General features: G+C 43.6%; 1 protein-coding gene across 5 annotated transcripts; it reads right to left on the bottom strand.

Annotated features, from left to right (window-relative positions):
• Window positions 1–11,768: 11,768 nt before the first annotated feature.
• KCTD1 (potassium channel tetramerization domain containing 1) lies at window positions 11,769–109,047 on the bottom strand. Of its 5 annotated transcripts, none has more exons than XM_065752609.1 (5): window positions 108,975–109,047; window positions 44,330–44,508; window positions 17,364–17,508; window positions 15,249–15,554; window positions 11,769–12,756 (listed from the first exon to the last, which is right to left on the bottom strand). In XM_065752609.1, exons 1-5 carry the CDS (start codon window positions 108,981–108,983, stop codon window positions 12,598–12,600), a joined length of 798 nt encoding a protein of 265 aa, XP_065608681.1. In that variant the 5' UTR covers window positions 108,984–109,047; the 3' UTR covers window positions 11,769–12,597. The 5 variants fall into 5 exon arrangements, with proteins under 5 accessions (XP_065608681.1, XP_065608677.1, XP_065608678.1 ...); XM_065752605.1 differs by lacking the exon at window positions 108,975–109,047 and adding an exon at window positions 76,747–78,729; XM_065752606.1 differs by lacking the exon at window positions 108,975–109,047 and adding an exon at window positions 49,508–49,529.
• Window positions 109,048–110,916: the final 1,869 nt, after the last annotated feature.

Raw genomic sequence — 110,916 nt, 5'->3', positions numbered from 1 at the left:
CCTCAGCAGTGTGTTTGCAATATCTATTAGGACCAAAGCTGTTTACCACCCACTGATGAGCTTTTATGTGTAAAACATCCCTTTCCCTCTATGCGCTGGAGCAGACACGGGTATGTTGCTTTGATAGTAATATGAAAAACCTTAACTTTGCTTCAGGATATTTGTAACCAAAACGTGCGGAATTATTACACCATAAAGTGTGCTTCACTGGGTTTTGCTGGTATAAAAAGATATATATGTAAACTGAAAAGAAAAAAGGAAGAAAAAGAAGGTTAATGCAATAAAGAAAAAAAGATGGATGGGTACACTGCACTGAGTGCAGTTCAGATCTGCAACACAATATATTGTCCCAGCAATGCCACCAATTCAATTTAAATCCTAAGGAAAAAGCTAATGCTACTGAAGCACTGCAAATTAACAGCAGAATGTACATCAGCTCTCCGAGACAACGAGCACATCAAACACCTCCACTGCTCTGTGTGCAGACGGAGCAGGGGAAAAGTAGCATAAAAGTGAAATGGTTTCTCTTCCCCTGCCACGCCGGAGGCAAGTGCCAACTCTTGCTGTTGTAAACTGCAGGGCAAGGCAGTGTGAGGAGTTCTGGAAAGAAAACGAGTACCACATAGCAGGCAGAATGAGACAGAGGCATTTTTAATTGATGCTAGACAAATGTAAATACTTGAAGCTGATGTTAAGCAGTGCAGCCCTTTTTCTCCCCATGCCAGGTACCCATTTATCCTGGCTCATAACCAAAGGCCAATGTGACATCAGGAGCCCTATGGTGTTTTGCCTTTGGGCAATAGCCGGTAAAACTGGTTTCATCTGGCAGATGAGAATGTGAGCTGAGGTAATTGGTGTGTTCTCTTCTGCCTCAGATTCCTTATCTCATCCTGAATATTCCCATAACCTCCCCTTTTTCCAGCCCTTTTGTTTCTCAACAAAAAAAATATTTACATTGAAATAAACATTGAGAGCCTCCAGATCGCATCAGGGCAGACACAGGTGCCGGCAGCCCCAGGAACAATGAGCAGCACGATGGCAACCACAGAGGAGGAGAGCTGGAAGCAGGGCTCCTTCTGGTGGGGCGTCATATGGAGAAGAAGAGGTTTGGGCAGACACCATTTGACGAAGGAGCATAGCTCAAAAAAACACCTGCCACTCCATTTTGCCTTCACTCCAGAGATCTGTTTGGATTATTTTCCTATATTGTTTCGCAACGGAAGGATAAAACCTGTCTGAATGCCATGGCAGCGTCATTAGGGAGTCTTCCAGTCTACAACCCAAGGCTGGAAGCAGCCACGGCTGCCTATTTCTGGGGCTGCAGGAGTGGTGACTGCCATGCAGCCAGCACGAGTTGTGCAGGTGTTGAGTGGGCTTCCTGTGGGCATCCCCACACCAGGCTTTGCTGAGAGAGCACTCGCAGAGCAAATTCTGCTCGTATGGGAATGGAAGTGAACACATACTACGGATTTTTGTTAGACAGGCTCTGTGAGTGGAGGGCATCACCTGCCATTGCTTTTGATTTGGGAAGGCCACAGCACGTCCACAGGATGCACACTGTGGGGCAGCACCACCTCCGGACAACACAGGAGTGTGCCACATAGATCGATGGGACAAATACTTCTTGCTTGCCAGAAACAAGAGGTCATTTAAGAGCTGCCCCTGGAAGTGAGTTGAAAGGGAATAAAAGATTTTTCTTCTTTCCAAATATACTACTGATAGATAAAAATGTAGCACAAGGACTGCACGTGATGCCTAGCAAAGAAAGACTTGACAGAGGTAAAATCCCTGCTCTGCCATGCTGGATCTGTAACCTAAGGAAAAGTGCCTTGCTTTCCAACACCCCTGTCCTTTCTACCCATACATCCAGATGAAGCTGCAGGGTATTGGAAGCATTAAGAAGCTTGGGAAGTCTGGCCATGTACTAATCCAGAAAATTAGTTTTAGCCTCTCCTGTTGGAACATTTTTGCTGTTTTTCTCCAGCTCCTATGGAAATCACTGATGAGGTTTCCCACTGAAGCTGAGCTGTATCCCAAGTCTATCAACCCTGGCCTAGATTAAGAGAGAGAAGAAAAAGCTGAAGATGATAGAAATGGGAGACTTCAACTTGCCAAGCAAGGCTAAAACACAAATCTAGTGGTTATGTTAAACAGTCCAAATGAAAATTATCCAAATGTACAGGATTATAGGAGAAGAAAGAAAACAGACAACTAGAAGGAGATGATGAAAAATGGGTTAAGGGAGGAGGAAGATATAAAAGGTGGGAAAGAGAATGGGAAAATCCAGTCTGGGATCAGGTAGAGTCTGAAGAAGATGTGAAGAGAGGAGAAGAGTGGAGGAACACTGGTGTGAAAATGTGGCAGAAACACAAGAGCTGTTGAGGTTGGGAATGGAGGGGATGGACTTGGATTTTGACATCAGGGTCTGAGCCCCATCAGCGATTCAAGGAGACTCCTCCAGGGGAACTGAACAACTCTCTGAGATGTTTGTGGCCTCTTGATAGAAAAAGACAGCTATAATGGGGAGGGGAAGGAAAGTTGAGTGTCCCTTAGTCCTACCCATCCTGCTGGACATGTGTCATGGTTTTATGATTTTTGGTACTGGTATTCCACATCATAACATCATGTAGTGCATTTAGAGTTAAAGAGTTAATGCTCCAGCTCCGTGGATCATCGATAGTTCCAGATATACCTGTCTCAGAAGAGAAGAACTCCATTCCCCAGAGGACTTTGCGATGCTTTGCGTTCTTACGTGTTTACGCTCAGAGGGAAAGATAAAAACTGTCTGTGGTCACGGGACACTCTCTTTCCTTTGGGATCGACTCAGCAGTGGGTGCTCGCTGCCGTCCGCCTTCAGCGTTAGCGTAAGGCCTTCGGTTTATCGGACACTCTCTCTTGCTCATTTTATTTGATTCATTTGCCTCAATTCCAAATATATTATATTATATTGTGTTATTTTCCTTTCTGATATCTTATTTAGTAAATTAGCTTTCCTCCTCAGATCGCTGCCGTTGTTTTGTTCCTGGGCCCATCTCCCTTCTCCTTTTTCCCTTTTCCCCCTTCCCCTTCCCCGGGGTGTGGGCCCGTGGGTCCCCTGCCTCAATTGTCACGGTACCGGGTCGAACTGTCCCGCAAACCGTTGACAACATGCCCTAGAGACTGAGCCCAGGAGGATGCTGCGGGACCCTCTGTTTCTTTCTGAGGAACTCTGTGGCTTCCTGCTGGACTTCACAAAGCAAAGAAGTCAGGGCAGGCCCAAGTGGCTCTTTACCCCTTTACCCCCTTTTCCCAGCACAACTCCCTCCTCTTCTGATACCTGTGAGTAGGGGTACCCATGTTCCAGGGGCTTTGGAACTGATACATGGCACGTATTCATCTGGCAGCAAGCAGCTTGAGAGGCTCCTGAGCCAACCCAAGAGGTCCCAGACAAACATGACCAGGCACACAATGGGATTCGGTCACCAGGTTCTGAATCAGGTCTGTGAGTAGGAAGTTGGGAACATGGTGTTGGCCTCTCCTGCTCTTGGTGCCCTCTCTACTCTGCTTGGGGAAGTTTGACCTTCCTTGCTTGGCCATGGCCTGCATGGCAAGCTCCTCTCTTCCCTCTCAGTGCCCTCTCCCTGGGTTGGAATGCCCACCAGCCGCAGCAGCTTTAGGGACCAGAGGAGACAAGTGCCTCCTGTTTGGATAGAGTGTTTTGACCATCTAAGAATGATGAAATGAGGCAGCTGCCCATTGTGGGCAATTTAGCCTAATGTGATGCTGAATTTGACTTTTTAATACACCCAGATGCTCCGGCAGTGAGTGCATTACAAAGTTCTTCAATAAATAATGGAGACGGGAATAATTTTTTGTTGTTTTCTTTTTTAATGAAAGTAGCAAAACCAGTAATTTGCTACTGTACATCTGCATCAGTTATTTAACATGACATCTTGCTGTAGTAATAATCCATCAGCATCCAGCATTACATATGGATTCATAAAAAGGTTTATGCATGTGTTGGTGCATTTGTTGCCTGCCAAACCAATTACATACATTTTACCATAAATTATACATATTGAACAGGGAACCTGCTGTGTTAATTGCTCACATTTTTATAGGGGAAAATGTGGTCATGGAGCGATTTTTCTTTTTAAACATATTGAGAACAAGGCAGAAGAAGAAGCTATGTCTTCAGTTTTCAGAGCTGAGGAATCAATATTTAGCCTGACAGTTTACAGTCATTAAAACAAACAAAAAGCTCAGCAAAAACAGTCACTTGGAGAAGCTTCCCTTGGTGTCTTCTCTCTTTCCTTTAGGCACCCATGTCTTTGCTTGGAGAAGTATGGAAATGTATACACAGTTGCACTGCGAGAGTTCCACTGAAATGAAGACTGAACTTCTGATGTACCAACACTGAGGACAGGTTTCATTGCCTTCCCGTGTTGGGGCCTCACAGAGGACCCATGAGGAGCACTGGGTCGATCTTTCTTAGTGCTCTGCTGCTCACTTGCCCATTCTTCAGGAACAATGCCATGTAATTATGAGGCACAGCTTGGCTGTTCACAGACATTCTGTGAGTAATGCTTTAAATATAGTTTATTACATCCAGCTCAACACTGGAACCCAATGGCTTTCGACTCCTGGTAGGACTGAATCCCCATTCAGTTCCCAAAAAACTGTTGTAAAAGAGCTCTATTGGTAAAAAAAACCAACAGCACAGAGGACAAAATTAAAACTGCAGATGATGTGATCATAGTAGGGCAGAATGAAGTGATGTCTCACTTGTAAAAGATGCAAAACCTTCTGATGAGCCAGAAACAAATGGTGTAACTTAAGAGAAACAGTTGGAAGGAGAAATGCATTTGTGTCCTCTTTGGATCACCGTAAATCAAAGGAAGCGCAGAAAATGTTTTTCTGCTGTTTTTTATTTTTGAGATAGCACAATATTGTATTCGGAGAGACTAGAGAACTGCAACAGCTACAGCTGTGTAAAGAAGGCTGAAAAGTGGACTCGTTTTTCCTATAGCTCTCGCAAGGCTCTGGTTTTATTTATCTCTGTTTAAGAATTCCCCATTGTCATCTGCGAGAACTCCTCCTGCAAAAAAAACAAATTCCAAGGCACTTTTCGAAGGAAACTTGTAGTGAGGCTCTGCCATGCTTACTTTCATTCAAAACACAATTAAATTTAAAGGTGAAGGATTGGATAACCACACAGAGTGTATTCATATATTAAGAAAAACAGTTATGTATAAATAATGTTTTTTGGGGGAGAAAAATTTAAAAAAAAAGATTATTATAGTCTTCTTTGTTTGTGTGTGTGTGTGAACTTGCTTACAGTCCATAGTGTGTGTTGAGCAAGAAAGAATGAAGGGAAGGTTGGGTAGAAAACTGATGCTGCAGTTAAAACCAGGCTGAGTGCTGGAGCTGTTGAGCCTGGAGAAGAGAAGGCTCTGAGGTGACCAAAGAGCAGCCTGTCGGTATCTATAGGGGGGCTGTAAGGAAGATGGGGACACGCTCTTCAGCAGGGTCTGTTGTGAAAAAGACAAGGGGAGATGGTTTCAAGCTAAAAGAGGGGAGATTTAGGCAGGATGTAAGGAAGAACATTTTTACAGGAAGGGTGGTGAGGCTCTGGAACAGATTGCCCAGGGAGACAGAGGATGCCCCATCCCTGGAGACACTCAAGGTCAGGCTGGATGGGGCTCTGAGCAACTTGATGCAGCTGTAGGTGCCTCTCATTGCAGGGTTTGAGTTGGAGTAGGTGACCTCCAAGAGTCCTCTCCAACTCAAACGATTCTATGATTGTGTGATTAATGCACTGACGTTGGAAGGAGGAGGTAATGAGGACACTGTTACAAAACAGACTTTTTGATATTGTCTCTTTGCTGAACGCTGGCCAGGTTCTGTGTTTGTGTGCTTGCTTGTTAACAGGTGTAGCAGTTTCATCTTTAGACAAAGCAGTCACAGAAGGCTCACGCTGCCTGAGAAGTGCTGGCAAAAGACTGGGATAAAGAGTGACATTTACTACCAGTATGTGCATAAACACTTTTATCTCCCACCATATTACAGCTCTCTGCCATGTCTCTGGTTTATCTCATGGTGTAAGATGGAAATAGATCCATCTGTACAAAATGGGCAATAGGAACGAAGCATTTATCCCAAACATTTTGAGGAAAACCTTATTTTTTCCTACCAAAACAAAGTATATCCTACTCTGAGTGATGTATTACCTTTGCCTTTGAGCTTCATGGATCTATTGACGTTAAGCAGGAAAAGACTTAAATCTAAAGTAGACCTAGAGCTGTAGATCGGATGTATCTGTGCTGCTGTTCAGTGGAAAAACAGAAACGCTCGGTTAAATTTTGGCAAAAAGACAGTTGTGCTCAGGTGAGAGAAAGGGGCAACCACCAGCACTGGTCACTGGGAACAACTGTCCCATCTGGCGTGTAAATCTCACGGCTGGGCCGAGGAGTGACGTGGTGCCACGGGTTTGAGCTCACGGAGAATCACAGACTCAGAAAGTGAAACCACCGAGCTCCATGCACTGCGTTTGATTTTTCTTCACCATTGCTCCGCTGTGCTCCCTCGCTGGATTTCAAAGCACTCAAAGCACTCTGCTCTGCACTATCTGGTTTCAGGCAAGCAGCGTGGCAGTGTGCCTGAGCTGAGAAAATATGCTTGAAGTCTGAATTCACACGCAGCTTCAGCATCCTAAGGAAAACGCTTTGTTTTCGTAGCCTGAAAGTATGTCACAAACATGAATAGAATTATACGCTCACTCTCCCTTGCCCTCAATCCTCTTCACCTTAGGAAAAAATTATACACTTCCAATTACAGGGCCAGCTAAAATCAATACAAAGGTGGGAGAAAACAGATCATTTTTCTTATGGAAGTAACTGTTTTCATTAATTTTTCATTAGTCCTGCTTTTGTTGTGCTATCCATCACTGAAGGAGCTGGTATGCAGTAGATTACATTTAGGTTATCTTACATGCTTTCAGGATTTAGTAGATATTGCCTGATGAAGCTGCAAGCTCTATGGCTTTAACTTACATCTATCAATAATGCATCAGAAGAGAATCTTTCTGCACGCAGCTGTCCCTGAGCCAAGTGGCTTTCTCCTGGAATAGCTGCAACTGGTTACAGCTGATACGCTGCTGCAGTTTACAAACCTCTCATCTAAAGGCTTCAACTGCGAGATGAGCAGATGTGCCAAGAGAGGAATCACCTGGGAGGGTTTAGCTCTGCTTTCCCACTGCTGCCACTGAGATTTCAGAGATCCTCAAGTGAGAAGCCTGCCATGTCCTGTTGCATGGCAGCAGCTGTAGCTGATGGCCTTCCTGCCATCATGGTGTGTATTGGAGTTTGGCTGTGATCATTCCATTGGCAACCGAAGCTCTTTCACAAAATACACCAGGGTATCCCGGGTTCCACCAGAAGAGGCGTGTCCAGCAGGGACAGGAAGTGGATTGCCCCCTCTGTTCTGCCCTCATGAGGCTCAAACTGAAGAACTGCATCCAAGTCTGAGGCCCTCAATACAGGAAAGATGTGGAGCCTTAGGAGAGAGCCCAGAGGAGGGCCATGAAGATGATCCAAGGGCTGTGGCACCTCTCCTATGAAGTCGTGCTGAAGGAATCTTGGCTTGTTCAGCCTGGAGAAGGCTGCAGGGAGGGCTCATTGCAGCATTCCAGTATTTAAAGGGGATGACCTGCTGGAGTGGAGCTCTGAGGAGAGGGACCTGGGTGTCCTGGTGGATGACAGGCTGGCCATGAGCCAGCAGTGTGCACTGGTGGCCAAGAAGGACAATAGGATCCTGGGGGGCATTAAAAAGAGTGCGGCCAGCAGGTCGAGGGAGGTGATCCTCCCCCTCTCCTGTGCCCTGGTGAGGCCTCATCTGGAGTACTGTGTCCAGTTCTAGGCTCCCCAGTACAAAAAAGACAGGCATCTTCTGGAAAGAGTCCAGCAGAGGGCCACCAAGATGATAAAGGGCGTGGAACACCTCTCTTATGAGGAAAGGCTGAGAGCCCTGGGTCTGTTCTGCCTTGAAAAAAGAAGACTCAGAGGGGATCTGATCCATGTCTACAAATATCTAAGGAGCGGGAGGCAAAGGGACGAGGCTGGACTCTTCTTGCAGTGTGTGGCCATAGAACGAGGGGAAATGGCCACAAACTGAAGTATAGGAAGTTCTGCACAAATGTGCATGGGAACTTCTTCCCAGTGCAGTGACGGAGCAGTGGCACAGCTGCACAGAGAGGTGGTGGAGTCTCCTTCTCTGGAGACGTTCCAGACCCGCCTGGACGCCTACCTGTGCAACCTGGGCTAGGGAGCTGCTTTGGCAGGGGGTTGGACTCCATGATCTCTAGAGGTCCCTTCCAACCCCCACAGTTCTGTGATTCTCTCATTCTGTGATTTGGACTGGTTTGTCTTTTGTGCTTCCACTGATTCTAGTTTCTTTGAGGCTAAACAAGGGAATCACTGAATACCTCCCTGCTTGTATCCTTCCTGAGCCCCTAGTTGGAGCTGAGCCAGAGCGAATGCAGAATGGGACTTCAGGGGACTCCAGCAAATGTAGTTTTTTCCTTATGCCCAAAGGGAGTGCACATTTAGCACATCACCACCCTGCCCTGTAGGGAGGACTCCGATTCAACCAGGCTTCCACTGCCTGCCTGAGGGAAATACTACAGCTTTTAAAGACGATAGACAACAGAGAGAACAGTCCGATGCAACGCTGTGGTGGGTTGCTGTGCTGTGCCTCTTTTGTGGGGCAATCTCACCATTAATACAGAAGGTAGAAGATGGGATCTAGCCCACAGGATCTGATATCAACTGCACAATGATGTAGTCTATTTTAGGGGCACGGGAGTCAATAATGTGTTGAGCCTCCATCCAACAAACACAAATTAAAACACAGATTCAAGGGAAAGGGCCTTTCCCATTTGTCAGAAGGACACCCCTGTTTGGAGCTCACTCCTGTACACACAGAGGATGCTTTGTGAGTTTGGCATCAGTGTTCTCCCCCAGCGTGAATATTAGCATCCTGGTTAGCAGCTAGCAGCACTAACTCAGCTTACAGGGGATGTATGTTTGTGCTACGTGCCTGCTGTTTTTTCTCTTTTCTTATCGAAGAGATGTGACTTCAAGCGATGAGACTTCAGCAATTTTAATCTCAGACAGAGGATCCCAAGTGCCAAGTCCGTTTTGGGGTCTTCAGTAACCAGGTCAGTGAGGCAGCAGCCAAAGCCAACACTGGGACCTGATGCAACTTATTGATTTTTGGTGGTGGTGATGCATCTGGGCCCTCAAGAAATAATAAACCACTCAAACTCAAGTCTGAGAAAAAGCAACCGGTCTACAGGCCCTGAGGCTGTCTTGGTTTCATTTCCACTGTAAATAAACTTCAGGCAGCAAGAATGCCTACATACAAATACCAGTTGTCTCTAGAAATAATTCATAATATAGAACTCTGCAGTCAAGAAATGACAGATGGAAAGAAATGTTTTTATTTCTCTGAAAAAAAGCAGCCCAGTGGTCAAGAGAAGTGCTTTCCTCACCCCCTCCCCCCGCCCCAGAATCAAGTTTCCCTCCCTAAAGTCCCCCAAAAGGTGAACATCACTGCGTAAAAAAATGCACGTGACAATTCATTTAGGTGATGGCAAAGCCCCTTTAAATTAGTCTATCAATAAACTTTAAAGACTGCTGTAAGAAACCATGTTCATGAACAAAATGTTTCTCTTCCTGTTGAAGTCAGGGCCTGATGAGCGGAAAGTAAAACTACTGAATGGGAAGCTCAGTTTGCAGAGGGAATTGAACCCTGAGCCAAGGGAATCCGGTGCTCACACTACAGGAAGAGATGACGATGGCACAGGTAAATTCAAATTATTGTACACGCCAAAACTACTGACCTCTGGGAAAGAGCTGACTGTAGTCTGCTGCTTCTTTTTTTCACCTCCCTTCCTGGAGATATTGCTCCTTTGTCCGCTGATCCGCGGTGATAAGCCTCGGCTTTACCCAGGATCAACCTCACTGCCTCTCCGAGTCCAGCTCGCTGCTGTGTAGTGTTTGCTGCTGTAGAGTCTGGCTGTGTTTACTTGTGACCTCTGACTTGGTGGCCACACGGTAATCACGGTGACATTCCCACCCAGGGTCACAGAGTGATTTCTGGCTCCATTAGCAATGCACGTGACCTTGGTGGGAGGCCACCCAGCCAGCCAGGGGTCACACGGAGCATGGAGGTGGCCTTGGTGCTGTCAGCTTGAACAGGTATGGATCGAGCAAGCACAACTGCTGGCTGCCCTGGGAGCAAGGCAACAAGAAGCACAGATGGCAAAAATTGGGGTGAACATCAAAGAGTGACTGTTTTGCCTCCATCTCCCATGCAAGGCACCATGAGGCCAATTTCAGGGCTGACGTAGCTCCCAGCCCTACTGCCCCTCCAGCCTGCACCAGAGCCCAGGCCCATACTTGTGCATGGGGGCTGGCAGCGATGAATCTGGGCACACCTCTGGGCTCAACAGATGCAAACGCATCGTCAGGTGCGTGCAGGGCTGCAGCTGGGGAGCAGGAAGGATTTCTGAAGCAAACTGTCCACCAGAACAGCACATCACCTCATGCCAGTACTGGGCGCCGTGTTGTTAGCCCACAGGACTGGCTTCAGGTCCACGCTGCTAACTTGCAGAAGTCTGAAGAGATGTTAAAAGTATTTATTTCCCAGAGATTTTTTATTTCTTTTTTTTTTTTTTAACTTTTCTATGCAGACTAACAACCATCTTTTGGGTAGGAATGGCAAGCATTTATTTGGTAAGAGGACTACTTGCTGCTGATTGAAAACAAGCACTTTCAATGAGGCAGCCGTTTCAGTACTGTGAGTAAACAGATCAGCATCACATCGAAGACCCAATAACCTGTTAATGAATCTTCATTTATGGAGCCTCCCCTCCCCCCCATCTCCATGTCTCAGTAGTTTCAAAACCCCACTGGTAGGTGCTGCCAGAGAGCTGTTTAAGTACACCCTCTGACAAATGTTAATGGAAAACAGAAAAAATGGTAGCTTTGAGTTATCAGACTATATTAAAAACCTCATTACATGTATTTACTTTAACAATTTCCTTTTTCTTTTCATAAATAAATAGCAAAGAAGTGTCACCAAAATGAACGGAACGCTGGCACCATTGCTTCGATAGAAACCTCCATACCAGGACGGGTACACAGTCATATTGTGGAAAAACTGCATATAAAGGTACTTCAGAGAAAAGAAGGTGGTTGCTGGTGCATCTCACGTGGCCACACTGCCCTGGAAAAGAAGGATGTGTTGGCCTCATGGAGCTGGGCTGGTCTCAAGAGTGGCTCTAGGATGGCCAGGCAGGGCTCACCCATTGCCTGCTGACAGCCACGGGGCAACACAAGGGGCTGGCGGGCTCAGTCTCTAGGGAGAAGAACACTGGTTCTGAACAAGGGAAATGAAGGGCATGAAAACAGACAGGCTGGTTAACATGCAGCAGGGCAAGGTCATTGAAAACAGAAGCTGCCAGCTCTCTAGTTAGAGGGAACGATGCAAGTGTTGTTACATCAACACTTACAAACTCGGGCATCCACTTCAGATGGGTTTCCCTGGACTGGACTAGTGTTATTTTTTTGAGCTTGGCTCTTGGGACAAATCTTAAGGAAAGCACTGAAGGGAGACCCCAAAACATGATGCCCACACAACGCCTGCTGCCTTCACCTCTCTGCACTGCGCTGGAGCACAGGGAGCTGAACCCCACCTCTCTGCTCCTGCTGGCTGAAATCAGACCCTTATTACTTTAAACAGAGTTTATTGTATTTAATACATTATAAAATTTGAAAAATTGTAGGAAAGCAGCAGATTCAAACCAGAGCGTCTCTACCAAATATTAATTATTCTGGCCCCCTTTGAAAAAAACACAAAACAAAACGAAAACAAAAAAATAAAACAACGAAAAATTCATTCAAAAGAAAAGGTAAGCTTTCACATCTGTGAGGGCAGACAAAACGTGTGCGACTTCTGTACAAACTACATTTAAAATTTCACTTGAGTAGCTGTTCAATGCAATGGATGGTCACCTCCTGAACGCCTGCTCACCCACCTCTAAAAGACAGACACAAACCTCCATTTGCAAGTAAAGTTGAATCAAGGTGTGTAGACGATAAAAAGTGGACAAGTGTTTGCAATGGAAAATGTGTTATGAGCTGTCTATGAATCCCCCCATGGTAATGGCTTGTACACCGTTAAGTGGGCCCAAGGAGGGCCTAGGACACTTAATGGCTATCACAGCACCAACCTCATCTACCACTTGTTTGTCATTGCATTCCCTACCCTTTGATGTATACATACATATATATATGTACGTAGGTACATATATATATGTGTGTGTGTGTGTTTTCTTCTACACCTTGAGGTTATTATTATTACAACTATTCCAAGTGTTCCCATATGAATTCAGGTGTGGTCTCTATATTTGATATAAATGTGCCTTTTATTCAATTTTACTTCCAGGACTTGTTTGGAGTCCAAACTGCACATGAAACGTCCCCCTTTTTTTCCTCTCTCTTTTTTTTTTCCTTTTTTTTTTTTTTTTTTTTTGCATAAAGAAACATGTCCATTTTAGTCCAGAGGCTCTTGCTTTATTCGAATGACGGAGGGTGCACGAGATGTCCTTCTGAGCTCTCGTCTCAGTACGTATTCACTGAATTGGGAAGAGTCCACCCCACCTCCACACGAGCCAACAATCTCAAATCCTCTTTGCTGTAACCTCTCAAGGACCTAAAAACGAGGAAACAAAGACCGAGGTGTAAGTAATGAGCAGACAGTCTATATCTCCTAAAGACTGAAAAAAAAACCACCACCACAATTGCAAAAATGTGTTCCTGTATTCAAACCAGTGGTAATAACTGGAATCTTTAAGCTTTAATCATGGAACTAAAGAATTCTGCCTAGTCACCTACTTTTCTCCATCTTCACATCCTGAGTGTTGCTTCCAGTGGGAGGGGAAGGGAAGGAGAGGGAGAGGGAGAGGAGAGAAGAAGGAAGAGGGTGGGCTCATGAAATGGAAGGGTACGCACCCATGCAATTCACCCAGCAAGCAGATGGTGCTAAGACCTCAGGTCCTAGCACCAGACTGCTAAGAGCATGCAAGAGCCAAGTTTCCTTCCACACCAAGATTCCACTAATATCATTAAGTTTTCCTGCAACTCCAGGGCTCTTAACCTTACTTAGACTCTGCTCCTTTTCTCATGCCTGCCTCTTCTGCTGCCAGGGCTTCGCTGCCTTTCACCAAGTAAGAGACATGGGACCCTCTGTCCAGAAGGACAGGATCCTGTTGGGGTTGAGTTGGAGTGGACATTTGCAGAGTTTTCCTCTGCTACCAACTGCTCTCACTGCTTTCTTCACATACCTGAAAGCAGGGGAATACAGTGCCTGTCCCAGATATTTCACCAATCAGCACACTGATTGCAAGGAGAGGGTTGGGGAAGAGAGAGAGAAGCAAGCAGGGCTTTAAAATGCTTAAAACTACAAGACATGCCATGCTTTTACAAGCAGTGCTTCATGTCTTTCCAAAATACAGTTAATTAAAGAGGAGACAAATCTAAAAAAATAGGAGGTGGGAAGGAGCCCTGAAAGAAGAACAAACATCAAAACTTCAGAGCCATTTTTGTTTAACATGATTTTTAGCTTTTAACAATGTAAGTCTAAGTTCCCCAAATACGTCTCAATGAAAGTCACTGGAAAATACAGCAGGAGAAACTAGGTCACTGGAAAAAACAAATGTGACTGGACAGAAAACCATCTCAGCCTTGGGCAAATCACTGAGCCTACGCCTCCCTCTCCAGGTATACAAATAGTCCCTGTCCCATATCACACTGTTTTGGGGATGGGGAGATGATTATGGCCACCCAAAGTGGAAGATGTGGCATCATCAGCATGGGATCGTCATCTCTCGTTAAGTCTGTATAGTCTTTCCCTTTGACTTGGGTTTTGCACACTGTGAAATAGACTTGGCAATTCTTATTGGTGTGATAAAAACAAATGCTAAACTGCTAAAGGATAAAACTGCTTTGACAGCTCTCATATAATATATGGCCAGGTACCTCTCCTTGAAATTCATATCCCTTTCCAGTTATAATCTTGCATGTAGAGGTGTTCTAAATTTGCATTAGTCACTATGACAAAACAACTTTGATGTTTCAACATGACCGTAGGGCCAATAAGCGATGTAACTGTCCAAGGATAGCATGCATTGACCACATTTTGGCAGTTCAGATAGGTCCATCCATACTCCTCTGCTGCACATATGTAGCTCATATGCAGCACCCCACAAGCCTTCAGTGTGTGCTGCAGAGCTTAGCCCTCCTCTTCATCAGAAAAGGGGAGCAGAATTTTGCTACTTGGAGGCAGGACCTGGTAGCAGGAAGACAGCAAGCTCAGATGGCAAAGCTCCCTCGGGAAAGATCTTGCTCACAAGTGTGGAGCATTTAGGAGGTGCAGCTAAACTAAAGACCACCACAGAATCATAGAATAGCTTGGCAAACAGCAACTGAGCTGTGAAGAAGTATTCCACTCCGAAGTGCTGGCTGTGCACGACTTGCTAACTAGTTGCAGATGGGTGTGAACATTTTCCCACACCTGTATTTGTCTCCCAGATTTCTTTTGTCTATTTTCTAACTTTTTAAAAAGAAAAGCTACTGATTTTAGTTATTTCTACACCCTCTGCTATGCTGCATGTGATAGAGGAGGGCCTTCTCTAAGACCGCAGTAGGTAGGTCCCTATTTCCAATAAGCAGATGTGCCATCATTTTTGTCATCTCAGCAAGGAGGAAGAACGAACCAGCTGTTTTCACCCAAGGCAGCAAGCATATGGTGACACAGAGCATCCATTTAAGAAACATTTATGGAGGTCATTATCAAATGCAAAAGACCTGGGTAACACTGAGAAAACGACATAGTTTTTACCACACCTGTGTTAACTTCCCCGCTTAGTGCTCAATAAGAATTCACATTGCACGTCTCCCGATGGTCTCATTGAAGGGCCAAAGTCCCACCGAGCTGCCCCACTTGAGGGTGTTAAAGCAAGTTTTCAACTACTGTAGCTTGTTTTGTCAAGAGTGCAACGCGTGAGAATTTAGGTGAGAAAGCAGCCATAACCCACAGAAGGAGCTAGCTCAGAGCCTCCAGCTGGTTTTATTCACGGAACCTTCCCGGCAATGAGAGAGAAGCACACCATCCCACAGGTGCCTGGTCAGGAAGATCCTTCCTACCTGAACTGAGTTGAGGTGGCAGTATCCATTCAGTGGAAATCTGATGACATGCGTTGAGTCATGATTCCAGCCGGCATTGACAGAATTACACATCACATCACCAATTTCTGGAAACACTTCTTCTATCAATGACTTATCACCACTCAGTGTAATCCTCTCGCCGAGATCTGGGGCAACACGCACCACCAGGCACTCACAAGACTTGGAGAAGCGGCCACTCTCCCGGTCTTGTTTCCACCTTTCCATCTCTCCTAGCATGGGTTGAAGCTGGAAATACTTTGCTTCTTCGTACAACAAACTGTAGTCCTGAAAGACACATGTATTACTGTGCACAGTTAGGGAAGAGCTGACGTACTGCATAATGGATATGGTTATTCGGGCTAACACTGCTCCAGATCTGGAACCCTTCAGACATAGCTCATAATGACTGTGTAGAAAGTTGTAATAAAATAACAGTGCAAGCAAAAGAAATATATATATATATGTGGAACAACCCAGGCAGTCACATCCCACGTTTCCTTCTATTTTAATCCCCACAGTGATGTCATAAGATAATGACCTCATTAAACAGATGGAACAGAATTCAATCAGGATTCAGAAAATTCATCATTAGGATCCATTGTGTCTTACAGCAATACTAGCAGGCACTGTAACAGGTAGAATAATGTAAATGAGGGAGCCTGCAACGGTTCAGTGCAAAATGGTTGAGATATTTGCATAATAAATTGCACATATTACTGCATTTAAAAAAATAAGTATTTTTTAATACCTCTCCCTTTTGCCAACAGTACTGTTTACTACATCAGCTCAAACACCAGAGAGAGAATGCATTTCTAAGCACAGCCAGTACCTGAACTGTGTCTGTTGTTGCATTTTAAATCAAAAGCAAACATTCTTGTTTTTCTAGGCTTAAGACCATAAGACAATTTGGAAAATATTTATATAGAGATAAAGAAATACATGAGAACTTAGCAAGGCAGAGGAATGGGAAGACCAAATAAGAAAACAGGTAACAGTCAATACAGCCCTAAATTTCAGCTACGGACCGAATACTTGGTGAGCATGGGAAACATAAATAATATTCAGAATACTTCTTAACATCTAATGAAGGAGTAATGTAGTCTACACATTTCTATGAAACGAGTGTTGCAGTTCATTTTAAGCACTTATGTTTTGGGTGACTTGCAGCATAAGCAGAGAGGGTCAGAAGTTAGCATTGTTAATTTCAGCAGAGCTGCAGTATATTTATGTTGTTAAAGGACTCTGCATACATAATTTCTTGATACTGCATGGCTTTTCCTTTTTCTGTATTTCTGATTACCTTCAGGACAAGAGCGGGGAGCAGCACAGTTGCTGTATTCCTCTAATCTCTTCTAATTGCAACTGAGGTCTCCAGTGCTCACTGCACTGACACCACAGCTACACCAATATCCCTGCAAGCACCCACAGACTGAAGCTGTGCCACTGCAGGCTGATGTCTGACAGGTGAACCATCACAGGTTTACTTTGTTATTAAAAAAGAGGAAAGAAGACTCTTTAATAAAGATCAAATAATAAATGTAGAGCTATTCATCCTTGACTTCTCTCGAGCTCTAAAATTAAATCGCTATCGTGCATCCAAGAATCTGAGGGAGAAAACAGTCTATGACTTCATGCTCAAATATCACCATGCACACTGTTTATTTTGTCAATCCTATGATTCCCACACAATTTTCTGAATTTCAGCGTGGGTGTGGAAGCAAGAGTTGTTGCATCCAGAAGAGAATCATAAAAGAAGACGAGAAGGCAAGTAACCAGCAAGGCTCGTGAGTAGCTGGTTACAGCTGGTTGCATCCTTTCTGCCTCCATCAGTATACTGTGACTTTTAATTTCCCCTAGGTCAAACACAGCAAGGTTACTCCATTACACCACAGACAGGAGGGGATAATTTAACACTGATGCTGCTCCAAGAAAGCCTGATAGATGCCATGGTAGCAACCCCACGCTCAGTTTTGCCAAGTATTTGAAATCAAGCATCATATTCCAGCAGTGCCCCCTGACTCTGTTTTGATCACAGGTCAGGCTCTTGTTTCACCATAAGCACATGCAAAATACTCAAGTCCTTTGAAATCTCACCTTGAAATCATCAGGAATGAGGAGCTTCGATGTTCTTAAAAAATTCAAGATATATCTGAACATTTGCCCATCTCTGTCGATGAAATAATGCTGCTTGAGGCTGTCGAGGACGATGGGCTCTGTGCCATCGAAGAGTCTGCCGATTCTGTGGAGGAAACAATAAATAAATGCCAGGGTCACAGCGTGTGTGGCTTGACAGTGACTGGGAAAACTTGCTGTCTCATGAGAGGACAACCCTCGAGTATTTCAGGCATCTCTCTCAACAGCAGATCCCATTCAGGACATCTCTCCCAATGGCTTCAGCAGCAGACCCCATTCCACTCCTCCATCAACTTCATTCTGCTTTCTGAGCGAGTACACGGTGAACTTGATATGGCCGGAAAACCGTACTCAGGAAAAGCTGTTTATTTATTTATATTGTAATATTAATCTACTTTTAAACCTAGATCACTTTTTGGATGCCATTTACTGCAGCCAACGCTTGGACCAGCACAACTGAGTGGGCAGCACGTAGGAATAAGCAGCCAAGGATGTAAAAGTTATCATGTTTCAACGTGAGGTTGTGATTTCACAGTAAAACTCAGCTGTTTGTGGCAGGTATCAATCACCAGGCTCTAAAATAATCAGAAGAAATGTCTCAGCTTTTAGAGACCACTCAGTCTCCCAGAGTCTCTGCTTGCTAAAAATGCTTGCAACACCAGCTGCTGGCTGAACACACACTTTCTACATGTGCTCCTCACAAAACCCAACTGAGTGGAAACAGTGGGAAGGGCTGAAAATTGGGAACAAAACCTCAGCCTCGGTAACATGAAATGCATTCTGTGTTTCTGTGCTGAGGTGTTTGCAAACAGCTCCTGAGTCACTCCGTTTCCCAGTCACACTGTTTCCCAGTGAAATCAACAGCAGTGACTGGTACATCTGACTTGGATTGTATGTTTACGTGCCTATACGTGCATGTGGAGGCATTTTTTGGCTCCTCATGACACCACCCACCTCTCCAAAGAACTGTAAACAAAATGGTCTCAAAATAGCTAACTTGTGATACGTCACGTGGACACTTTGCATGAAGTACTACCGACACTCTTGGGCTCGATTTTAGAGCCTTGTCACAAGCTGTTACATTCTGCAATATTCTGCAGATTCTGTGCTTTCATTGTTTTAATGAAAGGGCTCATTCGTTTGTAGCTCTTGTCCTAAAATACCCAAACTGATCTGTGAACCGACATGAAAAATCCTATGTGCTTTGCTAAGGAGCAGCCACTAACATCAGCATACACCAGCATGAGCTAGGTGAGGCACAGGCACTCTTTTTCCCTGATCACACTCAGCTTGTGGCACAGGCAATGTACACGGCTGTCTTTTCACAAACGGACCCAGCAAGCACAATTAACAACCACAGCACACTGCTTTCCTTTTAAAAGAAGATGTGAGTAAACAACCATTCCTCATCACCACCCCGGGGCTGCTTTGAGCCCTCACAGATAACCAAACCCAAACTCAGTGTAACTCAGAGGTAGCCAACTCTCCTGGCTGCACAAAGCATCTCAGGCTGAGATACAACAGCACTACACCAAGCAAAGGTGATCTCCCGAAGAGTTTGAGAGGCAAAGAGATGAAAATGGCCCTTTAAAGGTGGTGGGATGTCAGTGCTTGCAGTAAGGTCTTGGGGAACTGCTGAGGAGCTGGGCTTCATTTTCTCATAGAATGGTTTGGGCTGGAAGGGACTTAAAGCCCACCCAGTCCCACCCCGTGCCAAGGGCAGGGCTGGCCCCCAGCAGCTCAGCTGCACAGGGCCCCATCCAACCTGGCCTTGAGTGCCTCCAGGGATGGGGCACCACAGCCTCTCCATGCCAGCACCTCACTGCCTTCTCTGTGAAGAGTTTCTTTCTCACGTCTAATCTAAACCTCCCTCTTCTAGTTTGAAGACATGACTCCTTGTCTTATCACTGTACTTCCTGATAGAAGAGTCCCTCCTCATCTCTCCTGCAGACCCCTTGCAGTACTGGAAGGCCCCACTGAGATGTCCCCAGAGCCTCCTCTTCTCCAGACTGTTAAAGCCCAGCTCCTTCAGTCTATCTTTGTGGAAGAGGTGCTCCAGCCCTCTGATCATTTTCAGGGCCCTCCCCTGGACCTGCTCCAACAGCTCTACATCCATCCCATGCTGTGGGATCCAGACCTGGATAGAATACTCCAGGTAGGGCTTTGCAAGGACAGAGTAGAGGGGACAGTCACCTCCCTGGCCCAGCTGGCCACCCCTCTTTCAGTGCAGACCATCTGGACTGCAGATTTCCAGCCTGCAAGCACTCACTTCTGACTCCAGCTTTTCACCCACCAGTACCCTAAGTCCTTCTCCAAAGGGCTGCTCCCAGCCCACTCACTGCCCAGACCGTAGCCGTGTTTGGGATTGCCCTGACCCAGGGGCAGGATGTGACCCAAGGATGCTTTGCACCTGTCTGAAATGTCACAGCCAACCCAAGCAGAGACTGAAATGGCATCCGTGACCACAACATGCATCACAGTGTACCCCCAGTAATAAATGCTGCACACAGTACAGGTCTCATCTCTTCCTCCTCTTTGGCTGAGAGAGGTGAGGACCAGGAAAGAAATAAAACCCATTAACCTCAACTGGCCATTTAGAATTCAGAATCAATTCAAGCTGCATGAAATCCATAAGATGTAAGACACTAAACTCATTTTGCAGAACGATCCAAGCACCACAAAACATTTTTTCTCAAAGCTATCCCTTATATTAGAACAATTCAAGCTTTCTTCCACTGCTGCTTGTTACTGCCTGCCCCAACAGTCAAAACGTAGGCTGTGACAGGCCATATAAGATGGGCTCCTGTTCACTAGGTGGATAAACAACGTTTATGTCTAATATGGAAACATTAGGCATTTAGATTTAATTTTCCCTCATACTCAAGCATGTTGTCTTGGAATCTATCACAGAATTCACACACAAAACATATACGTTTGGCCAAGTCAGTCATTACTGAAAAGTATAATTGTAATTGGTTTCTGCAGCATTACCCTAGTTCTAAATTACTGTTATAATTATGTATTTTAAAACCTCTAGGCTTTTTTGTTTTCATTTTATTAATTGTTCAGGAGAAAAATGAGATAATATCAGAGGATGGAGTCTTCTGACAAAATCACAGAGAGCACCAACACCTGAGAGTCAGTCCAGCTAGCCTGGGAGAGCCAACAAAGTGCCACCTGTGAGTGCAACTGCTTTCCTGCAGCAGAAAAACCCAAGGAACTGCAAAGTGCCGACCTCCTCCCCTCCTAAGGTTCGTTTTGCAACACACAGTGACGCTTTGGGAGACTTCTGTAAATAAAATTAAATCTTTACTTTCAGATGGAGAACTGAAAATCCCAGCTTCGTGCCCTCCAGGCCAAGACTTGTGATAACTGAGTGCTCAAATCTGGTGGCATGGTCTAAGTTGAATATGCTGCACCTGCCAGGAGAGGAGATGGGATTGAAAGAGGCACAGCAGCAAACTGTGTCCTGCCTCACTCTGCACGCTTGGTAACATTTGAGCCCCCCTCCTCCCCATCACTCTGTTCTGCTTGGTCTCACGCTCAAACTACAAATGCTTAAGTGACACCAGGCTGCAGGCATGAGAAGGGACTGTGAACTCATGTTTCACTTCCCAAGAAAAACTGGAAGATGTTTTTCCCCATCTCTTCGTAGACAACTTCAGCCGATGACTGACAAAGATAAGTTTGTTTTTATTTTTTCAATGCCAAACATTTAAGAGCTTACTTAACGGCTAAGTAGTTTGAAGGATGCTTGTAAAATAAGGTGATAATTGTATCGAGAGCTAACCAAATACCAAAGGTAAAGGATGAAAAATTGTAGTACGTTTACAAGGCAACATACTTCTAAAATGTTTAATTAAAGCTAACAGGCTGGAATTTTCTGTATATAAGGAAAATTAATGTCCCATGGGTTGAAAGTGCAACCTCCAGTGGGTAATAATTAACGTCGATGGCTTTAAGTATCATAATACACTGTCAGAAATCAAATGCTTCAAGGGTTGAAAATATAACCAGTGTAAAACTCAGCTCCCATCAGAGAACTGGGTTTTACTTCAAGGACACAAAACAGGTGCAGGCACAAACCTGGTGTTGTGGGGGAGAAAATAAAGGTACGCTGAGGACACCAGTGCTTTACTTCTATAAAATACTGCAGGGACCCTTTTCCCCACAGCCCAGTGCTCTCATAATAGCATTTCTACAATAAAAAGCAGGGGAAGATGACACTGCTTACAGGATTTCTCAGATTCTTCATAAACGAGTCCCGTTGGTCAAATACAAAAATACACACAGTCTGCAGCAAGGCTGTTATACACAGCTTAAGTGTTCACAGCCTTGCTTTCCAAACATACAAATATTGACATATATTGTCATACACAAAAAGGGTCTCTTCTTTAGGATATTCTGCCTTGTATGAGAACTTGGGAAAGAAGCATTAAATCCTTGCAAAGCACTTTCTGTAGTCTGGCAGAGATGCATGGGCACACCAGCAGTGGTGTCAGAGCACCCAGACCTGGGACTCCACTGAGCTCTGACACCATGGGGCATAGCACTCCTGGAAACTCATCTCTCTTCTTCAAATAAAGGACTGTGTGGCAGAGAATTAAAAAAAAAAATAAAAAAAATGGAAAATTAAAAAGAAAAAAGGATGAAAAAGTATTTTAGTTGATACTTTACCAGGTCGGGGCCACAGAGACAAAATGAACACAGGTTTTCCTATCTTCTCATTACATTTACGTGGCTAATGCAAATGCTTATTTAAGACTCCAGGGTGTGCAGACAGTGAGTTTGAAGAGGCTTTTACGTTTACTTTGTTTTTTTTCCCTCTACGACTTCTTAGTCCACATTGTCCTTATTAATTTCATTTTATTTCACTGAGCGCTCAAAGGCAATTTGCATAAGAGTCCATTATAAATTAGGTCTGTTTAATGGCATGTTCATCTCATGGCTATTTAATTTTACTTCCTCATATATCTAAATTACATAATTTTGCACTCTCCCCTAGAAGCTAGTACATTTGAGGAGGTGGCCACACCAGGAGGAAATGCTGTGCTAGCCAAGCACAGGCTGACTACATTTCTCTTCGTGTCTCAGAGGACTGGGCTAGCAGACACTGCCTGCCTGTCTTTTCCTGAACACTTCATGTCACTTGGATCCCCAGTGACTGAGTACCCAGCAACCTTCCTAGCTCTGCATAAGAAAAGTTGCCTCATAAACGTGATAGGAGAAAGGAACTTTGCAATTTTCGCTAACACATACATTATGAAAATGTTCTGTTGTAATCTCTTGTTCTCAGTGCTGTTATAATTTGTTCTTATCTCCTATCCCTTCTATTTAATTTCAGGTTTCATGTCCACGAGTATCAGGAATTCCTTGGCACTAACAGTTCCTGTGTTATTAGAAGTGTCATGAATACAATGATTGCAACACAAAGGTAACTGGGGAAAAGTATATTAAAACCAAAAATCTTATTAAACCTTCTGCAGAAAATGTATTAGTATGGGAGACAAAGCAGACAAAGCAAGAAGGAAGTACAGGAGGAGAAGTTAAAACACCAGGAATTAGGAGATTAAAGAGAAAACGTTACGTGGCATTTTAAAGAACAGATAAATTCTAGATACTGAGTGGAAGTGAGGTTAGAAACCTCTGTGGAAATATTTACTGAAGATTAAAGAACAGAATCATTTACATGGAGACCACTTCAAATGTCTTGGTGTCATCTGAGCAAGGAGGCAAAAGAGAGGGTAAGGACAAGCGCAAGGGGCTTGTACAACACTTGGAAGAAATTGAGAGAGGGGGGTGGTGAATAGCCTTAAATGAAGAGTAAAGCATGTGAGGAACAAAAGGATTGAGATGATGAGTGAGCTGATATCATGAAGGAACACATCAGAGACAAAGCAGCGAAACATGGGTTTGCTATAACCCATGCAATCAACAGCAGCACTGGGAGCAGAGATGATTGCAAACCATATATATCATAAAGAGAACCAACAGTCACTGGGTCTAACCCACACGGACAAACTGACATCAACTGGAAGAGAATAAATTGCTTAACACCATGCAGTCACGTTGCAGGAATGTGACTTCCACAAGAGTCATTTGCAGCTTCCTATACCACAGATGAGCGTGGAGATGCTGGGATGTGCACCTGAGCAACGCCATGAAAAAGGGACATGCGGGCTACAGGAGACAGGAGGGTGAACCGAACGATGGATGGCAAGGGCCCCAGAAGACAAAAGCAACAGCCTTATCTATTTGTCTGAAGTTTTCCCAAGAAAAATGGAAGCCTGTATTTTCCCCAATAAAATGGTTATCTAGCAACTGAGGATGTTCAGCTAGAAGTAACCATTATGCTCCAAAATACAGCTCATACAGCAAGTCCCCCTGTATTTCGTGTACTAGGTAGTACGTTCAAGGTGCTCAAATGCTCAACAGAAGTAGGCTAAATAATTTGGCTCTGACATAGCCTCTTCCTGGGATGCTCAGGAGCATCACCCACTGAGACCCAAGTATCTCATGTAGAAATGTCGATGCTTTAGAAAGGAAGGGGATGAATACTTGGGCTGGGATGTCAGGGGCTGGTGACTCACAGCCAGCAGACAATACATGCGGGCAGATGGAAGCCATACTCCACACCTCACAGCTGTGGCCGGGGTGAGGCCAGCAGAGCACCATTCCTGGAGTGCAGGTGATGGGCCAGGAGTTTCTGTTTACCAGACACTTTCTCCCTCTGCTTTGCACATCTCAGCTTCTGGTATACCAAGGAGATGCAGACAGATAAGAGGAACAGGCTGCAACCCAAACATGCACCTTTTCACACAAGGCGAGGCAAGTAAGTGCTTTAAAAGCACTTTCAATACCATGGCAGCCAAACTGACAAGATGTGGCTGAGCGAGGTCCCCCAGCTGAGACCATTGCCCCGTGACTCCCAGCACTCCTGGCAAGGTGACATTCCTCCTTCCAACAGACACTAAAGTGGCTGATATTCCCCAAAACATTGCATTTATCACCAACCCTCTTGGTTTTGCTTGCTTCCAGCCACTAAGCACTTCCCCAAGCCCTTTTTGCTACAATACAGACCCCCTTCCCAACAAACCTCAGCTGTGCAAATCCCACATAGGTTGTCCCTACTCTTCTATCTACAACACAGTGCCATAGCCCCCTAGATCTACTGCAGAGTAGGTTGCAAGTCTTGAAGCCCCACATCTCCTGCAGTGCTTGATATCTCGCAAGTTAGTCCTGGAAAACTTTTCAGTTTTTCAGTGCGTATCAAAACCACTTTTCCAAAAATCATTTAAGCCAATGAAATGTTAAATCAATTATTCACGCAAATACTTTCTCCATCTCTCTTTTTTGTAACCAAGTTTTCTTGGCAATGATAACATTTCACAGAAAAATTAACAAATATTCTCTTTGCTTGCCAAGATAATTTTACTAAGCTTGAATCCGATTTCATTGAGGTATGTTATTTATGTTTTATCTTGAGGGAAGCTGCCTATTAAGTTACTAGCAACCGTGTCCTTTTGCTTATGATACGGTTATTACCAAGTTATCAGGAGTACCTTTAAGTTATTAGGGTGCAATGGCAAATTAAGTACTTTGCGTCATAATTAGCTAATAACTTTTGAATTATATTTTAATCATGTTTAAGATGGCCAGGTTTGCTGTGAGTAGAGATAATGGAGGATAGGAGCAGAACTGGAGTGTTTATCGTTCAATACCAAAAGCCAGAAAGCAGCTAAACTGGTGAAGGCACAACATCCCAAAGGCCATGATGATCCGTGTATTCAGAAGGCTGAACCCCTTCCCAGTCAGCAAAGTACTAAAGCAGAACTTGTATCTTGGGAGCGTGTTTAGGGAAAAAGCAACAAATACATTAACTCCAACCCTCTTTCCTCTGAGCCTGTCAATTTTTCTTAAAGGTGTTTTGACAGTCTTCACAGCTCTATCAATAAGCCCCATAAAACTAGATTACACAAAGAGATTGCACTTAAAGAAAATAAATTAGGAAAACTACGAGAGATGTTTCCCTTTCAAAAATGTGGGTGATGAAGGCTGGGAAAGAAGCACCAAAACCCAGCCTTCTCAGAATGGGGAAAGTTCTTCGATGGATTCCTTCGTACATCAAACTTGCTCCTCAGCTTATTGAATTTCATCAAAACCTCTGCTAGCTCTCAGCATTTCCTCTGCACACTGAAGAATGCTCAGCATCAAATATTCACATACACATCACTGGAAATTAAGAAACATGGATTCTCCACAATAAAAATAAAAATAAAAATAAAAATAAAAATAATCTCTTAGAAAGTATCAGCAAAATGATGCTCTAGAGACCTCAGTTAGGCAGGTGTAAGCTATGAAGGAAGTGTGGAGATATTGCCAGCTCAGAGCAGGTTACTTTGGGAAGCAGGCATTGAAAGCTGGGCATCTGAGCCCCTGTAAAGGACTATCACTGCCATGAAACTGTAACAAATGAAGCTTTCCAAGGGCTTCACAACTCTGCCTACTTTGCCATAAGCCCAGCTCTGATGTTTTGCCAACTGCTGCCTCCTCCAATAGGACAACTCACTTCCATAGGCAAGACACAAAGGCACGTGCCCTGCTATTTGCAGGAGCTGCACAAGCTCCTTCTGCACCGGTGCCCACGAAGACAAGAGTGTACATCCAGACTCTGCATGCCACACTGGGAGACTGTGAGGACTGCTCGAGAGACAGGCCACTTCTGCACTGAGGCCTAAGTAACAGCATCTCATTAATGAATAAAAGTCAAAGTGCTTCTGAAACCTTTAGCTGTAAACTACAAGCCTGAGTTGGAATAAAGTATTCCCACACATACACATTCCTCATCTCACAGTGAACCCCTGTGGGAATCAGTTGCACAGTTTGTATCACCCTTCTTGAATACAGTTTACACAAATGACAACAGTTTGCTATGGCCAGCATGAGCAGCAAAAGCCTGTATCAGCACTGCCACTGAACTTGGGCTCTTACTTGCACAGGGCAGATTTGCAAGGGAAGGTAGAAAGGATGTTTAGCCTGCTTTTTAAAACCCTACAAGAACAAACACATACGAAAGAACACACATGAAGAACATTATTATAGTACTCAAAACAAGCATCACAAGTTAAGAAGTCAGATACTGGAGATGCTTTTGCTACTTTAATTTGCAAGCCTCCCTCCATATGAAACCTTTTCAGACTTGGTCTATTATGACCTACAGCCTTCCCCCAGCACCCTCTGTAATCCCTGGGCAGCAGACAAGCCAGGGCTGTGCACTGCAGGGGACTGCAGCCCACAGGACCCCTGCTAGAACTGCTGGAGGAGCAGGAGGAGGTCATATTTTATGAACTTCTCTGCTTTAAGATACGGGGGTTACATGCTTACATGCTGCCCACAGCAAGGCGCTGAATAACACAAGTGCTGTGGGAGCTTGGACAGCAGTGGCCAAGCAGTCACAGCACAAACCTGGTCACACAACTTCCATGTCACACCACCTCAGCCCTGTTCACATCAAGTCTCTGCTGTGAAACAAACTGCCAGCAGTGAATCACGAAGGTAACGGGCTAAGGAAAGCAGTAAGAAAGCGTACAAGAATGACTCCTCAGAACAGGACTTGAAAAACATGCAGGAAATATGGCCCAAGGACAGTGCTTAACCCACTGTGAAGAGGAACAGGAGACATTGATGAGCTGTTTATTAACTGAGAACCATACTGAGCACATACACCATGAAGATGACAAACTAAGGTTGCTCTGGTAGCCCTAATGAATTTATTTTCCTAAACAACTGACTTCACTTGCACCGAGAAAAGCTGCAAGGCCAACTACACAGTAACATGTTTACATCTCTTGAACATTTGCGTTCTGCTTTACCACACAGATCACCTGCTTCTACATTCCTCCACCTGGACTGTGCATGGTACTTCCAGGTAAACAGCTCAGATTACAGATTCCTTGAGAAAGGCAATCCAGATAGCACGGAGCACGCACAATAGAGGTGAGGAAGGCGTGCACATACGACCACAGGATTTACTCTGAGAACACAGGGCCATGCAGCGCTATTGTTCTGATTAACTCTAGCTTATATGCATTACAATTGCATTGCACTGATCCTAGTGTGGACACCTATGTGCCTACACAGAGAAACGTGTTTATACCTGTCTAATTTATCCTCATACATTTACATGTTTAACTGCTTCCACGCTAGAAATGATGTAAGCATTTAAGTACCTAGGAAAATTGCACTATTAACCAAATCAGTTGATACAAAACCTGCATGCTAATCAGTTAAGAGGACAGGAAAGTCCACCTAAAACAGCTTAGACAGTGGCTCTGAGCAATAGAAAATGCTTAAGGCATAGGTTTGAAACGCCAAAGCCACGCCTGAATACTCTACTGGTGGTGGGGGTGTTAAAAAGCAAACAGATAACATTACTTCCATTGACAAACTTTACATGTACAAAGCAGTGGCTTTATTGTTTATTAAATTAGATGCTGTCATGGTGTAATAGTCCCTGCAGCCATACCAAACCCAGCAGTATGAAAGATGTATTTCTGTGGAGGAGGTAAAGAGAGAAGAAAGGAAAAGAATGGAGGCAAAGTACAGAAGCAATAGATCCCTATAAACAGGGACATGAGGAATAATTAATCAACACATGTGAAAACAGACAGCATAATTTCAGCCAACAAAACCCTTGGAAATTACCACACATCAAAACTAAATGTCACATCACAGTGCTTCCAAAGCAGGAGAGCCAGGATGCGATTCAGCTGCCAAACTGCAGGTTCCTGGTGCCATTCGGGATGCTCGAGGGCATCCCAGGGACCCCTGAAGGACTGGGGAAAGCACAGGAAAGCTTTGCGAGGAACCACACACAACTGCTAGCTGCCTGTGTGAAGGCAAGATTCTCCTGTCCACACAATGATCAGACCTTACTGGTAGAAAACAGCAAAGCCCAACAGCCAAAAATTTCCCTGTGGCAATACCAGGTTGTTAATAAATAAGACGTTGCTCACCTGGAAAGCTGAGCACTGCTTTTAAACCAGCAGCTAGATGTTGGCTGTGGAGTAGTCTGCTGCATGCATCTGTATATGTTCACTGTTTTGAACACTACTTTGAAAGCTTTCTTTTTTTTTTTTTTTTTTAATACAGAACGTTATTAACTACCCTTGGATTAAAAAAAAGGGTGTGGGGAGAAGACATTACCTAAGAGACATTTCCATACTGTATCTGCCTTTGTGTCAGGACACTGTTACAGCTGCACAACTCTCCTACCAATAAAGTAGCAGCTTGCACAAATGACTGCTACTGAAAAAACTGAACAACCAACATGAGTTAAGCGTCCACAAGGCTGCAAGTCCCTATCTAACAACAAGAGAAAGACAGTTCAGTAAGAAAAGTCCTGAATCTCAAACTATGGCTTTGCAGAATAACTCAAGTTCCTGTACAAGCATTTTAAAGGACAGAAAACTGTTTCAAAACGTCCTCTCCCTCTCTGTGCTCCCTAAAAATAAAACGTTACAACAACCTTGCATTAGCCCCTCCACTCGTGTAGCTACTTAACACTGATACTTTTTTGCTCTATTCTTGAAGGTAATAAAATTTTAATTTATCAGAAATCCAGGTGTTTTGTTAGACTTCTGATTTTTTTTCTTGCATCACCACGGGGCATAGATATAATTGTTTTCTACTATCTTCAGAGGAAATCTACAGAACTACATTATCGAAAGGTGCAGAAGCCCGAAAATAGTTTGGGATAATCAAAAGCTGTGGTTTTTCATCAAAGCTCTCCACCGCCACTGCTCCAGAAGCTGCTGGTGATGCAAGAAATGGTTTGGGGCTGTGGGGAAGGTTCAGATCATTTTCCACACCTTTCTGAAAGCCTACTTTTCTTAGAGTTCAGAGGCAGGCGGAAGCCAATTAGCACAATCTGTTGAAGACGATGTCTTTCAAAACAAGCAGCTCAGCTATGAACCAACTCCATCAAGCTGTACTCTCTTTGCTAACCACTGCATCCAAGAAAGTCTGTGTTTGCATTACCCATGCGAACCTCAATGAGGGAAATCTATGGTGCTGTTCTTTACCACCCACTTTTGCACAGCTTCTGTCCCTTCTGCTGCCTCCATCCAGCAATCCATGGAGAGCTCAAGCTTTGGGCAGCACCAGTGCCAACACTCACAAAGATGATCTGTGACAGAGCCTAATGCCTCTGAGCACTACCAACCCATACCTAACTGCTTGGATGTTTAGAGACCCCTGGCAGGGACATGTCTCCACTGTGAGGAGGAAAAAGGTCGGCCACATCTGCAGCAGGGATGACTTGTAGGGATCACTGAGAAGTGCTGCCCAAGCCTGGAGCCTCATGGCAGCTTGCCAGGAGGAAGGAGTATTTCTCCATCATGATTCAAGGTCTGGTTGATCCTTGTGGGAAATTCTCCTCTAAACAACTCTGAGTGGTGCAGAAACTGTCACTGTGTCACTGCAGATGGCAGCTCAGGCTTCTCCACAGCATCAGTCAGCCAAGACATTCCAGCTCCTTACAGTCTGTGAACCACAGGTGAAGTTAAATCCTCCATCTAGCTTTGGAAGAACATTGCTGGCTTATGATTTATTATCACTGGACACACAGAGAAGACAAACAAGGGATTCTGCTTTGACCTGCAGAATAGGAATGTTGTGAGGTGCAGAGCCCATAATCACTGCAGGGACTGGCTCTGCCCGTGCCGCCCCGTAAATGTTTTGTTACTACGGCAGAACAACACTAGCACAGCAATGAAGAAAATAAACCCTCCGTGTTGTGATGGATGTGCCCTCATTTCATACGTACATTTAGTCAGCAACGTACTGCAAGAGACATGACCTTTACTGGCACTGGGTTTCACTGGCCTTGTTTTTCCGGACCCCACCCCGTTTACTTCGTTCTGTGCACAGCCTCCCCAGTGGAAGCAGACTGCAAAGAGGCCCAGGCATGCAACCAGAAGGGCAAAGCCCTTCCTGCCGTGCCACACAGCAGGGAAGAACACAGGACCGCGGGCTCCTGGCGCAGGCCCACAGGCCCTTCTGCTGGGAGCAGCCTGGTTCACACAGTGCTGCAGCCCTCCCACAGCTTGGGATGAGTTTGGAAACAACACGGCCAATCTGATTCTACAAATGAAAATGTACCACCAGCTTTGTGATTTTGGCACGGTACAGACACCTGGTTCTCTCCACCAGTTCCTGTGACACATCATGTTTTCAGGACTCTATTAATATAAAGAAGGAAGGACTCACACCTCTTACATAGCTAGCTCCTTTACATTTTCATGGGTAATAAAGTGACCTAGATGGAGGCTAACTGCAATGGAAAGTTGCAGCCGTACCAGCTGTTTCTATTTTCAAACCAGCTCTTGACACACATCCTTTTTGCCTCTCCTTTTGTTAAAGCCTACCAGAGAGACGCATGAAGCACACCTTATTAGGGCTGTTATTTCTGTGTCTGAAGTGAAGAATGAAAGGCTCACCTGGAACCAGACCTCTGCAGCTCAGAGAGCAGCATCCACTCAGTCATGAGGAGCTGGTGCCATTAATCCAAAGGGGAAAGGGGAAAGCACAATTGTAGTTCTGCTGATGAGTTTATCTGGGTTAGCTACAAAGCAGGGAAAGGCCAGTATGAAAGGCATGGCCCAGGGCCCAGCTTTATGAGACAACAATATTAGAAGCTGGAAAAATGAGAATGCCTGGCATAAAGCAGAGCCTCCAAATAGGCATTAGCTACTGAAAAGCAGCAGCTTTTCTCATCATCCTTTTCCACGAGTTTGGTTTTCCACAGAGAAACCAAGCAAGGAGGCATCTTTCTCACTACCATTGCTCACCTACTTCCACCTAGAACAACATGTTAGCAAGACTTAAGAAAAATCCGTTTTAAAATAAGACATAGGGAGACAATCACAATTGACAGCAAAATGACCTGAAAACCTAAGAGAGGAAAAAACAATACAAATTAGCTCTATGAAAAATAACTATCTGCCTTTCAAATGCTTGACGGTGACTTCAGTCATGCAGTTGTATCAGCAGCACTTGGAGAACAAGCAAAACATCTTATTGCTTCAAATTGTGCTGCTTCATGTGGCAAGCTCCAAGTACAAAATTAAAAAATGGATTTTTAAAATTCTGCAATTATACTGCTACTAAACCAGAATTTAATAGCAAAAGTGAATAAACAATAGGTTTTCAGGCTGGAGAAATTACCATCACGGTGTTATCTAATCTCTCCCCAGAAGTCAAGAATTATGACTAAGCTCTTCCAACACAGATACAGCCTGAAATTCTATGTCAGAAGTATGTCCAATTGCATTTGGCAACCCTCAGTCAAGAGACAGGCTGAATATAATTGGATGAATATTTGAAGTTTTCATTATTCATGTAGGAAGGCTAGGTAAAAAGTGTTTTGTAGTCCCAAGACACTCGAGGGTGTGTGTTATTGGGTAATAACCAATTAGGAATGTTGACAGCACACTGCCTTTAGGATCACCATGGCCAGCAATGCACCTGGATGGATGTTGTGCAAAAGCACACACCCGTTGCCTACTGCTCAGTTTATTTAAGCAAACCTTTCACCAAAGGAAATGGAGGACACCCTGAAGGATGTAAGACTGACAGGTCAGCTGTATTCCAGAAAGCTTTTTCTTCCTCCTCCCCCTTGCATCTGACCTCCAAAAATACGTTTTTTTCAATAGCACATATGAATTACTGGTACTACTGATTATTGGAAATGAATCCAGTGTTGTCAGCGTTATCTTATATGACCTAACAAAGTGCTTATTATTTGCAGAAAGGAAACACTAACTGCAAAAAATTCAGCAGTTAAACATGGCATCTGGAAAAACACACCGCTGTGCAGTAAACATTGCAAACTCAGAACAGCTAAAAGCAAAGATCCTCCTCACACACTGAGTCTTCTAAGAAAAACATACAAATCACTACTACAGGCTTGCAAAACGTTTAAAAAATGCCAACATTTAAAAACTAACCGTTGTGACACACTCACTCACAAGAGCCTGAAGTTCAGCACCAATTCAGCTCATGATAGTGAGTCTCACCACTTGACAACCTGACAAAACAAGGCTAGAATGCACTGACAGCGTACCAAACACTGTTTTTAGGTTCATAGGTTCATAGGTACATTAGGTTGGAAAGGACCTACAAGATCATCTAGTCCAACCATCCTCCTGTCACCATCCCTACCCACTGAACTACTAAATCAAATCCCTTAGCACCTCATCTAAACGCTTCTTGAACAGTGCTAGGGATGGTGCCTCAACCACCTCCCTAGGCAGGCCATCCCAGTGCCTGACCACTCTTTCAGAAAAAAAAATGTTTCCTCAGGTCTAATCTAAGTCTTCCCTGGCGCAACTTGTGGCCATTCCCTCTCGTCCTGTCGTTATTTATCAGGGAGAAGAGGCCCACCCCCTCCTCACCACAACCCCCCTTCAGGAAGTGGTAGAGTGCAATAAGGTCTCCTCTGAGCCTCCTCTTCTCCAGACTAAACAATCCCAGCTCCCTCAGCCGCTCCTCATAAGACTTGTGCTCCAGACCCCTCACCAGTTTTGTTGCCCTTCTCCGAACACACTCCAGGGCCTCAATGTCCTTCTTGTAGTGAGGGGCCCAAAACTGAACACAGTACTCGGGGTGTGGCCGCACCAGAGCTGCTTTTTTTTTTTACTCCTTTATCATCGTAATGCAAAAAATAAAATAAAATAAAATTAAAAAATAAAAAAATCAGAAAGTTTGTATTCTGATCTAAAGCAGAGCAATTATTCTAACAGATGCCCAACAGGGCTTTCCTACTGACACAAGAAACATTCCAAACTTTTCCTGAACAATTTGCTTGTGTCTCAAACATGTGTAACACGAAATCCATTTGTTATATAGAGGAACATATCAGTTTTGTTGCAGCTCTCATTTTCTGGCTCGCATCATATTTAGCCTGTCCTGTGGCACTGAGAGTACCACAGAGGCTTCTCTGAATTCCCTGAATGCTGCCTTGCTCCCTCCCCATGTATCACCCAGATGATGATGTTTTGATGAAGCACTGCACACGGGCCCTCAAGATAATGGATTCAATGGGACACACTTAAAAGATCATTTTTCTCCTTTGTTATTGACTGCTTGCGCTGCTCTAAGACAGGAAGGGCTTTCATTTTTTATGCAAGCCATGAGCCCCCCAGGGCACTCTGAGCTGTTTAAGAAGAATCAATTTTGAGGCGGGCAAGAGGGAGCTCCATTTTGGGAGGCCTCCCCTCAGATCGCTGACAAGTTTGGGCAGACCGGGAGCATCTCCCAGCCCTGCCGTGCTCTGGCACGGCACTCCTTCCCACTCTTGAAGGTCTGTGGTTAGCATTCACTCACAATTAGAATTTATAGTATGCATATGGGCAACAAAATAAGCAAAAAAGTTCCACAGAAGCAAAATAACCACCGCTGATGGAGATAAACAGCAGTATTGCTGCTAAGCAAAGCAGTCCTTGGCACTGTGTGTAGTGGCAGGAAACGATTACCCCGTGACAAGGTTTTAATACCCTGACATTGTTGCAATTACACCCAGGCAACCTAACAAAACAAATTCACTGTATGGCAGAAAATATTTCCAATCCAATGTTGCAACATTTATTTTTTAATTACAGCACAAAGAATACTTCTGGGGTGTGGAAGAACGTAATCTATCATTTGCTCTGAAGTGACACACTTATGTGAAATGCTCTGTACTATAACTTTCTATGCCACAAGTAGTAACTACGAGCAATGTCTTAGGCAAGGAATGCAGAGAGCCTGGGTGCGGTGCTGGGAGATGCTTCTTATCCCTCCATCTCCCTCCCCACCAGCTGGAGCCGAAGGCAAGCCCCATTTTGCTGCACTGGGACATTCGTCACTCCTCTCGTTTTATGTGTGTCCCACAGCTCCCTACCTGCAACGCACCTTGCACAAGAAGGGCTTTAACAGTTTGGACATAGGCTGCGCAAGAACACAAATACAAATTTTAATTAAAAGGAATGGTATTTTAATAGGTCACTTAAAGAACAATTATGCCTACCATCTGACTGACAGACAAGTCACACTTTAACATGAAAACCCCACTGGGGTCTAGGAAGCAAAATTAATCTTTGTCTTTATAAATTGATGAACTACTGAAGTATGCTCCCACTGCGTTTAATATTGCTTTGCACTGCCATCTCATGAAAAAAAAATATCTATCTGTACCTTTCTATTACCCTTCTCTTCCACTTCTACATCCTCACGAAGTTGATTCACAAAAACTGAGTTGCCAGTGTTGCTCTCCTTTCACTGAGTGCCTGTACTGCAAAACGCAGTGGTGTATAGCAATATAGAAGATCAGCTTGAAGTAATAAGCAAGGGTATTTGAGGCAGCACAGCTGAGTTAGCTGGAAGCAGGATAAACAAGTCCATGAAGAATGTTGTGCCATATTGCTTTGAGTCTCCGCAGACCATACCATACAGCAGAAGGACTGGTTGGGAAGGTGACCACTAGACCACTGCGTTCCTAAATTCCTTTCAAAGTAGACCACAAGGATCAGCTCCAAGCTCAGCTTAAATGCCTTCAGACTGTTACAGGAGCCCCTCACATTTCTGAGACAAGCAGAAAGTGCCTCAAAAAGAGTGGAAAATTGTCCAAATGAGGTGTAGAGACAACTGTGATGGATTAAGCTAACACACACACCACAGTTAGTAATGCTTTATTCTTATTACCAGTTCAAAGATTCAATGCAAGAGATCAATACCACTGAGTCTCACAGCATCCTTTGAACTGCTGTTACTACAAGTGAAAGCATCATATGAGGTAGGCATAAAATATGCAGTCTGTTTAAGTCCTCTCAGGCAGCTCACCATTAATAGAAGCCAGAAACCCAAGGGCGCACGGAGAGAACCGGACAAGCAGCAAGCAATATGACTTCATCTAACCAGGTAAAGATCAGTTTTGACCTTTCTGAGCTCAAACTCCTTCTAAAAGAGACAGAAAAACATAGGAGAAGCAGAAATGACACCAAAGCAATGAAGGAATTCAGGTGACATAATTAGGCTCAATGCTCATAGCTGAAAGGGACTGAAGAAAGATGCAATTGAAGAGACTGCAACATCCTGAGAGCTAAGGTCTGAGAGCACATAAAGATTGGAAATGAATGACAAAGGAGAACTAAAGCTTGTCAGATGACAGGTGTCTGGTTATGACACAGCTGCATTTGAATACACTCTAAACCAGTTAACTTAGAAGGCATGCTCACATAACAGGAACAGGTGACAGTCCCCTGGCCAACCCACTATAAGGCATTAGCCTTGTTTGTGTTAGAAAGAGTGAAGATAACCTAAGCAGTTTTCCCAAATTTCTATACAAACATATCCCCAAATGGCAAACAGGCTTGAATACATGAAATCCATCAGGAAAGTTGATCGTTACCAGAAAGAAATAAGACAGAAATCAGAATCTATGTCCTAAAGCTCCAAACATATCCAGTAGGTGGCTGGGAGTTGATGGGGAAACAGGAAGTCAAATATTTACTTCGGCAATTGCCTACATACAAGACACCAATTTGAGTAGCAACTGCATCGCAATTTATGAAAGACCAATGAAGCCCACACAGTTTGTCTTGGAGCAGGATCTGAATCTAATGCTAACAGAGAGGTTCCTGAGTGTAAGGACTGGGTACAGTGAAAGGCAAATCAGAGCAGTGAGCCTCAAGGCTGTTGCTGAGATCTAGACCCAACCAGAATGACCAATAAGCCAAATCCTTCAGTGCCAAGCAGGAAGCAGCCACCTCAGTTTCTAATGGGCTTGTCCTTATCAGAGAAGCACAACCCACAGACTCAGCACTCTCATTTTTCCTGAGTATTTTCTTGGCTATTTCAAATGAACGTGCTTGGATGCCTTTAGGCTGGTTTATGAAGCCATGCTACTGAGCTGAGAAGTCTAAATGCTACAACAAACTGCTCCTCACTAAAACATTTCCATCCATGGAGCTTGTACCAAGCCTTGGAAAGAGAAGATTTCTCAATGCACAGACCCTTCAAAAGTAGTTATTGATATCCCTCCTCTTGCTGACTGACATACGAGATCTGATCCAAGTCTATAAATATCTAAGGAGTGAGAGGAAAAGTGACGAGGCTGGACTCTTCTCAGCAGTGTGTGGTGATAGGACGAGGGGAAATGGCCTCAAACTGAAGCATAGAGAGTTCCGCACAAATGTGCGTGGGAACCTCTTCCCAGTGCAGTGACGGAGCAGTGGCACAGCTGCACAGAGAGGTGGTGGAGTCTCCTTCTCTGGAGACGTTCCAGACCCGCCTGGACGCCTACCTGTGCAGCCTGGGCTAGGGAGCTGCTTTGACAGGGGGTTGGACTCCATGATCTCTAGAGGTCCCTTCCAACCCCTACAGTTCTGTGATTCTGTGATCTTGATTCAAACCGTACCACCTCACGCAAGCCTACTGGTAAACAGACTTCTGAGCCCTGCTGACAATATGGATACAGATCTTTTCCCTCAAGATAAACATTTGCTGACTCAGAGGACTACTAGTCTCAGAAATAAGGGGATAAAGCCTTTCACTCTGTAACACTCCTGAATACAGAAATTTATTTTCTTTAATATTTCCATCTGCACAATCATACTCACGCAGCCATGGATAAAAGCACGGCATGAACTCCCGTGATAGGAAGTCCATACATCTACTTTCTATCAGTTTCCATATATCTTCTATCCGCTATCTTCATTTCACTATTATATCAGTCATTTGAGAGCACTAGCATATAAAAAGTAGAAAACACCATTTTAAATCCTCCAAACAAATAATACACCAATACAGTTTTAGAGACATTCATAACATAAAGACATAATCCTGATGGTTCAGTAATGACTCACTACCAGTGATGACAGTTACTGACCACACAACATGGAAACCTGCTAAACTGATGATATTAATTCTTTCACCCAGTCACTAGCCACAAGCAACAGCAATGACTTGCTGACCTTGCAAGGCAAATTTAGTACAGGACTAAGATTCAGAAAATATTCACTTCTACCAAGGTGACAGTGATGTCTGACCCGTGGTGATCATTAATTGAGACAAAGTGAGGTCAATATGTATCTTGAGTTCAATATGTGCACCTAGAGACACAATTAATCTTCGACCAGAAAATACCCCTCTGAGCTCTTTATTGACAGATGTGCGTTAGAAAAGATTTCTCTTCACAGTATCAGTTGCAAAAAACTCTCTCAATGTCTTGAAATAGGCATGGAGTACACTATCATTCACTGCACTATTTTCCCTCAGATTTGTATAGTTGGTTACAGCGTCCAGAACAAAACACAGACCAGCAGGAGTAAGAGACAGCAGATGACAGCACAAAAGTTTTAAACTATGCTGGACTAACTGTACTCCATATGCTCTTTCTGAATCAGCATTTCATTTTTTACTGATACAGCTTCTGATGATTCCAACATCATCAGCTGTTTCTAGCACAGATATCTATAAACATTTACACATGCAGTTAGCAATCCTTCACACTTACAATCGTCATCCCAAAGCATTTTACAAATAGCTTTTTTTTTTTGCAAGCTTTGACAGAAAGCAACAAAACCTCAGTTATGTCCATTATCTTGAGTCACAGAAAAGGTCAGTGATGGATTCAAAATATCTCTGCATCCCAAACTCCTTTATTTACCACAAGATCATGCAGCAATCAAGTAATAAAATATAAAAGGTGAGTAAATAGATAAGCAAGCAAGAATTGGTAATCTGAGCCAATACCTACTTTTTCTATCTATTTCCCTCACCAGGAATGTTACAAAATATTAAAAAGAAATAAATAAAATGCTGCCTGGACCACTCACATCAAGGCAACTGCCTGAGCTGGCATATAACTATGTTCAAAGCTCTTCAGGGAGCTGGCTTTTTACAGCTTGTAGAAGAAAGAAAGTTGTATAAGATCTTTAACACGGTGATTTGAGAAGTATTACCTCACCTGCTTTGATGATGCTACTCTAGAAAGATCACCAAATAGTTCCACTGATATAGATATGCCTTCAAAGAAGACGAATACAAATAAGGAGACTGGAGGTAAGAATGTAATAATTCCCATTCTATTAGCATTTCCATAAAAACAAAAAGCAAACAAACAACAACAACAAAAAAGCTCATTCATTAGAAGATTTTGCATTTATTGGAACTACTAGCATCATATGAAAGTAATCTGAAAGGTACCATCCAAGGTGAGTAGGAAATGGTAACACGACTACTCTCATGATGGTGTTGCAGAGACAGTGCTATGCAAAATGTGAAACAGCCCCACCACAACAAACCTCCAACCTAAAAAGAAGCCTCCAGCATGGTGTTGCAAACTGCAGAAGTATATACTAAGGGCAAAGTCAGTGTCTTCTTCTGGAATTGTAAACAGTGTTCAGACAGCAGAACCTGCCAGAGCTCTGAAATAAGTGAACAGCGTCATCCTGCCTAACTCAAGAGTGTATCACTGGTGAAGGACAGATAAACCTTGCTCCCATCCTGTCAGTAAAGGCCAAGGACAGTCTGGACAATCTCCTAAGTAATTGTGTGCTACTGATGCAAAAGAAACTCTCATGAACCAAAAAAAGCTAGTGTCCTAACTAGATCCAGGTGTGAGAAATTTAATTTCCCTGAGGGCTGAGAGGGAAGATTGGGTAAGAAAACTGGGACATGAATGGATTGGTTAATATGAAAACCTGAAATAGCCCTGGGCAGAAATTTGGAAGTATTGTGAAACACTATTCAAGAAGAACCCACCTTCATATACAGGGAGTAACTCAAGATGGGAGATGTAGCAATGCAAACAGATGCCCCAACAGATTGTAGAAGGAAAAAATATCCAAGGCTTTTAATGAAATCTTTCAACTCTACAGTGGGAATATAGGATGTGGCAATTTGATGTTTTGGAATTATGCAAAGGTTTGTACTGTGTGACTTGGACAGTATTAATTAGAAGTCCAGATGCTTTGAACCTCTGATAGACCACACTGCTGATATTGCTGATAGCAGATATCAGATATCAGAGAGCTGATCCCCACACGATCAAAGTCAAACATCTCAACATTTAGTCCTGTCAGACATTTGACTTTGTCTTAGCTTGGTGCACAACACCTTTTGGTACATACCATACAGAGCATTAAAGCTTAGAGGTGTAGAAATGCCATCTCCAAGCAAAGGGTTCAATCTTATGCAATATGATAATGCACTGAGAAAAGGTGAGTAAGCTGCTTAAGTCCAGCTATCAGAAATAACAGGCCTGTGCTTCCTCTGCTCATAATCAGATCTTGGCTAAAAGCTCGAGCCAGTTTTCTCAGACTCTTTGGTGACCATGAGAAGGTGTATCCATCTTTCCTGGAATAAAAACCGTCGGGCTTACCCTGGGCTGTTGAAAGCAGATTTGTTTCTGAAAAACTTCATTTGCAAAAGCAAAGTGATTAAAAACATAAATAAAGCAGTGCACCCAAATCCTTAATAGATAACGTTGTGTTATGAAATATCCTGCACGATCTAGTTCAAAACAAACAAATTCCAAAACCTCAGGACTCCTCACAGAGTACAAACAGCATTGTTTGATTTGCTCACATAGATGTATGCCTAGCCATTGATAAACAACTGAGAAGCAGGAGGAAGAGTCAGCATGTGGTGAACATGTCAGAGCTTACAGTCTTCTTGGGGGGAGGTACACAAAAGGACATCTGTCCCTGCTCAGGCATTTAAAGAAAACTACTACTTCCTTTTTCAGTAGACTGACCTTACATTAGGTCCTCTTGGCAAATACACTGAATCCAATTGCCTCTTCATGAAGCCTACTTCTGGCAAATTGAATTATTCAGCTGCATGAGATCATGTCTGAGGCATGGTCTCACTGATAGCTTTGGGAGAGCCTGTTGATGCAATACATGACCGTATGGGATCTTACTTGTGAGAAGAGCATGAATATAAGCTGGGATCCCCTAAATTCTATTCTACTGATGTTTTATGAAATTTAAGCATTATTTCAGCTCAGAAATTTAAATTCCAGGCTTACTCAATTTAAGCCAGCAGAAGATAAGCTGCTTGGCTGCTGGACTGCTTCAAGGCACCAGCCTTTGGCTAGAATTTAGTTAGGCCTTAATTCCTTGTTCTTTGTATGAACATTTGAGGGAATCCCACAGTGGCCTTTCCATAGGAAGGTGCAGGGAGCAAGACACTTTTCTAACCTTTCCTAGGTTTTCTTTGGAGGAAAGGATGGATACCTGTCAGTAGGTATTTTACATGTCAAGTAACAAACAAGTTTCAGAGATCTAACAAAAGAATTACAGCAAATGTACCCTGCAAGGTGCAAATTTTCACCTGGTACAGTTTAAGGAACCCTTTCCAATTCCTACTGTATTGTTCAAGAGGAGGAGAATGGAGAGACACAAGATCAGTTCTTACTAAATCCAAAAGATGAAGGAAGAATACACTCACTCCGAAGCAAAGACTGCTCTATCAGAACAGGTCTCCTCCACACTGGCAAGTCATAGTGACTCCAAAACTGCTGCTTTGGATATCACCCTTTCAATCTCACAAAGAAAGATGACTCTGGTACCTGGCCCACAGATGAAAGGTTCATTTTAGGCTTCTGGCCCTTAGACTGCATGTAATACGAGTCAGGAGCCTAATGACTTTCATGTTTCAACCTGTTAGATGCTGGAGCCTGCAACCTATGCTTTGACTCATCCCTGGAGCAGTGCTCTTTCAGGCAAGATAATCAAGACCTTATTTTTCACAAGCAATACTTCATGTGACAATGAGCCTCAGGAGGATTCAACTCACACAAAAAGATCTTTGAGACCCTACCTTAGTTTTGATCTCATTCACAAATGTGATATTGGTTGAAAAAGAGAACATTAAACTAAGTTGACCAAAACTTTGGACTAGAGTAACCCAGCACTAAAAGAGTTAGTTTGCTGAGTACAGACTGACCAGGTCAGGCTCCTAGGAGGAATCTGTACTAAGGCTTAAATATTACTGGGTAATTAATACCTAGAACTCACCATCCACACATACACACACAACACTGGAAATAAATTAAGATCTCATAGACAAAAAACAAACTATAGTATCATGATTGCCAGCTTATTGCTTCATGCCACTGTCTTGACATCCAAACGAGTTTAGTAATTGTTCTTTTGAAGCTACTAACGTTAAAAAAGAAATATCTCAAGTTCTGGAAGTGGCTGGGAATTCCAGATTCTAATAGCTATGCTGGAATTATTCACTCATCAAGGGGTTCAAAAGACACTTTCTGTCAGAACTGAGACATAAATGCATGTCAGAACGACTTGAAACAGAATGACTATAACTTAGAGTTTGGGTTTTCTTTACATTATGTTTGAAGAGCTTCAAAATGTTTAATTTATTAAACTGGCTTTGATACTAGAGGCACAGCTCCCACTTTAAAGTATTACAATAACTCAACTGAATGTAGAATGCATTAAGTTTAAATTCCACTGCCACTAAACACTTAGGAAAGATACTTCAGTTTCTTCACTTAAAAAGAGATATGCTGTCCTGGTGAATTTGACATGGAAACAGAAGCTGCATGCATTAATAGCAACAACCTCTCCTACTGCACTGTAAGAAGACATACACAACGGGAAGGCATTTCCCTACTATTTCAGGCACCGTCATTTCCCCAGCTACTGAGGAAATCCTAAACAATCATCACTCGTAGTAGCTGAACACAACCGGGTCCTAAGAAAAACTCCTGACATGGGTAGGTTCCATTTCTGAAGAACAGTTCAAGCTTTTCCATACATTGCTTCAATCTCTCAAGGTGGGCCTGTGGTCTGGCAATGCCTCTATTACTTCACTCTGCCTGGCCTTCCTCGAAGAAGTGTCAGAAGAAAGGCCATGTGCCCAGCTGTTTCTCTTTCACATGCCTTTATTTACCATTCTCTTCCTCAAGCGCTGTCAGGTCTCAGCGTTAGAAGCACTCCTCCAGTCCTACTTAAATCTATGTTGACAATGCTGCAAACGCAGTAGTGCCAGTGAAAACAACCCCTAGAACAAAATCATACTCCGTGAAGTGTACCTTGTGACCTTTGGAAAGGCAAATTAGAGTTGTGGGACCAAGAAACTCATGAAATCACTCTGGTAAAAAGAGCCATTAGAAACAAAAGCTTAGTAAGACAAAAAAAAAAGTCTAAATAAATGCCTCAGCTGTGAATTGCTGTTACTAAAATAGCTCAAAATAATGGGCAAAGGTGACAGGGGAGATCAGTCATGTGACAAGGCAATAATTAATAGAGGGAATTGCTCTTGAAGCAGAAAAAGAGAATTGGCTTGCTTGAATTGCAGTAAGGATCTTTCTGGGTCCTTGCTAAATGAACCACTTAACTGAGATTCAACTAGAGTGATAGGATGCCACCAAGACATCACAGACTAGCATGAGTACTTCGATTTATTATAAGGTTCTCTTTAATTCCTTTAGGTCACAAAACAAGAATTAAAAGTCTCATTGTGGTGGACAGTATCACTTAAACCCTTCACACTTTTTTCTTCACAGTGCAGGTAACGGAGCACAGGCACAGGCTGCCCAAGAGGTGGTGGAGTCTCCTTCTCTTGAGACATTCAAGACCTATTCTGGACGCCTTCCTGTGCAACCTGGTCTAGGGAGCCTGCCTTGTTAGGGAGGTTGGACTAGATGATCTCTACAGGCCCCTTCCAACCCCTACAATTCTGTGATTCTTTATGTGATCATAAACAACAAAAAAAAGTGATCTCAAAATTACCAAGGTGACAATGCTGCCAAATGCCTATGCCAAGGATCTGACAGATTGCACTGCTCTTCTCCTACTAATCCCCCATGCATTAATCCACCTGTCCCGTTAGATTGAGCCTTGCACCTCTGAAGAAGGCCACATATCAAGGGACCTTTGGGTCTTCTGCTCCCATGAACCCATAGGCTTATGCCTACAGCACTATGCAGAACTTCCTTTCCGCCTTAGCAGTGCAGAGCTGAGAGGGAGGAGTACATCTAGCTGGGGAAAAAGGGGAGCTATGCCTTAAATTTCTTCCACCCCTACTCAAATGCTGGTGAGGAAAGACCATGAAGATAGCAGTTCTCCTCCTACAGTAGGTATGGACTAATTCTGTAAACAAAATCAACCTCTGATAGCCACTTTTAGAGTTACAATATCACTGCAGTGTTTATTTCCCATCACCACTATGAAACATTCCCACACTATACGTTCAGTGAACCCTTGTTCTCTTAAAACTGCAAAGCTGCACTTCTATTACATCTACTCTACTGACATGCATCCAAAAGCTTTCTAATTGCTTAATACCAGTAAGTTACCAAAGCCACATATTTTTCATTTAGAAGATATATAAAGTGAGAATGTGAGAATTAAGAGAGAAATTATCTGAAAAGTCCTAAGATCCAGCAACAAGTATTAAGTTAATGCTGTCCTATATTGATAATACAGGGAAAAAAGGTCCCCAAAAGTCCAAAAAAAAAAAAAAAAAAAAGAAGGGAAAGTTAAAAAAAAAGCCGAATGAAACAAATATCCCAACACCCCCAACTTCGGACTTCAACGCAGTATTTGTACAGCTTTTGGTTGTAATAAGCCACAGAATGGATGCCCAGGCATAAAAATATGGTAGAAAGTCAGCGTTCTTCACTTTGTTTGAGTACGTAAACATAGGGATCTGCAGAAATGCCATTTGTCTGAAACACTGTGGATCACAGAAAGAAAAGTCAGTCTCTAACCTCCTATGAACAAAGAAACCTAATTTCATTTTGAAACAAAAGGAACTAAATTTATCACTCTAAGACAGCCCCAGGACGTCCAAGCATGAAATTGAAGAAAAGGAGTTGCCAAAGACATGCAGAACAATCTTTTTAAAGTTACCTGGAATCAGGATATTTTGTAAGCGTGGCCAAGCTGCTGGTATACATGTGCCCACCCACATCAATGTGAACTGGAGCGTTGGATTTTGTGAGTTGTGCTGGAGTGGGGATGCCTTGATTGTTCAATGGAGATGCAGGGGATCTAGTGATCAGAGGTCTTGACATATTGGGCCGACTGTCCTGTGAAGAGATAGACCCAGGTTAATGATCGTCTTGAAAACCTCGCAGAAACCCACAGTCTCCAGTCAACAGCACTGTCTCGTAGCCTCAGCTTACCATGTTCATCTTATCGTCTTTCATCTTAAGCACAGAGAAATCTTTGGCAGTTTTTTAAATCAATCCATCTGTAAAAGTCTTAACCAGCTGTGTTTTAAATAGGTAAAGTGTGGCAAAATGCAACGCTCAAGTCCACAAAGCAGAAATCACGTTTGATGCAACAAGTTCCTCCTGAACACTGCTCATGACAGACGACCCAAACAGAAAGGAGAAAGAAGCTCATTCTCGTATTTCAGAGCTGATAAAGTCTCTGACAAAAGCACCACGAGCCGCAGACAGAAAGACTAAGAACAATTACTATTTTCTTTAATTAAAAGCCACAGGTAGAATTTATGCTCCTTCCCAAGCCCTCCGTCATTGCTATGCAGTCAGAAGAGAAATACGAACCCTCAACTCCTCCATTCTGCACACTCTTCTCTCGAATTTCCAACTCACATAGCACGGAAACAGAAGCAGAAACACCTGGACTAGTCAACCGTTCACGCACTGCACACCGCTGGACATCGGCAGCCTTTGAGAAAGACATCTTCCATTTAAAAGTTACACGGATGGCGAGAGCTGCCCCTGCGTGCCCCACATAGGCAGCGGGTCTGAGCGGCTTCCCCAGGCAGGCGGGCTCCCAAAGAGGAGCGGGAGCTGATGCTGATGAAACCAACTTTTAGTCACAAAGGCAGCGATGTAACGCCAGCGAGCAGTGTGCTCCTCGTCTGCGCGCCCGGCGGGGTGGGGCAGGGCAGAGCCATTTGCCCGAGCCAGTAAGGCAGGCTGTATTCAAAGCTGGGGATTAAAATAGAAATGCGTTCGAGAGCGGTTTTGGGACGACCGCGCTTTCTGCTGAAGGGAAGCTCCACACTGGTGGAATCTTATAGAGATGCCCTGAGAAATAAAAGCCCTTGCAAATTATGCAGTTTTACATTTAAAAGGTAAGCAAAGCAGCGAGAAGTCAGATACACTTCATCACAAAACTCTCTTTGTTCTTTCAACACGTCTTTTAGCTGCAGAACCTAATGGCTTCTTTGTAAACATCTCACAGAGCTGGGTATAAGCCTCGCAGAAGCACAGAGTTACAGGGAATCTGGACTGGCAAAGCCCTGCGCTGTTGAAAACATTTATACGTTTTTCATGGCTGTTAGAGATTCAAACCATAAAGGCAACGTGAGCCAGGTAAATGTCTAACTGACATGATTTACAGGCCAGCGTTGCACAATAAATCCAAGTAATACGTAACAAAAGGCATCTATAAACCACAAGGTACTTAACTAATTTTCTTTCATGCACAAAAACAAGCTTTGGTCAAATACTGATAGAAATGAAGAGGATGAAGAAAAACACCTAGTTTAGATGTTGGGGTCCGGGGAGGTGCTGCCATTTTTGCTTTTCTTTCCCCCCGTTTCTACATAAGCAGAAGTTAATATAAATTTGCAGAAATACCTCTCTTAATCACTACAATTGCTTGAGGAGGTGCCTGCAGCACAATGAAGACAAGTCCAGACAAAATACGGTACACACGCTATGCAAAACTAATGTCTGCTATAAATGCTATGTGGTACAACCACCACCCAAGATGTTACTGATCTACAGCAAGGTATTTAGCAAAATAATGAAGGAAAAATTCAAAACGATGACTGGAAAGGCAGAAATAAGAAGGCACTAAAAGATACTGACTGAGAAAAAAGCACTCACGGTGGAGTAGGGAACACATTGCGGAGCTCAAAAGCAGGCAAACAGTTTGAAAAGCCAATAAAGAAAGCGGAGAGCAAAAAGAAAAATAAATTCTGTAACACGCTCCTGCTACAATTTAGCAGACTGCAGCACTAGGGAGCCTGTAATAGTTTTTCAATTGGACATATTCTCCTGTATATCCTGCCCAGGGCTGCTCGGGAGAAAATGAACAGATTTTCAGGGTTAATATTGTAGTTAAGCTCGGACCTCATTCAGCAGAGCTGTGATAGTACTGGGCATATGAAACAGGAGGAGAAGGCATAGGATAAACATCACCGTGAGGACGGGAAATAGCTCAAAAGACCACGGGCACTTCACAAGGCAAAAAAAAAAAAAAAAAAAGAAAAAAAAATGTAAGAAAACAGAGTTGGTTTCCAAAAGTGAGACATAACCAAGCAGCCCTGTACAAAGTTTACCTATTAAAACTCCCAATAAATAAATAAAATATTTATAACTGTATGAAAACCTTTGCTGCTTTATTTCACCCTCCTCCTCCTTTTCAATATTCACCCATCAAGCTACCTGCCTCAATAAACAACACTTGAGTGTTCAACATTTAGATACTAAATACAATAACCTAATGCTGCTCCAGCCCTGGTTTACAAAGATGAAAACCATTCACTACTCCTTTGGCAACCACTTTGAAATTACGCAACGGTAGCTCTGCTGTTCTAGTTCTATCCAGTTGCCCTTGAGAAATTGATGCAGAAACGGGATTCAGAGAACTGGGTTATTAAAAAACAGCCTCTTCTGTGTGGCACATCCCATCAGCATAGCAGAAAAGATCACTGTCCAACAAGCACGGTGTTAAGAACACTCTGCTTGACAAACTGGGAGTCAGATAGTTTAGCTATGGAGATGATGAGATAGGAAGATAGTCTCTCTGAAAAAAACCGTCAAGGACTATTGCAAATACAAACTCAGCAAGCTTAGATAGAAAAAAGTTGTTATAATAAGGCACTACTGGTAAATTAAACTTCCACTAACCTGAAGTGATTACAAATACAATTCCTTCAAAACAATTAGAGGAGAGAAGGGAGTTGTAGAAACCAAACACAGCAGGATCCAGCTGATTACAAGCTATTAAAACAGCTGGTGACAAAAATGACCGAAAGGCTCCTCGGCAGCCTGCCTTGGTGTGCTCCATCTCACGTAGGTCTCCGTGCCCAGGAAGGGTTTGTACTTCAACCATGGCTGCTCCCACATGGGAGGGAGATTATGGAGGTGGTTTTCTGCCATGGGAATTGCACCGACTTTATTCACGAGTGGGACACAAAGTACAGCTAGAGTCTGTGCTGGCTATAGGAGCAGCAACCTTCCTGTTCTGCTGGCAGTTCACATTTCCACTTGGTATCTTTCCTTTACAAATATTTCAGTATTTATCCTATGAAAAAAATTAAATAAGAACAGGGACTCAGGTTTCTCAGCACCTCCCGGGGAGAAGGGGAGATACTTGAGATACTTTGTAAGACATTTATCATTATTTGTACTCCAATATTTTGATTCCAACAACTTTTCAAATTAATGAGTTCCGATTCCAAACCCAGAACAAATTTACTGCTCAAACTACATGCTGAAAAGAGCTACTAAAATCTATGTGCTTAGCGGGTGAAAGATATTTAGGTCTTACAACACTTTGCAGTTATAGTTCAGCACACAAAAACATTACCCTATTAGAAAAATGATCTGGGTCTCCTCTGCTTCCCTGCAGTTACTAGAGGAGCCTTTGAATATCAAGCAGTTGGTAGACCCAGGTCTTTCAAGTACATTTGAACCCACTTCTCGCTTTCTGCCTTATGTGAGCCTTCATGTAGAGGCAACAGAACCAAAGCAGCCTTCCCTGAACTCTTCCCTGCGACCTACACAATTCGTTTGGACTTTTTACCAAATGGTACTGAGGATCATGATGGAAACCTTTCAGATCTCCTCTCCTCCCTGGTTTCTTTTTTCTTTTTTTCTTTTTCTTTCTCACCAACTCTGTTAAAAAGTATTATTAAAGAATAAGCATTTACGTCCAGGCTGAAAAAAAACACAGTTGTAGGGCTGAGATGTGCACCAGTACATCCGGTCTACCAAAGAACAACACAGGAACCATGCCGACCTGGTGACAAGTGGAAGAAATAAGAGATATCTGAGGAATAAGAGGTATTAACATGTACTGCTAAGTGTGCAAAATCAAAGAGACAAGAGGCTTCCTCCTCCCCTGAAAACATTTGCTCATGTTAGGCTGCTATGATTAGAAGTGGTTTCAGAAGTGTTATTTACACTTCTGTGGTCTTAGGCAAAGTCATTTCAGTTCCCTTCTCAAGCCAAGAGCCTTGACAAAAACCACACTGCTACAAGACAACCCAAGCTCACTCACTGGAGGATCAACATTCAAGTGCCAAGCACCTACTTAACTCCCATGACCAAGAGGATCATCTCAGGCTGTCAGTCAAGGCATATCTGGCCAGGGTTAACACAGCAAGCACACTGTCCATGAGCCAGCCCAGTTCAAGAAGGAATGTATAAATGCTACACAGCATGCTTCAGCTCTAATCTTTGTACCAAACTGTAAAAATATTGTATCCTCCTTGTTACAATTCAAACAAATATCCCTGTAGAAAAAGTCAAGGTTACATACTTCAAACATTCTTGGACTTTTCGGGTGGAGGTGAGGACAACTTGTCTCATCTAGGCAGGCCAGAAGAAATGATAATGGTGCAGGAGTTTGTTGTAACGCACCCAATCATTGTATTTTTACAATAGAAAGCCATAAGAGATGTTTCTCTTCACAGCTTTGTGTCAAGGAACCACCTGAAGTGGCAAAAGTAGTCAGCATAGTCAGCAATTCCCAGCAGAAATATCTTTGAATGTACATATCCCACTGTGTGGAAAACGAATCCAAACACCTAAAAATCTTCCAAAGTTAGAGGCACAAGGGCTTTTTCCTTCAGTACGTAGCAGAACTATTCAAATCTCAGGGCCAGCTGTGCTCCTTGACTCTGAAATAACAGTGGTCTAATCCTTATGGGAGCCTGTGGGGATGCACAAAACCCTGCTTCAAGTCCCTCATGCATACCAGGAACATTAAGATGACTCTGATTTGGCTCCTGCAGAAGTGTCCTCATTCTGAGGAGACACTTTTTTCAAAATAAACATTTCATTAAAGATTAAAAAAAAAATCATGACCACGTCTCACCACAATGCTTAAGCAAGTACCCTCCATTTTTTTTCAGTTCAGCAGAAACAGTCACCACAACAAAGAGGCTGGAGAAAGCATTTATTCAATATAAACACTATCAGCAGAGTACAAACAACTCTTCTGGAAGGGGTAACAAGCACAAAAGAGATACAAGGCTAAGGGTCCGGGAAGCTTGTTCTGCTGGAAGGGGAAAACCCATCCCTGGAATCTTCCATGGCCACTGCATTCTTCACAATGTGCTCTCTTGGCTTTGGCCACAGTACACCACATCCACAGAGAACACAGCACAGGGTATGCCAGATGCTTTTCAGTCTCCTAAGTGTCATGGTGGTGCCTTCTTTTCACCTTCGTTCTGAAGAACAGACACAAAGAAGCGGCTCAGGCCCTTTGCAAAAAGTCTTTACGCTTTTTGCACTTCACACAAATCAATGCTCTTTCTTCTTCCTCTTCTTCTTTACACCGATGGTAGCTCACTGAGGAAATGTTCGGGCTGTAGTGGTGCCATCAGGTCTGCAAAACAAAGAATGCATCACTTTCTCTGGCAAAAATCTGCCGATTGCGCTGTAATGTTTTGCCTTTCATCAATATAATCTGAATGCTCTTTCCCTTGCAGCTGCAAGCTTTAGACTGCTGACTCTGAACATTAAGAATTACGTTTATAAAGCAAAACTCCAAAACAATTGTTTGAGTGCTGTGTGAGAGACAGGCCCCAAACGCCATCAGATGCAATTTAGTGACACAGTAAGTTGAGATACTAGGCCCTCTGAGACTCAGTGGTAGTAGTAGAAGAATTATTTTAGATCTCTGGAGGAAAAACCTCATTTTACATCCTGAATGCCTGTCAACATGTGATGGAAGACCGAATTATTCTATACAAGACAGTCAAGTACAATAGCGAGCTTGAGAAGTCAGGACGGTTTTTCTGAGATGCTGAAGCATAACTGCAGCACAAGACCCAACTGCTTCACCAAGCAGCAGCTCGCTCTGCCCAAAGCCAGAGCCATGTCTGCAGCACTCAGAACAATTTGCAGAAATACTGACAGCAATGCATTTCACACCAAGGTGCGTGACATGTGACTGCCTAAGAAAAGACAGAGATACTCAGAGTGTATCATAGCCAGGGAATACAGTCGAGGACATCAACAGATAAAGATATAGCTGAAACCAACTCCTGGAAGTGAGATACTCTGTATCATGCGATGACCCAAACTGCAAAGCTGAGCGGAGCACTTACCTGACAGGAAAATTTCAACTGTCACGTCCTCCTTGTCCCAGAGATGCTAGCCCCTGTGGGCCTTCAAGACGAGTCTCCCTTGCTCCACATCCTACTTGCTACTCTTACAGCTTCCTCCTCTGGATGCAGGACCAGCTGGGCACACCGGCCTGCAAAGTACTGCAAGCATCGGATAGAAAATAGTTGCATTTCCTTGGCACAATGAGTCTTGCTGGGTCTTCATCAGAGCTGATCAGACCTAGAATAAATGCCACAAGTGCAGAGAACCAGGGGCAAGGCAAGAACTATGGGATGATCTGTGGGGTATTTCTGCTGGATGAAGAGCACTGCCTACCTGGAGGTTCAGGACAGTGAAAAGTGTCCTTGGACAGGAGCTTGAAGACACTCTGAAAACCCCAAAATGCAGGTAGACTGTAGTTGAGCCTGCAGCACAAAACTAACTTCAGCAGAACAGTTTTAACCACAGTTCCATCATAGACTGGCCACTGAGAACTTAAGAAAATCTCTAATTAATTTGAGAAGGAGGCTTTAGGAATAAGGGCAGGAGCTATGCTTATACAATCACTGCAGCAATAGGAAAATCCAAAATCTATAAAACATCAAGTTTACAGAGACAGGATTTCTCTCTTTAGGCTCCCAGAAAATTTTCTGAAGATTCCTCTAGGCCTTGAAACTGCATGCAAAAGTTTACTACCGCCCCTCAGGATATGCTAAAGTTTGCATTTTTTATGGAAGATTAACTCAACTCCTTGCTTGTTTGCGTAAGCATTAGTGAGGCCAGACCAAATGCTTTCATTTGTTAAATTCAAGCACTCTAAGTAAAGCTCTATACCTCTGTATGTCCTACCCTCTTCATCCTGTGTACACCCTTTAAACATTGGTCAAGCCAGTGGTAACTGTGGCTGATGCCAGACTTGACCTAAGCCCATAACTTAGGCTGGATCTTCTGCATATATGCAACCCAACACACCATTAAAATAAAATCCATGTTAAACGTGGGGGTCAAGCCCAGGTGCATCATCTCCTCTGGCACACAGCCACTAGCCACTTTGCTTTCTGTAAAGGAAGCAGACTTCTGTGGTCTTCAGACTTGCTACTGGTTGGACTCTTGCTCGGGAAAAGTGGCAGTTTAATTTACAAGCAAAACCGGATTTGAAAGCTGCTCTCAATTACTACACAGCACACAATTGCCCACCCAACACTATATAATCACAGGGTGCACAACCCAGAACGCGGCCAGCAAAACAGTCCTGTAACCCTTTGGGAGGATGAAGGAGGGCACCAGACCAAAGGCCAGCAGACCTGCTGCACTGCCTCTAATGAAGTCCTACAATAGGGATGGGCCAGGTTCCTGCTATGTTAGACCATTTGTTCCACTAGGAGCTGATTCTGCACCAGCTTCTATTCAAACTGACAATAGCACTGATTTAGGAGTGACCAAATGGAAGAGCAGCCTTCCCAGCCTGAGCCTCCTCTAACTACATCTGCCCAGCCCCAAATACTTAAAGACATGCATAGCCAGGCTCCTCTTCTCATGTCCTTGCTCTCACAGACAGAAAGTGGATCCTGACAGGTACTGCAGGAACTGATACAAGCCACCAATTGCCAATAGATTCCTCAGCCTTGATGGAGAGAGACTACTGCTATCTTGGACATATTCATGCAATAATTTTTATTTATTTTAATAAAAGGAAACATTTTTACAGAGATGAAGAGTCCCTGGAAAAGAGGCTGCCAGGCCTTAGGAGCCTTGCACAGCCTGGCAGCCCTGACCACAACACTCCAGCTGATACAAAAGCCTCTGCTTCACTGCCCAAAGGATAGATTCATTTACTTTTCTTTAAATCCAGAAAATAGATCACTCACTTCTCTTACCTCTATCAAACCTCAGATAGCAGAAAGAGGATGAATTTACCCATAACTTCATGAAAGCAAGCACACAAAGAAGTTGTGCCTATTGGCAGAGAGGAGATAACAGACCGGTTCTCCTTCAAACAAGACCTTAGCTGTTCCAGCAGCAGCCTTGACCCAAACACCATGGACCACCACATCCTGGCCGCAAGAAGTGTAGTCTGCCAGTGCCTCTGCAGACAAGGTACAAGCCCTGGGACTCCTTTGGAGCCTGCACCTCCTTCCTAGAAAAGGCAGCCACCTGGGCAGCTGTGCCCAGGCTGGGAGTAGCCCAGCACAGAACAGCTAACAGCTACTGCTGCACTGATGCCATTCCACAGCCACCTTGGCCCTGAGTGGTATGCAGAGTTCAGGTCAGGCATGGAGGTGGGAAGGAGCAGCTCTGAGCACAGTAATCTGCCATCTACTCCTCCCAGGTGGACACTCCATAGGTTAAGGTGACTAAATAATTTCAGTCATACTTCTCACTCAGGCCCTTCATCCACTTCCAGCAGGCACTATGAGCACATTTTGTAAGAATCTTTACATAAGAATAACACAAGAGGAAAAAAAAAGAAGAAACAAGCAACACAACGCTCCTTCCTGGGTTTAAAAAGGAAAGAGCTTCTCTTTGCCAAGACCATGCAGGTACATTTGAATGCAAAGTTAAACAACTCCTTAAAGGTGATGTCAAAATTTGAGCAGGGAGAAAAACCAACTGGCTACATTCTTCTCGAGTCTGCAATTTGTCCAATAATCTCCTGGTGAGAAGAAACACCAAAATACAAGCATTGCTAAAATCGGCTGTTTTGTTTGCGAGTTAAGATCCTATCAGTACATGAACAAAGATTAACATCTCGAATTGCAGTCATATCTGAAGATTTTAAAGACTCATAAGAATGCAGACTACAGTGGGATAACTGGAAGATTGTCATCAACTGTCAGAATTTGAAAAATGGGCCTTTTCTGCAAATTTGACTCACAACCCCAACAGAAATAAGCCCACACTACTTTATTTAAAGTTAATTTACACTACAGTTTGAATAGCACCTGCCCTTGGGTATGTTCCAGAGGAACGTCTCCCTTTTCAGAAAGCCAGGCTAACACCCATTGTAAAACTTCCAGAGGCACATTAGATGTCTGTTCTCCCCCCAGCAATTTCACCCTTAGAAGTAGAAGGAACGCTGCCAGTTACAGCCTGTGCTGAGGAAACATGAGTTATAATTTTACCCTGGGAAAATTGCTGAACTGGGAGCTTCTGGTGTGGCATAGGTCTTGCCTTCGCAATCCAATGGTTCTTTTGATTCAGAGAGGCTTTGAAAGGGTGGTGATGAAAAACATAGCCTCACCCTTTGAATCAGCCAGCCGCCTGCTTTCCTTTGCACTTTTAAAATTTGTTTTATTAATTTGCCTAGGAGCAGAAAGAGATAATACTGACCCATATGATGCATTTTTGGACATATCAACAGAACATTATCTACTTCAGACTGAACAAACAGCCAACAGAAAGAACCACCTTCACATAGCCTGAAGAATTCTGTATCTGGAATCACCTTCAGAAAAAAAAAAGTGCCTCTGTTAGCTCTTCCTGCCATATGAAAGGGACAAATCCTAAGAATGCAATAAAACTGTGTCCACAAAACACTGTAATGCACTTGAGCTCTAAGCACTCTCCAGATGTTTCTCGCAGCAACAAATAATAAAATATTCTCAGCCTGAATCGTAATTTTAAAGACACTGCGTCCACTTAGTAATTATGAGACTAGACAATATAATAGACAGATAGCTTCATCTATAACCTCACAGCAGGAAAAAAAAGACACAAAAGAACTTTAACACAATACTTTTGTAATTATCTAATTTACAATTAAGATGTTAAGAAAATTGCAAGTTTGACAGTTACAGTCCCAGCTGGTGTGGAATAAGAAACACTGTGAAAAATTGCAATGCAAAATTATAAATTCCTTATTGCAGGAAGGATGAAATGCAACACTACAGCAAAAAAGGATCATCCTTCAGGAGTCCTCCCCTGTCACAGGGTTTTCCTCCTCTCTATTGCCCATTTCCCCTCCCAGCGCTGACCGAAGCAAAGCAGTGGTGCCATCTCAAAAAAAAAAGACCCTCTACTGAAAACCTGTCAGAGTGACAGAGACCACTGAGAGGGTGAAGGAAATGATAAAGACCAAACTTACTGAAACAACAGGCTTTTCAGAAGTCCTGGTTAACGCAGCGTGCAATAAGGAGAGATTACTCAGCTTCAAAACGATCCCATGCATTTCCAGGGCTGGCTAAAAGTTTCTCTCTCCTCTTGTAACTCTCATTAAAATGATCAGCCTACATGTTTCATAATAAGCAGGAGAATGAAAAAGTCCAAGCACTATCATGAGAGAAATCGCCTTATTTATCATTAGCTATTTCAAAATGCATGTAGGTTACTTAATAACTTGGGACAGGTGGCATGACAACATACAGGTGCTGGGAGAGGAATAGGGCTTATATTGAAGGCACATAAATGAAGCGGCACAAAATGGTTGAGGTTTCCCTTCTAGCAGGCCATGGACACACAGCTGCATACAGAAGCTGAGTAGACAGCCCTCAGCCACCTAGATACAATCCTAACCCTGCCCCACACCAAAACCTTGGTGCTCTTTGAATTTTAAAGCCCTCATAGGAGTAGGTATGCTTTGGGGCAGCTAGTGGAAAGAGGCTGAAGTCCTCAGTTAAACTTAAAAGGCTTCATTAATGCAGTACTTTTTAGTTTGTTTTCACCTCTTCTCTGTTTTTCTGAAGTTTTCTTAAACGTTGAGAAAACACTTGGGGATGAAAAGAGAAAAGGAATAGTATACACAAACAATCATCAAGCAGTGACTTTGTCATGTAGTGTGGAGGGCAGGATTTGAGGAGAGGAGAACACAGGATCCTGCTCTAGAAGGAAAGAAGTGTGCTTGGCAAGGCAGTGAACATATGGCATAGGAACAAAGAATACTTTAGATTTGGTTCATTTGATTCCATTATGTGTAAAAGATACTTTTGGATCCAAGGCTAAGAAATACAATTTTGATTATTATTGTTTTCAGACCTGTAGGGATTCCTCCAAGTAGTCATAGTAGCTCATATGATAAAAACACCCATTTGCCAGCTAATTTTAGGGTTTTTTGCCCACAAGGGTGGATTAACCACAAATCTGTACAACCATGTGCACTACGCACACTGCAGCCATCATCACTACAGCCAACTTCATGAAGCAGCAGCTGGCTAACTAGTTTTAGACAGAATGGTTTCTGCTAACTAGCAAAGCAGATTCTCAATTTCATACTAAAAAACTTCTGCTAGGTCTGTCACTGCAATAGACCACACACACATCCTCGGAATATCAGGAGAAGTCTCACATAATATTCATTAACTTTGCACAGTCTGTTTCTGAATCTGGCTTTGGTTATTACTAAACTCATGAAGTGCCATTGCTTGGACAACGAAAGGAACTGCAAATGTCTAAAGAAACATTAAAGACCACATTTGTCACCCAACAAAAAATACCCACCTTGACTTTCTTTAGTTATTGACTTTTAACTTCTCTAACATACAACATGCATTTCAAATTGACATGCGAGAAATAAAGACACATTAGCAAACTCATGCTAAAGATAGCTATGCCATGACACAGAAGCCAGCAATATGTCTGTATTCTTCCAAATGACCAAATGAGATGACTCTGAGACAGCTAGAAAGAAAAAGGGCAACAGGCAGCTCTACCAAGAAAAGCCAAGCTTATATTACACAAAGTTGCTTCATTTTTAAAACATACAGAAGCTACATTAGACAATCTAAGGCATGCACTGCCACTTGCAAGAACTGGATCAACCCCATGTGGTAGGAGTTCAGGTAGGAAATTTCTTTTTTTGGTAGGTTATTCTGTAACCGGATTCTTGGAGAAGCTGGCCATTGCCAAAGGGTTAGCCTAATTTAACCAGTGCTGAGACAGTAAGATTACAGAGAAGTTGTTCTCATCCTAAAGAACACCTGAAGAAATCTCTTATCCATCTGGGGGGGAGAACATCACCTAACAAGAGCCACAGAAATCAAATCCAATGAGCATCTTGAGAGGTAATAACCATTGGTACAAACTAGTAAGACCATGTAAACAAGGGGACACATCCTTTATAAACAGTTCAGGTCCAAAATTAACCAATCTGAACTTCACCTGGCTTCCAAAACAGGAAAAAAAAAAAAAAAAAAAAAAGCAACCTAAGAGAAGGAACAAGCCACAAGAACTGGGAATACCTAAAAATATTTAGGAGAAAAGTTTGAGCGTATAATCATTACATGCTTAGAAGACATGATAATTTAAATATCTAAATAATATCTAAGTAATATCTATCTATTAAAATATAATCACTTAGTATGCTGGTTGTTGTGAAAGTAATGCCTCCTATTTATTTCCATGGAAACCACTAAAGATACAAAAGGCACAATAAATGACATTTGATAGAGCAAATTCTCAGCTACAAAAGATTATCTGTCACCACCATTAGCTCATTCACATAAATCATTACATGGTGTTACAGATGTGTGTGGCAGTCCTAATGGTGCTCGTCATTGCTGCCACCACTGAAATGTACCACCAAATGTTCAGCAAGAGTCAATGGATGCCAACGAGTGTCATTTCTTTCCACACAGAGGAATTCAGTGACACTCTGTTGCTTCTTACACACTTCCATGTCAGACACCATTCTGTCAGACTGCCCCTCTGCTGCCATCTGTCACATGGCAACAACATGCAACAGAACATTGGCAGAAAGGTTCAATCTCTCCTGCCATACCACCAATGTCTGCCTCTGATGTCATGGGCCAACGTCACAAAATAGGAGGCATTACTTTCAGAGCAGCCCTCATGCGTCAAAATTCATTTGATTTCCAATCAAATGTAAATGACTTAATATAGCAAAATCAGTTTGATTTCCAAGGGAAAGAAAAAAAAAAGGTAAAAAAAATTGTTTTTACACTAAGTATAAGGAACAGAGTCCTACCTCTACCTAAAACAAAACAAACAAATGAAACCAAAACAAACAAAACCACAAAAAGAAAAAAGAAAGAAAAAGCAAACCACACCATAAATAAACTACCAATGATTTTCAGATCCTGTCCCTTATTTATCAAGTACACACCATCAGAGGCTTTTCCCAGGCACACAGGGAACAAGCCATTGTGCACTGTGGAAAACATTCATCAAACGCACCATGCAGTGGGCTGTCAACTTAGGGTGATCTTCACAAAAGTCCTGCCTTAATGTGAATTAAAACCAAAACAAAACCACTAACTTCCAACAGACACCTGAGAAGTGGAAGGAAGCATCACATGAGGAAGACTTGACAGCTCATGAAGGGACAGTCACATAGTGATGCATCTCAAGGTGTTGAAAGAGCAGTTCCAGATTAAATCTGGAAGATAATCCTGCAAAAGATTTAGGGGGAAGACCAGAAAGTCTAGGACTTGATGTGCTGCCCACCTTGTGTCCAGGGACATGGTACAGGACACTAGGAGCTCTGTCCCAGCATACTGAGGAGGAAAGCAGGGAGACTGTAGGGTCTCCAAGAGGCAAAAACAGAAGGCAATGGGGAGGCCAAGCGTGTGCTGGGAGTGGGAGAGGGGAGACAAAGCTTCCCTTGTTGGGGTGACAGAGCCCTGCCAGAGGAGAAAAGGGTAGGCTGGAGGAGGAGGCATTTAATTTGCAAGAGTGTGGAGAAGGGTGGTGAAACACAAAAAAACATTTAAGTTTTGCTTTGGTCTCCTCCATGGAACAAAAGCTTGCCTTCAGGAACAGCTGAATTGTAATGATGAAAGTAAGAGCACTTGGAGCAAACAGGAAGAGTTTCAAAAGACCTGTGATGACGATCTAGCAGAGGGGACAGAAATTAACTTCAACAATTCCTAAATTATGGATTTGTCTCACGGCTGTCATTTTAAATCCCATTATAGACATACCCACACTGAACACTTGATTTCTGCTGAACAGTGCCCTGGAGCTGCAGAACTGAAGGGGATGAGTTAGGGAAAGGAGTGGAGTGGAAGGATGGGATCGCTTTGTTTCATCAGAAGCACTAAATCTCAGGATTTCCACCCTTGCAGCCTTGCAGAGGGAACACGGCTGCATCCCAAGACACAACAAGCAGTGAGTATGTGTGTGCCTTACTCCACATATTTGAAAGCCGTGTGGAATGAGGTGTGGCAGTGGAATTTATAAATCCAGTCCTAGCTGGAAACAGTGGCGGGTTGCCAACCATGCAATAAAGGTCCTGTCATCTCAGCTCCGAGTAACGTCCTCAAGATCCCAATGTTTTCACAGACTGACGTGTGCCACAGCTACAGGAAAAAAAAATATAAGTGCAGTCACAAAGTGTGATAACCACAGCAGTGTTACCTGACCAGTTCACTTAAAGACTTGTACCTCACCATGATGGACCTCACAAAGGGCTCAACACCAGGTACCTTCACCAAGAACAGTATTCCTGCCAGCAGGAACTTCACCTGACCACAAGCCAGTCTGGAAGTTTCCATAAGGCTGAAGCAGAGGTAACTGGTGGAGGGTACCCAGTAGTGAAGATGGAGGCTCACCTCATGTGACCAACGCAACACAAATCGGGAATAACACCAGTGGGACTACAAAACCCAGAGGAAATGAGAATGTGTGCCTAAGCTGACGCAGTAGCTGTTATACTAGAAAATGTTCTTAAACACAAAAAGGAAATGGAAGACAGACAGATAGCCAGACAAACTCTACTGCACCAGTGATCAGATGAGATCAGAATCAGCGATGACTATTATTTTTTATGAAGAGTTTAATAATACAGTGCAAACTAATTCCTCCCATCTGAAGCCTGGCACCATTTGCTATCCAATTCAAAAAAACATACCAAAACCCAAACAACTGCATGTCTTTTTTCTTCCTCCCCTTCTTCTAGCTTTTTTGCCATGCCGACGCTTGTTTGCATTATGTCTATTTTGAGCTAAATTAAATAGGAGCAGCAGAGCTCTGATTCAGTAGTAGCAATAAATGGGGTTAGCCTGGCATTGATCTGTGTAAAGGGGCCAAAGCTGGGACTGCCAGCAGCAAAACGTGGTCAGTGAACTCTGCAGTGCCAGAGTGACCCTGCAGCTGAATTCTTAGCCCTGATTACAACAGAAATAGACTTGCTTTCCTGAACAAAGAGTATTTCAGGCAGAAGATTAGCAAGAGAAAGTGCACTTACAACAGCGGATTGAGGAAACGGAACAAAAATAAGAACCACCACATGCTTCCGAGTATTTTAGACAGCTCCTGAACAGTGCAGAACAAATGCATGCCTTGCTTTGCATTTTTGGAAATCCAGACAGCATTAGGCCCAAATGCTAAGGAAAATACAGATTATTGCATTTCAGTTAACAACTTCAGCAACTAAGTAGGCAGTAGGGAAGATGAGGAAAAACCATGTTAAGGACAGCATACTGAAGAAGTCAGAGCATCTCCCTTACAGTCCTACGGGAAGGGAAGTTATGCTAGCTACAAGAGGCAAGACACCCTTCATAAATCAAGCTTCACATTCAGACAGCAAATTTATACACAACCAGAATTTCTTAATCCTTAGGAACACAGATCAAATCTGCTAGCTTGAAGATGTCTGGGTGTCTATGCTGTTGCTCAATGAAAAAGAGAATATCAGTACGTCCAGTCTCCTAACTATGGAGTTTAATCAGAGTGCTTCCACGATGCAGAACAGAGTGCCTCTTGTTTGTGCTGCAGTCTCCCCAGTCTCGAGCCACACAGGGTCAGTCCCGGATCCTTGGATAGGGATCCCACTGGGCAGGACAGGAAGCTGAAGGACTGACTGCTGTGCCATGGGGACCCGAGCTCCTGCAGTAAATAGAAGAAAGTGGGAGCTCACAGATCATCCCACTTCTGTTCCATTTCTTTTGCACGTTTCACCATAAATGCTCATTAACGTGAGCATTTCCTTAGAACCAAGAAGCACAAAATACTAAGTCCAATCTTTTGCCTGCAAACAGCAGAGGGTTGGAATTGGATGATCTTTAAGGACCCCTCCAAACCAAGCCATTCTATGATTCTATGGAATCCTTACAAACAAGCCCATAAAAACTTTCATCTCATTTCTCTCAGAAAATCCCTCTACAGATTTTTGTTGCTTGATTTAAGCAGCAAGACATGGAGGACAGGGAGGGTGGTTTTAAGAGTCTGTTGGTGCACTGACAGTCTGAAAAAATAGGCAAAAACCTGCCAGACTGTGCCCTGTGTTTAAAATGCCTTTTATCTGCCTTGCTGCTCCTTATGGGCTGACTGTAGCCTTCGCTGGGGTTTGTGGTGGCTGCAGTGCCTGAGCACGAGACATGCGGTTGTCACAACGACTGGGAACTTGCTGACTGATTTATGGGAACTTACAAACCCACAAAACCAGAAGATATTTGTGTTCACTCATATCCTGAGTGCTCCTTTCACCTCTCATTGAATAGCTCCCATGCAAGTCAGTGAAAGTTTCTGTACAGTTCAAAAGTCACTCTCCGCAGCCTTAAAGCATCACACCGCAGTGCCCAGCCCAAGCAGCTCGAGGCCAGCATGCCCACACCCGTAACAGCAGCTCCAAATTAAGCCATCATCTTAACTGGGTAATGGTTATTGAGACATCTCGAATGGATCAGCTCATTATTAAAAAAAAGGCAATTACGGTAAATTAGACTTCTCACCAGAATAACAGCCTAAGCTTTAAATTTGCTACGATACATGCCTGACCACCCTTTTTAAATGAGGATAGCTGAGGGCTCCGACTCACCATCACTCAGCAAACAGCTGTGCAATTTGGGATGGCTCCTTCTCACCGCTCCTCTCCCTGGGGTCACTGCCCGGGGGCAGTGCCGGCAGAGCTGACCACGTGCCCGTGCCTTGTGCATGCCCCGTCACCAGCCGGGCAGAGCAGTGCCCATCCACAGTGACAACAGCAGCCCTGTGAAATCCACTGACCAGGGCTTGGTGCAGCTGCTGAAGCCCAGGTGCCTTCTGCTGACTCTGCAAGAGAGCAAAAGCCTTCTGCGAAGGAGGGCAGCCGAGGGCAGCAGCATCAAGCTAAGATTTGCCAGGGCTTGCCTGCCAGAGGACAGAGTCTGGTGTTTTAACCATTTTTGGCACATTCCACATTCAGTATTTTCAGAAGCTTTCGAGGATGTTTATGAAACAACTGCAAGGTAGGCAACTAAATTCACAGCGGTACAAAGAATTCCTTCCCACATTCCTCTCCCATGCTCTACAGTCGAAATAAATGAAGATGTAGTTTATGTTTCTGTAATTACAGTTTGTTAAAAGCAGAACAGGTTGTTAAGTTATGGTAAGGAGCCCAGGAGCTCGTACCCTGCTTTGAATACCACAGCAGTGTAGATTTCGCTGAATAAAAAAGGCTGGCCAAAACCAGAGGGAATTCGTGCTCTGGTGTTGTTCAGCATAAACCAATTTACCTTTAAAGCGATCATGTTAACCAAAGCGATCAATTAGAAAATGATCTTACGAGAGCAATGTCAATGCACAGCACACTGCCAAGTTTCAGTTATTTAATACCAAATACCACAAGGGTAATACTGCTTGCTTGTTTTATGACGTTACTGTACCATACATCTTCTGCCGTTTGCTTTTAATCCCACTTTTCCCCCATTAAATACTTACAGTATTTATACAGCCTTGTAAAACTCCAGTACAAAAGAATAAGAAACAAGAACTTTCCCCCATACATTACTTACCAACTTAATTATGTAATGCAATGTGAAAGGTTTATGTACACCAGCTGGATCTCATTACAGCTCCGTTTCTTTCTTTTTAAAGTGCACTTTATCTGGAATACTGGAGTCACTAAGAATTTCACTTAAATACGTTGAGCTGGTGCAACACAATGCTGCAGGATGCCAGCTCATTAAATAGGCTCACAGCAAGTCAAGCTTGTGGACACTCATTTCAGAATTTTAAAATGAACCAAATACATTTAAACATTCGAAAGCAAGTCAGGATTAAGTGGCTCAGCCTAATTCAGCCTTCCCTTTCTCAGCATCCTGAGGAACGCTCTGCCATGTGCAAATGGAACCAGGAAAGGGAGAAAGAAAAGGTTTCAGGAGACTACTGGTATCACACCTCTGCTAAAAGTCAGGGAGGTGCCAGCCCTATAAACTGAACACCATGCATCAAACTAGCAGAATTTCAGTGCTGCGACACATTTCCCACAAGACCATCAATGAGGCTGATAAATGCCCAGCTGACCCCAAGGAAGCTTGTTGCACACTTTAGGAACCATCACAAAATGGTTTGAGTTGGAAGAGAAATTAAAGCCCACCCCATCCCACCCTGTGCTGTGGGCAGGGCTGTCACCCAGCAGCTCAGCTGCCCAGGGCCCCATCCAACCTGGTTTTGAGCACCTCCAGGGATGGGGCACCACAGCTTCTCTGAACTTCAGTACTTTGGTACCACCAAGACATTCCTGTTCAGTTGTGAGGTGATTTAATAAATGGAGAGAACAAAACAGAACATTAAAAAAAAAAATCAACCCCGTGCAGTGATTTTATTTTTGTTGTATATTTGACTGTAATTACTGCCTTAAGTAGTTTAATTGTCTGGCATCTCTTCAAGTGTCTTGCCTGTGGGGAGGGGAGGCAGGCCAGTTTATGGTTTGTTACTAATGAACAAAGCACAAACAAGTTTACCTTGTCTGCAATCAACATTCCCATCAAAACAGACTGAGAAGAAAATGCAAAGGGGACCGTTCATCCCACAGACTGAATGCTATTGCGTTAATATCTGATCTTTTAATTACAAATGTCATATATACCTCAGAGGGAAATTGGTGATTTTATAGCACCCACATGAGAAATACCTGAGACCACCACAAGCATGCCCTCCTTGCCCATTTCCCGTCTCCACTGACACCTGCTCCTGGTTGCTGGCCTGGGGATGGGAGGACTGGAACAGAAAGCCCTGGGGTCAGGCCATGAATGACCTCTCTCACATGTACACAAGGTGAGAAAACGGGATGTGCACATAGGAAATGAGTTCAGATGTTTGCAAGCAAAATTGTGGGGCCGTTTACAACTGTGGAGGAATGACACGCATCCAGCCCTTCTCAGCTGGAAGTAATTTTTGCCTGGAGTGGAAACAGAATGGAAGGAAAACAAGAATGAGTGACAAAAAGAAGCCCGTGCAGGACAGAATAAAGTATAGCCCCCTGCTTCATTAAGAAATGATTAGGCACAAGAAGCCATCAGTAAAAGTCAGAGGAGTTATATTGAGGAGATAGTAAAGCCAGGAGGATGGAGAAGCATACAGCTATTTTTCATGGCAAGTAAAAACCATGAAGACAACAAATTTGGCCATTACTCTTGTTTTTCCACTTAAACTGGTTACAGGAGCTGCGTTTAGCTCTCATCCAGCTCCCAGCCCAGCGGCCCACCTTGATGGCAGTGTGGTGAGGGCAGAGCCGCAGCCAGCTCACCACAGGGGAGCTTGCCAATGGAGACATAGGCAGCTCCTCCTCCCAGCCTCGCTGCCAGCAAGGGTGATAGTGTCATTTGTGCTGCACTCCTCTGCCAGGAGGACACTGACCCACTAGGATCCCAACTGACACTGCCATCTTTCATGTAAGTCACATGAAAACTGCTTTAAGAATTTGGGTTGGAAGGGATCCATCCAGTCTCACCCCTCTGCTGCGGGCAGGACTGCCACCCAGCAGCTCAGCTGCCCAGGACCCCTTCCAACCTGGATTTAAGCCCCTCTAGGGATGGGGCACTCACAGCTTTTCTGGGCAATCTGTTTTCGTACCTTACCGCCCTCTGAGTAAAGAATTTCTACATAACATCTAACCTAAATCTCCCCTCTTCTAGCTGAAAGCCATTCCTCTTGTCCAATCACTTTCAGACGATGTAAGTTGGACTCCCTTTTGTTTAAAAGTTCCCTTTGAGTACTGGAAAGCTGCAATGAGGACTCCTTGGAGCCTTCTCTTGTGCAAGCTGAACAAGTGCAGCTCCCTCAGCCTTTCTTCATAGGAGAGGTGCTCTGTCCCTTTGATGTTCTTCATGGCCCTGGCCCTCCTTTGGACCCACATTTCAACAGCTCCCAGTCTTTCTTGTGCTGAGGGCCCCAGGCCTGGATGCACTGCTCCAGTTGGGGCCTCAAGAGGGCACGGAATGGCTAACAACTTCCCATTACTATGGCTGAGGACTTCCTTCCAACCCTGCTTTTAGTGACGCTGATTAACATCTCTTATCAGCATTCTCAGTCACCTAGCACTTCCATCCCCAGCTCCTGAAGCGCAGCCTCACACCTGAGGGATGGTCTCACTGGTTCCAAGGAGCTTCAGTGTTGTGGCAGCTACTTCTCATGGGCTTCATTTTCCCCTCAACAAAACAAACAGCTTTTATTCAAATTGCACAACAAAAACAGCATATTCAACAGTGCCTCCAAAACAATGCTGCTGATTTGCAGCAGCGCTCAAGGCATCTGCCTGCCATGGCTAACCATAAGCAGAGCAGATAAACACCTCTCCTTGAATAGAGTTATAATAGAGCGCATGATTATGTATCTTGTCACAGTTACACATATAAAGTGTGGAAGCAGATGCTGTAAATACTGTTCTGAGGTCTTCTACTCACTGAGACGCACAAGCAGAAACTTGATAGAAGAGAGATCTGAAAAGAGACTGTACAAATGTTTAAAATAGTTTTAAGAAAAATGGACTGCTGTATGATGGCAGTTAACTACTAAAGAATTACGTGCTGAAAGCCAGCATCCAGCCATCCGCCAGCAGAACCAACAAGAAATTCCTGCTTTCATGGAGCTAGGTCCTTGCAATTGTTTCTTTAGGGGCAAAACAAACACGTTTTGAGTAAGCACACCACTGAACCATTTAAAGCTGTGATATATGACATAAACTGACTGCACCATGAGAATGCAAGCATTAACATACAGAATAGAGCAGTATACACAAGGAATTTTGGATGCAGATAGCCATTCATCTTAGGAATTGAACAATGCTAGCATTTTACTAGAAGACATGCCAGACAAGCACAGAAGGCGACAGCCCATACACTGCCTCCTGTCCTTGCATCCCAGTGAGGATTCACATATTCCCATCTCATTGCAGGAGCCAGTTTGGATGGGAGAAAGCTTTCTTTGGAAGAGAAAACCCACTGGAGTTCTCTTTATAGAATCACAGAATGCCCTGGGTTGAAAGGGACCTCAAAGATCATCTAGTTTCAACTCCCCTGCCATGGGCAGTGTCATCAACCATTAGATTAGGCTGCCCAGAGCCACATCCAGCCCTTTGAATGCCTTCAGGGATGGGGCATCCTCTGCCCCTCTGGACCTGTTCCAAGAGCTCTGAATCTTCCTTGTGCTGTGGGCCCCAGGTCTGGATGTAGTATCCAGATGGGGTCCCACAGGAGCTGAGTAGAGGGGAACAGTCACCTCCTTCTCCCTGCTGGCCACCCCTTTTTTAATGCAGCCCAGGATATAGTTGGCCCTCCCGGCTGCAAGTGAACACTGCCGGCTCATATCCAGCTTCTCATCCACCAGAACCCCCAAGTCCTTTTCTGCAGGGCTGCTCTCCAGGAGTTCTTCCCCCGGTCTGTATAAATACCTGGAATTGAGCTGGCCCAAGTGTAGCACCTTGCATTTGGCCTTGTTGAACCTCATTAGGTTCACGTGGGCACACTACTCCAGCCTGTCCAGATCCCTCCGGATGGCTTCCCTGCCCTCCAATGTATTGACTGCGCCACTCAGCTTGGTGTCACCTGCAAACTTGATGAGGGTATACTCAATTCCATCATCTACGTCATTGATGAAGATGTTGAAGAACACCGGTCCCAAGACTGACCCCTGGGGGACTTGGGGTTCTCCTGAGGAATTATATGAAGCTTGCAGATGAATGGGGTAGATCACCAGTTTATACAGTGCTTTGATCAAAACCATGTTTTCCCAACTTCCTCACTGAGCTTTAATAAGAAGTAAATGAGAAACTGGCCTGGACACTTGAGTTTACAAGGAGCATTTCAAGGAGCTTGAGGAAACTAGTTTATTGGCCATTAAGAATAAAAGCAAGCACAATGCAAGTAAGCTGTGTTAACACGGTGCTGACAGTGGATCCCTTCTGGGATACATACCCAAGAACCAGCACTTACTCTGAAACAGAACTCAATAGGCAACCACTTGTTTAAATGCGACAATTTTTAAGTTTAAGGGGAAAAAAAATCTTTAGGTTTCTTTTTCCATAAGAGGAAAGAATACAGCGTACTCAAACTGAGTCACACTCAGATTCTTGTAATTGATTTGGAAGTTGAAGAAAACAAAGATTTTTTCCCCCTCTACTCTACTCCTACATTTTCCTCTAGCATTTCTACTTGAAATAAAGCACACCATTCTTCTTCGCCACTCCCCTGAATCTATCTTTTCCTTGATCAGATCTTGCTTCAGTGCCCTCCACATGTTATCTAGTATTAGGAAGGACAAATTTTGCAACCCTAATTACCTCCTCCAGTCCTAGCCCCAATTCAGAGTCATTACTTCCCACCTTTTGAACCCATCAAATGGACCCAGCAGATGTATGCTGATATAAATAAATGAATCTAGTCCATACCTGATAGGTTACAATGAGGTAGTTGGTGATAGCTTCTCACCTCGCTTTCCTTCTCATCCTTATTCCCTATTTCCATTTTTCCAGCTCTTTCCCTTGCGCCCAAATTCTGCCTCAAGCCCAGTTGGCCCCATTATTTAACCCCATTTGCTTACTTCCAGGTAAGTTGGAGCACTCACCTCTGCTCTCCTCCCCCCTCTCAGATAACAACTATATCACACCATTGCCATTACAGAGAATAAAAACTTTTCAGGTCGTGTGTTTACATTGAAGTGTTTTGTTTTCTATAAACAGTAGGGGAAAAATGAGAATGCTTTAGGTTTCCTCTGCAATACTTATTTAGGTTTCTGGGAGAAAACCCTCAGGGCCTCAGGGAGCCACAGGCGGCCTCGCTGCTGGTGCCCCATGTCCCCAGGGCAGGGCTCCACGGTCACTGCTCAAACAGTGGCACGGAAGGAATTTTTGTTTGCTTTGCTTTCTCCTTTAGCAAGAATGAGGACATGGGTCCTGTGAAATCTAATCTACTACTATATATATATGCAGCACATATTTTGTAGTATGACAGTACTTAAATATATTTATATTACTTATGTTATGTACAAATATGTTTTGTACATATAAGAATGTAAAGTACATATGTTTATATATAAATAAATAGAAATACTGATGTATTAAAAATATACTTCACATACACATAGGTCGCTCTGGAAGTAATGCATCTTATTCATTTTCACAGAAACTACAACAGATACAAAGACCACAATAACACTATTTGATAGAACAAATTCTCAGCTACAGAACACTCTTTTTCAATATAGTCACCACCACTGGTTATGCATTTTCTCCAGCAGTGAACAAGAATCTGCATGCAACGTTCATAAAAATATGTTCTAGAGGAGGTGACTCACTGTCACCACTGCTGAAACACACCACGCACTGCATCGCTGTGCTCACAGCCACTGGTTGATCTCCATAAAAATTCAACTGTGAGCAGGTGCCATTTTTTTCACATGAAGGAGTTCAATGGCACACTTCTGCTTCCTATGCACTTCCATGACAGACACCACTCTGTCGAACTCCCCCTCTGCTGCCATCTGTCACATGGCAACAAAATGTGAAGGAATATTGGCAGTACTACCTCTCTATAACAAAACTAAAGCACAGCCTCCATTCATGTTAAGTGACTGCAGCAGTCACTGCTGTATCATTACCCCACACTGTGGTTGAGCCTGCTATTTATTATTCATGATCCTGAATAGATATATATTAGCAATCCACAAGTGAATATACCACACTGAGGAAAACTGGTTAAAATTTCACTTCTGAGAAATCCTTTTCTATCAACGAACACAGCAAACTTTATAAAAAAAGAAAACAAAGAAAAAATAAAACAAAACAAAACCCAATAAAATATAAACTCATTCAGTTCTCCTCCTCTGAGCCATGCAGATACTCTTGGTCATTCACATAGTAGTGTACTGCTAGTTATGTTCACCAATGCAACGCATTAGCATATAATTCATACATTTAATACAGCCTGAGTCACCATATTTTAACTTGATTCATATTTTAACAACTTTGTACTGGTTAAAATGAGCCATTCTTTAATGCTCTGGGGCATGCACTTCCAGCACTTCCCAATAGCCTACAAGGAAAGGAGCAGCTTCTGTCCAGAAGTACTTTCAGAGGAAACATTTGCATACTAGTACTGTTTAAGCAGTAACAAGAAGACCTGCAATGTTTTCTCTGAAAGCAGCAGATAGATGCAAGTGCACTTCCAAAAACAAGCTTAAAATTAATAATGATAATCATAATAATAAAAGGTAACCTGAAAGGACTTCAAGAGATAGAAACAGAAATCAAGTCGTTTAGGAAGTACATTAAAAGCCCTAAAAGGCAAGGCAGAACCCTGCTCTGTATTCAAGTTGTGTCTGCCTTGTAAAAATCAAACCTCAACTATGTAACATGTACAGCTTTGCAGAGGCAACAGTTTCCTAAGTCGATTTTCCAGACTTCTTTTTTTTTTTTTGACATATAAACCGTGGCTGAAGAATACACATTTTTCAAGTGATCATGCTGGAGAGAAATCTTATTCTCACCATCATCAGTCTGTTCTACACAGACCACACAGCCTTCCACCATTCCCTCTGCCTGCAAGGACGGGTACTTTTCCAGCCCCCATAGTCCGGGTGTTTGCCAATTATTGCATTTTTTTGAGCCACCCATTAACATGCATTTTTAAAGACAAGGTGATCCTTCTGAAAAGCTGCATTTTCAGAGAAAAAGTCAGCAAAATGCATATTTCAACACTAACAAGTTAAAAGGCAACAGAAAATACAGAGATACTAACAGGCTTCTTTACTGAGCAGTTACTTCCCCAAACCCATGTGTTTACAGCATCTCTTTACTTCTTCCCACCAAAATGCACTTTCAAGGATTTGAGTAGAAATTTGAACCAGGTCCATGACACATGTAGGGACAGTTCCATAAGTTGGAAACACAATTACAGGAAAAAGGCAACACATTTCCAAATCAACTTGATAAAAGCCTACAGAAAGTCTCATCTACCATACAGAGCAAACATGGCCTGCATTAATTTCCTAGCTCTCTATTGTGATATCCAAGACAAAGACTAAAGGAACAGTGCACAACTATGTTTTGTGAGTATAAAACAAGAAATCACACTTACAAGGTGGGCATGGGCTTCTCAGCTAGTAATTCAAAATCAGAGCAAGGGGTCCGTACTATGGCATCAGACCTTAGCAGAACCATAGAATCATTAAGACTGGGAAAGCCCACTGAGATCATCTAGTCCATCCATCAGCCCATCCCCACCATGACCATGGCCCTCAGTGCCACATCCACATGATACCTCCAGGGATGGTAACTCCACCACCTTCCCTGGGCAGCCTGTGCCACCGCCTCACCACTGCTTCTTAGGAGAAATTTTTCCCAACATCCAACCTGAACATCCTCTGGCACAACTTGAGACCATTAACTCTCTCCTATTGCTGTTACCTGGATGAAGAAGCTGAACCCCACCCCACCATAACCTCCTTTCAGGCAGTTGTAGTGAGTGATGAGGTCTCCCCTGAGCCTCCTCTTCTCCAGAATGAACAATCCCTGCTCCCTCAGCCACTCTGCATCAGATTTGTGCTCCAGACCCTTCACAGCTTTGTTGCCCTTCTATGGACACGCCCCAGGGCCTTACTGTCTTTCTTGTGGTGAGGAGACCAAAACTGAACACAGTACTCGAGGTGCAGCCTCACCAGTGCTGAGTACAGAGGGACAATCACCTTCCTGCTTCTGCTGACTACTCTCTGCTACCTTTGAAGCATACTAGAAACATAGAGAAAGGAATCAACACTGGCAAAAGCAGTAAATGCATACATATCCATTATATATATACACACGTACACATCTCTACGTATGCGCCCTTAGAAACAACTCAGGGTTTGGCTGAAGGGAACTGAGAAATCACTCATGAAATTTCTTCAGCAGTCCTTAATTTTAAACGCACAAATGGACACACACACACGCACAAAAGAGAAGCTTAAAATACAGTGGTGCTTTAGAGAAGTCATTCATTTATGCACTATGCTTCTGGCAGAGAGATGCAAAAGTAGCAACAGCATACACAGGTGCCAATTTACAGGGGAGCCCAGGAGCTGCAGCCCCCTCATTAGAGCTCCCAAGTGCAACAGTTGCGACTTCACAGCCTCCCACTCCCCATATAAAAAACAGCAGAACTCAAACAAACAACAGCATCACCAGACACCAGTGTGTATGCTTAAGGTGGAGGGACTGAGATGGAGTACTGTGCCAGAATAGAAATGATCTGCCCCAGCTACAGAAGAGTACAGATGCAGGCAGTCAGAAAGCATACCAATTAATGAAGAATTTACTGGAAACGTACAAGCTGCATCTGTGTGCTGCAACTTTATTTCCTAAACTAAAAATGGCACTAAGAGCAGATCAAAGCACTTGTCCTCATTAGGGATTAAGTCCCTAGCAAGTTTGAAGGTTTTCAGATCAACTCACTAAAATTGGCTGAGTGCAAAAGCATGTGAATTTCTAAAAGCCTGGAAGAGCCATTTTTCTACGTGGATAATCCCAAAATAACAGCGAGAACAGAATTCAATCTCATATGTCTTTCAACGTTACTTTCAGATCAAGGTATTGTGAGAAGTTGCAATCCCTTCCCTCCTCCCCCCTTAAATGCCTGAGAGTGGCTTACAAAGCATTCCCTGAAAACGTGATTATATATTTTTACTATCACAACATTAATAAATCTCTTCTACATCAGATAGAACGCAATTGCTAACACTTGTCCCTTGAATCCAAAATATGATAAAAAATTATCTTGCACATACATACTTGGCTTCGTGCCCTTAATGATTTCCTTCAGAAAACAGGGTGCTTTTATTGCTTCAGAAACAGAAAAGCAAAATAATAAGAAAAAAAAAAAAAGGACATCAGGAAAGGGATGAACAGAAGGGCTTCGAAAGTGACTGAAAATCTACAACATAGCTAATTAGGTTCCAGCTTCTAACACAATAGTGGGTGTACCATGGTCTGTTATCAAGTTTATAGCCAAGGGCACAAGACAATACAACCCCACATTCAATTTAATTACAGCCTATGGCTTGTGCAGTAGTGGTGCGTTTCAAAGGGTTTAAGCACTCATTTATTTCTACACCACACATGAAATAAGGCAGCTCGCTGTCACACAGACTCACCAATTAGACCAAACAGTTTCTGATCTCTTGCTCTCTAGCAGGAGAGCAGTGGGCAATGGGAAATCTTTTACAGGATAATCACAGAAGACTTTTTTGTTAGAAAAAAACAACCGCTGCCTTTAAGTTTGTGCAGTTTACCTTTGATGCTCACAGAGGAAGAGTACCGACTTAGTCATTTGGGGCTCTATAGAGTTGCAGAAGTGTCAAAATGCAGCAGTGATTCAATGACGCTGTCTTCCCTCTAATTGTATGTAAAAGGTCGTCTTCATTTGACTTACACAAAATGGATCACCTCCTGCATCCTTCTCACCTAAGGCTGGACTAAGCAAGTTTCTGACTACTTCACATGGTGTAAATAACTAAAAGGAATCTAATTTCTAAAAAGTTAAAAAAAAAAAATTTACATGCTGCTGGAAGAAAACACCGCCTGAATAAGCTACATACATCACACCAATGCAACTAAGATGACACAGCAACTGTAGTTGATTTTAAACTCCAAAATCCCAATTTCTACATGTGTGCGACAAAACACCATTCTCACATCTTCTGAGAAATCCACCCTGGGTCTCCTTCCAGCACACCCTGCCCTTCCCAGCAGTTGTCTCAAGTGGAAGTGAAGCAGGAGTAGCTCCCAGCCTGCACTCCTATGCACACACAGCCCCCAGAGCTTCATCTCTGTTCTGCTTCTCACACACACATCTCCCACCCAATCTCAGTGTGGTTACAAGGAACATAGTTTGGGATATCCTGCCATCTTAAAAACAAAACAACAGAACAGCTCTGTTCAGTGACTGGTCTTCAGAAGAATTCACAGTAACAAACAGCATGGACTGAACACTGAAGAAAGTAATAGCCAAGGTTTTGGAGACTGTTAAGGACATCAGTTTTATGTTTCTCATGCCTACCCATCCCCTGCCTCCCAAGAATTTAAGAGCAGCTTTGATGACCAGCAGCTATAACACATCCTTTCTACAATTAGTGTATATGTATATGTAACTCTACTAGAAGAAAGTCTTTCCTTTGAAGAAATAAATAAAAATCAACCGAGAAACAAACAGACTCAAAGGCAGGTGCAATTTTTAAGTTCTTTTTTATCCTCATTTAAATATCAGCGTTTCTTTTAGAACAGACACAAGCACGCCCTGCAAGCTCTGCTGACCCATTAATGAAAGGGGGTGGCAGGAACTAGACAGTGGTGTAACCAAAACTAACCTCGGAAGGTAAATAAACAGATACACTCTCAGAAGAATTAACAAGGTATTTAGCGGTCATCAGTCTTAATAGCTGCGGTAATTTAAGCCGCTGAGATAGGGATACTGGTCCACCTACTATCCATATAGAAATAAAGCCTTGCCTCCTAACACTGCCTCCCTAAGCATCCCTGACGCTTTCTGATGAGTTCTCCTATTCTACACACTTGGAGAGCTCCTAGTGACGATTCTTGCCAGAGCACTGTAACAGCTTGTGAACAGGAGCCTTTTTTGTATTAGCTTTTGGAAATGTGGGATGTCCTCATACCAAAGATTCTTACCTACTTCTAAGAGAAAAAAAAAAAAAAGGAATAAAGAGAGCTAGACTAACTTATTACTTTGATTTGTTACCATTTGTGATTTCTGTCTAATTATAGTAACACATAGTAACTATCTGCCTTCTTTTGGGAAACATGTAGTCAGAACACCATTTCTGGGTCTGGTCAAAGAAAGCCCTTCAAAGAAAGTGTAAGGCAATGAAAAAATCAAAGAAAACAAACAAAAAAAGCCAGCCCTGGGTTTAAACCAGCAGGAAAAAACACTGAAGGATTCCCCAAAACACCAAATACATGGGCCACACATGGGCCATGCTTGTGACATCCACTGACCATTTGGTCATTTAAGAGATGATAAACTCTCCACAAGCAGTCAGAAACTGAATTATAGACCAACGTGACTGAAGAATTCTGAAGTGACCTGCAACTCCCCTCACCCATTGTGGAAGTCAACCTATTTTCTTAGACCTAGTTATTGGGAATTACTACTGTAGGAAGCTCAGCATGTACCAGGCCTATAAATCTCAACAGCTACCACCACACTGCAGCATCAAAAGCTTAAACTTCAGCTATTGTTCATCTTTCAGTACCATGAGAGATGAACAACAGCCAAATTACATCCCTCTGTCATCAACTTGAGCTGAAACATTGCTGTCAGTGGCAAGAAAATTGCTACACTTCAGACAAAAGCAATGAAAAGCAAGTTGTGCCATGATGGCACAGTGCACTTAAAGCACGCTGCATAACGCAGCTCTCGCGGCTGCAACCTAAGGATCAAGATGATCATTTAAAGCATCTTTTCCAACTCTGGAGGAGGCTCCTGCAAACCACGTGTTAACAACTCATCTTGAGGCTAAAACTAAAGAACACAGCGGCCACGATAGAAAAGAGCAAAAGCAACATCCCTGCTCAGATTCTTAGAAGTTCATACTTAGAGCAAATTCAGCACCTCCAGTTTAGTGCCTTCAATTACTTAACCTTTTCCACACCTCGCTCAAGGTACTGATGCCTTAAGAATGCATACACTTGCACACAGCTAAACCCACTCCAACGCCTGCTCATCGTGCTGCCACTCATTGAACAGGGCGTTACACCACACTGTGGGGCAGCAGTGTGCACCCCCTGGAAGAATAAATGCCAATACGACCAATTTCAAGGAATTGGTGATATTTGTCAACAGTGGAATTTAGCACTGCATGGCTTGATAAGATGCATTCAGCAAAAAGGCCTGGAAAGTCTTTGTTTATGAGGAAGCAACCGTGATAGAGGGATGAGGCATTTCCTGGGGATTAATGACCAGCTGGGAGAGCTGATGGCTGGGAGCAGTGCTGTAGGCCATTAACCCCAGCCAGCCATTAATTTCCCCAGGAAATGGCTCTGGCCCCAACCAGCGTAACTAATATAAAAGGTAGCCAGGGAGAAAAAGTCCAGCACTGACATCTACCCAAAGAAACCTATTCCACAGACAAGATTTTGTCACATCCCAGAGGAAGCACATAAGTTAAAACAAGCTAAAACTGACACAAGAATTGGTGATTCAGGAAAACAAACAAACAAACAAAAAAAAGCATCCCTCTCCTAAAGACTTAAATTAATGAGTTTTGTAGTAAAGGCAAGATTTAGCTACAGAAGTGGCTGGGTAGCTTGTTTAGCTCATTAAATTGTGAATGGAGATGAACATTTCCATATAATTACTTCTGAAGCCCACACTGTCTCGTAGCCTCACTGATTGCTCATTTTCTTCCCTGATGCAGTTAAGAAAACAGCACATAGCTGTGCACGCCACCACCTGTTTGAGATACTTCTCTCTTCCTCCCAGTCACAGAACCATAGAACAACACGAGTCACTGGCCATTAGTGAGAATCACAGCCACAAAAACACAGCTATACAAGAAGAGGATCCCTCCTCACGTGAGCTGGGTGCAGAGTTCAGACAGGTGCAGGCCAGGCTGTAATGCCTTTGGCTTCTACCACCTTGCTTTACAGGTTGAGGGTACATGATGTTCTCTCCATCAGGTCCCTGTCCCTACATGCAAGACGTTCTTGAACACTGGACTATGCTGAGAGTTTCAAAATTACTCTCAAGGTTGTTAAAAACAAGCGAACTAGGAACGCAGGGTTAAAACTCAGCCACAAGCTTTAGCTGATACCTGAAATAATGAGCTAGAACAAAAGCTCTGTCTGCACACAGCCAAGCCTCAGAGCCATTCACAGACACCGGGAGATCAAACCCCACTGACTAGGTCAAAGAACACACCAGAAAGGAGGGGGTATCGGTATTCTAAAGACCAGGCATGCTTATGCAGGCATCCCCGGCCCCTCCCCTAGCCAGCTCTGATGTGGTCAAGGAGCTGCAGGCCCTCGAAGGGTCACTCTGTCCAAAACTGGTATTTCCACTTAGGAGCAGCTCAGGCATGTCAGAGAGCTGTGCACAGTGGGCTGAGACCCGACTGCTGCTATTGGGCGTCGCAGGGGTGAGGGCAGGGAGCAATGAAGTTACGGCCTGAAACATGAGATTGTATGGGGCATGACGAAGGTGCCGAGGTCTTATAGACAATGTTGGAACGACTTCCAATTGAAGCCCAATGTGCTAACTTAGCTCCTGTGACCAAAAACCCAAAGACAGGGCAGCACAGGGGCCAGGCAGCAGCTGGTGGGCACACAGGCAGAACCGGGCCTGGTTCCGCAGCTCAGCCCCACCTCACTGTGCACCGCTGTATATTTCGCCACTATGGCAACTAATGCAACTCAAGTCAATTTGCTTCACAAAAAAAAAAAAAAAAAGGAGGGAAAAAAAAAAGGAGGATCACTGCCAGGAAACAGAGCTATTTTAAATAAACAAATACAAGATGAATGCAATTGCCATATTAACCCTCTTGTTAACTTCTGAAGTTTAAAATTACACCCTCATTACTAGTGTGTAATTGAGTATTCTCCTGGCTGTTTCCTGCATTTGAGGTTATTCAAATAGTTCATTAGCACATCAAGAACACCACACACACTAATGATATCAGATGCCCTTATCTACGACTTTGGCCCGACTTTCAGAACTTGCATCTTCCACAAAAAAGGAAGGGGCAGAAAAAGTAAGGAGGGAAAGAAAGAAAAACAGAGGGGGAAGGGGGGGCAAGCAGCAGGCTGCATGGGACGGGGTCGCCAGCTTGCCTTTTTCTTTTTTTTTTTTTCCTCCTTTTTCCGGTTACCTGTGTGGGGGAAACAAGAGCAGGTGATACTACAGTGGGTGAGGTGGTGCTTCTGTGCCCGTTGGCTTCGGGCAGGAGGTGAGGCAGGGGGTCGTGTTTCACTGAGACCACCACCACGGCAGGCACGGCGGCAGCGTCTGGGGGCTCGGCGGGGCGGCGGCACAGTCTTTTGGGGGAGGCAGAGGGCCCGCAGGCCTCACCACCAGCCGCAGCCCCTGCTGGGAACACCGCCTCGTAGAGGGCCCGCTTGGCTGGGGCTACCGCGGCCACTTCTGCCTTCACCGGCGCGGCATCGCCGTCTTTGGGCAGCACGTACGGGTTGGCAGCAGGTGGCCGGGGCCTCGGCCCACCGTTGAGGGCGGCAGAAGCGTAGCAGGCCCCGCCAGCGGGGTGGTGGAGGAGGTGGTGGTGGTGGTGGTGGGGAGCGGGGTGGTGATGGGGTGGCAGCGGCGGCCCCCCCAGCTTGGTGCCGATGCCGGCGATGCTGTTGAGGGTGGCGATGGAGACGGCGCCGATGCAGTGGTTGGTGTAGGTCTTGGAGAGCTTGGCCGCCTTGGAGAGCATCTGCATGCGTGTGCCCAGCAGGTTCTTGCCAATGGCCTTGTTCTCATACCAGGTGACGTCGCCCTCACTGCAGTGGTCCCGCGGGCGCTGGAAGAAGGCCTTGCACAGGGGGTTGCGCTTGGAGAGGTACTTGACGAAGCTGGCGTAGGGGCAGAACTCAGTGCCAGTCTCGTACATGCGAGGCAGGTTCTCCTCATCACTGCTCTCCGCCCGCTTCTTGCTCCAGGAGGACGAGCGCGACTTGTGGTACGGCCCCAGCGCCTTGAAGTAGACGAACTTGCGTCCGTCCTCATCCACCGCCAGCCCGAACGAGTCCTCCTCCAGCTCCCGCTGGTTCTCCCGGCCCCGCGTGCAGAAGTACATGCAGGTCTCGAACCAGACCTTGTTGAGGAGCCCAAAGGGGCTCTGAGTGCTGAAGACGCTGCAGGTGTAGAGCTTGCGGAGGTCGGCGCGGGTGATGGCCTGCTTCTGCACCACCGGCCCCGCGCCCTGCTCCTCCAGCTTGCGGATGACGGCGGCCAGCGTGAGGTTGGCGGCGCGCAGCTCGGGGTCCTTGGTGAGGTCGAGGGTGCGGCAGTAGGGCGGCTCGTTGAGGTAGCGGTTGAGGGAGCTGCGGATGCTGATGAGGGACGACTTGGAGTAGAGCTGCCCGCTCTTGGAGCGCGCCTCGGCGTAGAAGGAGCGCAGCACCCGGCACAGCGCCCCCTTGTCCATGGTCTCGAAGTCGGGGCTCTGCGCCTTCTCGCTCAGGTACTCGCGGAAGATGCGCACGGCGTAGCGGGTGGCCAGCCGCGTGTTCTCGCTCAGCCGCGCCCGCTCGGGCCGCTGCAGCAGCAGGGCCGCCTCCAGCTCCGCGTCCTCCGCCGCCCCCCCGGGGCCGCCGCCGCCGCCGCTCCCCGGGGCCGTCGCCGCGGCTCCCCCCGGGGCTGCCCCGACGCCGCTGCCGCCGCCGCCGCTGCCACCGCTCGGCGTACGGCCCGGGGCGGGCGGCACGGGCTCGGGCTCCTCCTCGCCGTCCCAGTCCAGACCCATCTCCTCTTCCTCCTCCTCCTCCTCCTCGTCCAGCAGCAGCCCCCCATCGGCTCCGTCCTCCTCCTCCTCCTCCTCCTCCTCCTCCTCCTCGTCCCCCGTTATCTGCACCTCCTGGATCTCATCCTCCTCCTCGCCCTCCTCCTCCTCTCCAGCGCTGCAGTAGCGGTGCGGCCGAGGGGCTCCCCGCCCGCGGCCCGGCGGCCGCTCCCCCGCGCCGTACCCGCCGCCGCCGCCTCCCCCGCCGCCGCCGCCGCTCCACTCTCCGCCGCCGCCGCTGCCAGGCATTCTCGCCATATTGCCGTCTCCCTGCCAGTCCTCGGGCAGGGCGCATGCGCTATATTGGACCGCAGCGCTGGAGCGCTTTTGTGTTTAATGACCTTCAGCTACCGGGAGGCAAAGCCGGGCTCTTAAAGGGGCCGCGCTCCCAGTGGCGGCGGCGGAGAACGGACGGGGCGGGACGGGAGAGGCTGGGAGGGAGCGGAGCTGCGGGGGGTGCGCGCCACGACGCTCACCTCGAGACCGTCCCGTCCAGAGAAGGGGACGGGCGTGGGAAGAGCCGTCGTGCCGGGGCGTGCGCCCGTCCCCCGACGGCTTGTTTTTCACGCTGTCGCCTAACGCTGACTCCAAGTCTCCGAGGGCTCCCAAAGAGGGGGACCCGATGCCGAAAACACTGAGCCGAAAGACCGCTAAACGGCAGGAGCTGAAACGGGATGGTCGTCAAGGTCCCTAGCAAGCCCAAGCCATGCTATGAGTCCATGATTATGTGATGCTATGATGCCGTGTCCCAAACGAGCTGTAATGACCCACCCAAGGAAACACAGAACTGCAGGGCTTGCAGTGCGTGCATTTTCAATTGAGATTTTTTTCTCCTTTACTGTTCCAGTAAATGCTAAAAATGGTATAATTGACATTTAACTCCCAACCTGATTCTGTGTTAACAGCGTGCAAGAGATAAAGCCACTTTTTTGTTGTTGTTTTTTCTCTCCCTTCCCCTTTCTTCTTCCCTTCCCTTCCCCTTTCTACTTCCATTCCCTTCCCTTTTTTCCCTTTTCCCTTTTCCTTTTTTTTCTTTCTTTCCTTCAATCTTTTCCCTTTTTCTCCTTTCCCCTTTTCCCCCTTTTTTTCCCATTCTCTCTTTTCCCCTTCTCCCCTTTCCTCCCCCTTTTTTCTTTTTCCCCTTTCCACCTTATTTTTTTTCTCCAAGAGGTTTTCAGAGCCACATGAGTGCAAAAGGTAATTGAACTTTTTTTTTCTCCTAACTTTAAAAAAGGATGAACACCAGGTTGACAGCTTCTGTACTTGGATGTTCATTTAATCACCATTTCCTGATTACAGGAGGTGAACTGTGTTGACAGTCTTGGAGATGAATATGGAGCCAAGTATAGGAATAGTAAGTATAAAGGACATGAAGAACTTGCAGTGAGGTTGGAGGGGAAAAATATACATGGAACATCCATATTATACACATCAGTTGGAAGCACCTCAACAGCCAGAGGGAATTCAGAGAATCGCAAATGAAGTGTTTAGGGTGCTGCAGGCGACCGTAATTGGGAAGACACCCATACAACATATATACCTGTATAACCTATATGTATTCGTGTGTATGTGTATGTTAATCACATTGGCATGTAAGCTGTCTGTCTCTCTATGTTCACAAAGATAAAATACAGCTTCTTCAGTTGCATTCCTGAAGCTTCAGCTTGTGAGCTATGCCAGGTAATGGAGCTGTGTCTCACAGCTGCCCGAGCCATACAAGGTTGACTGCGGCATACTAACACCACACTTAAACACATCACACCCTCCAAGCCACATATCAAAGTTCTGTCTTGTGGAGAGCCCCGCACAGGCAGAGACTTCCCCTGTGACTCAGGGCTGGAGGCTGGTGCCAACGTTAAGCTCTGTCCATACCGTAAATTTTATTACTGCTGTCAGTGAAGAAGATGTAATTATCCACAGAGCACTAATAATGCACCTGCCCCCACTAGGACTGAAACCCTAGCACCTGATTTTCCTTCCTTTCATATTCTCAAAGATTGATTTATGTGTAACAGAATTAGCATTCCAGGTTAAAAACTGAAACCAAAGGAGCCTTCTCTCTGTGTCAACTGATTCACAACACAGGTAATGCTGTAACCAAATAGTTTCAGGCTTTTCCTCACTTCTTTTTTTCCAGCTCCTCTTCCCTCCCTGCCCCTTGTCTTGCTCCTGGCAAGCACAGAGCCTCGGACAATCAGACCATTGTCTAAAGCTCTCTGCAGCCTCATTCTCCTTCAGATACAGTGCAGGCACTCCTCACATAGTCCAGGACATGGCTATTTGATTGCATCCACCTAAGGCTCTGTGTTCTCAGCAGGTGTTTCATGAAGCTTCACAAGGAACTAAAATGGTACACACCCCATGAGCCAAGGAGGAAAGAAAACCCGACAGATATTTTTGTTCCTTGGGATCCAGGCTAGGCATCTAGAAAACATTTTAAAAAACAGTGCTCAGAACAAGTGTGTTGGTTAGCTTTAAGGCTGACCACACAGCATGGTTTTAAGGAAACAGCTTTTTCTCCATGTTTTTACCGCTAGTTTGAATACAATAGACATGTTCCTAAAGCATGTTAATATATTTTCTAAACACAGGCTGTTTTCCTCATAGAGGCAGGCTATGTAGCAGTTGGTATGAGAAATCCACAACGACACCACAGAACCAGAAGGCAAACAACATTCAGGGCACCTGGAAAATTCACTCAGAGAAAAAGCATGTCCCAGCAGCCCTTCTCCCACTCAGACACACTCTAATTAGAGATAAGTTTTTTTAGCATTTCAGAGCAGTACATGTGATAATTTTGATTGTTTCATCACTTCTCGATAGCAGGAACAGCTGACGTTGACATACTATGTGCTATAATAGATTATAAATCTTATTTTAGTTCTTTTTTTTTTTTTTTAGATTAGCGGTTCCTATCTGGGCAGCAGTGAAGCAGATTTACATAACTCAACAAAGGAAACACCGATTTAGGAAAGCGGAGCCATATCCATCACAACTAAGCTGCTGCTGTCCTTAATGCATTTTAACACACAAAAGCTATTGTACCTATGGGATGGTCCTGTTGTGAAGTGCAGGCGGTAGCAGTACATATCAAAGCCCCTGCTGCTGCCCGCACGCAGTGGAATGAAGGCAGCAGCATCCAGCCTGCCCGCACCTAGCCCCCCACTGCGGGTCGGGAGCACACTGCTCAAGTGTGCTCACAGTTCTACCACAGGTATTTGCTCTCTCTCTCTCTTTTTTTTTTTCCTCTCTTTTACAGAAGCAATATTTTGAGTTGCTGAGGAAAGCTGATTTCCTCATTGCTCTGTTTTCCAAGTAAAATGAAGAAAACCCGACTCATCATCTTTGCAAGGAAGCACACTTGGCAAATTAAATGCCAAGACTTCGTGAATTGCTGTTATTTGCAGCGTCAAGCAGCTGGAGCATTTCTTGCTTATAAACATACAGACGGCTGCGTTGTCAGACAGCCTGAAGAGAGTCAGGTAGAGAATTGCATTGCACTGTGCAGAGGTTTTAAGGGTCTCTTAATTTGCGCGGGGTGCAGGTTGCCAGCAGGCATATTAATGTTCTATTTATCTGTGTTTGTGTTTGTCTTAGCTTCCGTGCTGATGATGGTCCTGGAAACAAATCAGCTGCTCTGTAATGCACAGTGGTGGCTCCAGCAGTCATGTATAAGAACTGCTGACACTGAGCAGCCCACTACGTCGGGGACATGGTATTTATGCTCTGCAGAGAGAAAGGGCTCTTTGTGCCTGGGTAATAATGCAGGTCAGCTTGTAGTCCTCCTCAGCTGGGTCCATAAACTCTACCCTGAGGTGAAGACTTGGAACGAGCAAGGCAGTGACTCAGGAAAGAAACCTCAAAAGAGAGATCCCCGTGAAACCACAAAGCCCCATTTATAGGTGTTGCTGGGCTGTGGAAACACAAGTTTTCGCTCTTAATAGTGTTTTTAGTGCTATGTAATGGAGAATAAATTAATACTCTGTTGGACACGGACTTCTCAAAATCCTGCTTTCCGGTCTTAATCTTCCAATAAAAGTTTGTTTTGAACTTAATGTTGGGGCTGGCAGTCAAACCGGATTGGGTGAAATCTACAAATAACAGTGAGGAAGGAATGGCTGTGTGGCAGCAAAGCTTCTTAAGATTTCTTGAATGATTTTCTTAAAGATTTCCTTGAGAAAGAAAGAAAGAGAAACTCAAAACTCCACAGTGTGTAACAAGCAAATATAAAATGCTGCTTTTCAGACTGAGGAAATGCACTCTCCACCTTGTTTCTGTACTGCAAGGGTTCAGCCTTATCTTGTTTATTCTCTCCATCCCCAGGGAGTAAGACACAGTGCCAGTGTTCTGCAAGGTGGGGCTCATTGCCCCAATCCCATGTGAGGCCAGAGCTGGGGACTCACCCAAACCCACTCACTCACAGCAGGCTTTGCTCAAGGTTGGATCCTCAAGGGACAGGCAGCAGCTGGCCTTTGGCACTGCCTGCAAAAGGGAATCTTCCTCCCACTGCCTGCCGATGGCTTCAGAGCCTCTTTACACCATGAATTCACTGTCAGTATACTTTTGTTTTGACTTAGTGACTGAAATAAACTGATTATTCCCCTTTTCCCCCAGTATTATGTCTGTGTCATAGCGGATTTGGAAATTCCTTTTCAGGTATTTATGTAGCAATAACCTCAGCACCAATGGTCTGTCTACTTGGATTTTCTTCCCTCGATTGAGTTGTCTCAGCCGAGTTGACACAAACCCCTTTAAAGCAACTTTAGAAGTGGCTGAGTTCAGCCAAATCATGCAGAGCATGACACTAGCCTGCCCACAAGTGTCAGAGTCCCATATATGCTGTCCCCTGCCCAGGAACCTACCATCAAAAATCACTGCTTCATTCTTGAGCCCCTCTTTTCATTCTCCCCCATTTTGTTTGATAGGATGTTGGCAAAGCTGTCCTGTGCAATTTTTGCATTATTTTCTTTTAAACCATTATCTAAATGATTTTTGGCTCTACTAATGGAATTCCTCATTCCCTTCTCCGTGTATGAGATGCTAAAGGACTTCTAGTTATTCTGTGAGAATAGGAACCATCTACATAAAGTCTGCATCACAGACCACACTGTCTTGTAAAGCAGCATTTGAGAAGAAAGGAATGTATTAATGGATCATGTGGAAGAAAGGAACAGAAAGTATAGAATATTTATTGCCAACTGCTGCCACATCCTCTCAGTATGTGATTTCAATTGGTATCAAGGAACAAGCTGTAGAAAAGAATAGGTCAGAATTTTACCAGATCAGAAGAACTGGCTGCACACTGGTTTCAATTTGACTGATTTTTATGCATACGTACTTTCGCAAATGAGTGTGTAACTTCAGATAGAAATCTGTGGTAAAATCTTCACTGTATTGCCAGGACTTTCACTTGCGGTTTGAAACCAGTGCCTGCAGCTTAGAAGAGCATAGAAAGTGCAAATTGCAATAGAAAGCTGTACTTAAAGTCATAGTGGGTAAAGCCTATAGAAAAAAAAGTATATTTGTATATATAATATATGTATATTTGTATATATAATATATGTATATTTGTATATATAATATATGTACATTTGTATACATAATATATACATTTAAAAGATTGAAATGATTCTTTTCATGTCACGAGGAAGCAAAGAAAACTTGCAAAGTTTAGTGAAAAAGGCCAGATGCATTTGGGTATACTTCTCTTTTTTTCCCAGTATCAGACAATACTAAAGCAGGTGAAAAATACCTTCTCACAGCTGGGGAGCATCAGCATTTTTATTAGCATTTTGTATTAAAAAAAAAAAAATAAATACTTCTACAACTGTTGAGAATGCTTATTATGCAATATGTTTTTGTCCATCCCTATTCTGAATAATCTTGCCTTTTTAAATCTGTGAAAGATTAAGCTGAGCACAATCCAAATTTTCCTTCTTTAACGATCAGGGCTAAAATTCAGTTTCTATTCACCAAACTGAAGATGCCATCAAATAAATAAAGACCATTTAGGCAGCCCTCAGAGAGGACCTTTGTGTATTCATGAAATGAATTATTTAAATACGGGCAGGCATTATTTGATAGTAAGGATTCTACTTATTAGGATCAATAAGTGTTGTGATAATAAGGAAAACTCATAAGTTTTTATTTTGCCTTGGACAAAGGCAGATCACATTTGCTATTTACAGTGTACAGTTTCTCAGTTAGCAATCTTGGCAAAGATTTACCAAGTTATTTGGAATAATTCGCTCCCAGATATGATATTATCACTGTGCCTGCTACAGAACTGTCACCGCAGTTTCCTCAGCTGTTTACCTGTGTGTTGTCACACTCATTTCTGCTGATTTGTGTCACAAGAAAAAAAGTAGGTTTTAAAATTAAAGCTTCAGTGTGGAATGATATGAAGTGTGAAATCCAGACCCATTGCTTTCATTCTGGCTTTAGTGATCACAGAAACCTGCTGTAGGGCAGGAGTAATCTGCCAGAAAATTATTATTGAGCCCTGGTAACTCAGATATATGAGCAGACATGAAAATGTTGCTCTTTATGCCAACTGTAGGTCCTATAAGAACCTTGCATGCCATCTTCCACCTGGCTTGAAAATACGCTGCATTCCACCGTAAAAGAGAGGAAGTCTGTTAATTCCCAGGCAGCTGTGAACAATTTAATCTTTTTCCAGACAGTCCAGCATCCTATTCCAACTGTGGAACTTCTTGGGGGATGGAGAATTTGAAGAGCTGGTGAGAGATAATAGGGCCTTTATTCCAAGATCATTCCTATGAGTTTGGCCTTGAGAGTAACATCTTGATAACAGGGCTGCCAATTCAAGCAGTCTCATGATAGGATTTTTGAAGCTTCCTCTTCCATATGCTGGAACGGAGGCCCTGAAAATTAGTGTTTGGAAGAATAGTTCAAAGCCTCGAATGACTGCTCTGTTAAACCTTGGAAATCAGATGTAGAAGCATAGTTCTGTAATTTCAGAAAGGAGATACAGAACGCTGCTTGTTGGCACTCCTGGGATTTCCCAATCTGCCTGTGAGGGCTGAGCTGATAATTTGCCTTGGGTTTCTTGACAAGTCTCTAAGTTACTGAGCTCTTCTCCTCTCAAGGCTTCCATATTTATATTAAAAAATACAGAAAACTCCACACGCACAAGCCTTCTTGTTCTGTCTTTGGGAATATATTTTGAAGAATCAAAGAATCACAAGGAACTACCATAAGACACTTATGGCCACTGCTCAGAACCAATAACTTTGCTCTGGCTTCTAGAATGTCTCCAAATTAAAAACAACAACAAAAAAAAGTGTTGCATAGGAATTTAAACCAGCTGCACTTTTAAACAGGGCTGTGCTTGATACGGTTTCCATGGGAGTTGCTTGGGTCTTAGCCATTTGAAAACGTGGCTACTTGTGTTAGATAATTAAATTAGAATTAGTGAACATAGCATTCTTTTGAAAACCTGACCTTTGGTCTTTCTGGCACAGTGGTGGAAGACTGAAGGAAAACACACCCTTTCTGGGCTTTACATATTCTGTACCTCCATATTTGCTAGATGCCACATTTAGAACTCTTCTAACAAAAACTCCCACTGTTTCACTGTGTTCTCAGCAATGCCCTTTGGATTATTCTGCCCAGTTCATGAAAAGTCTATCATTTGTTTCAGCCTCAGAGAGAGAACTATTCCTCCCAACCTTTCCTGCTTTGCAAAAATGACATAAAATCTCAACAACAAAAAGTTGAAGAACAGAGAAAATCTCAAACCAGATCACTGGATGCCCTTCTTCTTTTGACTCCTACTCTTCTTCTTTTGAGTTCTATTAGGACTGTCCTTGTGTTCTGGATTAACAGAGGAATCTGGCAACAAAATATGGCCTGGCAAATAGAATGGGAAAAGGAGAACTGAATCTCAGCTGTTTGCAGTCATCTGAGACCTCATGGTCATCTATGCCACACTGTTTGTGCTCACTGCAAAATGTATACGCCTTAGTGGAAAATATTAGTAACCTATACTCAAGAGTTAAAGACCTTCCAGGAGAATAATCTGCTTTATAAAATTGGCTTAGTTTCCTCTTGGGAGAAACTGGAACTTGCCCTTTCTCTGTGTAGTCAGCTGTCATTCAGCTTACTATTTTATTGTTAAAGGACATTCTCAGGAAACAGTAAGGATTCCAAGAATGCTGATGTGCCTCAGTAATATATGTGAGGTCTTCATGTTCTCTTGTTAATACAGATTTGTGAAGACCTTCTAGAAGAAAGAAGGAACTCTAGAAAACCTCCCACATGGATTGCAAACCAGCCCTTTCAGAGGAAAATCAGCTCGGACTCATGACACCCAGTTTGACAGAAAATGACTTGTAAGTGCATAATAGGTGGAAACACAGCTTCACTATGGGCATTCTTCTTGAATAAAGAAAGCCTCACTCAAAACCTATTAAATAAACAAACAGCACCAGAAAGAAAGATCAAACAGATGGCTATTTGATTCAATAGCATCCTCTCTTGATCCTTTTGAACCACTGTCCCAGTTCTATCAGAGAATATCTGACACCATGATTTGAGGGCTACTTTAGGCCAGACAAGGAAGAGAAGGCAGAACAAGGGTGAATGACATGAGAAGGCGGGGGCTAGTGCTGGACCACAACAGAACATGAAATGATTCTGAAAGTGTTCTTCTTCAGGTGGCTCTAAAATTGCTCTTCTTCAGGTTGTGTTTTTACTCCAGCATGCTGCACAAGCCTGATGGCAACTGCGTTGTACAACCCCAAAGCCATCCTGTTGTCAGACTGTGTGCCATTGTCCCAATACTTTGGTGAGGAGAATTTAATAAAAGATGAGGTCTGTCCGCTTGGATTTTTTTCCCATCAGCTCTCCTAGTGGACAGAATGAGTTCCTATAGCACTGATGATGCATAGGTACATATAGATGTATTTGTGAGCTCCGTACAGGTGAAGGCTTCTCAGTAGCATCACTGAATTTGAACTCCAGTGATGTGGCAATGGTGAACAGGTTTCAGTGCCAGAGGACTTCTGACACAGAAGAGGAAGGGGAGTGGAGGCAGATGTGACAGAGCCAGAAGAAGGGTACCACAGAGACAGGCTTCCTCCATCCCACAGCTGGCAAGAGGCAGGAGCTGGCTCTTTCTCTTCCAGCAGTGACAGTCCCTTGGTGAGCAGCAGAAGAAACTCTCATTTCTGAGAACTCTGGTCAAGGTGGTTTTATTCCCATGACAATTGTCTGCCCTGGATACCTCCTGCATTGCTGGAGCTTCTGGTCTGCTCTCCTTAGAACCTCCAGAGGCCTCATCTCAATTCAATCCACTGGTCCCCCAAGCAAAGCCAAAGTAAATTTGCTGTGCCTCCAAATGCTAAACACGATTTCTCTTGGGGCACTGATAAGGACTCGAGTGGTCCAAAATGGCAGACATCTTACAGAGGCCACACAAAAGTCACTGTTGGCAGACAGGGAAGCTCTGCCCCAAAAGCAAGCATGAAGTCATGCTCTAAGGCACACCAGTGGTTCTTGATTTTCCTGTTTTGAAACCCCTGAAGAGGTATAAAACCTACCAGTTTTGCATTGTTCTGTTCAACACAAATCTGGACAAATTCATCTCAGCCCCCTTAAGTTTTTTCTCCTCAGTTTCATCCTCAGCAGTCAGGCACTACACTGGTACAAATTGCTGACAAATATTCTGTGCCTGGCACTCTCCTTTCTGCTGGTGTTCTTCTGTGAGGAGCACTTCTCAGGGAGTATCCCCAGCTGCTCTGTTGTTTTTATGGAGTCATGCAAACAAATGATCATAATGCTGGTATTTGTGAGAAGGACAAGATGATCATCACCTACTGTTCGAAACTCTTCCATTTTCTATGTAACACTGCCAGCTTCCTTGGGAGTTTCTACTTTCTCACCTTGGTATGTGGAAGAAGCAGCCTGCCAGCACTGATCTCCCCAGATACAGGAAGCCTCCATGCTTTCAGCCTCTGTCATAGGAAGTGTTTGAGTACAGCAGAGCCCAGACCTTGCAAGTCTCAAGTATACATAACCACAAGATGTTCCCAAACAAAGCAATGAGGAAAGAAAACAAAAATTATATTATGTTTTAAGCAGAATATTTGGGGGAATTCACTTATCTTCTGTTTTTGAACTTTCAGATTGTGTTTTGTCTGTTTTTAAGACCTATTTTGCCTTTCTCTTCTCTAGCTGCCCTATCCATTCCCCCCTCCATCCCAAACACAAACGCTAAGAAAGATTATTTGAAATCTTAGATTCTCTTCATTACTGGATATAAGCCTGAATGTACTGGGAGGTGAGGTGGGGGAAGAGGCTTGGCAACCCAAGAAAGAATGCAATAAGCCAGTCATTTCCTTCCAAAGCATTAAACTCTACACTCTGGAGTTAGCAGTCTTTATTACAACCTAGCTAAACAAAAAAAGGTTCTCAGAAAAGCGGGGAAGAAAGGTCCCATGTTTCAGAACTGATGCATGGACAAGGTGCCAAATGATTGCATTTCTTCCATTTGCCACAAACTGGTTAGCTTTGAGCTTGAAGAAGCAGGTTTTTAAGTACTGCTTCTGGGCCTGGCATCAGTGCTTCTGTTGCCATAATGAGTCAGACATCATAGGCAAAACACACTAAAGGATGCAGGCCAATACCTAGATAAATACAAATGGGAAAGGAGGGCTAGAAAATACATGCACCTGACAGGCAAGAAGGACTCCAACTCAACAAACATTTTGAAACTATAACCTCAATTTCCTGTGCTTCAGCAAATAAAAACATATAAAAACAAAACTGATGGAAAAAAGCCTCTAGAATCTGTGCAAAGTTAATTTGCCAGAGGCAGATTTTGTTCTGTTAATTGCCATTTGCCATGTACCAAAGCCACAGACCCCAAATGCTCTTGCACATTTCCCATCAGGCAAGCAGACACAATTAAGAACATTTGAGCAGTCATCCTTACAACTGTAAAAAAGATAAATCCTTAAATGAAGGGGAAATTAATCTTTTGAGCCACAGAATCCACAGCCTTCAATATCCCTTCCTCTTGTCACCTCTGAGGGCTGCTGAAGGGCTGTTAGATGAGTGGGAGTAGACAGTTGGCTCTGGGGACAGCTACAAGAAGGACAACACACTGATAGAAAATATATGAAAATTTAGTTCCAACCCCCTGCTATAGGCAGGAACACCTCCCACTAAACCAGGTTGCTCAAAGCTCCATCCAGACTGGCCTTGAACACTTCCAAGGAGGAGGCATCTGCAAGCTCTCTGGGCAACCTGTTCCAGTGTCTCACCACCCGCACCGTAAAGAATTTCTCCCTGATATCTAGTCTAAATCTACCCTTTTCCAGTTTAGAACAATTTTCCCTTGTCCTGTTCCTACTTGCCCTTATAAAAATTCCCTCCCCAGCTTTCCTTTAGGCCCCCTTCAGATACTGGAAGGTCATTACAAGGTCCCTCAGGAGTCCTCCTTCCTCTAGGCTGAAAAGCCCCAGCTCTTTCAGCCTTTCCCTGTAGGAGAGGTGCTCCAGCCCCCTGATCATCTTTGTGGCCCTCCTCTGAACCCACTCCAACAGCTCAATGTCCTTCTTGTCTTGAGGGCTCCAGAATTTGCACCCTCACTAGGCTCTGGTCAGATTAGGGACATTTAACTGACAATTTTCACCTATATCATCTGTCAACTAATTCTCAAATTTGTTCTCATCTGTTTTGTTTTCCCTTTTTAGTTCCTCTTCAGTTTATTTTCCTTTGTCTCTCCAGCACTTCATCAGATGTAACTGTCACAAATAATCTACTGTGTAATGGTCTGCTAAGCAAGTAATACAAAATAGCCAACTACAGACTCCCAGCCAAATTCTCATGGATCTTCCTTTCTCTGCTAGTAGGCTTCTCATACCAGTTCAGGACTGTTCTAAAACTGATGGTTTTATTAATGTGATTTTTTTAATAGGGAGAGTTTTAATTTTATTCTGATCAACAATGGTTCTGATAGACTCATCACCATTATTACAGTTGCATTGCTATGAACATGACCTACACAAGACACGTTTCTTATGAGACCACCACAATTATTCAAAGCCCTGCACAGCTACAATGGATATAGCTTCTTTTTTATTGGGATACATCACTGAGCCCACGTTCTGACTTAAAAATTGGAGTGACCTGTTGCAAACTTTGTGTTATTAAACTACGTGATGTAAAAAATACACCTGTATTAATACAGAAATTAATAACCATGTTTAAAAAAACCTCCAGTACCTCCATTTCCATGGTGTTACACAGCACTAAGGCTATACAAGCCTAAAAGGTGAGGTCACCCCTTCAACAGGAACAAAATAATGAGGTCCAATATCCACAAAGAATTTGTATTCACATGCCATTGTTCTGTAGTCAGTTAACTATTAACATGGATTAACTCATGAGCCTTATGGACATAATGCCAGGGTTTCTCTAAAATGTAGCAATACACGGATAGACTGCAAGGATTTTGAAACAGACTGTATTTTCAAGACTGCATAGGAATGAAGAGCAAGACCTTACAGAACATTAAAAACAATTTTTTTATCAACCATTATGTTATATGCAGTGCCTTGGTATTTGAGTTCATGCCTACCTTGTGTAATCATACATGCACACTGTAAATAGCACGAAATAAGGAGCAGGAATATGATTTAGTTTTGATCATAGGAAGGATCCTGACTTTATTGTGTTGTTGAGGATTTGTGGGCATCAACTGGAATGTGGTGAATTTGCTCAACAAACTAAGAGTGTGACATTAATACAAATCATCCAACACTGAGGTCTTCCACATCTATCATAAAACAGTTTCCTCACTAGTGAGATTAAAGCCAGTGTGGCTATGCTTCTTCCTACTGCTACATTTTCTTCTGCACTTAATGATCTAATCACATTCTCTTTTTTTTTTCTACAGGACCTTTGCGTTATTCAGTTCCCAGGATGAAGGGAACTCATTGAATAGACATCTGTAGTCTGACAGTTTGTCTGTAGATTCACTCAGATCTCAGGATACATCTGTTGCTAGAATCTTTTGATTCTAGCCTTGTTTGTGCTGCAAAGTCCCTATGCTATGATACTAGGCTAGTCACTTGAACCAAACCAACGAGGGTGCCTGAATCACTCACTGTCATTTATGAAAGAGCTAAATGCTCATTCCATACGACTGGAGCAGAATGCTATAAAAATGCTAAATATTCTAGAGAATACACTCAGCAAACGTAAGGCCATTGCTTTGGATGAAGTCAAACTAGACTTGCAAAGGCATCTCTTTCACCTGAACTCTGTTGTGCCAAATATGAATGCTCCAGACCTCCCAAGGATCTAACATGGCACAGGTGGTCATCTCATGCTGCAGACTTAGTGGGTGACCAACATCCACAGAAAGCACAGTAACCTTAGTAGGCCATCTATTAAACCTGCAAAGCCTTCAGACTTTTTAAGTCTCCAAGCCTTACACCTCCTTCACATACATATATATACGAAAGTACCAAGCATCAAAATAGTGTGACCATAAGTTGGCTGAGGATGAGTCCAGATAGAAAGAATGTGATTTAATCAGTGTGCTTACCTTGCACTGGACTTGAGCAAAAGTGGGAGAAACTTGCTTATCTGGCCAAAGCACTAGGCAGATGTGGAAGTGTGTTGTTTCACACTCGGACAAGGCTTGATGATCATAGCAACTGAGTCACAGATTCACAGAATTACAGAGCTGTAGGGGTTGGAAGGGACCTCCAGAGATCATGGAGTCCAACCCCCTGCCACAGCAGCTCCCTAGCCCAGGTTGCACAGGTAGGCGTCCAGGCGGGTCTGGAACGTCTCCAGAGAAGGAGACTCCACCACCTCTCTGTGCAGCTGTGCCACTGCTCCGTCACTGCACTGGGAAGAAGCTCCCACTCACATTTGTGCAGAACTTCCTATACTTCAGTTTGTGGCCATTTACCCTTGTCCTGTCGCCACACACTGCTGAGAGGAGTCCAGCCTTGACCCTTTGCCTTTACTTACATTTGCGAAAAACTGTTTTGAAGGATGAAGTTTAGGAAGAAGAGTAAAATTTCTTCAAAAATCTCTAATGAACACCTTGAGAGCTCACTAAGTATTGCAGCCACTACCATTGAACCAGAGTGATGAGTTAGTTTCACAAAAGCAAGGTCACATATCCCACTAGTTTTATGGTTTTGTTGCTCTCTTTTGCACATGTTTTAATAAAAAACATTAAAAATTAGAAGTTTTGTTACTTACATATATTAATTATAATTACTTATTGTTACTTACACATTAGTTGGAGAACTGCTCCAAAAGTAATGCCTCCTGTTTTATTCTGTTGTCCCACAATGTCAGAGGTGGATGTTGGTGGTAGGACAGTACAGGCTGAATCTTCCTGCCAATATCCTGTTACATTCTGCTGCTGTGTGACAGATGGCAGCAGAGGGACAGTCTGACAAACTGGAGTCTGACACAGAAGTGTGTATGAAGCAATGGAGTGTCCCTGAATTCCAACATACAGAAAAAATGACACCTACTGACGCTCATTGACACTTGCTGAGTGTTTATGGGGACCAAAAGTGGATACCAGCACAGCAAAGCAGTGGGTGGTACATTTCAGCAGTGACAACAGCAACAGTGAGCCATCCCTGCTGGCACGGACTTTTACAAGCTTGGCACAGTAATGATGGTGACTATGTTGAAAAATAGTAGTTGGTAGCTGAGAATTTGCTCAAACAGTGTTATTGTGCCCTTTGTTGTCGTTTCCATGGAAACAAATAGGAGGCATTGCTTTTGGAGCACCATATACATATATGGCCCATTCACTGTGGCCCACACAAGACAAAAAGTTGGACAGCCGTGGGCAGAGTGATGCTGGGGGCAAGTTGGTGACTTCACAACCCAATGTTGTTTCAGTAAAGCCAAAAGAGCAGACACATTTCTATACCAAACTTCATTTAACAACACAACAAGCCTCATTAGATCCCCATCAACATGTGATTCAGTCCCATCTCACCAAGAGTATAAATTTGGCCCCTTGCATTAAAAGTAGACACTCCATCGACTGAGGTGGATTGGTGGATCTGACTTATTCTTACTGCCTGTTAGAAGGGTTGTCTCTTTCAGTAAGAAATTGCACCTCTGTTATTTTGTGGATGATAAATTGTTAATATAGCTTAATTAACTACTGACTAGCCTTATAAAATTTAGAACTAATGTAGCTAGTGCATTTATTAACGACAATTCCAAATCAGTTACATCCGTTGCTTCAAAAACCATCTACCATTAACTTTGCAAAACTACCTCAGAGAAAGTCCTTGAGAAACCTCTGACAGGCAAATGTTGATTTTGGTAGTGGCTAGGCACATAATCCCTTTGACATAAACTGCTGACCAAGTCTTGGAGTAAAACTGGGCCTAGATTCCTCTCTAAAAAGGAGTTCAGAAACTTTGTGGCTCAATGGAAGGACTTCCCCAACTAGGCATGTGTCAGACTCATACAATTAACATGACAATATGTCACCCTCATATTTACTACATGCTATACAATCAGGTGGAGTCAAAGCTCTTCTGAAGAGAGGACTCCATAATCCCATCCAGCCTCAGCCATAGCCTGTTATTTCTGTATCTTTTCTCATCAGTGCTTGGAGGAAAAAAAATAAATAGGCAGGACTATAAAAAGATAGAAAGATTTCAGCAGGTAGTGGCAACAACTATGGAGTTTGTTGTCTGGGTCCTGTACATATCACTTCTACTAGGGACCTGAGCAATTTGGTATTTGGGCAATGTTGCTTTGGGAGCAATTCTTCCCTGCAGTGTGATACAATTTTTTGTGTGGTGTCAAACTTGGTATCATTTTGCGGACTGCTCTGTGGCACTCATCCAACAAGTGTGAGTTGGTGTTGGGCAAAGCTGGCAGGAGGGGCTTGTTCAAGTGTTTGTTTTCTCTCTGTAGACTAACTGCTCTGTTATTAATTAAATCCTTGTCTTAAAAAAAATAAATAAATGTGTGTACTAATATTCTAAACAAAGAATGAATAAATGCACAGTGATTCTCACTGCTGAAACATGGAGACTTCGTTCCTGTTTCTCCTTGGTTCTGTGTGCTTTGAGAGAGCCTTGGGCTGGCAGCCTGGTTTCTCCTCCTGACTCAGCCAGATGCCCCCTGGCTGAATTTGGATAGGCCATTCCATCTTCTGGGCAGCAGTTTCTTTCTCTGCAAAATGCATCCAAAGTTAAACTCCTCATTTGTTAGAGACTTTGAAATCTGCTGATAAAAAGTGGCATTGAAGAGATTGCCATAATTATTACTATTGTTACCTTTCTTTGTGGTTACTCCATTCAAGTGATCATAGTTTTAAATTAAACTTTGGTGTCATCTACTTATTGCAGAAAATGTGTTCTCCTGAGCACAATGGGAACAGGCTGTTCACAGTTTCCAAGGCTGCTTCTTCAGGTAAACCTGTGTCCTCTGGGAGCCTGCTTCACTGATTTTACCCAGAATAGAGCACAAAAACACTTATCTCTGCTTTACTGACTACTCACTCATAAATGAACAGTACCAAGCAGCCCTCTTCTCCTCCATATGTGCCTAGGGAATGCTCACCTGCTCTACTTAAACTTCTGGACAGGCACTGGTTATTGGCTCTTTGCTTTGGGACAGTGATTTCCACTTTCCCAGGACACAGTTATACTTCGTATTTGGCAATCAGTTTTAACCTGATCCAGACTACGGATTGAAGTGATTGATAGGACTTATTAACACCTTCAGTACAACATTTATTTACAAACAAAGCAGATAGCCGAGGAAATGGGGGAACTCCCTGTACACAGACAAATATGGCAAGCTTTGTCCAGTATGTCTAATCCTGTCAGGCTTTGACCATTTCTATGGAAACCCTGAGACACTTGAGGGATACTCTGAACAGTCAGATTGCCATTCTGTGGCTGGCAGACACCAATGTCCATTTCATTAATACTCAGCATATATTTAAAGACATGCACCCACCTATGGGAATTATATGATCTGCCTTTGTGAATGGAAGAGACAGCCATCATCTGGCTTTTCTCTTTTCTCCCCTCACCTTCTGACATACACATAGCAGTAGGTAATATTCTAGAAGTCTCTGTGAAAGGGTTGGTCAGAAGTTCATCACATATTGCATGCTTCTTACTTTCTAGCAGCCCCTGTAAAGCCATCTTGGTGCTCTCCCAAGTTTGTCACTCTGCATCTAACATTATCAATCCCGTTAGAGAAAACCTCAGATCAAATACTAGGCATTCAAATGCAGTTTCCTAGAAAATACTCTGGATGATCCAGAACAGAAGCATCCACTGGGGATGCTGACTAAAAAGGACAAAATATGACTCCAATTACTGTTTATTTAAACCACAGAAAAATGTCACTGTTTTGTAATATCACTCTGAAGTCACCAGTATTTTACCTCTACTGTCACTCGAATATGAGGGAGAAACATAGGAATTTAATCCTTTTTATTTGTAGATCAAGTTTGGCAGAGGGCTGTGTATAGTTATTCCTTATCACACAGACTAAAGTGTGTAAAGTATGCGTGAGCAAAATTTATTTTCCTTTCTCCACTGTCATTTGTGTGACAATAAACTTCAGTTTCTCTTCTAAATTATTTCCTTCTCTATAATTTCCCTGGGTGACTCTTGGACCCTGACGTGCTCCTAGCTGCAAAACTATCAAGAGTATTCTGAACTCCAGTTATCCACAAGAAACATGTAGTCCTCACATCCCACAGATACTGTATGTGCTATAAGATGAAAGGAGCTTACTCTGCATAAGTCATGTCCTGTTCATTTCCTTGAACTAGAATTTCTTCTCATTCAAGTGTCTCTTCTTTTTTGCCCACTCCAGAAATGAAAAAATTTCCAATAGCCACATACTGAACTGAATGGTAATTGTGCAGCAGAATTTGATCACTACAGGAGTAAGGGAAGGGAAATACATAACAGTGAAAAAAACCTTTGGATCACAAAATGTAATTATTTTGGTAGATAAATGGTATGAAAGGGTCCAGCACAGAACTCCTTAAAAATGCATCACAGCTTTGCTGTAGAGCACTAAATAGCAATGTGAGGCATACCAGCAACATGTGGGATGATCAGCACTTCATGGATGGATTTCAGTTTTGCACTGGGAACAGAAAAAAAAAAAAAGGGAAAGAAGAAAAAAAAAAAAAAAGGAGGGGACGTGGGAATAGATTGTGCTTTCACATGCTAAACTTGGGCATCCTGTCCTAGATTTAAAACATCATCACAAGATTTTCTTTCGTTATAAATACCCGATAGCCTAGAATGCTTTTCACAGTTTTCGCTAGAAATTCATTAAGTGTCTGCTATAGATGTATTGCTCTTGAGCATCACGGGTTGGATTTTCCAAAAATACATGTTTCAGAAAGAACACTCAAGTGAACAAAATCTCAGCTGCAGTGCTGGTGCTGCTAGACACAGCTTTTCCCAGGTTTGTTTCGGGAGATCCTTATCTCCAGAGCAGGAGGTGAGTGTCACCTCCAGGAGCCCTGTGTGCTGTCTGCTGCACCCCGCTGCTGTAGCACTGCCTTTAGCAGCCACACACCGCATGTGACACATGAAATAAAGCTTTAAGACATTTCTCATAACCTGATGGCGTATGTGGAGAACTCAGAATATTCCTTCTCACATTTGTCACTTCCTGTGTTGTCAAAGAAGCAAAATGAATTTCATCTTCCTCCTAACAGAGCTGTATTTGGGTTCCCAAGTTCTCAGTCCTGTCTTGCCCTGAGTGCCCAAAGGAACAGAGATTTTTGATTTTATTACGTCCAAACACCCCTCTTTATTGTTCAGATAATTGAACAAAATATTAAAGACTACCCTTAGGGTCTATCTGGGGGTACTCTGCTTCCTAACATCACTGACCTTTCACTTCTCATTCTGGTGATATTTGTTTTCTGTTTTAAATCATATAATGCTAGAACCACCAAGGCTAGAGAAGACCTGCAAGATCATCCAGTCCAACCATCCAACTATCACCAATAGTTCTCTCTAAACCATGTCCCTCAACACAATGTCTAAACATTACTTAAATACCTCCAGGTTTGGTGACTTCACCACCTTTGCATCTTACCTCATGGCTGCTTGATCTTTCATAACAATAACATCTTTCTCATCTTGTGAGAAAACCAGAGAGTTGTCAAAACTCCCTCTAATATTTATGTTAAATGGTTCTGCTTAACCCATGGCTTCACTGAGAGACTTCAAGGACTGTTTAGGAAATTAAGAGAGATGTGCTTTTCCTTAAGTGGTTCTGCCACATCTAGCATTAAGCTCATCTGCAGGTTTTACAACTCACTACTTCTTATTTCACCCTTTCTTCTTTTTCATTAGGCTGAGATGATCTCAGTTTTAAATGAAAAAGATTGAAATATTCCATTTATTTGGTACAGCAAAGTAGTTCATTTCTAAGGGAAAGTTGCATGATTTTCTTAACAGCTCTCAGCCTTGATCAATGTCATCTGCTCTGGGAGGTTTGTTCCTTTAGCATGTCAGTCCTGCAGCTTCTCTTGTGATACCCAACGTTTGATAGGCCTTTATCTTTAGTAATCAAATAAAACGTGAAGAGTGAATATATTTCCAACCAGTGAAGGCCATTAGGAGGACATAATGTAGGCCCTGTGATACACTTGTCATTTTCTAACAGCCTCTTTGATCTAGCAAATCCACCAATTCCCTTTCACGTATTTCTTATTTGTTTCTTGAAATACGTTTGCTTTTGAAATTTCCTCTCAGTCCTCCTGTTTCCCATCTTTCATTCTTCCTTGCCAGTTTACGTTCCTTTCTGTTGGGTTAGCCAGGGCTAGATTTCCTTTTCCTGAAGGTTACCTGTTTGGTTCATCATACTGTGTTTGTTTTTTCTTGCCTTCCTGCTTCCTTTTTGGTTTCAGGGTATGCATACCTTCTGTGATGCAATTATGGTATGCTTAAGTAGTTCCATGCAGACGCTGAGGATTGTAATGTCTTCACTTCTGACTACTCTCCTCTTCTGTACTTCTTTCCAACCCTCTCCTCCTCCCAAATCCAAGAAATGTAAAGGATTATATTTTAACTGAAATACAATTTAAGTGTTGGCTGCCTGGTAGATTTTGTTCTCCACCCCGGAAGGCTTTGTATGATGCTTTGGGTTTCTTGTTCTGTGCTGGGGTGGGAGATGTTTGCATTAGCTTCTTTGTTTAAGGCTGGCACATGCTTCTACACTTCCATATACTGCATGAAACAGAGTTGTGACACAAACAAGTGGCAAATGCATTTCAAATACAAGTTCTGCCAAGGCACTGCGAGGGGGAAATGACAAATTAAGATTGGTCAGGCTGTTTTATGCTGGAGCATGCTTCAATAAGTTCAAGAGCACTGGTAGGGTTTTGGAAAAAAGCTGGATGTGTTATCAGGATGGCATTCTCCAGGAAGGGAGGAGTTGCTTTGTTTTCTTTTTGCACTGTAATCCTGTCTCACTATGTTTGTTGAACAAGAAACTGGGAAAACTGCAAGAAAAATTCTGGTTTAAAACCAGCAGACACACATGCTTTGTTTTAACAACTCCTCACCATGGTGGGACAAACTGCTTTAATCAGTTTCAATCAGCTCTGGAACCTAAAGGAAAAAAAGAAAGGCATTTAAACAAAAATGCCAAGAGCACTGAGAAGGGGCAAAATGAGAAAATGAGAAGGATGGGAGGGAAAGAACTGTCAACTAGCCTTTCTCACACTGAAAGCAGGAGTACTATTCATGCGGGAAGAGAAAAAGAGGAAAAATGATGAAAGGGCCAGGACAAGGCTCTGAATATGACCAAAGAGTTTGCATATGGAGGCTGGACATAAATGAAACCAGATCACTGGGCTGCAAAGCTGCAACCAGTTTCACACGGGTCCAGTGGGGGAGCTCGGAGTGTTTCCCAATCTGGCTACCTGCTCCAGCCACATCCCAGCTTGGCTCCAGGCAAGAACCCATTGCCCTCTGCTGCATAGCATCCAGGCAGGAGGTGAGGCACCCTTCAAGCCACATACCCATTTTGGAGGTGATGGGTACCACTGTGTAGTGAAGGTCAGCTCAAAAAGAATATCTATTACTTCCCCACAGTGGTGTGGGGTTTACTTGGATGTAGGTAGCTGAAGTCCGGCAGTGAGGCGACATTACATTCACTAGATCTTGGTTTTAAAAGGAGATTCTTAAAAGAAAAGAGTAGCACCAATGTATATTTAGGGCACAGAAAATTAAAAAAAAAAAAAAGAAATGTATTTTCAAACTGACCCTTAGCAGCCTGTTTAAAAGAGCTTGAAACTATCTGAACTGCACAAGGAAAAAAAAATAAAATAAAATGGAAAGAAAAACATGCCCAGGAGGGCTGAAAAATCACTTCAGTAATAGATGACTTTTAACTTTACATCAGAAAATGCTTGGCAGGCATAATTTTAAAGTGTTAGGGAAATGTGTGTGATAACTGCTCGGGTGAAAGAGCAAATGTAGTCCACAGTGAGATTTATCAAATGTTCATATAAGCAGTCAGAATCTGGCAGGGCCAGCTGCCGGAGAGGAGTAAAGAGGATCACAGCTCTGAACTTTGAAAATCTAATGAAGCCCAGTGATTTCTCACAGGAAATTTTTCTTTGAGCATGTTCATGTGTTGTGGGAATGCTAGCGAGCAGAAGGCTCTGACAAAATGCCAGCTATAAGGCATAAGGGAAACAAAACCCTCCAAGCCCTACCAAAGGCCAAACCACCCTTTTCCTCTTTTAAAGCTGCAAACAAAATCCCTGAGCCCTGTTGCATTATCCTTAATTACACAAACAGGCCTATTAACATAGCCAGGGTTATCAGGAGGGTCTTGTAGGATTGGTTCCTTCCCGAGGAGACCTGAGAAGTACTGAACAACCCTGGGCCTGCATGGGAATATGAGCAGAGGCTTCAGCCAGCCAGCAGCAGAAGGTAGTGCTGCCTGGGGTATTCATGGGAGCAGAACCTGGCTATCTGCTCACAAAAGGAGAGGTGGACATCAAGGTAAAGAGGGAGGTATGTAGATAGGAGGATAACGACTAGAGGAAAAAAATACAGCTTAAATTTAACTTTCTCTGATTTTGCACCATAAATATCTGAGCAGCTTGCTTTTGCTGTTCTGATGGAGTAGCATCTTATCATGGAGGTGTATCCTCTTAAGCACCTTCTGTGGCAAAATACATTTTTTAAAAAGTGGATTTAATAGCTCAGATACCTCCAAGATCATCCCCAGTACTCCTGCCATGATCGTTTTGCAGCAAGCTGACATTTGGGAATGTTTGCTTGTAAGGTTCCTTGAAGCATGGGTTGTAATTGCAGGGTACACCTTGGATCCCATGCACCAGAAATGATGGGACACCGATGACACAGAAAGCCACGTTAGTCCCAGACCTGACATGAGCTTTTGGAGAGCACTAGGTGTGCTAGAAATACATAACAGCCAAGCCTAGTTGCAAATAAATGTACCTTAGTCTTCAAACTATAAACATGAAGTACAAGTGGGACAGTGGGGTACCCAGCACCTCCAAGAACTGGGCCATGTCTTGCATGTAAGAGGCTGAAATTTGATTCTGTTTTTCACTATTAGCAGAACCGCGCTGGCTTTCCAAGTCCCCAAGGACGCATGAATGCCATGTGTCTGTTTGGCCCAAATAGTTTGTAACTCATACTTTCCATATGAAGTTCACCATAAAATAACAAAGAAAAATGACTTAATTGAATTTGTTTGGAACCCAATATCAGAGCAGTGTAACAAATAGAAAACAGTCAGGCATCGTGCAATCAGACAGTTAGGGAGAAGTTAAAAATTTCAACACACATGCAACTCCATTGTGGAAAAACAATCAAAACTACTACATGTAATATGGTTGTGCTTCTATAATAATTTCCATCCAGGCGTAGAGAAACACTTAACATATTTTACTTGAGAAGTCCCAGCGCCATTTCCTAGGACTAAAAGGGAAACTGCAGATCTCTACAGCTGAGTGATTAGCCCAGGTTCATAGAGCAGGAGAGGTGGAAGCAAGACTTGGGACTCCTAGTGATGTACCTTAGCCACAAAACCATCCTTCAGTCTCCTTTGTGCTGATGACTTTGGAACTCACTTTAAAAGATCCAGTGAGATGCAATGATGGGAGTGCTAGATAGCTATGTTAGACAGCCAGAGGCAACAAAAATGATTAGAGACATGCGGGGGTATTTCTAAACAAAAAGATTAAGACCAGAACCATTTCATTTAGAAAGGAAAACAGTAAAAGATGAGAGAATTGAGGTATATAAAGTAGTGAATGGTGTGAAGGAGAAATCAGATGCCCTTCATAAAAAAAAAAAGGGCACCTAATTGAACTTAAAATGGCATTAGCTTATAAATGGATAAGGATATCACTTTCCAGCTTATCTCTAAGCAACCCACGGAACTCTCAGTTGCAGTATATTGATGCAAATTGTTCAATAAGATTAAGAAAAAAAATAACAATTATAGCTAGCAATAAATACAGAAGGTTTTTGAACTAAAGAAACTACTTCTTCAAAGCTCCATTTTTCCTCTGAAAGAACCATCTCTTCTCCTGAGAATGAACTAACTCTTTGTATTCCCCAACTGAGTGTCACCTGCCTGAGTGCAGAAAATCTGGCACATGCTGCAGCTGATTTCTCATATGTCCTCAAAACAGCCTACACACTTTTCAGGAATCTTGTTCATCAGAACAGCCTTTGACACTCAGTCTTCCTAACAGTCAAAACCATATTCCCAACTAGCCTCCAGGAATCCCAAAACTGTCCTTGTACACAAAGGCCAACACAAGAAGAAGCTTAGGGTCAGGAAGGTTGTGGTGCCTGGTTCTTTTCCGCTCAGCTCACACGTGCAGCCACTTCCAAACTCTACTGCACTGTTCTCTCTCTCCCTTTCTCCAGAGGTGACATCACTCATAAGGCCCCCTACAACACAGATCATAAAGCCCATCTAACCCTCTACCTGCCACTCCATTTAGAATGAATTAGGCTGCTGTATATAAATGGTCTCAAATCTGTCTACTAGTAGCAAGCTATGAAGGTCTGTGTTCAGCTTATCTGAGTGATCTCTAGCATTTCTCGTTAGTGTTTAGAGAACTGTTTGGTTTAATGAGTACATAATGGGTTACAGAAATGATAATGACCTGAATTACTCAGCAAGGGTCCTGACAATGAATGGATGGACTACTGATCTCACTTAGGAAGATGTTTTAACTAAGCCTCTAAGTTGAGTCCTTGCCTTATTTGAAAAGAAGCACACCTCCGAGAGACAGGCAATGTCTCTTTAGTCAGAGACTCTGCTTCACCCCTTCCCCTCTGTCTGGCAACATGGCTCTCCTATCTTCATCTCTCTATCATGCTGCTGGGCCTGTGTTTCCTTTGTAAGACACAAGATGCACAGCTCCTCTTCCATCTAATCCTACCTCCAAGTTCAGATCACACAAGGAAAAAGTGCTGCTTTTATTTCATAAGAATACTTTGCCTTAACATTGAGCAATTGAACACTTTGGTTTCCAACAGCTGTTCATGTGTTCTCAGTGTTTGTCTCTTCTCTCTTCCTTCTGCTCCTCTGGCAACACTGATAGCAGGAGCTAATATTATTAATTACTTGTTGAATACCGGCAGTGATCTGCTACAGAGGGAGAGGAAGTCCTTCCCCAGCAGGATCTGTAAGCTGGGTATACAGGTAAACCAGTGTGTAGAAAGTTTGTAGTGTGATCAGATGATGAGGATGATGTTTCTAAGCCCTTGTAAGAAGGTGAGAAGAGAAAAAGGCTCTCTGTGTATGTTTCTTTATTAAGTCCTCCTTTCCCTGTTATTGAGTAAGATGAAAATAAGTTATAGAAACACAGAACATCCAGAGTTGGAAAGGACCCACAAGGAACGTGGAGTCCAGGTCCTGGGGGACTGAATGAAGTGAGAAAGTGAATTCATAATAATAATGTGAATGTCAGTAAGTAAATCAGAGGAGAACAAGAAGCATTAACAATTTAACTTGGAAAAAAAAAGAACTACAGAAAGAGAAATAATTTTGCAGCTGGAACAGAGAAGATAGATCTACTTACAGGGCAAATAAAAAACTCCTTTCATGGACAAACATGCAAAATTTTCACTGATCAGAACAGCAGACATTGGCTGAGGACATTTTTTCCTGTGAAAAAATCAGATTTTTTTTTTCATTTCTCTGTCACATCATCTTTTTCAAATTTCTACTTAATTGAAGTTCAAAATAAATTGTGGTTGTTAGTTGTGAGAAATATCTGGCTTCAGTTTTGTAAAAGAATCCCATCACATCTTCTTTTAAACAGAATTGCTTTTTTAGAAGGGAAATGTATTTTTACTTGAGAAAAGTCAAACTTTTTTCCACTGACAGAATTGTTGATGAAAAAAGGCTGAGTCAGCCGTAGACTATTGGGACAGTGCAGGTAAGATCACCAAGGTAAAGAGATGGCATTCTTTGTACGTATTTTCCAAGTAGCTCAGGCTTTAAACACGTGCTCAGAGCAGAGCATCACTCAATTCAAAGATATCTCACTTCCAACAACATATTCCAGACATCGTATCAGGAAGCATTCTTGGAAACAATTGCTTTGTTTATGTTCACATTTATCATCACTTTGCCTGAGCAGATTTTTCTCTCTGGGATTTACAACTTGTGTACATTTATAGAGAACAGTCATATCTCTTTCCAAACTACTCTCTGCTAAGATGGACATTCAAGTTCTTTTTAATCTCCTTTCACTCCATTCCATGGTCATCCTTTTAGCTCTGCTTCCAGCCCAAGTTCATTGTTCTGCAAGACAGATGCTGTGTGTTGTGCATTCTGCTCTAGATTAAATTTCACCTGTGCCTTACACTGAAGTATTAATATTTCTGCTGGAATGACTCACCTGAGACAACTTCCCATAATTTCTGGTTGAGCCAAGTACCAATGGGGTTTCACAGTTCTAAACTAAAGGCTATGACAGATGAAGCCTAGCACATTGTATTGCATCAGCGGGAGATGCTTTGGTCCCCATACCAGGTATGTGTTTGACAGAGGGCATCATAGTCACACAGAGATGGGACAGGAAGGCATATGCCTGAGATTATGTACTACCAGTCATAGTCCCATGTGCTAGCTACCCTGTCAGTCATCCTGAATTATTACCTTGAAAACAAAGGAAATCCCAGAGATGCTTACACTGGTCCCAAAGTCTGGAGCAGAACTGAGCCACCAGGGCTGAGAGTGAATAACCACAGCCATTCAAGTCTCACCTTAGAATCACAAGTGGAAAGCCTGGGTGAGAGAGAAATCCTTCCCTTCTGTGGACAGCCTTCCTGTGCAGTGCTACTATCTTTTTTTTTTTTTTTTTCTTCCCTCAAAGGTCTGTTTCTTATGTATGAGTGCATTGAGCAAGGAAAGCCAGGTGAGTAAAAGCCACTACATAATTTGCCAGGATGAGCTGTCCTCTGCCCAGACAAGCACTTAAAAGGTTTCTATCCCTCACCCATACACCACAGACACTCATAAACCACCTGCAAAGCCACGTTTGTGCTAACCTGCCAACCACAGCAAGCTGGGAGCTTCCCTTGCCAGTGGGGCAGCCAGCCATATGATCAGCTATCAGGAGAAGGTTGTGGGGTGAGCAGTTCATTTCACAAACATGGGCTTAACACAGCTGAGCATGTATCAGTATCCACTTTGGTTCAGTTGGGCATGGGATGTTGTTTGATTTCTGGATCAAAAACATGATTAAAATTCACAGCAGACAACTCAAGATTATTAAAACTACAACACACATCATCAATTTGGAATGCACTCATGGCTTTCATGTACATTTAAAAAAATGCTGAAGGTATTATCAGCTAGGAAGATAGTAGTTACTGCCTCCCCCCACCCATAAACATTCTCTAAGTGTATAAATATATGCAACATAATTTACCGGAGAAGTGGGGAAAGAAGAGATAGCTCTACCTTCACACAAGTAAGATGTAAATGAAGGTCTGTGTTTCAGACTATTTGATTTCAATCAGAAAAAAAAATAAAAAAGGATTTGTACTCTGTGGAAACTAGGACACTGAAATCTGTATTTTAACACAGTAAGGCAAATTAATTCTTTGTGAAACAACACAGAAGTCGATGGAACTATACCAGAGATGATTTTTTTTACCCAGACTGTAAGAAGAAAACATAAGTGCAATGTGGACCAACAGAAGAGATTCCATTTAAAGTAGGAGTTATGTTTCTGTCATAAAAAAAAACAACAAACAACTAACTAACTACATTTATTTCCTGGAAGGATATCCAACTTGGCTCCACTGCAGTAGTGTAGAAGGGTCCAAAATAAGTAACAGCAGGCATCTCCACTAAAATTTGCTTCTGATCATTATTTTTCCTCTGGTACCAGCTAAGAGTTGAACACGTCCTGCAAGTGAGGCACAGGAGCTTACTGCACAGAATGTAAAAAGGGGGCAAAAGCTCTGGGATTTAAAACTCAGCTCAGCTTGTGAATCGGTGGATGTTCTTAAACAAATCACACATGCTCCGCATAGCGTTTCCAACTGTTTTTAACTTCCTAAATATATAGGCTCAAATTCAGGAGTGAGGGGGCGGAACTATTCTTAATTTCACCTAAGCTCAGTGCCTCGCTGCCTCACACATCACGGTGGGCATCTCATCCTCACTGTGGGAGTATTTGCAACAGTGGGTGACTACAGGCTCCCTGAAGCATTGGCACCTTCCAAAACTCAGCTGATGACTAGTTACACAAAAGCAAGACTGCTGCATTGTCGTAGTGGTAGCAGTTTGTGCATACCAGCACGTGTTAATAAATGAGCAGTAACATGCCACCATCACAATCTGTGCATCTGTGTCTGCTTTATGGTAGCCTGAAAATGTTTCTCAAGTAGGTGGGATAGACAAAGCAGAAATATCTTTCCTTCCCAGATGGGCTCATGTGAAATTCTGTGTGACTGTGAATGGCAAATACGATATTTTGTTAACTGCAAGAGACCCCACTTTGAATAATGCCCTCGCATTTGTTATAATCAGTGAACATTTCCTTTCACATCACATTTTTCTCCATACATAAACTTAGCTTAATCCAATAAAGAGCCTGTGTACACAGGTCTTCTTTGCATCATGCAGGGGAAAGGGTGGCTTTTTGATCTCTGATAGCCACTCAATTTTTCATTTCTGCATGAGTAAGATGTACGAGTGGAAGCCTTCCTCATGTGAAATCATTTGTTCTCAGGTTGTTCTCAGCCTCAAACTGAAGGCTTCAGTCGGAGACATCTGGTAAGTAGCGCTTCTCAGAGAGCAGCAACAAAAGCTGCACTAGACTAGGAAATTGCTCATTACAGAAACAATACCAAAAATCAACTAGGGAACTACGCTGATGTGACAGATGAAATTGTAGCGGAAAGAACAAAAAAGGAATGGAGAGAAAACACAGTTTTAAAGTTTTGCAATAATCTGTCTTCCGAAAAGCAGATGTACACCAGACATTCCCCCTAAATTCTGGCGTCTCATTCGGTCACGTTTCAAATTGATTTTTAAATTGGAGGCAGCTTCTAAGGGACGGAGCAACACCTAAGGTCTGAATTTGACTGAAATCTGGAAGAATTCCGCTGAAATCAATGGTTACAACAGTGCAAATCCGCAAGAGATCTAAATCTGTCCTAGCTGATTCCAGATCTATCTTTTATTTGCTATATGGCTCCAGGCAAGGCAGTGACCTTCTTTTTATTTCTCAGTTTCTCCATCCGTAAAATGGTGATAATGCCGCTTGTAATACACGAAGGCTGGGGGGACTGGTTAGTTCTCTCACACGTTCTGGATGTGGAAATTGCGTGGGATCAGCCACTTTTAGTCACCTCCACCACCTTTACCGACTATTCTTAATACTCATATTTGCACTCGCATGTATATTTCGCTTTCAGAACTCACTAATTGTATACTGAAGTCCTTATTCGAGCGTTACCGATTAATTCCATCACAGCATTCATACGGGAAAACCACAGGTAAAATTCCGACCTCGGCCCGAACAGCAACAAACTGCAAAGGTACTTCAGAGACAACTCGTGCAACACAGAGCGTCATTCGCTCCGCTGACATTCGTTTGTCGGAGCTCAGAGGGCCCGGACAGCCACAGCACCCACACAACGGACACCTCCCATCTGCCGAGCGCTCTCTTTCGCATCCATAGCCCCGCGGAGCCGGGATTGAGCCCCAACGCCGGAGCAGCCCGGCTCCTGACAGCGGTGAGAGGGACCTCTAGCGTGTGCTCCTACAGCTGCGTGCCGCTCTCGGGGCTCGCTCGCACATCCGAACCACCGCAGTCATTTTGAATACGCGAGGGGAACTTTCGCCGAGTGCCTCCCAACTACTTCGCGAGCATCCTCGCACGGGCGCGGCTTAACCCAATCGGGATCGATTAAAGTTCCACTTTCTGACGGCTCGGTTGAGCGAGGCACCAACTTCCTCTGCGCACCCCGAGTCCTCCCCGCGCGCACCCCAGGCCCCCGAGGAGACAGAAAGTCGCGTTTCGGGGATGCGCTAGGAACCAACATGAGGCATCCGGCTGGCATCCCGCCGCCGTCCCCCGCACACCGGGCGATGCTCGCGGTGCAGCGGGATGCCGCGTCCCTTCCCCGCAGGCCGGGCTGCCCCAGCCGCTGGGAAGCGTTTCGCCCATTTTATTTATTTATTTATTCTATTTTTTTTTTCGTTTGCCCGAACAATCCCAGCACGCTCGGTGCCCGCGGGGCATTCTCGAATAAACTTGTATCTCGTTGATTGAAAACAGGCGGCGAACGGCTTTCTTTTTTGAATTTATTTTTTTTTGCGGGGGGGTTTAAGAGCATGCCCCTGCTCTCTCCCTTCCCGGACACCGGGGGATCGGAGACGGACGATCGGGGACCTCAGTCCCCTCCGTCCTCGCTGCCGCCGTTCGCCCGCAGCTCCGCCGCCTCCCCCCGGGGCCGCGGAGGGGGAAGGGCCCCGGGGCCGAGCTTCGCTCGCTGCCCCGGCAACAAAAGGCCCCGCGGGGCTTTCCGGAGGGGATGCATCGCGGAGGGACGGCGGAGCGGGGGTGGGGTGAGGTGCGGCGTGCGTGTATCGGGGAGAAGGTGCCTCCGGCTCCCGCACACACACACACACACACACACACACACAATGGCGGCCCCCTCCTGCAGCCCGCCGGAGAACAATGCCCGCCGCGCACCCCCCGCGCGAAAACATCAAAATTTAAATGAAATAATTCCCCCCTTCCATCCCCACCTCCTCGCAGAGGCGGTGGGGAAAGGAGGAGCCCCCCCCCCCCCCGTCTCTCCCGCCGCCACGAGGCCCCCTCCCTCCTTCCCTCTCTCCCTCCTTCCCCGCCCCCCCGCGGCACTGCGCTGCGCGGGGGCGCGAGTTGCGCGGGGGAGCGCGGCGGGCGAGGCGGCCGCGCCGCGTCCCCGCGCGGGGTGCGAGCGCCCGGCACATGCGTGGAAGCGAGCGGCGCCCGAGTCCCTCCGCACCCTCCGCTGCAAACAACAACAATCCCGAGCAGCCCTTACCTGGAACATCGGAGCCGCGAAAGTGTCCCTCTTTTTTTTTTTTTTTTTTTTTTCCTTCCTTTTTTTTTTCTTTTTCTTTTTCTTTTTTTTTTTTTTTTCTCTCTCCCCTTCCCTCCCCCCCCCCCCCAACTCACACTTCCGATATTTCTCTCTCCCGGCAGCGGTCTGCTCTCCTCGCTACACCAGAGAGAAATGCAATAGCTTGGCTAAGGTAGACAGAGCAAAATACAGAGAATAGTTGCTCCAGGGCTTTGAAACCCCTCAAGGCAAGGATCAGGATACAATTAGCTCATGTCTCTACCTCCAGTCTGAATCAATCTCCGAAATAAAAGTTAAATTAAATTAACTGATCACACGGGCATTAAATTGATCTCCTTCGAAACGTGCATATAGATATATATATATATATCGCGTGTAATTTTTTTTTTCCGAATTCTTTTTTTTTTTTTTTTTGTGGAAAAAACAGTCTCATTCCAGCCTCCAACTTGCTTTTTACTTTCCTCTTGCACAGAAAAGCTGATTTTAATCGTTGTGATTAGTTTTGATGTAACGTTTCCGCGGGCGATTTCTGCAAATGGATGGAGTGTTTCTTTGCCAGAAGAGGGAAAAGCAGCAGATGATGATAATTATAAGGATTGTTGGTTGTTTCTTTCTTTCTCTCTGTCTCTCTCTCTATTTGTATTTAGATCTGTCTCTTCTCTTCCCGAGCTGACCTGACATTGCCATCGCGCCGAGGTCACACCACTTGTTGATTAGGATCACCTCCCGTTTTGATCGAGGGATATGTGATAATTTGGCAGCGGAGCAACACATTTTCTGTTCCCTTGGCTATATAACTTCCCAAATGACGTGTATAAAAATAAGCACATGGAGTCTGCTTTGCCCCAATCAAGTCTGAATCAGTGCCTGGGGGTGATACACAAACTCATTTCAAATGTTCAACCATGCAGAATTCCAAAAAGATTGAAGGAGTTGCATTGCATTTTCAAATTTTTCTTTATTTATTTATTTTCGAAACGGCAAAATTAAAAGAAAACAAACCCATGTAAGCAAACCCAGGAATTTACCAATTAGGTTCATGTGACATTGCTCACAAATGCTACTAACTTTCTTTCTCCAATTATCCAATTAAAATGGAGCCTGGCGCATTTCCTCTCCCTTCTCCTGAGGAAAACAAAACCAGGGATAACTCAATCATTGGGAAATCTTTCTCTTGAGCGGGGCTCCCTGACCCTGACATTCCTCACTTCCCACTCCATTACATATCGCTGCTTTTAAGGCTACTGTGTTCAGAAATGTATCAATTTCTTAATAATTATGTGTATTTTGTTACAGTGGGTTACCATGGGTCGCCTCCCATTAGTGTCACATCTTTGCAGCATACTTTTTTGGAAACGGTATGTTTCTAAGCACTTCACAGTCCATTAATTCAGAGTCTTTGCTGACATTTCTTATGACAAAGACCAGGCTGTGGGGCCAAAACTGCCCAATAAAGTCCCTAAATAGAACCAGACGTGTCCAGCAAATATCTGCATTTAGCTTTTTGTTATATTTCTGTTTAGCATCTTAAAGAAAATAATGCAAAATATAACAGTTGCCTTTTCCTCCTAAGGCAGTCGATGGAACCTAAGGAATGACCAATTCTCTTGCTTAAAAATGCATCCAAACCAACCCAATCCATTCTTTTTTTTTTTTTTTTCCTTTTCTTTTTTCCCCCTTTTCTCTTTCAATGGCGGTGGTCACTTTGTACATAAGAATCACATAATTTGTGACTGCTTCATCTTTGTGATATAACAGGCACAGATACATTTGTCAATTAATCGAGAATGGCTGACAAAAATTAAAAGAAAAAACTTGAAGCAACCACACACTTATATGCTCCGAGAAATACGAAATGTGGCTCCATCTGGCTTCTTTGTTTTCAAGATTCTTCCAACGACCA

Source organism: Cyrtonyx montezumae, unplaced genomic scaffold (genome assembly GCF_038088225.1).
Source record: "Cyrtonyx montezumae isolate F1298 unplaced genomic scaffold, pur_monq_1.0 scaffold_8, whole genome shotgun sequence".
NCBI lineage: Eukaryota > Metazoa > Chordata > Aves > Galliformes > Odontophoridae > Cyrtonyx > Cyrtonyx montezumae.
The sequence above is the reverse complement of the archived record's forward strand: the minus strand, read 5'-3'. Positions and strand labels throughout refer to the sequence as shown.

Coding starts and splice junctions, on each gene's coding strand:
- KCTD1 (XM_065752605.1), bottom strand. CDS start 78,636: ATGGCGAGAATGCCTGGCAGCGGCGGCGGCGGAGAGTGGAGCGGCGGC. Junction 44,509..76,746: donor CTCTTGTTTCCCCCACACAG/GTAACCGGAAAA, acceptor ATCTCTTCACAG/GACAGTCGGCCCAATATGTC. Junction 12,757..15,248: donor GCCACCTCAACTCAGTTCAG/GTAGGAAGGATC, acceptor CCTCGTTTTTAG/GTCCTTGAGAGGTTACAGCA.